The 129080-nt window shown below is 37.8% G+C and overlaps 3 protein-coding genes, 3 long non-coding RNA genes and 1 pseudogene across 7 annotated transcripts; 2 read left to right on the top strand and 5 right to left on the bottom strand.

The window, feature by feature from the left end:
- Nucleotides 1–879: 879 nt before the first annotated feature.
- Nucleotides 880–2272, top strand: LOC9316896 (annotated as a pseudogene). Its single transcript, XR_002332730.1, has 3 exons — nt 880–1448; nt 1530–1771; nt 1843–2272. The product of XR_002332730.1 is annotated as an epoxide hydrolase A (transcript).
- A 31731-nt stretch (nt 2273–34003) lies between these two features.
- Nucleotides 34004–35226, bottom strand: LOC9315074. Its single transcript, XM_021029901.1, has 3 exons — nt 35110–35226; nt 34310–34610; nt 34004–34127 (listed from the first exon to the last, which is right to left on the bottom strand). The coding sequence occupies exons 1-3, from the start codon at nt 35212–35214 to the stop codon at nt 34111–34113; spliced, it is 423 nt and encodes a 140-aa protein (XP_020885560.1). The 5' UTR covers nt 35215–35226; the 3' UTR covers nt 34004–34110.
- A 1257-nt stretch (nt 35227–36483) lies between these two features.
- LOC110229363 lies at nt 36484–37386 on the bottom strand. The gene is made up of 2 exons (XR_002332755.1): nt 37177–37386; nt 36484–37093 (listed from the first exon to the last, which is right to left on the bottom strand). It is a non-coding gene; the product is annotated as an uncharacterized LOC110229363 (long non-coding RNA).
- A 31463-nt stretch (nt 37387–68849) lies between these two features.
- On the bottom strand, nt 68850–72216 carry LOC9316893 (probable inactive receptor kinase At2g26730). The gene is made up of 2 exons (XM_021028294.1): nt 70587–72216; nt 68850–69849 (listed from the first exon to the last, which is right to left on the bottom strand). The coding sequence occupies exons 1-2, from the start codon at nt 71893–71895 to the stop codon at nt 69182–69184; spliced, it is 1977 nt and encodes a 658-aa protein (XP_020883953.1). The 5' UTR covers nt 71896–72216; the 3' UTR covers nt 68850–69181.
- A 14181-nt stretch (nt 72217–86397) lies between these two features.
- On the top strand, nt 86398–88607 carry LOC110228940. The gene is made up of 2 exons (XR_002332445.1): nt 86398–88293; nt 88369–88607. It is a non-coding gene; the product is annotated as an uncharacterized LOC110228940 (long non-coding RNA).
- A 3423-nt stretch (nt 88608–92030) lies between these two features.
- On the bottom strand, nt 92031–109743 carry LOC9315069. The gene is made up of 59 exons (XR_002332853.1): nt 109508–109743; nt 108539–109191; nt 108055–108347; nt 107914–107980; nt 107611–107741; nt 107433–107511; nt 107284–107350; nt 107068–107201; nt 106903–106966; nt 106456–106654; nt 106091–106159; nt 105935–106000; nt 105738–105853; nt 105434–105459; nt 105192–105262; nt 104576–104896; nt 104346–104487; nt 103727–103970; nt 103446–103559; nt 103244–103337; nt 102959–103024; nt 102721–102807; nt 102604–102647; nt 102308–102504; nt 102109–102206; nt 101325–102009; nt 100488–101223; nt 100347–100413; nt 100044–100174; nt 99866–99944; nt 99717–99783; nt 99501–99634; nt 99336–99399; nt 98889–99087; nt 98524–98592; nt 98368–98433; nt 98172–98286; nt 97965–98068; nt 97807–97872; nt 97602–97700; nt 97407–97430; nt 97173–97311; nt 96889–97071; nt 96554–96811; nt 96319–96475; nt 95871–96215; nt 95687–95765; nt 95338–95616; nt 95054–95241; nt 94915–94938; nt 94665–94713; nt 94235–94571; nt 93939–94136; nt 93763–93860; nt 93592–93663; nt 93445–93515; nt 93292–93363; nt 92344–93212; nt 92031–92268 (listed from the first exon to the last, which is right to left on the bottom strand). It is a non-coding gene; the product is annotated as an uncharacterized LOC9315069 (long non-coding RNA).
- A 1496-nt stretch (nt 109744–111239) lies between these two features.
- Nucleotides 111240–114685, bottom strand: LOC9316891 (cytochrome P450 734A1). Its single transcript, XM_002878955.2, has 4 exons — nt 114024–114685; nt 112798–113263; nt 112332–112701; nt 111240–112085 (listed from the first exon to the last, which is right to left on the bottom strand). Exons 1-4 carry the CDS (start codon nt 114307–114309, stop codon nt 111642–111644), a joined length of 1566 nt encoding a protein of 521 aa, XP_002879001.1. The 5' UTR covers nt 114310–114685; the 3' UTR covers nt 111240–111641.
- Nucleotides 114686–129080: the final 14395 nt, after the last annotated feature.

Below are 129080 nucleotides of genomic sequence, written 5' to 3'. Positions count from 1 at the left end.
GGATAGGCTGACCGCTTCCTTTGGCGTTTCAAAGATGATAGATTCAAGAATAAATTCTTATTGAAGCACACTTGGCAGCAGATACGAGAGCATAACTCGAGGTGTGAATGGTATAAAGGAGTGTGGTTGCCGTTTTCAACTCCAAGGTACTCATTCATAACCTGGCTAACGTTCCATGATCGTGTAGCTACATGTGACAAGCTCAGGTCATCGAATATGGGTGCGGTTGCGTTTTCTGTGGAGAAAGCTTGGAAACAAGGAGTCATCTGTTTTTCTTCTGCCCATACTCTTCACAAGTTTGGTCGTCCCACATGAGAGGTATCCTTCCCGATCGTTACACTACAAACTGATATTCACTCACGCCACACCTTATTAACACGTCTCAGCAGAAACTTCAACTTTGAACTATAAGGTATGTGTTCCAACTAACGATCCATACATTATGGAGAGAACGCAATGGAAGACGACATGGTGAAGGTCCTATTCCATGTGCCAAGCTCATCCGACTTATCGATAAGAATATCTGCAATGGTTTCAGCACCATTCGTTCAATGGGTAATCGTTAGTTGGAACACATACCTTATAGCCACTAGACTACATTCGTCATTGTAAGTCTTCGCTATTGGTTTAGTATGATGAAAGTCTTCGCTATTGGTTTAGCACCCGTAGCCACTAGACTACATTCGTCATTGTAATTCTCTGTTTTAGATCATTCTCATTTTGAAAATTAGACACTCAAATCTGCATTTATTGTAAAAACATTTATTTTGGTGAATAAATTTTAGGTTCATTAAAAAAAAGCAAAAAATAAGAGATAAATAAAAAAAAATCTTCTAGAAATAAATGAGTTAAATATTAACACGTGTTGGGTAATCTTTTTTTTTTTGGTCGGACGTGTTGGGTAATCTATTTAGTATAAAAGATTAGTCACTCAAGATTACTTACGCCAGCACCACACAAAGTAAAAACAATGGAGCACATGAAGGTAAGAGGGAACGGCATAGATATCCACGTAGCAATCCAAGGTCCCTCCGATGGTCCTAAAGTCCTTCTCCTCCATGGCTTTCCTGAGCTTTGGTACTCATGGCGCCACCAGATCCCCGGACTCGCTGCTCGTGGCTACCGCGCTGTTGCTCCTGAGTCCTGACCTACGTGGTTACGGTGATTCCGATGCTCCCGCTGAGATCTCTTCCTACACATGCTTCAACATCGTAGGTGACTTAGTCGCCGTCATATCCGCCTTGACCGAGGATAAGGAGAAGGTGTTTGTGGTTGGACATGACTGGGGTGCTCTCATCGCTTGGTACCTTTGTCTCTTCCGACCAGATAAGGTTAAAGCTTTGATCAACCTTAGTGTCCCGTTCTTGCGTCCAACCGATCCATCCACGAAGCCCGTTGAACGCCTGCGTGCTTTCTACGGCGATGATTACTATGTCTGCAGGTTTCAGGTTTGTTCTTTATACTCTTGTAGGCTTGTAGCTAATTACTTGAAGGAAAAGTTATTTATAAGGTTAGATGCTGGAGGGTAGGAAGTTGGAGTTATAGAAGCTGAGATTGCAGAGGTTGGAACAGAGAGAGTCATGAAGAGACTACTCACTTATAGAACTCCTGGACCGGTTATTATACCGAAGGACAAAAGTTTTTGGGGATCCAAAGGCGAAACTATACCTCTACCTTCTTGGCTAACTGAGGAAGATGTTGCTTACTTCGTCAGCAAGTTTGAAGAGAAAGGCTTCTCTGGTCCAGTCAATTACTACCGTAACTTTAATCGGTAAGTTTGAACAAGAATAATGTTGTCTCTATTGTTTAGGAAGAAATGTTGAATGGGTCTTGTAATGGCAGGAACAATGAGTTGTTGGGTCCATGGGTGCGATGCAAAATCCAGGTTCCTACAAAGTTTGTGATAGGTGAGCTTGATTTGGTCTACGCTATGCCTGGTGTCAAAGAATATATACATGGTCCCAAGTTTAAGGAAGATGTGCCTTTTCTTGAAGAGCCTGTGGTCATGGAAGGAGTGGCTCACTTCATTAACCAAGAGAAGCCTCAAGAGATTCTCCAAATTATCCTTGATTTCATCTCCAAATTCTAATCTTGATTTCCCTTAAAACGCTCTTGTAAGCTCTATAATAAGTTGAATTATGAGGATACATCCTCATGTATGGTTATAACCTCCTATATAATATATGTATTAATAATACTAAAGTTGGATGCGTGCATATCATCTGACATTCTTCTAAGTTATATAATAAGGAAAAATATATATATATAATAAGGCAATGACTCATATGTTTGATTAGTAGCTGTTGATAAAGCTATTGTGCTATACGACCACAAGCTATAGGATGCTCATCTCAACAGCTCAGAGATTCTTCAGACCACCATGTTTACACAACAGTAAAGTTTTAAACCATTTTGTTTACTTTTCTTTTTTCTACTGTAGAATGCAAAATGTAACATTAACAAAATAAAAAATGGACTTGAGAGCATTTATTCTCTCAACTTGGGTTTCTCAATCTAAGTGTGAACACGAATTACATTAATATTTAATGGAAACGTATTTCAATTAGACCAATTATAACAAAAAAATGTACAAGAAGAAGAGTCTTTTAACGTTAATCTTTCTTTAACTCGAATCGTTTCTCTCACTCTCTCGTCTTTTTTTCTACTTTTTTCTTTATTTTAGTAGTGAGATATACTCTACTAGATACCATAGTTTGTCCAAAAAAAAAGACTTTACTAGATACCATCGATACTGATGCTCTCAGATGTTGTAAGATAGAGCACAAATAAACTGTTGGAGAAAAGTCTTATCAAACGTCGGTGTATGAAGGAATACTTGTAGCTAGTTTTCTCGTTTATTTCCTTGTCTATTATCTTATTCTCTTCTCCTCCTTCTCGCTAGCCTCTTTATTCTTCTTTTTGACGGTCATAGATTTTGTAAGTGTAACGGCTGTGCCGGTCCGGCATTTAAGAATACCCTATACAAAGCTTAAAAACATGCCCTTTTCATATAACACAAAAAAAAAAAAGTTATTTTTAAAAAAACCATTAAACGTAGAATGCCTTTCGGATTTAGGCACTTCTCATTATCCCCTTCGGATTTAGGTACTATAACCTTTTGAGATTACTCTTTTGCCCTTCTCCACACTACCTCATTCTCGCCTTCTGGTCTCTCCTCCGTTTAGAAACGAAAAATTCGAAATCGAGGGTTTACTGTAACCAAAACCTCACTTTTTCAGCTGGACCGCAGCTTCGCATATTTCCAACATAAGAGGTCTACGTTGTGTGCGTTGTCTGTCCGTTGTGATAGTTAGCACCCGGAGTAAGAGGGCTGAGGAAGCTGCTGCATTTTTCGCTTCCCAATCGGCCGTCGTATTCCGAAAAACAAAAAAAGCTAAAGCTGTCCATAACTCGGTGGCAGTAGAATCTCGGTGTCGGATTACAATTCCAGGTTAAATCCGAAATTTTTGGTTTTCAATTTGCAATCTGTTGTATTTCTGCTTTACGGTTGATGTGATTATCAAGTTCTCAAGATTTTGAAATGCTAAAATCTAAAACTCCATTTTTCTTGCAGATTCATCAAATAGCGAAACCACTGGTACTATTGGTGAAGGTAATGTGCTCGTTTTTGCCCTCTTCATGGGTTAATGTAAAAAAACTTTAATTCTTTTTGCTTTACAGTTTCTAGGATTTTAAATTTGACAAGCTTTTGAATTTTTGTATTTAATAATCCATTTTCTTGAAATTTCATCTAACACAGAATGCTCTGACAATAGTTATCGTCGTACTTTCCTAGTATTTGCCTCTGTTTTTGTTTCGTAATGAAAACATTTATCCTGTTATTTTTTGATATCTTCCGTTCTTTGATGACTGTGCTGTAAAACAAGGGATGTCATACTTTTGATTATAGGGACCACTCCTGTTGATGTGTCTTATTCCCAAGCTGAATTTGAAAGTACGTTAAAACGACTCCTCTTTTAACTTTTTTCCATTATCAGCTTACATTTCTTTTTTCAGTTTATATCTTTCATCTATGATGTATGTGCAGTACTGAAATGCTGTTTTTAGATCATGTATTTATAAGTCCTTACTTTTTTCTCTAAACGCTCTTTTCCACGTACGCCCACCTCCACGTCAGTGTCTAACATTGACAAAACTATTACATCTTCAAGTCATAGTTTTTCAAGAAAGGATGTACCCGATTCTGCAGATGGGGAAACTAGTGTTGCTGGGGTTTTATCCTCTTCCCAAGGTCTGTACGTTGGATTTAGTGCTGCTTATGCTGCTTTTTCAAAATTTACATATGTACCAAAATCTGTCTTCCTTTCCTACACCTTATAGATGCGGATAAATTTGGAAAACCTGATGAGCAAGTGTTGCCGAAGCGTTTCTTTTCTACTGATCGCTACCCAACCCGAGGGAGAGTCAACTCATACTCAAAGCCCCATTATCTTGTTGATATATTATCAGTTCTTGATGGGACGCAAGAACTTGTAACCCTAAAGAGCTCGCCTTTCAGCTCCTTATTTGAACTCCCGGTTCGGCGTTGCTCATTGTCTGGTAAACTTGTACACAACTTTCTGTGTAGGAAAATTGTTACAAAGGATTCTGACGAATTGTGGTTCACGTTTGGAGGCTATCCGCTAAGATTTTCTTTGTCTGAGTTCGAACAAATACCTGGTTTACCTTGTGGTCCTTACCCTTCACCAGCAAAACTTGCTGCTGTGTAAACACCTCCGGAAGATGCAAAGCATTACTGGTATACCCTTCTTGGGAGTGAAGAGGAATATACAATTGAGCATATTGTGAATATGCTCAAAGCTAAACCGGCGATGCCAGGATGGAAAAAAATTCGTCTATCGCTTATAGTTATTGTTGAAGGTGTTTTAATATGTGGGACTCAGCCTATCCATGCTTCATTACCTACTGTAGAAATGGTTAGAAACCTAGATACTTTCTTCTCTTATCCTTGGGGTCGTCATGCTTTTGACCATACGCTTCGTATGTTTAAAGTTGGGGAGAAAGTGAGGAACCACAACATCCTGATCAACAAGCTGAAACAAAAGACCTTGGTTATCCATGGATTTCCAATAGCTATACAATTGATGCTGTTCCAGTCAATACCCCTCCTCCTTCGTTATTTGCCATCATCTGATGATGCCCAGACATTTTATGATATGAGTTTGTCTGTCTTACCGACGTTGAAGACCTATCACACAAATAACATCTTACTGGTCAAAAACGATAAAGATGTGAGTATTTCTTAGGCTTCTATAGGTTTTGCTTTTCTCACCCAATTGTAACCTTGTTTTGTACTTTACTTGCAGCTGATTGTTTCTCAATCTGTGGTTTCCACTAAAGAGGATTGTGTCTCTGTTGGTGGTCCAAAAGTTTCCCATATGCTGAGTTTAATTCGAAGAGGTTATAGGTTTTCTAAGGGAGACTGGCGGGTTGGTGATGCGTCCCTAGGAAAGTTGTGCTCCTGTGATAAAAAAAAAAATTGTCGCTGCAACTGTGGACCTGATTCTTCTCCTCCAAATACATGTACACCAGCTCGTGTGCCAGGACATTTACCTGCAAATGCTGATTCCAAAGCTATTGCTAAACTAACAGCAAAAGTTGCACATCTTAAAAACACGTATGCAGAGTTATATGTAAAGCTGAAAGCAGATGTTGTTGTTGAGCTTAAATCTTTTTTGGAGGCACGTACACGTGGAAGTTGCATTTTGTTGGTGTCCCAGCGTCGAGGGCGGAATCGGTGTCTGCTGCTGTTGTAGATACCCTTAAACATGTTAGCAGTAGTAAACCATTGGAAGAAGAAGAAAATGTTGCTTTGCCTTCTGAAGTTAAAACTGGAAAACCCAAAGCCTTCTCTTCTGATACAGGCCATGTATATGGGTGCGTGGAAAATTGTTCTAAGGTATATAATTCCACGCTTGCCGTGCACATGGTTTTATGTTACATACATTTGCTTCTTCTTAACCGTCCATTATTCCTTTCTTTTACCTAATTGAAATTTGCTATAGGATGTCACTGTCAACCCTGAGCGTAGGCTGCAAAGTGTAGATCCCTCTTTCCAGCCGTCAGTGCGTGAAGATGATGTTCTTTCAAACCTGCAGGTATATGTTCACTTAAATTTCATGAATGTTGAGAGTAGTAGTGAGGTTATACTTTGTCCTCCTTCTATTCCAAATTATGGTAGACTAATTGGTTGCAAACATTTTTTTTTCTGTTGCATTTAACCTACTGTTACATTGTGTTTGTTTTTCACATTGTGTCCCATAACTATGTTTTTTCCCCACTCTCTAGCTGGCTCTTCCGTTTCTCCCGTCTACTTTAGAAATGCATCCTGCTTCTGTTACCTCTCTTGGTGCTGCGTCCTCACTTCGTCATTGTCATAACCATACTTTTCAATCCCTGGTATTATACTTTTTACGTCATATTATTGTTAATGTCTACGTACTTTTTTTTAGGTCATATAACATTTTCATTTCACTGTAGTCGTCCCGTTTCGTTACTTAAGATGTGTCGCCATCAAGTCAAGCTTACCCCTGTTCTGCTTCACAGGTTATTGGCCTATTTGTTTCTCTTTTGTTTTCATTATTACAATAATTATTTGTTTAATTTCTTAACTATAACCTTATTGTATGCATATAGGTTGAAGACAGTATAGAAACTTTGTCAAGCAAGTGCTGCGGTCTAGATGAATGTAATGATCCACGACTCGCCCACCATGTCTCTTTACCTTCAGATCCTGCTTCTGCTAAGGTGTGATTACAATTGTTTTTGGATATATTCTTCACATGGTACTTCTTTTTGCCTAAATTCTGTTTACGGTACATGGCCTTAACCTTTTGGTAGTTACCCTGTTTAGGAAATATTGGGTACTGACCTCATTTCTGAAGTACCCAACCAGCTTGTTACTGCCCATGCCACTGGTGGACTATGTCCTGGACATCCAGAGGTTATTACATCTTATTTACTCTTTCTGAATTATATTACTTTCGACTTCGCTGCGTTCTACGTATCTTATTTTAAATGGGACTACTCACTGTATTGTTTTCTAAGTTGTACATAGTTATGTCTTCGTCTGCCAGAGTGTAGTACCTATAAACTACGTTTTAATTGAGTATTCGCCTGTACCGCTGGGTGAATTGCCTCCACAGCTTGCTCAAAAATATTTAAAGCCTATGAAGGGTAGAACTAAGAGAGGAATGATTGCAAGTACCCGCTGTAACGTGAACAAATCCCCAAAGCGTCAGAAACAAGGGCTGCCAGGCCATTTTGATTACATTCCCTTTCATCCTGTTCCGCAACGGCATAGTGCAAATTTAAAAAAACAGCTTTTGGCTTACCGCAAATCATTCGTTTCTAAAAGAATTTTTCCTTCCATTAGATCATGTGCATCTACTCACTCCCTCTTTTCCATTTGTTGTTTTACAGCACTTACGATATTGATGGCTGTGAAGTTGGTAAAACCTTCTTTTCAGACATTTACACCCCACAAAAGTGGATCTTCTCAACTGTGAGTTATGTTCTTTGTCTATGCCCTCATCATTCAGTAACTTAATTTCTATGTCCTTGTACTCGTTAACCCCAATACTAAGCTTATCTAATATGATTTTTCTTTGCAATTACTAGATTGATATATTTTAACATCTTCTTTCACACCTTTTCCATTTATCACCCTTGCAAAAAACCCTTTTCCAGTACTTCTTATATATGTCTACCCTTTATTTCATCCTTTTTGTTGTGTTGTTCCACATCTTCCTCATGCATTTTTTTACTTTATGCTTTTTAACATATCTTTATGTGACTTTGGTATTTGTATTTTTTCCCCAGCATATGGACTTGATTCTTTGGACAATCTGGCGAAAAAGAGGATCATACCTTGCTGCAAAGGGAATTATTCTTCTTGACAGCTTGTTTACCCAGCTTCTTTGTTCTCAGTACTCTAACTTTGTCAACGCAGCTGCGCCCTCTGCTTTTCTTTGGGACCCTCTAGTTGCCAGCTACATTGAAGGCACAGGTGGAGATCGTACGGAGCGAACCACTTGGTTCAAGGATGTGAACACTGTGTATGTGCCAATGAATTGGGGAAATCGACATTGGGTTGGTCTCGTAATATGCCTGAAATCCTCCCACATAGATATCCTCGACCCATATGTGGACTGTTCTTCTGACAATGAGGTTGCAACATACATGGAGCTGTTGGTTACAATGCTGCCTCGCCTGCTGAACACGTCATGTGATCCAACTGACATCGGCGTTTTACTTGATTCACCGTTCAGCTACCATCGTGTTGAAGGTCTTCCGCAAAATACAAGGACTGGAGATTGTGGACCGTTTGTGATGAAATTAATTGAAATGCACTCCCATGATTTCTCAGTTGAGGATATGGGCCATATTCCGGATGCTAAGGTGGATATATTTCGTATGGACTATGCGATACATGTTTACGAAGAATTTATTGGTAAGGTGGGTTTGTAATTCATTACTCATGTATACTTATATGTCACCTATGTTCATATGTAACTTATGTACTGTTGTAATGCTTAATGTATCCTGCACTCTATAACTCACGGTAACTCCTTTGTAACATATTAGATATGGCTTTATTGCTCTAATCTTGAGGAGCATTCTCTGTTCTGTATGTACCTCATGTGAAATTCTGCCTGTTATTAATCATTGATAGTTATATTTAAATTATTATAACTTCCACTTCATCTGAATATTCTTCATGATTTCCACCACTTTGTCATTTAATTCCACTCCAACTTATCTGCTCATGTCTTTTTGTGCTTTAAATGAAACCTTCAAAATTCATTTTGTCTCTTACCATATCTGCGTCACGTTCCCTTATTTAAGATGTTGTCATTCCTCTGTCTGCTACACTTGTCCAATCATGTTAACACCACCCAATTTGTTGCTTAACTCCCCTCCACTCACCCAGTTTGTCATAAATATTTCATTACCATATATGTCTTCTTAAGTGTGTTGTTGGCAGTGTCTATATAGGATTCATCATCTCTTTGTATTCAAACTGCTCCAACTTTTGCACTTTTCACATAACGTTTTTTAAAATGGATAACTTGGTTGATGATGCTTCAATCGAAATCTATCGTCGAGTTTCCGAGACAAGCTTCACTATGCTTGCACCGTTGTTACTTGTTGGGAAAAAACAAAGCAAGCTTGCTTTTTCAGATGCTAGCTTGTCTTCTCTCTCACTTCATGAATTCTTTAACAATCCTGACCTTGCAAATGAAGGCTCTGCATTTCGTTCGTTTTTCTTAAAGTGTGTTGCTGCGAACAACCCAGTTGCAAATTACCTTGAGAGCCTCCGTATTGTAGCGCAACATGGGGATGTAAGCCATGCTATTGCCATGCTTTATTTTGCTGTCCCGGAGTCCGATTACATAACTTTTGCTAGGGGTATGTTTCTTATTGTAGCCCAGTTTCCTTCTGAAGGTATTGCAACTATTTCCTCCTTGTTTAGTCGACTTGGGACTGTTGCACAAGTGGATGCTATTAGTACTGTTGTATTCCGCCACCTTTCCATCTTTCGTCCTCTTAGGAGAAGGCTTTTTTCTAACTTTCTGGTTCTAGACAACATTCCTGTTTGTGTTGGAAACGCGTGCGACTTCCAGAACCGATGTCTTAACTGTTTTATATTGGTTCATCATCAGGTTGAACTTCGTGTTGTAGGTATTTATGTTCCAAATATGATGTAATATCATGTGCTATATTTTTCTTTAATTTTAATGTATACTTCTCCTACGTTCCCTGTTGTAAACTAATTTTCCTATTACTCTGGTCCGTTGATGTATTATATTATGCGGCAATATAAATGTAATTTTTCTTAATGAATTTAGTTTGGGTTTAGTAGTCTATACGTAGGGTTTAGTATACCGATTGTTTTGTCTATGTATGAGTTTCAATATATTTTATTTTACCTTATCCTTCACATCATTTTTTGGTTTTTTTGGGTTTTACTTCTCCATTATCTACGGTTTCGGACCCTCTTTCTTAATTCTGTAATTTATCGCATAAGTACATTTGATATGCTTCATATTTGGGTTTATTAGTCCATACATAGGGTTTACCTATATTTTTCTCTCAAATTTGTTTTTATTGTCTAATATGTACCACTTCCCTTAGAATTTGGTTTGGCTAAAGTAGTTCGTACGTAAGATTTACTAATTATATTTGATTTACTAATCACTCCCTTTAGTTTGCAAATTTGTTTCACTGTTTGGCATAGTTGTATGCTTCTCATTTGGTTTTAGTAGTGTAGACATAGTTGTTGCTATTTTTTTACATTCTAAGAAATCATTGTGTGCATTCTGTTTATTTTTTTTTTTACAATCTAAGAAATCATTGTATGCATTGTATTTGGGTTTATTAGTCCATACATAGGGTTTACCTATATTTTTCTCTCAAATTTGTTTTTATTGTCCACTGTGTACCACTTCCCTTAGAATTTGGTTTGGCTAACGTAGTTCAAACGTAAGATTTACTAATTATATTTGATTTACTAATCACTCCTTTTAGTTTTCAAATTTGTTTCACTGTTTGGCATAGTTGTATGCTTCTCATTTGGTTTTAGTAGTGTAGACATAGTTGTTGCTATTTTTTTTACATTCTAAGAAATTATTGTGTGCATTCTGTTTATTTTTTTTACAATCTAAGAAATGCATTGTGTTTGGGTTTAGTAGTCCATACTTAGGGTATAGCTATATTTTTGTTTCTTCCTTGTACCACATAAATTAAAGACTTTATTTGTGTTTACTCCTAATATTGTTTCATTCATTGCTATTTTGTTACAATCTAAGAAATAATTGTATGCATTGTGTTTGGGTTTAGTAGTCCATACTTAGGGTATAACTATATTTTCGTTTCTTTCATGTACCAAATAATTGATAGACTTTATATGGGTTTACTACTAATATTTTTTCATTCATTGCATCATTTCAACATTTGGTATTGGAGTTATAGCTGTCTTTTTTACATTTCAATATACAAGTTTGTTCTCAAATCAGTGCAGCCCCTTAGTAATTAAAATAACTAGTTTAAGTTCTGTAGATATATTATAAAAACTGAGAGTACCTAACAAGCCTCGACAACGAAAATTATACATTGCAGCCACTAGGCTTCGACATTTCTATATTTTACATGAGTACCAAGTGCGTAACACTAAGCAATAGTAGACATTATAAGCAGAAATATAAATAATTCAGCATAGTTGCCGGACTCTGTGAGAGTACCAGTAAGGTAGGCAGTCGAAACACACGTCATTCATAGTACATGCAAAATGAACACAGTTTGGTATATCTCCTTCTGGGTACCTATATGTACCATCGTAATTACCAGAAAGAGGGGGTTCGAGGTCCGCAATTTGGGCCATGACTGCTTCACCGATCTCCACCATTTCATCCAACCAGGAGATGTGCAAAGCTAGAATATGCATAGCCGTCCTACCTTCTTCGTAGCGACCAGCACAAATTACAAAGATTCCGTATAAAAATGCGGCATAGAAGATGGGACCTTCGGCTCTGTGGATCAACTCTAAACTTTCTATTGATGGACCATATTTTACCAACCGTCTTAGCCCCTCGACGTACAGGGCCGTCTCATTTCCTGCATCAAAGCATTTCATGAAGAAATACCGAAAAGGCGTGCCTTCATTTGATAGGGAGCTCACGAAAATAAACTCATCGAGGTCCGCTTCAACTAAGAATTTTGAGGAAAAAACTGCGTTTTTCCCGTCCTTGCCACTGGCAATGAATGGTCCTAGCTCTGTGAATCCATGTCTTCCAACCCTCTTTACAATTTCTATGAGTATCTCTGGGGGAAAATACAACATTTTGTCTGTATCTCTCACAAGCTTACTTAAAACCTATTCTTATACTCGTCTATCTTCCTTGTTTTACCTTATTTATTACGAACCTAATTCTGATTTAGCTCATCTCCACTGCTGCTAAACCCACTATTTTTTAGCTCTGCATTGAATGTCTATTTGTCCACTCGGCAACTACTCCCTGTTTAGACATCTGTCATTAGTGTTCTATCTTTTCTTCTCTGTTTTTACTGATTTTGTTTACGATATCCCTATTAAATGATGTTTACCTTGAGATGATGGACAAGATAAGTCAGGTCTGTTGTTGGAGGAACCACTTTTCACTATCATCAAAGTTCCGAGTGTATCCACTTGGCCCCCTGTTTCAACCACCTTAATTAAAGACACACTTTTTACTCCATTATAACTCTTCCTTCTATCTATCTTCAGCTTCACGTATTTTCTCATACCAATTCTCGTAATGGTTCACATTCCACAAGATTTACTTGTCAATATTATTTCCCACGTTGGGAAATATGGCTTTAGGTATCTAGGTACTCTCATCGCTTCTACTAAGGAAACCAAAAATGAAGTTTTTTCTCCCCTTGTACTGCAGTCTGTGGATCTTTCTGAGTTCAAGACGGAGAGTTCTATGGTCCAGGTAGAGTCCATTTACCGTCCTTTTTTCTCTGCTTGCGTTAAAGCTGGAAATGTTGACGCCAATCTGTTTGAGGGTTTACGTATTCTTTGTCAAGAAGGGCCAACAGAGAGTGGTTTTGCAATGGTTGATATGTCCCATCCTCATTCCATATCTGCAACATTTATCACTGGTGTGTTAGTATGAATCCGGAATTGAGACCATTTCACACATTTGGAATCTCGTTCCTCGCTGGGAAGATGCTGTTGTCGTTGCTGATATGGTTATGGAGCAAATTGTTAGAATGGGGCCTGTTGGGGCTGGTATTTACTTTAATAGCTTCCACTACCCTGTTGACGATATCCCGCATTGCACTTATATCCATTGTGCCGCTGATAATGTTTGCGAAGACTGCTTTGGTTTATGGTACTCGCTTATCATACGGCCTATCTGCTAACCATCTTTGTTTACCGATCATATGTGTAATAATAAGCTTCAGTATCTCATGTTGACATTCGGTAGATCCTTAAGATTGAATTAGCTACCACATGTAGTATATTATGTACCAAATTCTCTGTTTCTGTACCAAACATTTCAAGCTTTCTATGTTTGTAATATTTCTTTTTTATCTGCCAATCTCCATGTAATATATTTAACCAGTTTGTAATATACTTGTAGTTTGTAACACTGAAGTTCATTATATGCGAACTCAGGCACATTTCCTCTTTGTTTAATGTTTTTGGTATGAACAATTCCTCAGTTTTTCTTTGCTTTTTTATCCATGTTTTTGCTTAAGTTATTACACTAAACCATAACAATAATATTTCACGTACGAACCATTCATTACATTGTTGCCTTTTATCCAGTCTAACAAACCAAAATAGCGAATACAGGAGGATTTGTACTATACTTGGTGCATATCCACATGTGTTTCAAAGGGATATCCAAAAACAGCTTCACCAGCCTGCACCATTTCCACTCTTGTCCCCAATATAATACATCATCTGGAAAATCAGTCCAACCTTGAGCCTTCTTTGGCATCCGCTTCATACACTTGGCAAGTCTTTAGCTTATATTTACATCATCAAAAAACCAACTAACTTAACAACACGCCTTCTTTGTGTTTTAAGTGATTGCATTCCTCCCCATCCTCTTACCAAGTTCACTACCCATATGCTTCTATTTACACAAATATACAGACCTGCTTCCTCACTCCCATTCTTTTCAGCTTTATCCTACATAAAATTTCAATAGTTTTGATTCAGAACAACAGTTATTTGTGGACGTGCCACATGACATGTACAGTAAACAAAGCTTACATTATGGTATAGGGTTGCTGCATGTTGCTCTGTTATGGCCTGTCGCAAAGCACCTACTACACATACTTGGTCCATTCGAGCGCTTCTTCTTTTGTCCCTATAAAAGATTACACATAATACAAGAGTCATTCACCCAAATTTAAAGGTTTGATACTTTTTAACACGACAACTTACCACTGTCTCACCAAGAGACGGGATTCTCCTCTTTTTTGGACGGCCTGGTCCTGGATTCATCTGGGGAGGGTTGGTCTCGTCATCAACTAACTCTTGTGGGACATCTGTGTCCTCGACATTAGGTACAGGCATTACAACAGCACTATACTCATTAATCTATTCCCCAGTTTTGTAATGGTTATCCACCATCTCTGGTATTGGAACTCCATGAGCCCTTGCAGCAGCCAACGCGTGGCAGCAAGGAATACAAAGTGTTTCAAATACCTTGCAGCTGCATGTTTTTGCATTGAGATTAACAATGAAAGCTACACCTTTGCTATTGCTTACTTGGTATATGGCTTCACTTGCAGGTGCAACACTTAATCCTCCAGACTCTAATAGGTGCTTCATAAGTATCTCCTCCACCTCAGGTGTCACCGGACTCAGATGTTTGTTTGCCTTGACTCGTCTACAGTAGAACCATCTCATCAACATCATCCTAATTGTTTCAACCATTGAAACAATAGGAAACTCTAAAACCTTGGCCATTGCAGCGTTAATACTCTCTGCAACGTTGCTGCTCATAATGTTGTATCTTTTTCCCTGGAAATAAATTCTTGACCAGTGAGAGATTCCTATACCTCTGAGATAATTTGCACACAACTAACTCCTCCTTTCAATTTCATCAAACTTGTTTCTGAATTCCCCAACTGTGTATGCTGTAGCTGGTTTCACCACCAACAAAGTAAGCCCTTTTTGTCTACTGTATCTGCTCTTGACATTTCGGTAAAGATGCACCGCACATAATCCATGCTTTGCGGTTGGATACACTTTACGCATCGCCGCGTAGATAGCATTGTGCATGTCAGAAACAATAACTAAGTCATCTGCATCTGGAACAATGGACACAAGTTGTGTGAAAAACCATGTCCATGCATCCTCATTTTCAGAATCGACCACTCCAAATCCCAGAAGCATTATCTGAAAATTTCCATCTTGAAAGCTAGCAGTCAGCAAACAACCTCTAAACTTTGCTTTGATTGTGGTTGCATCAATAATCAGAACTTTTCTCATGAACTGTGCTGCATGAATGCACGCTCCAATAGAGAAGAACAAATACTTAAACTTACACTTAGATATCCCATATCCTGTGGTGAAAACTTCATAGACTATCCCAGGATTGGTTTGTTTCAAAAGATGTAAATACACCACTAGCAGCTTGTAACTGTCTTCTGCGGTTCCTCGAGCTTCAATAACAGCTCTCTCCTTCGAATGCCATGCCTTCATGTAATTTATCGAAACACGCAGCTCATCCAATATTATATCAGGAATGTCTACAGCCCTTGGACCGAGCTTTCCATTTGCATACTTTGATTTCAACACTTCTGCTATAACTTTGCAAGATGCCTTCTTTCCATACTGCCCACGGGATGTAATGTCACATGTGTGTGTCAGGATGGCTGTCCTAACTTCCATGTTTTCAGAAGTTGGTGATGAACGGAGACCATATACCCTCCATGGACATCTCAAATCGACACACCTCACAATTAATCGCTCCTTATCAGACCTCACTTGGATGAAATTGAAGAACCTTTTAATAGCATAGATAGCTAAAGATGTTTGCATCTCAGCTTTGTTTCTGAATATTCTTCCAATAAAAATTGCATCGTTCTCAGGATCATATACACCTTGTGGCACCTCTTGCGTATCCAGGAACTGATCTCCAAAGCAAGGTGCGCAGTCATGGGATGGGACAACATCTGCAGCTATAATTTCATTGTAGATATTTGCAAGACTGAGCTGAATTGCCTCATCTAATTGGTCCTCACAGTCCATATCATGTCCCTCAGTAACAACATTATTGTCTTCTACTTGTATGTTGTCGATAACTACAGGAACACCATCTACTCTTCCCAACCTTTCATCAGTCGTACTCTCAGGTACAGAACACATTCTTATAGCATTTGAACTCTCTCCCACCACCATTGTTTCGCCAACTTGCAGTGGCCTGTATTCCTGGCTCCCTAATGTATTCCATACATTATACTGATACTCTTCTTCTTCCGCTCTGACATACATCTCCCAATCCAGAGTCTCATTATAGTCTCTTCCTACATGCTCTGACTCCGTCACCTTCTCTTTTCCTTTACTAATTTTCAAACCCTGCGCCTGCCTTGCCATTTCTTCAACAGTTTCAAGCTGCCTAATCATCTCATCATCATAAATGCTGTTTAGATCGATACCGCCATTTATATCTGCATTATCTTGGACCATATGCCTAACATCAGCAACAGATGTTCCCAATGATGCAGTCGCAAGTTTGACAGCATTGTATGTTGAGTCCACTTCATCTGCACTTTGTATAGAAGGGGTCCCGTCAGCAAGGTTGATGATTGGTGCAGCAGTTGCAGTTTTCTTCAGCAGTCTAGGATCAGTTTCGGCTCCGCAACCAAATGTAACCAACAAATTCAGAGGTTTAGTGGCAGCCCTGAGTTTCAAGAATCTCTGCAAGCCTTTGTCACTATTTATGGAGACTGGTGGGGTTTTTACCAGAAGCAAACATTGACATTTCAGACGGGGGGCAGTACGACATTCTCTGGACTACACCTTCAATATTTGTTGCAAACTTTTCCTCAATACGTGTCTTAACTGCTGCAAAGCTCATATCCTCAGAAACCATCGCGCATTGAGCAAGACAGTTTGTTTCCACAATAAACTTCCACCAACCATCAGTAGAGCATTCCCAGTTTCTCACTAAAACGAGTAAGAGTGTCTCTTTACCCTGCAATATTGACAAATCCCAAAATTAATATATACCATAGTAAGGAAAATGAACACACATAGTCTGGTAAGTATCATGTCTACATGATAGACCATAATATTAAAAATTTGTTCACCATATTTACTCTTACGTACCATCTCCTAACCACAGTCTAACCATCCACTATCAACCCAACTTAGGTTGTTTCGAGAAGCTACAATTCCCTCCTACACTACATTTGTTTGGTATAAAAAACTGCCAGCCACTTCATCACCCAAAACAACAAACAACATTCTTTTCCACTTACCATATTTGCAGATCCGTTAACCTTCGGCGAATTCATGTCGATTATCTCTATCATTCTTCCTTCGTTAGCTGTATCATAGGATTTGCTTCAACTCCTAATTCTCTTTACCTCTATTTATCTTAATCGACAAACCCTAGAAACCAAACAACTTGGGGACAGTCAATTTCTGTCCACAGATTTACCATAAAAACCAGTGTCGGCCTGTTCATAATTTACCTTACAGCCACATAATTTATTTAATTAACTTAATCTATGGCTTAATATCAGTAATGTCATCCTCCCACTCACGAGAGTATGAGTTCGTTTCCCGCTCATTGAGATAAGGGCAAAATCGTCCTACCATGTGCAGTTTTGATGGAACTATTTACGTCCACAGTAAAAAATGTCCGAATCCGAATATGCCTGCCGAAATGTGCCTATTTTCACAAATCTCCCAAAAAAAAACATAACCAATAATAATATAACATTAAATTCTTATATAATGTTTACAAATTTAGTTGAAGAACCCAAAAAAAAAAAGAGTTTAACTAATCATTGGATTCGCAGCTCTCTTTTACAAATTCTACCAAGATGAAAGGAAAAAAACAATAACCTCAAAAGACAAAAACTATGATTTTCACTTGTAGAAAAACTATGATTTCTTACAAATTCTACCAAGATGAAAGGAAAAAAAATCATAAGCAAAACTAACAATGAACCTCAAAAACTATGATTTTCACTTGTAAAAAACCAGGACTGTCTCAATCATTAGTTATACCCGGTTCGGTGGTGAAAAATAATCTAGCAATGCCGATCTAGCATCATCGTTAAGAAAATGTATTCAAACCTGTCATCCTAAAACAAGAAATGCAAAATGATCTCTGATCTTATACCATATAATCTCAAAGCCATATGATATGTATTCATACATGTATCTTATATTGTCTTACTAGTTCATATTTATTAAACTAATTTGGATTAGAAAAAGGGATAAACTTTTGAATTTTGGCTGCACCTATTGAAATGCACCTCTTGCACTTGATCAAGGATGGGTCTGTAGAAAACTAAATTGACTCACTAACTGTGCAAAAATCAGAAGATGTATCTTGTCAAAGAAGAAACTGGAAAGTGGAAAGTGTATCGTCCTTTTTTTTAACACTAGCATTTTGGTTTTAGTTTGTATAATTATATGCCAAAAAGCCCACATATAAAAGGCCCTACAGAATAATTTATAGTATAGTCTACAAATTAAAGGCCTTACAAAAAATTTATAGTATACTTAGGAAAAACTTAACAAATTTTCTAAAAAGGCCCTTAAATTTTGAGGTCTGAATCCTTGACGTTAGTAGCTTGCCCTCTGGGTCGGGTCTGTGTAACGGTTTCTTATTGAAAGAAATATATTTTTATGATGTATTAACTTTTCCATCACTTAATTTTGCGTTTTTTTTTTTCCTTTTTCTTAAGGGAAGCTAAGTTTTGGGCCAAAGCCAATACTTTTCATTTACCGGGACAAGCCTTTTTTCCTACAAAATTTTTCTTAGAAAAATCGTGACCCTTTCATTGGAGACTTGTCACTCAGACTATCTACAATGGTTTACTTATTCAACACCCTCCTTTTCACTCCACATCATCTTCTCTTTCTTCCACCTAATCATTCAACACCCATTTCAATTTTAACCTCTATAAGACTACTTACAATGGATTCTTTTTCAACAGCTTAAATAATTTTACAACTGTGTAAACAAATACAATGGTTTGTTGTAAAAAAAAAATGATGTGGCAAAAATATTGTTGAAGAATATCAACACCCGTGAAAACGAAAAGTGAGTGTATTCTCACTGACATGGTTAATTTTCATTGGTTCAAAAAAAGATGGGTCCGCTCAGTTTTTTTTTTTTACAAAGATAATATCTGGACACGTGATTTTAGATTTGTTTTTTCCCTTCATTATTTAAAATCAATTATCTCATTATAATTATAATTATATATATAAATTTTATATCAAAATTTATCATTTTTCATACTCTATAAATAGACACTTGTTTCATTCATTTCGGACACACACAAAAAAACCATCCTCTTACTACACTTATTCGGTTATCATCCATAAATATCTATTTTTTTTGCTTGAAACATCTTTTTAGTGGGATGGATCCCAACAATAATCCGTTCAACACCCAAAATTCTTCTGCTTATCCTTTCAACTACCCAAATCCCAACAATTATCAATTTCAAAATCAATCTTCTAACCAACCCCAAAACATACCAAACTATGGTTATCAACCAAATTTCTTCATGCCGTCAGCAGTTCCAAACTATCGTCCATATTTTGGATCGATGATGTCATATTTGTCTCAACCACCTCCTTATTCTTCTTCTGCAATTGGTAATGAACCTGATCTGAATGCTGGAGCAACAGAATTTCCCGAATTTTCTACACAAATGGTTAGGAGTGGTATGAGTGGTGCTGATAAAGTCATTCCAGATGCAGAAGATTCAACTCCTGCTCGCCGGAGAAGCCCCAAATGGACCACTGAGCAGAATTTGGTGCTACTGAGTGGGTGGATTAAATATGGAACAGACAGCGTCGTTGGCAGAAACCAAAAAGGTGAATCATATTGGGGTAAAATTGCTGAGTACTGTAATGAGCATTGCTCATTTGATCCTCCGCGTGATGGAGAGTCGTGCAGAAATCACTACAATTACGTGAACAAAAGCGTGAACAAATGTGTTGGCGCTTACGATAACGCTAAACGCATGCAACAAAGCGGGTGGTCGGAAGATGATGTACTGGCGAAAGCGCATGAACTATATTCAAGTGCTGGTAATGGAAATTTTAAATATATAAAAGAATGGCTAGCTATCCGTGATCAACCACGTTACGGAAGTCAAGTAGGAGGACATACTGACTCTGGAAGTAGTGGATCTAAAAGACCCACGAGAGCGATGCTAGTGACAGTAGGATCTAGTGCTCGTCCAATGGGGAGAGATGCTGCTAAGAAAAAGGCTAGAAAGAAAGGTAAGGCCGCAGCTTTAGAAGTGGTCAACAAAGAATGGAATGAATTCAAACAATTCAAGGCGCAAGAGTTGGATCGATTGGAAAAAATAGCAATGATTCAAAACGAGACAAACGAATTGATCAAGGAAAAAACTCTTGCTAAGAAGATGAAGATGTTTATCAAGCTAAATGAAAAGGAGCATCTCGACGACAAGGGCAAAGAGCTGTTGCAGAAGTAGAGCCACGATCTATTTGGAAATTAATTATTATCAGGTGGCTATCTACTTTTTTGTTTGTCGTTTTCTTCCTTTAATAATGTTTTTTGTTGCTTTTTCTTTTAATAATGTTTTTTTGTTGCTTTCTCCTTTAATAATGTTTGTGTGTCATTTTCTACTCTAATACTGTTAGTTTGTTACTTTCTCCTTCAATAATGTTTGTGTGTCATTACTCATTTTGTCGTTTTTTCCTTTAATAATGTTTGTTTGTCACTTTATACTTTAATAATGTTAAATTATCACGTTATGCTTTAATAATGTCGTCAAATCTCAGTGACGTTTCCATCAATGTAATCCGTGAGTTTCGGCTTTTAATAAGAGAATCTTATCCTTATCTGTGACTTTTGATTTCAACCACTCAACTTGAATCCAAACCTACAGCCATTCAATTATTTGGTTTCGTCAATGCTTATAAATGAGAGCTAAGTTTTCCATTGATGTACCAATACCAAAAATCTCACATTACTAAAAAATCTCAATGGATCCATCATAATATCCTTTTGATATCGAAGCTTACCAAAAGCAGTCTGAAATTGAAGAGAGGTATATCATCAACCGGTTTACAGAGCGCCGAAACAAAATAGAAGAAGACTATCCACCTCGTAGCAAGAGAAAATACTTCAAGAGAGATCATGCAACAGCAAATCAAAGACTAATTGACGACTACTTTGCCAATCAACCTACATATGACGATGCAATATTTCGTCGGCGATTGCGGATGCGAAAACATGTTTTTCTTCGGATCGTTGGAGACCTATCAAGCAGCGACAACTACTTCACCCAACTATTTGACGCAGCTAAGAAAGAAGGTATATCTCCATTAGCAAAATGTACTACGGCCATGCGAATGTTAGCATATGGTGTGGCAGCCGAAGCAGTGGATGAATACATCAAAATTGGAGGTACTACTGCTTTGGAGTGCTTGCGAAGATTCTCTAAAGGAATCATACAACTGTATGAGCAAGAGTATCTCAGAGCCCCAACTCAAGATGACCTGCAGAGAATTATGCATGTTAGTGAGATGCGAGGGTTTCCGAGGATGATTAGGAGTATTGATTGCATGCACTGAGAATGGAAAAATTGTCCTACGGCGTGGGAAGGTCAATTTACTCGAGGCGATAAGGGAACCACCATTGTTAATCTTGAAGCAGTGGCATCTCATGATCTATGGATCTGGCATGCTTTTTTTGGATGTCCCGGCACCTTGAACGATATAAACGTTCTAGACCGTTCACCGGTTTTTGATGATGTTGAACAGGGAAATACTCCAAGAGTCAAATTCTTCGTGAACCAACGTCCATATGATATGGCATACTATCTAGCTGACGGTATTTATCCTTCTTATCCCACTTTCGTTAAATCGATTAGGCTGCCTCAAAGTGAACAAGACAAGTTATTTGCACAACGTCAGGAGGGATGTCGCAAGGACATTGAACGTGCATTTGGAGTGTTGCAGGCTCGATTTAAAATCATTTGTGAACCAGCTCGCATGTGGGATATAACCGATTTGGCTATCATCATGAGGTCATGTATCATATTGCATAATATGATTGTTGAGGATGAACGAGAGACATGCACAACATTGGAATGATTATGATCAATCTGAGGCAAGTGGGTCTAGTACACAACAACCATTTTCGACCGAAGTGCTACCCGTATTTGCAAATCATGTGCGTGCTAGATCCGATTTGCGTGATTCAAATGTACATCACGAACTTCAAGCAGATCTAGTCAAACATATATGGGCACAGAGGAGAATGTTCGGTGGTGAATGAGATTTATAAGTTTGTGAGTTGAGATTATTGTACTAATTAAGTTATGAGTATTTCCTTACTTGTGTTGTGTGCTTTGTATTGCATTTTAAGTTTCTCATCAATGTATGTGTTTTATTAACGACTATTTGTATTTCTCGTTTTTATTATTTACAAAATAAAATAAAATGATATATAAAATAAAAACAAAAATTATCTTTTATTTATTTTAGATTCATTTGATAATAACTGTGAATAATAATATGTAATCACAAAAAATCTTAAACATAAACAAAATGAAAAATATGAAAAAAAAATTGTGGGGTAAGGTGTTGTAATTTTATTAAACAAAACTATTGTAGAGAGTAAAAATTATATAGGTGTTGAATTATGATGTGGAAGAGAGAGAAGATGATGTGAAATGTTAAAAAGAAAAAAGTGGGTGTTGTAAAATCAAAACCAATGTAGATAGTCTAATAGTTTTGTTTAATAAAATTCAATCTCTACCTCCACCTTTTATTTTATTTTATATTCCATTTCTTATTTATGTTTTTTACTTTTATAATTATATATTAATAACGATTAGCGATTAAAATCAAATTAAAATAATTAAGAGTTATTAATTTTTTTCTTTCTTATTTTAGATTCTCAATTTTTTCCAAAATAATATATAAAGAAAATATAAAAATATTCATTATGAAGATAAATAAAGTTACAGAAAACATAAAATACAATACAATATATTAATAAACACACGTTACAATTTAATAAAACACACACCACAATTTAATAAAACACACATAACTTAATTGGTACAATAAACTCAATTCAAAAACAACTTTAAATCACGCATAAAGACTTTAAAATCTCTTTAATTACCGAATTTTGCCCATATGTGTTTCACTAAATCTGCTTGCAATTCATGATGTACATTTGAATCACGCAACTCAGATCTAGCACGCACATGATTTGCAAATGCAGGTAGCATCTCGGTCGAGAATGGTTGCGGTGTACTAGACCCACTTTCCTCAGATTGATCATAATCAGTCCAATGTTAAGCATATGTATCTCGTTCATCCTCAACAATCATATTATGCAATATGATACATGACCTCATGATGATAGCTAAATCGGCTATGTCCCACATGCGAGCTGGTTCACGAATTATTTAAAATCGAGCCTGCAATACTCCAAATGCACGTTTGATGTCCTTCCGACATCCCTTCTGACGTTGTGCGAATACCTTGTCTGGTTCACTCTGAGGAAGTCTAATGGACTTGACGAAAGTTGGATAAGAAGGATAGATACCGTCAGCTAGATAGTATGCCATATCGTATAGACGTTGGATCACGAAGAATTGCACTCTTAAAGTCTTTCCTTGGTCAACATCATCAAACACTGGTGAACGATCTAGAACATTTATATCGTTCAATGTGCTCGGACACCCGAAAAAAGCATGCCAAATCCATAAATCATGAGATGCAACTACTTCAAGAATAACAGTGGTGGTTCCCTTATCTCCCCGAGTAAATTGTCCTTCCCACGCTGTAGGAAAATTTTTCCACTCCCAATGCATGCAATCAATACTCCCGATCATCCCCGGGAACCCTCGCATCTCGCTTACATGCAGAATTCTTTGCAAGTCATCCTGAGTTGGAGCTCTCAGATACACTTGCTCATACAATTGTATGATTCCTTTGCAGAATCTACGCAAACACTCCAATGCTGTAGTACCTCCAATTTTTATGTATTCATCGACTGCGTTGGCCGCCACACCATATGCTAACATTCGCATGGCCATGGTACATTTTGCTAATGGAGATATACCTTCTTTATTGGCTGCGTTAACTCGTTGGATGAAGTAGTTATCAGTGCTTGATAGGTCCCCAACGATCCGAAGAAAAATATTTTTTCGCATCCGGAACCGCCGACGAAACATTGCATCGTCATATGTAGGTTGATTGGCAAAGTAGTCACCAATCAGTCTTTGGTTTGCCGCTACATGATCTCTCTTGAAATATTTTCTCTTGCTACGAGTTGCATAGTCTTCCTCTATTTTGTTTCGACGCTCTCTAAACCGGTTCACGATGTACCTCTCTTCAATTTCAAACTGTCTTTTGTAAGCTTCGATATCAAAAGGAAATTCATATTGATCCATTGATATTTTTTTAAGTAAGATGAGATTTGTGGTATTGGTACAACAATAGAAGAATGAGTCCCCATTTATAAAAAATTGATTGGTTGAAATCACCGGATTTCAAACAAACATCAAATTGACGTAATTAATAAATAAGGATTGGATTCTCCCATTAAAAGCCAAAAATCACAGATTACATTGTCGGAAACATGATGGATTACTGACAAAGACACACATTATCAAAGTAGAAAGAGACAAACACACATTATTAAAGCAGAAAGAGACATACACATATTATTAAAGCGGAAAGAGACAAATTACAAACATACACCTGACAACGATTAATTTCCAAATAGATCGTGGTACAACTTCTCCAACAGCTCTTTGCTCCGATCATCGAGATGCTCTTTTCCACTCAACTTCAAAAACATCTTCATCTTCTTAGTTTGAGTTTTTTCTTTCTTCAATTGATTTGCCTCTTCTTGCCTCATGGCTATTTTTTTCAAGCGTTCCAATTCTTGCTCCTTGAATTGTTTGAATTCATTCCACCCTTTATTGACCGCTTCCAAGGCTGAGCCCTTGCCTTTCTTTTTACCTTTTTTTTAGCTGCATCCCTCCCCATTGGACGAGCACTAGATCCTACAGAGTTATAATCACTTGGATCACTCTCTCGAGATCTCTTAGATCCACTACTTCCAGAGCCAGTATTTCCTCCTACTTGACTACCATAGTGTGGTTGATCACGAACAGCGTGCCATTCTGCCATTAAATTGAAATGGTCATTGCTAACACTTGAATATAATTCATGCGCTTTTGCCAATACATCATTATCTGACCACCCGCTTTGTTGCATACTCTTAGCGTTATCATAAGCGCCAATCCATTTGCCCAGATTCTTGTTCATGTAGTTATAATGATTTCTGCACGAAACTCCATCGCGCGGAGGATTAAATGAGCAATGCTCATTACAGTAGTCAGCAATTTTACCCCAATATGCTTCACTTTTTTGGTTTCTGCCAACAACGCTGTCTGTTCCATATTTGATCCACCCACTGAGAAGCACCAAATTTTGCTCAGTGGTCCATTTGGAGCTTTTTTGACGAGCAGAAGTTGAATCCTCTGTATTTGGAGTGTCTTCATTAACACCGCTCATACCTCCAAAAGCCATTTTTGTAGAAAATTCTGGATATTCAGTTGCTCCAACATTTGAAACAACTTCATTATTCATTGGAGTAGAGGAATAAGAGCGTGCTTGTGATGGATATGACATCATCGATCCATAATATGGACGATAGTTTAGAACAGCTGACGGCATGAAGAAATTTGGAGGAAAACTATAATTCGGTATATTTTGGGGTTGGTTGAAAAATTGATTTTGAAATTGATAATTGTTGGAATTTGGATAGTTAAAAGGGTTATTAAAAGAATTTTGGGTGTTTAAAGGGTTATTGTTGGGATCCATTTCGTAAAAAGATGGTTTTTTTTTTCTGTGTCCAAATCATATGAAACATGTCTCTATTTATAGAGTATTAAAAATTATGAATTTTGGTATAAAAAATAAATATAAAAATAATATACTATGAAATAATTGATGTCAAATAATTCGGGTGGAAAAAATTATCAAGAATCTCAGTAACCAATTAAATCGTAACACGTGTCCTTATCTTTCTTTAATCTCCAAAGCATTTTTTGTGTCCAATAATGAATGGACATGTGGCATGGTGGGACTCTTTTCTTACCGATTCAACATGTTGTCGATTTTCAATATCTATGAATCCATGTCATCAATTAAAGTTTTTCAACAACCACTTGCAATGGCACAACAGTTAAAATTTTTTATTAAACAGGTCCATTGTAAGTAGTCTCAGGGCCAGACTTCTCACACTTTTGGTGGGGTCTACAACACGCCACTAGACCACGAGCTACTTACTATGATGAACTAACTTTTTCGTCACTTAATTTTTTTTATTTTATTGACTTAACTAATTCACAATCGGAATAACAACAGTGATTCAACATATAGAAGTGATCGTAAAACTGGAAATAATTTTTCAAAAATGTTTATTAATTTTATGTTTTGATGTAGAAAATTTATCCACCATTCATAGTGTTAAGAATATGTAAGGTTTTTCTTATTTTGTACAAATTTTTAGTAAACTAAAATGTTAGTATGTTTGATGTCAAAAAGAAAAATGTTAGTATGTATTGGGAAAATTTATTTTAGCGAATCAATTTTCTTAAAATCATATTTGTTTTAAAGGTTGTATCATCCTTCATGGGTTGTCCACATATTCAATTATCAAAGTCATCATCTTATTGTATTGGACTAGAAAAGGACTATAGTTGTTCGTGATAAAAATGTGTAACTCTTATATAAACTAGAATGTTTATAGAAGTGATCATAGGTATGAAAAAAAAAAATCATTTGTTTGTTTGTTTATTTTTTTGATAAACCCTATCATTTTTTATTCTCATGTTCATATTCTTCTCAAGTCTGGTCTACTCTTTGCTTGAAGAATTCTTCAAGATGATTCACAACTAGATGGGATCGGTTGCTCTTATTGTTAATAGATGCCTCTCGATCAAAGCTTTGCAATCTCGTCATTCGATACACCTTCTAAGCTGCGACTCATAGGCTATGGAGGGAAAGAAAATGGTCTTCGCAATGGAAGATCTCCAATATCGGCCCAAAGTAACCCGTCTCATTGATAAAAATATCCAGAACAAGCTCAGTCTTCTCCGGAATCATGGAGGATATGAAAGAGGGATCATATTGTGGTTCCAAACTCATATGTAATTCTTTTGAACTTTTTAAAATATTTTTTTTCAAAATTTCAGCTCACTAAAAAGTATTTATTGTAAAACATTTTTTTTTGCTTGAATAAAATGTTTTATTTTTTTGATGCATCACACCATATTTCTGGAAAAAGCATACCTCTGACCAAGAATCTCCAAATTTGAACTCCTAATCAAGCTCTGTTATCACCCTCAATAGATCGAGAGGTTTCTCCTCATCATTAAGCATATGTTTTCTTATGACCATCAACTAGTTTCTACACTAAGCTGGCACTCTGACATGCTCACTACTGTTGGCATTGGTGGCCTATCATCAGCTGTAAGAACTTTGATTTTCCTCAATAATTCATCGTTGTCATAGCTTTGTAGTCGTGGATCTTAATGATGAGGAGTTGTTATGCTTCCATAGTTGACGCAGTTGAAAAACACAACAATAAAATCATATTAGTTCAGAGATCCTATGTAAACTAATAAATTCATAAAGTATAAAGTATCATTACCTAATCGACAAAAGATATCTCCTCACTATCTGGAGAGGGAGTTGTGTTGATCTTTCCATGAACAACTTCCATAACAACTACACGAGAGATGTAAACATCAAGTTTATCAGACAAAAGGTCTTTGTATGCATATTCTGGTATCATATATCTGCTGCATGCAAAACAATTATATATATATATATAATATATAAATCATGCAACGAAGAACAATACTTTCATTAATTTGACTTACAATAAAATTCAATATATTAAACTCAATGTGTTGAAATTCAATTAATTTATACATTTGTCATATTTTGGTTATGATTTCTTACTAATCAAATATGTGTGCTTTTTTTATGGACATTTTTGTGCATTTGTTATGAAAACTTCGAGCATTTTTTTTTTACTGTTTTGCATCTTTATCTCATAGTCCAAATGCAAATGATGTCTCTGTATTTTACCGCTTTTAAGCACACTTTTCTCGTACATTTAGCTAAGTTTCATCTCTCCTTCATTGCATCCAGAGTCCTTTTCATAACATTTTCATCACTTAGTACGATTTGCATTGCATGGCATAGCATGTTGCATATTGGATGAGTTTCAGGTACTTTGGAGCTTATTTGGGACTTAATGGAGCAAGGAGGGACCAACACGACCTTGGAGCTAGACTTGGGATCGAGTTTGAGAGGAATGAAGTCGTTCAAGATTACCCAGGACCAGACTCGACGTCATGGCTCGACTTCACGTCGAGTAGGACGCCAGGAAGCCGCCTGGGAGCAGACTCGACCACACGGACTCGATGACACGTCGAGTAGGACGCCAGAAGGAGCTACCTTTGAAGAATCACACGGGCTCGACGTGGTTGGCTCGACTTCACGTCGAGGGGGTGCTCCGCCGACTTCTTATTTTGTCTTGTAGCCAAATTAGGGTAACCTAGTATTCCTATAAATAGGGGTTCACGCTATTATCCAGCGGATATTTTTTTTACCCAGCAGATATTCCGCTGCTCTCTCAAAATCCCTAGTTTTTGTAATCGTTTTTCCCATTGAATCTTTGAGTTTTTGGATTTCGTTTCTTCATCAAAGTTGTAGATCTCCTTCTCTTCTATAACATACTTGCTTTTCAATGATTTCTGGGTTTGTGCAATTTTCTGGGTTTTTATGCATGATGTTCTTCAGTGTTCTTGAGTAGTAGATTAGGGTTCTTGAGGATGGGTTAGATTAGGTGTGGAATCATTAGTATATTTAGGTGGTTAAGTGTAGAATTGCTTGATTTCCCTTCTGGTTTAGTAGATCTTAATGCTATTTCTTCTCTGATCAATTGGAAATTGATCTCTGACATTTCCACGCCCACAAGGTGTTTGATGAAATGTCTGAACAAACTTTTCCAGAGATTTGCATACTCTAGCCCAAGAGATTGGATGTTTAGAATGCTTATTGACTATATTAGATTGAATCATAATGCCTGCTAGGTTATATTTCTTCAATGAGAATTGAGTATGAAAGTGATTTAGCTTGAGAATCTCTGTCACGAGAGTGGATTGATTTGTATTCGAATCTATTGTCTAGGGATAACTTGATTGAGTTTGTTAACCACCTAGATAGACTAAGGAGACTGCTATAATCGATTACCCCATTCCTCAAGACCATTTATCTCTATTGATTGTTTAAATCTTGTTTCTGTTAGTTTATGTTGCTTAGCTCGACCTGCTCTACTCGACCTGTTAGGCCTAGATCGTTTTTCTGCATTGTTAGGTTGTTAGTTTCTTTTCCAAAGCTTATGCATGATAGTTTCTGGTCTTTAGTTTACTTCTTGCTCTTGTTTACTTGCTGTTTAGTTCTCTTTCTTATGCTTTCGAATTCGGTATTCGCATGTTAAATTGGTTGCTTAGGATCAATAGAAACACACAAAACCCTTTCATAATTGGCTTGAATTATTTGCTTTCTGTGCATACCTTGAATGCTTGCAGTCACACTAAGATTGGATTGATAAACCTAATATACTACAATGGCATGTGTATTAGGGATTGATACTTGTTAGACAGAAAAATCCTACTATCAATTTGGCGCCGTTGCCAGTCTTGTGTTGCATTGTTCCATTTAAGATTTCAGAAACGTTTAAGATCAAGTTCTTCATTAACTTTGGTTACTAACTCTTTATTTCATCTGCTTGTTTTTGTGCTTCAGGTACTCTACTCGACCTGAGGTCGAGTTCACCACGTCCTGACTAGCTACCGTGCATACAAACTCGTTCAAAAGGCTCCAGCAACCTCATCAGCTACAAAGACAACATCGATCGGTTAGCTCGTGAGTTGAGAGAACGTAGAGCCAGAGACGATTGTGAACCGCACAATCCAGTAGCCATGGAACCAAAAGATCAAGATAATCAAGGAGTTGGTATACCACGGATCATTGGTGATGGTGATGCACCACGCAACCATCAACAGAGACAGGGCATCGTTCCACCTCCTGTCCAGAACAACAATTTCGAGATCAAGAGTGGATTGATCTCAATGATTCAAGGTAACAAGTTTCATGGGTTGCCTCTGGAAGATCCCTTGGATCACTTGGATAATTTTGATAGGCTCTGCAGCCTTACCAAGATAAATGGTGTTAGTGAAGACAGCTTCAAGCTGCGTCTGTTTCCCTTCTCGCTAGGAGACAAAGCACACCACTGGGAGAAGACACTACCTGCTGGCTCCATCACATCTTGGGAAGATTGTAAGAAGGCCTTCTTAACAAAGTTCTTCTCAAATTCAAGAACTGCACGTCTAAGGAATGAAATCTCCAGTTTTACCCAAAAGCAGTCTGAATCCATTTGTGAGGCCTGAGAGAGATTCAAAGGCTATACACTATACAGTGTCCACACCATGGTTTCAAGAAGGCTTCACTACTCAGTACACTCTACACGGGAGTTTTTCCCAAGATCAGAATGTTGCTAGACACTGCCTCTAATGGGAATTTCTTGAATAAGGATGTTGAGGAAGGCTGGGAATTGGTAGAGAACATAGCTCTATCCGATGGTAACTATAACGAGGATTTTGATCGCTCCAACAGAGGTATTGGAGATCCGGATGCAAAGCATAATAAGGAGATGATTCAGGCTCTCAACGATAAGCTGGATAAATTTCTGCTTACTCAACAGAAGCAAGTCCACTATATCACTAAAGGAGAGCACTATCAAATCCAAGAGGGGGAGAATACTCAGGCTGCAGAAGTCAGCTACATTCAGAACCAAGGTGGCTACAACAAGGGCTACAACCCCTACAAGCCTGCTCATCCTAATCTATCTTACCGGAGCACGAATGTTGCAAACCCTCAGGATCAGGTTTACCCTCAGCAACAACAGAACCAGTCCAAGCCATTTGTACCATACAATCAAGGCTTTGTCCTAAAGCAGCAGTTTTGTGGAGGTTATCAACAACATAATCCACCACCCGGTTTTGCACAGCAACCACAGCAAGCTCCACCTTCACAAGATCAAGACATGAAGCAAATGCTTCAGCAGCTTCTACACGGTCAAGCAGCTGGTGATAAGAAAATGGCTGAGATTCAAAACAAAATCGACTGCTCCTACAATGATCTACATTTCAAGATTGAGGCTCTAAACTCCAAGGTGAAGTACATGGAGAGCCAAGCTGCTTCTACTTCTGCACCTAAACATCCCGGACAACTACCCGGGAAAGCTATTCAGAATCCAAGGGAATATGCTAATGCAATTCAACTCCGCAGTGGTCGAGAGCTGCGTGCTCGACCTAACCAAGCTCCTGTCACTGAGGACAGTGAGATTCAAGAAGGGGAGGATTCTATTCAGAATAAAACTCAAGTAGAAGACACCACTAAGCTTGACCAGGATACTGTACCTAGGGATCAAGCTAAGAGTCCCCAAATTGAAAAACCGACTGTTGATAAAGGTAAGAAGAAATCTTTCGTTCCACCACCCTACAAGCCCAAAATACCATTCCCAGGAAGATTTAAGAGGGACATCATTGAGAAGTACAGAGCCATGTTTGCTAAACACATCAAAGAACTTGAAGTAAGGATGCCTCTCATTGATGCTTTCATGCTAATTCCAGATTCTCACAAGTTCTTGAAAGACATGGTAATGGAGAGAATTCAGGAAGTACAAGGAATGGTTGTGTTGAGCCATGAATGCAGTGCTATCATACAGAAGAAGATCATACCGAAGAAGCTTGGGGATCCCGGCTCATTTACTCTACCCTGTTCACTAGGCCCTTTATTCTTCAACGAATGCCTATGTGATCTAGGTGCATCAGTCCGTTTGATGCCACTCTCAGCAGCAAAAAGACTCGGTTTCAACAAGTACAAATCCTGCCAAATCCAACTAATCTTAGCTGACAGATCCGTAAGAGTCCCTCATTGTATGTTAGAGGATCTACCTGTCAGAATAGGAAGGGTAGAGATCCCTACAGACTTCGTTGTTTTAGAAATGGATGAAGAGCCAAAGGACCCCCTCATACTAGGGAGACCTTTCTTAGCTACTGCTGGAGCTCTCATTGATGTCAGAAGAGGTAAGATCGACTTAAACCTCGGTGAAGATTTTAAGATGACATTCGACATCACTAAGACGATGAAGAAACCTACCATTGACGGACAAGTGTTCTACATAGAAGAAATGGATCGTTTAGCTAACGAACTACTTGAAGAGCTTACTGAAGAAGACTACCTACAGAGTGCTCTTACCAAAGACGGAGAAGAGGGGTTCTTACACTTAGAGACATTGGGGTATAAGAAGCTGCTAGATACCCATAAAGAAGAAGAATCATCACAATGCTTTGAGAAGTTAGAGGTGCCAGTAGCAGAAGTCAATACAGTGGAAGAAGACGTTTCAGATCAGACTCGACCTACCTACTCGATCACACGTCGAGTAGGCCTTCCCAGTTCAATTCCTGAAGAAGTCAAGGAAGCAGACTCGACCTGCAAGCTCGACGACACGTAGAGATGGCCTTCTCCTACCTCAGATGACTGGTCTGAGCTCAAAGCACCTAAGGTAGACCTCAAACCACTTCCGCAAGGGCTAAGGTACGCATTTCTAGGAATAAACTCTACTTACCCTGTGATCGTTAATGCTGCATTGAATGATGATGAAGTGAACCTGCTGTTGTCCGAACTTAAAAAGTATAGAAGAGCAATTGGTTATTCATTGTCTGATATAAAGGGAATCTCACCTAGTTTGTGCATGCATAGGATCCATCTCGAAAATGAATCTCATTCTAGCATTGAACCTCAAAGGAGATTGAATCCTAATCTGAAAGAAGTAGTTAAAAAGGAGATACTTAAACTATTGGAAGCGGGTGTAATCTACCCTATTTCAGATAGCACTTGGATATCTCCGGTTCATTGTGTGCCTAAGAAAGGAGGTATGACTGTTATAAAGAATGATAAAGATGAATTAATCCCTACTAGAACTATAACATGACATAGAATGTGCATTGATTATCGAAAGCTAAATGCTGCATCTAGAAAAGATCATTTTCCTTTACCATTTATTGATCAAATGCTTGAAAGGTTAGCTAATCACCAATACTACTGCTTTCTTGATGGATATAGTGGTTTCTTTCAAATACCAATTCACCCTAATGATCAAGAGAAAACCACTTTTACTTGCCCTTATGGAACCTTCGCTTATAGAAGAATGCCTTTCGGATTGTGTAATGCACCTGCTACTTTTCAGAGGTGTATGACTTCAATATTCTCGGATTTAATTGAGGAGACGGTAGAAGTCTTTATGGACGATTTCTCTGTCTATGCACTACAGGAAATGTGGGTATTAATAGCGGCCGATAAACGCTATTATTCATCTACCATAGCGTTTCCTTAAGCGCTCTGTCATCGCCCGTTATAGAAAGTCGGACACTTTTGATAGCGGTTTTTCGTTGTGCTATAGTTAAGTATACAACGATAGCGTTGTCTATTGTGCAATTGTTAATGTTTATAATAGCGTGATAAAGATGTTATTAAAACTCGTTAATTAGATTTTACCTATAGCAAAGATAGCAAATGTTTTGTGTTATTAGTTTGTTTTTAAATTATTCAAAATAATAAATAATTACGAATTATTTTTTAATTTAAATATAATATTTGTAAAAAAAATTAATTTCGAATATTTGTAAAAAAAGAATACCATTAAAATTAATACAAAATACCATTCAAATTTCATTGTTTACAAAAACCACAAACATACCTATCAATCTACCACTAACAAGCCTTCACAATCAACCCTAACATAAACAATATCATCATCAAAAGCTTCATCATCCAAATCATCGACTTCTTGGACAAGCAAATGTGCACCACCTAAATCCTCTTCTGTTTCCAACTCATGATAGCCTCTACGTGGTGCTCTCATGACAACATACCAGGAACAAAGCCACGTTCTGCAAGTTCTTCCATTTCAGTAAAGCCCTCAAGCATCTCTACCTGTTGCTGGTAATAATCTGCCACATTGTCTTCCGGACCTGAAACCAGCAAGACACATAGCTTTTCAATTCTCAAACACATCACAAGAAATCCCCAAAATACAGAACATATAGTATAAGAATCATACACTTAACCTTATGTTAGCCTCCATAAGAAACTCCAAGATCCCAGCAGTGATCTCCTTACAATCATATGATGGTTTACATTTCTATCTCCACTCAAGCTTAGTCTCTTCTTTCTCAAACGTCCAAGTGAGCTTTAACCAAAACACAATCAAAGAGATAAAAATTAAGAAACCGTTTCTTCAGGAAACAAAACTTCAGAGAGTAAACTGAAATGATCAAAAGAATTAACATTTTTCATCAACTGATCTGTTTAGATCCCTCAAGAGCATCAGAGAAACCATAGACTGAATTAAGATGTCGAAACTCTAAGTACCTCTTAGCGAGCTCCAAATACACTCTGATACAAGCTTGAACACAGCAGAGCGGATATCACGACCCCCTGGTGATGATGTTGTCTTTGAATAAGCAGCAGAACATAGGTCAACCAGACCAAATATGCAGGCTTTAGCAGTTTGAAAAGCAACACCATCAGTATCTTGTCCTCTCTTTAAAGCTTCCACGCTGAAGTTATGCATGTCGATAACAGCTTGCAATGCATCTCCGACAGCAGTAGGGCAGTATAGTGCATACCGAAGAATGAGATCAGCCACAAGGCCGCTTAACGCTAGTACAGCCTGCAAGTATAAGCAACTAACTAAATCATTACTCCAAGAGACTTCATTATAAGGCTTCTATTCTTTAGGACTAAAATTTTGTAAATTTCATCTGTGCACTAGTTTTCCTTCCATAGATGATTTCCAGATAACTACACATCACCCCCACCTTACATATGAATGGAACTACAGTCTACAGATTTTGAAACCCCACAAGAACAGGCTTACAAGTAACATTAATGGGAAGGAACACATAAAAGCTGACACAGTGTGATATGGACTACAAAGAAACACCACAACCAGCATATACATGGCTTTATCAAGCTTCGAGAATGGTTGAGAAATCTAATTCCAGCCAAGAGACTATAAAACAATATGCTTGGTGATGTTCTAACTACAAATACTCGAATTGAAAATAAAAAATCGAATTCCATCAACTCCGACAAATAGCAAATAATTAATCATCCAATTGGTAAAACTAAATCGAACGAAAGAGAGGGGCTAAGAGTGCGAGATAAACCTCTGGAAGCGGATATGAGGGAACGATACGCTTGCTCAAGATTCGCAGAGCATCCACCACCATCTCTCTGACCAATAGAAGATTTGAGACGCTTATAGCAGTCATGCACTCTTCGCATCTCATCTCTGTTCCTGCTTCTGGTTTGAATTTCCTCCTGAGATGGAGGCTACGGCGTCACCGGAGCTGGGAACGAGCTAACCACCGTAGAAGGGGATTGGGATTCTAATTGCGGTGGCGGAGGCTGAGATTCTGGAAGAGAAGGGCTACGAGTGCGAGATAAACCTCTGGAAGCGGAGATGAGGGAGCGATACGCTTGCTCAAGATTCGTAGAGTTTGATTTTGGAACCTTTGATTTTCTCATACGAAGAGAAGAGGGAAAAGGAAAAGAAGTTTTAACCAAAAAAAAAAAGAAAAGAAGGAGAAAATCTTAACCGTTGGATTTAATTTATCAATGGTGGAGAATAAGCCAAAGTTCAATCCTGGAGGTTAATGCTCATTGGCTAACAAAAAGAACGGCTCAGATCAAAGTTATCAAGACATATCAACGGTGTACATTAATCACATCAACAATAAGAATGGACGGCTGAGATCAAAGTCGGCGCTATCTAACGGTGTAGGATTAGTCCCACAATCTGGGAGGTTACTTCCCATTGGCTATTAATGAAAAAATTAGAAAATTATCATATAAAATAGTTTATTAATGAAAAAAATAGAAATTATTTCTTTAAAAATTTAATATAAGTATTTCAATTTTTAGAATATTTTTTCTTATGAGTATAAAATTTTAAAATTAAGAACAATTAATATAAGTTAGTATTCCAACTATCTAGCTTATATGTTCATAAACACTAGGGCATAGTTTTGGGTTTAAACTTTGGGGTTTAGATTTTTTTACTCAAGTTAGATAGTTTTTGGATTTTAATTTAGGATTTTAACTTTAATTTAGGGTTTAAAGATTTAATTTAATTAGGATTTTAACTTTTATTTAGGTTTAGGGTTTAGGGTTTAGGGTTTAGGGTTAGAGATTTGATTTAATTAGGATTTTAACTTTCATTTAAGGTTTAAAGATTTAATTTAATTAGGATTTTAAAGATTTAATTTAATTAGAATTTTAATTTTAATTTAGGGTTTAGAGATTTAATTTAGGAATTTAAAATATGTGGATTTTAACTTAAACTTTAATTGTGCTTGCATTCTCAAATATGTGGTTTGTATCAAAAGTCAAGTGCATTCAACAATAGAAAACAAAGTGTTCTACATAACATTCTAGATATATAAAACACAGTACTTAAAAGTTTCAGACGTAGACTCATTATTAGGCCAAGCCAATATTGTGCCTATTGCATCGGAGATGAACTTTACTTCTGAATTTGGCCTCCACACTTTTGCATCATCAACCTTTTGCAACCATCAGTCTGTATTAACCATGTTTCTTCTCAACGATCACGATCTCCATCTTTGATTAGAAGATAAGATGGCAGAAATCGGGGAAGAACCAACGCAGCCACGAGACACAAAACTACTAAAATCACCACTGACCAGCTTGATTAAGGGAAGCCTAAGAGCTGTTCTTCACAAACTGTAAACCACGAGAGTTTCAGACTTCAGAAGAAGCACTATACTCACTACAAGTTTTATGTTTCAAATTGAGTTCGGATAGCACTATACTCACTATAGTCACTTGCAACATAAAACTTGTATCATTATAAGCACTATACTCACTACAAGCCTAAGATCTGCTGCTTATCCACTTGTTCCAATCATCCCAGTCATCAACTATCTTCTGCCACTCGAATCCTGAGGGATTGAAAAAGAACTAATCAAACAACCAGGAACCCACCAGGAACCAGGTTGAGCCCATCACAAGCGCATATGCCACTGAGTCCTCTGTTGCTTTCCCGTACAGCCTATAACATATCAGCAGCACCATCAGCTCCATTCCTTTCACAAAGTGGCTTCTCGAATACATCATGTAGTTCATAGTCTGTAATACACAGAATAACTCCGTTAAAAACAAATTCATAGTCAATGGTTAACTCAGTTTGACATGTGGAGATCAGAAGTTACCATAGAACTGATGTAGAAGCCTACAGTAGTGAAGTAATCTCCACGAGAGTTTCAGACTTCAGATCAATTTCTCAGTGTTTAGTAATCTCCTCATATGGTTAAGCTTCAAGCCCATCACACCGTTCTTCAGTAGATGCAGCGTAAATAGAGCTGGTGAACCTTAATCCTCGCTATATCAGCCTTGAACTCCTTTAATTAATTCTGAAGATCAGTCTTTGACTTATCTCTAAGCTCGTGAACCTTAATCCTCGCTATATCAAAATTAAACCAAAACGAAAATCCAATCAGAATTATGCAAATGAAAAAAAATCAGAAGACAAGATATTCGAACAGGAATTATATATTCACAAGATCAATCTTATACCATCAACCATCAGAAGTAATCTAACAAACGTCGTTCCACTATGGAAAAATCAATTAAACAAGTTTATATTATAGTCACTAAAACTAAGAATCAAATCCAAAATCAAATCCCAAAATCAAAATTGATACCCAAAATCACAAACTTCTGCATCAATGTTCACACAACCCAAGAATCGGAACCCCAAATCAAAATGGTTTTCCATTCCAAATAACAAAGAAGCTACGATTGAATGAGAACATACCTATATATTGAAGATTCCAGGGAGATTGTGCGAAATCGAGTTGAGAGACTGAGAAATCAAGATGATACAGTTAGAAATCGAGTGAGATAAAGTGAGAATTAGAGGGAGAGACTGAGAAATCGAGTGAGATAAAGTGAGAATTAGAGGGAGAGACTGAGAAATCGAGTGAGGTTGAGAGAAATCGAGTGAGAGTTGCAGATTTTGATCTCAATATCTCAAGAAATCGAGTGAGAGAGAAGTTGTCGATCTGCTTTTGCCTTAGGCAACAAAAAAAAAGAGAAGTAATTTTTAAGGTTTTCTTTTATTTTGCTTTAGAAAAAATTTCACCTTTTTCCCTCTTAAGATTTTCAATAGCGGGATATTAAAGATTAGAATCACAAAATTGGCCCGCCTCAATTTCATTATCCCGCTTAAACAAATTACAATTTACTGTAGCGTTTACAATTTATAAAACGCTATCTTTAATTCACGATTCAGTCAAACATAGCATATACAAAAAAAACGTTATCTTATTGTGCTATTAATACCCACATTTCCTGTAGTGATGGCTCCTCTTTCTCCTCTTGTTTGTTAAATCTATGCAGGGTTCTAGCAAGGTGTGAGGAGACCAATCTAGTGCTGAACTGGGAGAAGTGTCACTTCATGGTCAGAGAGGGTATAGTATTGGGACACAAGATATCAGAGAAAGGGATTGAGGTTGAAAAGGCCAAGATTGACGTCATGGTACAGTTGCAGCCTCCAAAAAACGTGAAGGATATCAAAAGTTTTCTGGGTCATGCCGGCTTTTACAAGAGATTCATCAAGGATTTCTCAAAGATTGCTAGACCACTTACTCGACTTCTCTGTAAAGAGACCGAATTCTTCTTTGATGAAGAGTATATGAGAGCTTTCCACATGATTAAGGAAGCTCTAGTGTCTGCTCCAATCGTCCAAGCACCAAACTGGGATCATCCTTTTGAAATCATGTGTGATGCTTTAGACTATGCGGTTGGGGCTGTGCTGGGTCAGAAGATAGATAAGAAGCTCCATGTTATCTATTATGCAAGCAGAACCTTGGATGATGCTCAAGTGAGATATGCTACAACAGAGAAAGAGTTGATGGCTGTAGTCTTTGCATTTGAGAAGTTCAGGAGCTATCTGGTTGGATCCAAGGTTACTGTCTATACAGACCATGCAGCTTTGAGGCACATCTATGCTAAAAAGGACACCAAGCCTAGACTACTGAGATGGATTTTGTTACTTCAAGAGTTTGATATGGAGATTGTTGATAAGAAGGGTATAGAAAACGGAGTAGCTGATCACTTGTCCAGAATACGGATTGAAGATGAAATCCCGATAGACGATTCAATGCCTGAAGAGCAGTTTTTGGCCATCAAGAGTTATGAAATAGCGTACAACAAGAAGGAAATCGAAGTAGCATGTGCGGTCAAGGAAGAAGAGCTTCCATGGTATGCTGACCTTGTGAATTACCTTATCTGTGGAGAAATCCCCAAATACCTTGATGCTTACCAGAAGAAGAAGTTCTTTAGAGACATCAACCATTACTACTGGGATGAACCTTATTTGTATAAGAAGGGTACTGATGGCCTATTTAGAAGGTGTATTGCTGAAGAGGAAGTTCAAGGAGTGCTGGAACGTTCTGCTAATGGCGGTCACTTTGCTACCTTCAAGACAGTACAAAAGGTCCTCCAAGCCGGCCTTTGGTGGCCTTCCATGTTTAAAGATGCACATGGATTCATTGCTAAATGGGATCCCTGCCAGAGAATGGGGAACATCACCAGGAGGAATGAAATGCCGCAGAACCCTATCCTAGAGGTTGAAGTCTTTGATGTGTGGGGAATTGATTTCATGGGACCATTCAATCCTGCTTCCTATGGTAATAAGTACATCCTTGTTGCTCTGGACTACGTCTCCAAATGGGTTGAGGCCATTGCATCTCCAACTAATGATCATAAAGTGATCTTAAAGCTGTTTAAGAGCACCATATTCCCCAGATTTGGTATCCCTAAGGCTGTGATCAGTGATGGAGGTTCTCATTTCATCAACAAGGTCTTTGAGAGTCTGTTAAAGAAGCACGGTGTAAAACACAAGGTAGCCACTCCCTATCATCCTCAGACTAGCGGGCAAGTAGAAGTATCCAACCGTCAGATCAAGGCCATACTCGCCAGGGTTATTGGTGTTTCAAAGAGAGACTGGTCTACCAAGTTAGATGATACACTTTGGGCATACCGGACTGCATACAAGACGCCAATAGAAAGGACGCCATTTCAGATGATGTACGGGAAGTCATGTCATCTTCCAGTTGAGGTAGAATACAAAGCGATCTGGGCTACTAAGTTGCTGAACTTGGATATCAAAGAAGCTCAGGAGAAGAGATTGGTTGACTTGCACGAACTTGAGGAAATAAGGCTTGAAGCTTATGAGAGTTCAAAGGTGTACAAGGAAAGAACAAAAGCTTTCCATGACAAGAAGATTTCACCAAACGACTTCAAGGCTGGAGACCAAGTGTTACTGTTCAACTCCAGACTCAAGCTATTTCCGGGAAAGCTCAAATCAAGGTGGTCTGGTCCTTTCACTATCAAAGAAGTTCTACCATTTGGTGCGGTATCGCTATTTGCTAAGGACGGGTCAGAGTTTAAGGTGAATGGTCAGCGGCTTAAGAAGTATCTCGCAGATAGCGTCATTCCTAAAGGATCTACAGTTCATCTTCTGGAACCTCAACTCGCCTAAAAGAGTAGTAAAGTCAAGCTCAGTGACTTTAAACAAGCTCACTTGGGAGAGAAATTCCCATGTTTATCTTTGTAAATAGCTCTTTATCCCTTGTTATTTTTGATGTTTTTTTTTAGTGTCTGTGATTCTCAGGATTTAATCTGTTGGAGTCAAGGAAATGGAAGAGGGCCAGACTCGACCAACCCTACACGATGACAAGTCGAGTAGCCCAATGGACCGGCTCTAAGCTTTAAACGAAGCCCAACTCGATGATAAGCCAAGCCCAACACAGCCAAGCCCATTCAAATCGAGTCAACTATCCAGGAAGTCAACCTTGGAGCCAAAATTCAAATTCAAATCCGGTCAACTAGTCAACTCGACCCCACGTCGAGTCAACACCTCGAGTCCAAGCAAAGTCCCTCCAAAATTCAAATTTGAAGTTGCCGACATCCTACTCGACCCCACCACGTCGAGCCTACACGTCGAGTCCAACGCCAAACCGTTCAAAATTCAAATTTGAATCCCAGATCCGACAATCCCTGCTCCCACACGCTCCACCCTTGCTTTTGGTCTCCTTGTGCGTCTTTAAAAGGGAAGCACCACTTCTCAAACTCCTCTCATTCTCTCATTTCTCTATTATAGCTCTAGTTCTCTCATTTCAACTTTGCTTTGAGTCTTTAAAGCTTTGCAACTTCCTAATCTTTGGTTTTAAACTCGATTTACAACATTTAATCGGTTTCAAATTCACTTCTTTTCCTTCTAAATTCCATTCTCTGCTCCTTTGATTCACTTGCTTTCTTTTCTCTACTTTTGCTGAAGGAAACACCATGGATAGTGACCAAGAAAGAAAGAAGGCTTCTGCAAGACACGCTGCACGTGGTTTTGCTAATATCAACAAGAGGATTCCAGCCCGTGACCTCACAAGTTTCAGAGAACCCCAGGCTAGCCCTCACGATCCGCTCTCTTGGACCGGTCATTCCAGTTTTGTGCGAGAAGATAGACCAGAACATGAAGGAAGTGAAATGGTGCTGAGTCAAGCTGGTTATGAACCTACTCGACGTCATGTCGAGGAGGGACGTCGAGGAGGCTCCCCGAGTTCAAGAGGTGACGATGCCGAACGTTTGGCCAGAAGGAGAAGAGAGATAAGTCGCGGGAAGAGGGTTATGGAAGCGGATTTAGAAGCCACACCGGAAGAAGAGGCTGTTGAAATGGAAGAAGAAGAAGCTGTTGAAATGGAGGAAGAGATCAAACCTGCTAAGCCCGCCAAAAGGAAAGGAAAGAAGAAGAAGCCTCCTACTCCTGAGGAGTACTATAGCTATCTCAAGTCGCTGGATTTCGAAGGCACAAGACATCCTCATCGGGAAATGATGGCTGCTTTGGGAATTGCTGAAGATGTGGACTACCTTGCTGAGATGTGCGGTTTAAAAACCTTCCTTGGTATAGTTTCGAGGGATATCAAGAGGAGACCTGCCAGCTCCTAGCTACTCTCGACGTACACTTCTACGCGGATGATCAAGAAGAAGAGAATGTGAGAGGTTTTGGATACATCACGTTCTCTGTCAAGGGAAGAGACCACTCACTAACGATCAGGGAGCTCAATCTCTTGTATGGATTCTCGAGCAAAGAGGGATTGGTGCAAAATTTCGATAAGCGCGACCAGGAGATTACATACCTTCGAAAAGCAAGAGTTCCTCTATTAGAAGCCCAGTGGTGAGGTATCTACACCAGTCCATTGCCAGCATGTTCTTTGCAAAGAAGATCACCGGTACCATGAGTGAAGGCGAATTGCAACTTCTGGACTTAGCCCTCATATTCCCCTTTAGAAACACTAGAGATGGGGCAGAAATGGTGGGAGATAGAGGAAACGCCCCTCTAATAGCCATGTTCTTGGATCATTTATTAGGATACAAGGAGTATGCTGCAACAATGCATAGGACAGGGCGCAAAGGAAGCTTGACCATTGGCAGAATTCTGACACCGATTCTGGTAGCTGCGGGTATAGACGTGAGAACAGGAGACGCTTCCCCAACTTGGATCGATATGGCGTACCTAAGGAAGAAGGGTTACCTTGATAAAACAGCTCCTGAAGGCGTGTTGCTCTGTGTTCAACCACCCTGAAGAAGGGAATTCTAGGCTGCTTCTACCATGCACGAATCACACCACGATTAGGGCTGGTGAGAACATCGACTTCTGCCCACCATCCTTCATTCTCTACGATTCACAAGTCGCCCCTGCCTCTCCACCGCCTCAAGCAATGCACGAGGACGACCAGGAGCAAACCCAAGACGCTGCTGATGATTATGCACCAGAGCGGTTCTTTTTCGAAGAATACAAAGCCCCTAGGCAGACCAAAAGCGAGAGAGAAGCTCACAAGCGCATAGGACTCCTGCAAGGGTTGGGAAAGTTTCAAGGGAAGGCAATGCGAGGATTGTCAAAGAAGGTAGACTCATTGACCACCATGGTGAAGAAGATGGCGCTTCAGATCACAGACCTCCAGAAGAAGTCCAAGCATTCCCCATCATCATCAGAAGAGCGAGGTACTTTGAGAAGAAGCAGTTCCACAAGCATGGCTCCAAGACACGCGGTAAGGGCTGATTCTCCCAGATTTTCATCCTTTGAACCACGCCAGAGGGAAAGCCAAGAGGAGTCTGCACATCTCCCCAAACGTTCGCAAAGGCATCGCAATAAGCGGAAGGCTCAGCGGTCAAGTCCAGAGGCGGACACGACCAGGGAGCTCGATGACACGTCGAGTCTACACGTCGAGCAGGAACCACCAGAGCCAATAGCTCCTTCTTACACGCAGACGGGTTTTGACAACGAGCAGGAACTTCCAGAGTCAAGCACAGCTCCTTCTTACACGCAGGAGAGCATGGATGAGTTCCTCGACACCTACTTCGCATAAAACCAAAGTATCACTCATCCCCCTAAACCATTGTATTATTTCATTGCATTAGTTTGCTTTTCTGTTTCGTTGTTTGTTTCTCTTGAGCTCTCTTCTGAATTTTTATTACACAAGGGACTGTGTAATTTAAGTTTGGGGGAGGGTCCAGGAAGTATTTGATGTTGTGTTCTGTTTTCTTATTGCATAATCATCTAAGGCATAGAAAAACCAAAAAAAATTTGAAAAATTTCGAAAATTGTAATACAAAAGAAGAGTGTTCATGTAGTTCGCATTGCCATTTTAAGACTGTTTTAGTATGCTTTCATTTAGGACTGTTGCATCATGCATTTGCATTGGAGATTATGATGATTATAACCTTGTAAATATGCTTATTCACTAAGTAGAACTCAGTGCCCTGGTTGTTAGTTCTCTAATGCATAATCGATTGAACTTGAAGTAAGACCGCACCATCTTTTGAATTCAACGCTTGATTTTCTTGTTCTTAGTCAAATCTCGCTTGATCTGATGCCATTCCCTATCTATTTGAACTTGAAATTTGACTTATAATTATCATGCTGTGCATTGTGCTATGAACTCATGGATACCTTAAAATACTTAGACTTTCTTTTACCTTTTGATCACTCTTGCTAGTCCAAGTAGCTGACTTCCATCTTTGGAGTAGTTATTCCCCACCCTTAGCCTTAACCTTCCTTCAAGCCATTTATCATTTGTGTGTGAATGTGAGGCCTTATTCCGATTGAGCTTGGTGGAAAGTGTTAGGTCTGTAACGACAAGGATAGTATCTCATGTAGTTCTGGTTCACGTTATCTGGACCAGATAGGACTAGGTGGGTGCTTAATTCTGGGTTTGGGTTGTGTTTAAAAGAAAGAAAAGGTTGTTGTGGATGTCGGATTCACACACTCAAGTATTTTTGCTAAGTGGGAAAGATTATTCTTGAGGGACAAAATGAATATATAAAAAACTTGTAAATTGATACGAAAATTGCTATATTATTTCTTTCTTTAGCGGAAGCCCCCCTTTACATGGCCATCGGCCTCTATATTTATACACCGATAAACGACATTAAAATGAGTAATTAAGCACAATTATTTCTTCTTAAATGTGTCCGTTTTGATTCTTCGGCTTTAATGCTCAACGTTTGAATTTGAGTTGACTCTGATCTTCATGGGCCTCGCCTCTTTTGGCCCAAGTGTCCGTAAACCGACTTACCCGTGTCTTCTTACACCGAACTCGTGTCACAGTGTAATCACTTCGGATTCTCGAAATGGTGACAACCACTTCGACCGTCCCTTCGGCTCACGGGTCCAATGGGCTTCATCCTTTATGGGCCATTATCTTGATCACGTGGCAATCTTTGGTTGGTCTCGTACTTCTGGTGCGGGATCCGACACCAACAATTAGCCCCCCAAGTTCTTCGAAATGCTATTCCAGTTCGGAGGACTTTAAATGCTCAAGTGGCCAAAGATTGCGCTCGAGAATCTTTCTGATTTCCCGCCGAAAATCTCATCACTCCTTTAATTTTGGCACTATCCATTTTTAACCGAGTGACATCTGTCATCATTATGACCGTATATTGATTAATTACTATTAAAACGGGAAAAACCTTCCCACTTCCCACACGACTTCCGAGGCGGTTTCATCATTAGCTTGAGGTAACTTCTTTTCACCATTACTCTCTTCTTTTACTTTTGTACTTTAATCAAAACCTCTCTCTTCGTTCCTTCACCAAAACCCTTCTTCGCCGGATCTTGAATTTTTCTTTCTTCCCAATGACTTCTGATTCCGATAGACCCGAGTCTCCGTCTTTTGACGAGAGGCGTTCTAGTAACGACGAGTGCACCCGCCCTGGTGACATTGCCGGTCCGCACTACAGGTCCACTTGTACTCTTCAATCCCTCGAGCGATTGAGAGAGCTTTGCCGGATTCCGCTGGAAATTATGGCGGAAGCACAAATAGCTTCCCCCACAGAATCCCCAGAGAACCATCGCGATGGTTACTTCTGTGTGTATGAGATTTATTTCAAGGGTTGCGGGCTTACCTTTCCTCTTCCCGAAGCCCTAATTTTATACCTTGCGGCTCTTGAAATCGCTCTTCCTCAATTAACCCCCAATCTTCTCCGTACAATTCTTGGTATTATAACAATCGCGGCGGAGGCCGGTTATGTTATCGGAGTTGCTGAACTGAATGAGCTTCTGAGCGTGAGAAGTTCATCGAAGAAAACGGGATATTTCTCAGCATATCCTAATGCCAATAGGAACATCATTTCGCATCTTCCAAACAAGGATGAAAATTGGCATCATCCTTGGTTCTTGATTAAGAAAACTCCCGCTTCGATTGGAAATCTTGCAGATTTCCTCCCTTCGAAGTGGTCGGCGAAACCTGGTAGAGATTAGGTCGCCCGTATCTTTCCCGGTTGTTTCTTTATCTTTATTAACTAACATCGTTGTTTCATTTCGCAGCTTTCATCGCTTCCAATCTCCCATCTGAAGAGTTCATCGAATTCTTCAAAATAATTCTTGAAGGGGAAACCCTTTGGAATTCCTTCACTCTCGAACGATTCATAGAGGCTAACCACAGACTCAGGATGAGTCCGCCCGGTCATCTTCACCAAATTCCTCCCCCTCCCTCAACTCAAGGAATGTCATCTCGGGCCCTTGCGGCCAAGCGTAAGTTGCTTTCCAAGCCGATGGCTGAGGCTTGCGAGGAGAAGAAGAAGTTCCTCGCGACTTCCATAGACAAGAAGGACTACAGTAGAACCTTGCTGGTTGATGATGGCAGCACCGAGGGAGCTCGATCTGTCGCTTCCTTCAGACTAACCCCTCGTCGCGATCGTCGCGACTCACGTTCTCCTCGGAGGGTTCAATCTCCTCGCCGTGATTCACCTCGTCCTCCCCGAGATGATTTTAGTAACGAGCCGATTAAGAACTTGGTTCGCCGGAAGAGAGACAAGTCTTCTCGCAGCGATTCTTCTCCGCAGAGGGAAAAGTCGAGGGCCCGGACTGACCGCTCACCTCGATCATCCCCTCCTCCTGAACCAATGGGTCCTCCACGTCCGGTTGATATGTCTTCCTCCTCCCAGCCTGATAGTGGAAAGACTGCTCGGAGTGCGTCTCCGAAAAAGGGAGATTCTGAATCTCGAGATGCTCCCTCGAGGCTGAAGCCTGCTCTTGTACCTCAAGTCAAATCGCTTTCAGGTTCGGTGACTTACACACACTTAAACTTTTTGTTAAAATTCCAATTTTTACAACCCTTCCTTCTTCGCAGCTATGGAGAAAGAGGGCAGCGTCTTCCGATGCTTCAAGACCCGATCGGGTTTGATCTTGCCAGACTTTGACAAATGGCGCCCTGCGATTCGTGAACGTTATTTGCTTCACGCGCATCACTCTTCTCGGGTCTGTTCCGCTTTCTTTTGTGTATATATATTTTTTATTGTATTGCCATTCTGCGAACTGACTCGTCATCCCGGATTCATGTATAACGCCAGGCTCAAAGCGAATTTAACGACATGATCGAACATTACGAAGGGTTGGTCATTGGACGGGAGAAGGAGATCGACATGTGGAAGAAGAAATTCTCAGCGCTTGAGGCTGACCTCAACTCTTCTGCTGGCTCTAAGCACGATTTGGAGGATAAGGTCGATAGGCTAACGTCGGAGTTGGCGCAGGTAAAGGGGGAACTGCAAGACTACTATGACCGGAATTACAAGCTCCAGGACGAACTGTCTGGTGTTCAGGGTAGACTTCACGAATCCGAATCAGCCGCCGACACCCTGAACAACCAACTTATCGAGCTCGACGCGAAGTACAAGGCGCTAGCCAAGTTGCGTGATTCTGAATTGGCAAGGTCGGCATCGAAGGCCAGAAAGGAGGTTAAGGGACGCGGGATGGAATTGATCCAAGGGGCCATTCGCTTCATGCAAACCGAGAAAGCTAGGTCGGACTTGGAGTCAGACATCAAGGAGCACGAAAGCAACTTGATTCTGCTGGACCAAATCCATGAAGCAGATTTCTCCGAGGAACAAGAAAGGACCAAGCTGTCGACTAACCTTTCTGAGAAACGGAGTCGCTTAGCAGCTCTTCCCACTTCGATCTTCAACCCGCTCGACTTCGAGGCTTTCTTTACTGAATCGCCTCCTCTCAGTGAATCGGGTTTAGACTGGGCAGGTAACGCTTGGTTCCTGTGGCTTACCTTTTTCTTATCTTGTACCTTTGATTGACTGGAATCATTATTTCTAGGTTCAAGTGGGACGGAAAACGTTGTCCCGCCCGCAGCTCCAATGGTACCAGAGGTCACTCCGGAGGTTGGTTGTACCGCGGAGGGTGGTCAAGGAGCTTCATCTGATCAAGCAGCTGCCAAGGACGCGAATGAAGCTTCGACTGTTGAGCCGGATTCCGAGGTGGAGATCGCTCCGTAGTGGCTGTGTCCACTTTAAATTGGGGATTGTCCCTTTATTTTTAAGACTTAATTTCAAACTTGTCTTTGCCTAAGGAGGCTTTATTATTTTCTTTTGAATAAAATATTTGCCTGAGGAGGCTTTTAAACCTTTCTAGGTTGTGGCCCAAGGGGGTCTGGTTAAAATTATATGCGGGTTTGCAAAGTCCGCTTTTAACCTTTTGTGGCCTTGTGGCAATGCTTTCGAGATTTTTAGGCTGATCAGACCTTTCTCTTTAGAATGCGAGAGCTGAGCTCGGCTTAAAGCGAGTTCCCCACTTCGGGTTTAGTCAACTCGGTAAACTTGTCAGGCTTGGGCCCTAGAAACTTTTGCAATCAATGTGACGGTTGCTCTTTCCCTTCTTAAAGAGAACGGCTCGTCTTTTAATGTAATAATTACCTTTTCTCGATTTTCCAAAAGTGGTTTAACCCACTCGGAAACGCTACCATTAATGGATTTATGGTTCCAAGACAAACCCTAAATCATTATAAATAAAGGCTTACCTACCTCTAGGCTTTATTAAACATGACTATAGAATCTCACTTGAGAAATATTCTAAGAATGGAAAACGAAGAAGTAGCCCCCATCGCTCCCGGCAGCCCCCTTTTCTTGTCCGGCGACGGATTTGAACCGGCTGGCGTTCTCTTTCCTCACGCCGTCTTCCACTTCCCTTCAAAGGAGAAGAAAGAGGCTTGCGATTTCATCGACAAGGTAAATATTTAAAGTTTTTTGATTTAAAAACTTCTTCGTTTTGCCTTATTCATTTTTTTTATGCTAGGTCGCTGACAAGCACCGTCGCTTGTGTGAAGAGAGACAGCGGCTGGGACTCAAAAGACAGACGCTCGAGGCTCGCATCGCCCGGGTGGAAAGGAAGATACGGGCCCTGGAGAGCGATCCCTTTCAATGGGAGTGGCGGAACTTTGACTCCGTTGCTGAGATCCCGAAGATGCTTCGGATGTATCTCCGCGCTAGAGGAGTCCCGGGTCCCGTGAATGCCCCTGTCTGCGCCGTTTCGTCCGACAGTGAAGAGGAAGAGGACTTGGAGGAGGAGGCCAGCAACTGCCGGAGACGCGTTCGGGATCGTTCCGAAGTGGATGCCACGAACAAGGCGTCCACTTCGGAAACTAAATCGGCGATGAAGGAGCCTGTTCCCGAGCCTCTCCCATAAGTGTTCTTTAATTTCTTCACTTTTTTCTTTCTTTTTTTTTAAAAAAAAAAAAACTCGTGATGGGCTTCGGCCCTTTTTATTTATGGAAATATTTGCAACTTTCCTCTCTTTTAAAATATTCTCGGAGATGCACCTTTTAATGCAGGATCTGTTTGAGGGCATGAATCTCTCCGCGAATCACTCCATTCCTTGGATAGAATCCGCAGCTCGCTAAGGATATGGGGTTCCTATAAATTACAGGTTTAATTTCTCTTTACTTCTCACCCTTCTTTTCATTTTGGCAGGTATGGAGTTCAATCTTCGCTGTTCGGAGTCTATGCCCGACTTCTCCAGAATCGGAATGATGAATGAAGGTGTTCCAAATGAGCCAAACAGGCATCCTCCTCCACTTCGCGGCTTCTTGAGATCTCAGATCCGAGCCCCCTGTGAATTGATCAGGGATCTCCCAACCAGAGAGCAAGGAACGGCGATGGCGTTCATAGAGGCGCTCGAGCTTCAACACCGGAAGCTTACGTCAGAAAAGAGGAGACTTCGGAAGAGGATTAACCGGATGCAACGCAGGCTTACTACAGTGTCAAGAAGTCTTCACATCCTTGAATCTCACCCCGGAGAATGGATCGAGCTCGGGATTTCTGACTTTGCTCGAATTCCGGACTGCATGATGCCGATCCTCGATCTTGCTGGTCAAGGAGTTGAAGTGTTCTGCTCGTCAACGAGTATTTCGTAGTTCGAAGTGTACGATGAGGGACACTTCGTCTCTTCTTTTTTTTTTGAATAAACGCTTTATTTCCAATCTCTTGTATGTTCGCATAGCCGAACCTTCTTCCTTTAATAAAGAAATAAAACAAAAAATTTTATTAATAGCTGAACTCGTTTTCGAGCTGCCTACGTACCCATTTCGGGATCAAGCCAAATCGTAGTTCATGTATATAAACAATGCATGTAGCCTTTAAACATAAAACTTCTTTAAGTTGATCACATTCCAAGGTCGCTTGACTGGATTGTCTTCTAGGTCTTTTAACCTATAAACGCCGTTTCGAACCACTTCGGTAATAATGTAAGGTCCTTCCCAATTAATACCAAGTTTTCCAGCACCTTCTTCTTTTTTATTATCAAAGACGCGTCTTAATACGTAATCTCCCACGAAGAACGGCCTACTTTTAACTTTAGAATTGTAATATCGGGCTGCTGCTTGTTGGTAATTCTGGATCCGAATTAGAGCTTGATCACGCCTTTCATTTATGGTATCCAGTGAATCGTTAAGCATTGCTGAATTTTCTTCCTCATTTAACGGTGCTTCTGTTCGACGAAGTCCGGGCACATTGAGTTCAGCTGGTACTACCGCTTCCATGCCATAAACCAAAGAGAATGGAGTTTCTCCTGTAGGTCGCCTAGGGGTTGTACGATAAGCCCACAGGACGGGTTGGAGTTCTTCATACCATCCTCCCTTTAGATGACTTAAGCGTTTCTTGAGATTGCTTAATATCGTCTTGTTCGCGGCTTCGGCTTGTCCGTTCCCTTGCGGATATCGTGGAGTAGAATAACTAACTTTGATTCCCCAGTCCGCACAAAAGGCATCAAACTCGTGTGAAATGAATTGTGGCCCGTTATCAGTGACTATTTCGTATGGAACTCCATGTCGACATATAATGTTTTTCCAAATAAAGGTCTTCACCGCCGAATCCTTGATACCAACATACGCCTCAGCTTCAATCCATTTTGAAAAGTAGTCCGTAAGGACTAAAAGGTACTGTACACCTCGAGTTGATTTGTGCAATGGCCCAATGATGTCCATTGACCATCTCATAAACGGGTATGGGGCGGAAATGGAGGAGAATAATTCCGACGGTTGATGGATCAATGGTGCATGGAGTTGGCAGCGCTTGCATCTTTGGGCGAACTTAACGCAATCTGTGATCATGGTGGGCCAAAAATACCCCATTCTTTTAACTTTAAAAGCCATAGCTCTTCCTGATGAATGACTCCCACATAATCCTTCATGCACTTCGCTCATGACGATTTCGACTTTGGGCCCAAAAATGCATAATAGGTAAGGGTCACTGACACCTCGTCTATATAACGCATCCTTCGACAGACAAAATTTCGCGCTAACGACTTTCATTTTCTTGGCCTGCCATTTATTCTTTGGGAGCTCACCTGTCATGATGTATTGCTTTATTGGCTCCCTCCAGTCAGCCCCCCAGTCTTTAGCCGGAATTTGATCAACTTTGTGAAATATCCGCGGCTCTGGTTCGGGATGTTCGTGTGGTTCAAGAATATTTTCCTCGAGTAATGGCTCGGTTTCTAACATCGTTTCTGGAATCATTTCTTCAGCTAAGACAACGGGTTCCGTGTTAGATGCATTTAATCCTTTTGACTTCCTGCGTTTGTTGGGTGGTGGTTCGATTTCTGGTTCGCCACGGTCGCGTGCCGCTGCTCGAGACCTTGTAACGACGAGGGTTTCCTTGCTGTCTTGAATGCTTCGCTCCGAGATGCACTCTACTGGAATAACTCTCTTTAACTCAGGATCTGATGTTGACGCCAAAGCGGCAAGTGCATCTGCAGTTGTATTCTCTCCCCGAGGTATGCGGATTAACTCGAATTTCGAGAAATTTTTTGATAGATCCTTCACCACTTCGAGGTAAGCTTCCATTCTTGAATCTTTGGCTTCATAGTCTCCAATAAATTGGTTAACTACTAATTGCGAATCGCAATAAGCCAATATTTCCTTAGCTCCAACTCCTTGTGCTAGTCGAAGTCCGGCAATAAGGGCTTCGTATTCTGCCTCGTTGTTGGAGGTATTGAATAACAATCGGAATGATTGTTCTAGAATTTCTGATGTCGGAGATTCCAACCTAATTCCCACTCCGGATCCTTGCTTTGTTGAAGACCCATCTACGTGTAATTTCCAAGTTTGGTTCTCCGGTTGATCTATCGTTCCAGGTATTGGTAGTTCGGTCAGGAAGTCTGCTAAGACCTGAGCCTTCATACTGATCCGGCTTTTAAACTCTATGTCGTACTCGCTTAATTCCACCGCCCATTTCGCCAAACGTCCGGATTGACTTGGACTATGAAGTATTGTTCTGAGTGGTTGGTTAGTTAATACCTCAACCGGATGGGACTGAAAATATGGACGCAGCTTCCGAGCCGAAGTTACCACCGCGAGTGCAAGTTTTTCCATCATTGTGTACCTGGTTTCCGGATCCGTCATTGACTTGCTCACGTAGTAAATTGGTTTCTGCTCCCCACGGTCTTCCCGAACCAAGACTCCACTAACCGCGTGGTTTGAAACTGAAACGTACAAGTAGAGTTTTTCATCCACTTCCGGTTTGGACAGTATAGGTGGAGTGGTTAAGTATGCCTTAAGCTGCCCAAAAGCTTCTTCACACTTCTCATCCCAAAGGAATCCTTTGTTCCCTTTTAGAATTTGGTAGAAAGGCAACGACTTATCTGTTGACCTCGAGATAAAACGATTCAAGGCTGCAATCCGCCCAGTCAACCGTTGTACTTCTTTGAAGTTTTTCGGAGATGGCATGTTTAGAAAGGCGTTAATTTGATTTGGATTGGCTTCAATCCCTCTTTCTGTCACGATATAACCAAGGAATTCCCCGGATGGGACTCCAAATGTGCACTTCGCCGGGTTCAGCTTCATTTGATATTTATTGAGAATATCAAAACATTCCTCCAAATGCTTAACATGATCTCCTTTCTTCAACGATTTAACCAACATATCATCTATGTAGACTTCCATAGTCTTCCCGAGGTGATTGTGAAACATTTTGTTCACCAACCGTTGGTAAGTCGCTCCTGCATTTTTCAAACCAAAAGGCATTACCTTGTAACAGTAGATACCTCTATCTGTGATAAATGACGTCTTTTCTTGATCGTCGGGGTTCATCATTATCTGATTATAACCCGAGAAGGCGTCCATGAACGTTAACAGCTCATTTCCAGCGGTGGACTCTACAAGTCGATCTATATGCGGGAGCGGGAAACTATCTTTGGGACATGCTTTATTTAGGTCTGTAAAGTCGATGCAAACCCTATCTTTCCCATTCTTTTTCTTGACAACGACAGTGTTTGCTACCCACTCCGGATATTGCACTTCTCTTATGGACCCTATCTTCAAGAGTTTATCCACTTCGTCGTTTACTATTTTTGCCCGCTCCACTCCAAGCTTTCTTCTTTTTTGTTTCACCGGTTTGAAGCTTGGATCTACGTTTAGTTCATGACAAATTGTACTCGGATTTATGCCCGGCATGTCCGCTGCTGACCATGCAAATGATGCTTTGTTTTTCCTTAAGAGTTCGATCAAAGCTTCTTTTATTTGGCCAGTCAAAGTTGCTCCAATTCTAATTTTCCGGTCCGGCTTGTCTTCTTCCAGTTCCACTTCGACTACTACATCCTCTTTCTTCTGCCCACTAGGAAACTTTGTTTTTTGGCCTTCTTTCGCGGGCTTCGTTAATTGCTATTGAATCTTCATACGGTGGCTGGCTAAGTAGCATGTTCGCGAAGCTTCTTGGTCTCCCCGAATTGTTTCCACCCCATTTGATGTTGGAAATTTGATACATTGATGGTATGTAGAGGGAACTGCTTTCATTCGATAAATCCAAGGAGTCCCAAGGATGATGTTGTAAGCTGCGGGCTTGTCGAAGACGACGAAGTCCACAATTTTTGATACTTTTTTGGCAAGGACCGGTAGCTTGATTGTCCCGAGAGACATGGCTGATTCGCTAGTGAATGCAACTAATAGAGTCGGAGGTCCTACTATGTCTCCTCGGCTGATTCCCATTTTCTCTAGAGTACTTAAAAAGATCAAGTCGACCGAACTGCCTGTATCTATAAGGATCCTTGATACTTCGAAGTTTGCGACGTCAAGAGTAATGACTAGAGCATCGTCATGCGGTCTTTCGAGATGCCGCGTTTCTTCTTCGTTAAATGATATTGAAGCACCTTGAAAATCAACTTCTTCGCTCAAGCTTGCTTTGAGTAAGACATTTCGTCTATGTTTTTTGATGGAACTTATTGAATCTCCGCAAAATCTGGAACCTCCTAGAATCACATTGATCTTCCCCTTCGAACTCCTTGGTTCTTCCTCGTTGGATAACCTTGGTCTTTTGGAATCTTGATCTTTGGAGTTTTCCTTTGCTTCGTGGTATTCCTTCACAAAATCTGTTATATCGAATTTAGAAAGATTGCCACTAGCCCAAAGCTCCGCGAGGTGCTTTTTAAGAACGCTGCAATCCTTGGTTAAATGTCCGGTTACTTTATGAATGTCGCAATGTAGACTTTCATCACGGACCCAAGTATTTGATCTTCCTTTCCCTTGGAATTGCTTCCCGACGGAATTGTTGAAGGGTTGCGACCCAAACTTCCTTGGTCCTTTGCTCTCTTTAGGCTCGAACTTCTTGGTAGGGACGGTGATTGCCGGCTTTTCTTGTTTATTCCGTTTGGCAAAACTTTCTTTTTCGTCTTCTACCTCCATCCAATTGTTTGCGCGGAAGAGTGCATCCTGAATTGTGTCTGGTTTATGAAGTATTAAGTCTTCTTTAAACCTTGAATCATGTCGCAATCCTTTTCGTAGGGCGGATAAAGCCGATTGCTGGGAGATTCTTGGGAGTTTTGACAGCACTCCTTTGAATTTAGTGTTGAAAACTCGAAGTGACTCATTAGATCCTTGCGTTAAGTTCCAAAGATCGGCATCCGAGACGCTTTTATCCATAAGGATAGAGTATTGCTTTAAGAACACGGCTGATAGTTCGTCGAAATTGCTGATCGAACCCGGCTCTAATTGGGTGAACCACATTAGAGCTTGGCCACATAGATTTTCCGAAAACAGCTTGCAATAGCCTGCGTCCTCATCAGCTTCATCCAACTCGACTCTTCCTGCAGCGATCAGAAAGGCTGCAAGATAGCTTTTTGGATCCTCCAATCCGCTGTAAGGGTCCAACTTGAGCTTCCGGGAATCTTTGATCCTCAAACTTGCAATTCGCGGGATAAAAGGGGTTCGCCTAGCTTCTTCAATGACTCGATTGATGTCTGGCTCCGAACTTGTAGCCTGATGAAATTTTGATTTCATTTCTTTTAATTCCTGGCTAACTTTCCTCATGGTCTCGAACTGGTCGAGGTTCTCCTGCTCGTACTGAGCTGCAAGTTGTTCTTCATCCCCGAGCTGCGTCTCTTCTTCCGACGTCTGAGCTACATTATTAGTAGCACCGGGAGTTGTTTGTCCGCTGGTTTCATTTCGTGCAGCGGAATTTGGCGAGTTGAATATCCCTCTTCGGGTTCCCACCGGGTTTCCTGCACTTAAAGAGCGAACACGAGTTTGTATATTATTGACATTTTGACTAAGAGATACCTGGGATGTTTGCAACGTATCGACGGCCTTCTCCACATCCGAGAATTTTTGTGATATGTCCGACATGGTTTGCTGCATAGCTTTGAGGGTTTCGGCCAATGATGTTTCAACGGCGTCTCCTCCGGACATTATCGCTTATCTCGGAAATGTAGAAAAGAAGAAATCTGACCACTCAAGAATCCTGATAATCCCCACAGACGGCGCCAAAATGTGGATGTCGGATTCACACACTCAAGTATTTTTGCTAAGTGGGAAAGATTATTCTTGAGGGACAAAATGAATATATAAAAAACTTGTAAATTGATACGAAAATTGCTATATTATTTCTTTCTTTAGCGGAAGCCCCCCTTTACATGGCCATCGGCCTCTATATTTATACACCGATAAACGACATTAAAATGAGTAATTAAGCACAATTATTTCTTCTTAAATGTGTCCGTTTTGATTCTCCGGCTTTAATGCTCAACGTTTGAATTTGAGTTGACTCTGATCTTCGTGGGCCTCGCCTCTTTTGGCCCAAGTGTCCGTAAACCGACTTACCCGTGTCTTCTTACACCGAACTCGTGTCACAGTGTAATCACTTCGGATTCTCGAAATGGTGACAACCACTTCGACCGTCCCTTCGGCTCACGGGTCCAATGGGCTTCATCCTTTATGGGCCATTATCTTGATCACGTGGCAATCTTTGGTTGGTCTCGTACTTCTGGTGCGGGATCCGACACCAACAGTTGTGATCATCATTAAATGGAAAAAAGAAAAGTGAAAAGAGTCCTAAGGAGAAGTAGCTAAAGCAAGAGAAGTCTAGTAAAGGATTTGGGTGTGCTAAAGTAAAGGAAAAAGGGTTCTGTAAATAGCTTAAAGAGAATGGGCAAAAGCCTTGTGTTTATAAGAAGAAAGAAAAGGGAACCTTAGTTGTTAAAGAATCCTAATCCGCTAGACAAGGTAAAAAGAAAAAGAAAGCTTCTCCTAGGATAGAAAGCAAAGAAAAGAAAGGAATGATTTGAGTAAAGTTTGTAAATGCTTTGAGTGCAAAAGGGTAGAGTTAAGTTCATGATTCTGGGATTAGAAATAGGACCTCTATTTGGGTTGATATTGATTACATTCTGGGTAGATGGGGTTCTATCTTTGTATGCATAACTTGATACTCACCTTTAGCATTCTACTAAAGCTCAATCATTCTTGAGAGATCCCCTGTGACGATTTAAACCAGATCTTTAAGGGACCATCTTTGTCTCTAGACCTCTACCCTTAAGCCAAATGTGTTCATATCCACTGCATAGTATGAGTCACTGTTCCTGCTTAATCAATGTTAAAGGGAATGTGCTGATTTGAATGCTTGAATTGATTAAGGCAGAGGTTAGGTTGAGATGTGAAGGAGATGGCTAATGTTTTTAAGTAGAGATCAGTTAACCTTTCATTCTATAATTAGCAACCTGGACATTGAATTCACTTATTCTATATGCATGTTTTTGGTTCTGAGTCTCTACCTTCAAACCTCTTCTCCAGCTTAGTTCTATTTGTTTGCTTGAGGGCAAGTGATATGTCTATAATTTGCATGATTTAAGCATTCATTCTTCATCACTTTGTCATTGTTTCAATCACATTTCATCTCATTAGTAGTCGTTTTAGTGTGTTTTGCATACTTAGGACGTTTTTGCATTAGGATTGCATGTGCATCGCATATTTGGTTGTTTTCAGGTACTTTGGATGCTTTTGGAGTTCAAACAGAGGAGAAACAGAACAGAAACTCAGAACGCTCAATCACTCCCTCAGCCAAAGCACTCGATCGCAACCCCGGAGCAATTTCAGAAGAAACCACTCAATCGCAAGATCGAGCAGAAGCTGTCATGAAGGACATATCACTCGATCACAACCCCGGAGAAGCCAGCAGCTTAGTTTCACTCGATCGCAAGCCCGGAGGGATCACCCACTCTACACCACTCGATCACCACCTTGTCATCAGAAGCCCATCTACTCATTCCTCACTCAACCAGACAAGCTGAGCATACGGAAGAGAAGAGAAGTTGAAGAAACCACTCGATCACAACCTCACATCATCTACTCGATCGCAAGGTCGCTGGACCATTCCATCTCGTCTTCACTACAGACCACTCGATCGCAAGACGGAGTTCCCGAAGCCCAGTTTGATCAGTTTCACTCGATCACAGGGAAGCCCATTTCAGCCCATCAGATGCTTGATCGCAAAGTCTCGTTGTGAAGACCACTATCCCGAACTTTCCTTATTTAACTTTTTTTCGCTTATATAAGCAGCCTCTAAGGGTTTTCCCTAGGGCATCCAGTCTTTTATTTTCAGTTTTTACCTAGACTTGTTTTCGTAGCCGCAGTGTGTTCTTCCTGCGACTTTGTATTTGCTTTCAAGTATTTTATAATTCAGTTTTTGTTTCAGTCTTTATCATTTCTTGTTATCATGTTTTCAATCGTTTCATTGCTATTGTTTTTTATTATGTCTGAGTAGTGAATTATATTTCTGAGGATGGGATAGAGTAGTCGTGGTTGTTTTAGTCGATTTAGATGGTTGAGTTTAGATTGTTTGAATCCCTTCTGGATTAGTTGCGCTTATTGCTTGTTCCTTTCTGATCAACTGGAAAATGAATCCAGACATTCCCGCACCCAAAAGGTGTTTGATGGAATGTATGATCCACTAATTCCAGAGATACTCGTCTCTATCCCAAGGTATTGGCCGTTTAGAGCGGGTATTGGCTTTAACAAGTTGATTCGATATTGCCTGCTTAGTTAGAGATCGCTAATGGTGATTAGGTCTGTGTCTAGCTCTGCTTGAGAATTTCTATCACGGTGGTGAATTGATTTGCTTTTGAACTTGTTGTCAAGGGATAGCTTCTGTGAAGTTTTGTCAACCGTCTAAATAGATTAAGGAGACCACGCTATTCGATTACCCTGTCCTTAGGAATCTCTCATCCATTTGATTGCCTGTTATCTTACCTGCTTTGTTATTCTACTGCCTGCTATTGCTAGTTTGTATTCCAGTTTCATTTTATTTCTGTTATTTCGCATTAGGACTGTTAGAAAACCACAACTCTCTGCTTGGCTTGACTTAGCAAATTCTGATCATATCTCATCTGTTTGCATCACACTAGATTGGATTGACAACCTAAAATACTACAACGACACGATAGTGTTTTAGGATTAATTGATCTTTGAAAAAACCTATTATCAATTTGGCGCCGTTGCCAGTTTAGTGTTTATTTGCTATATTTGAGATCATTAGAAACGTTAAGATCAAGTTCGATTTTTTTTTACAAAGTTACTAACTCTGTGTCTTTCTCTTTGTTTGTGTGTTTCAGGTACTATCTCTGATTAATCTGCTCAAGCTGAGCTGATACCTGTTGCATGCATACTAGATCAAAAGGACATCAGAACCTGCTTTTCAACGAGAACATCGACCGTATTGCTCGTGAGTTAAGAGAACAGACAGGCACAGACGTTATGGCCGACGATCAGAACGCAGATTTGCCAAACAACATTGGTGCTGGTGACTTCCCACACAATCACAACCAGCGTCATGGAATTGTTCCTCCACCAGTCCAGAACAACAACTTTGAGATCAAGAGCGGTCTCATTGCCATGGTTCAGGGCAACAAATTTCACGGCCTCCCCATGGAGGATCCACTCGATCATCTGGACGAGTTTGATAGGCTCTGCAGCCTAACTAAGATCAATGGAGTCAGTGAGGATGGCTTCAAGTTGCGTTTGTTTCCATTTTCTCTTGGAGACAAAGCCCACCAGTGGGAAAAATCACTTCCTCAAGGCTCCATCACCTCCTGGAATGACTGCAAGAAAGCCTTCCTGACTAAATTTTTCTCCAACTCCAGGACTGCAAGACTCCGGAATGAGATTTCTGGCTTCACTCAGAAGAGTGCTGAGACTTTCTGTGAAGCATGGGAGCGTTTCAGAGGATATCAGAATCAATGTCCTCACCATGGTTTCTCCAAAGCCTCACTCTTGAGCACCCTCTACAGAAGAGTTCTCCCTAAGATCCGGATGCTCCTGGATACAGCATCCAACGGGAATTTCCTGAACAAGGAAGTTGAAGAAGGATGGGAGCTGGTAGAGAATTTAGCTCAGTCTGATGGAAACTACAATGAAGATTATGACAGAACCATCAGAGGAAGTTCAGACTTAGAGGAGAAGCACCGCAAGGACATGAAGGCCATGAATGACAAGCTGGACAAGCTACTCCTTGTGCAACAAAAGCAAGTCCATTTTCTCTGTGAAGATGAGACGTTCCAAGTCTAGGATGGGGAGACTCTTCAGTCAGACGAAGTAAGCTATGTGCAAAACCAAGGAGGCTACAACAAGGGCTACAACTACTTTAAGCAGAACAATCCCAATCTGTCTTACAGAAGTACCAACGTTGCAAACCCGCAGGATCAAGTATACCCTCCACAACAGCAGACCCAACCCAAACCATTCGTCCCATACAACCAAAGTCAAGGGTTTGTTCCTAAGCAACAATTTCAGGGGAACTACCAGCAGCAACCACCACCTGAGTTTGCACCTCAGCAACACCAAGGTTCTGCTGCTCCTGATTCTGACATGAAGCAAATGCTACAACAGCTTCTCCAAGGACAAGCATCTGGCTCCATGGAGATTGCTAAGAAGATATCTGAATTACACAATAAGCTGGACTGTAGCTACAATGACTTAAATCTCAAAGTGGAGGCACTGAATTCCAAAGTCTGATACTTGGAAGGACAATCTGCATCCACTTCTGCTCCAAAACCTATAGGTCAACTTCCAGGCAAAGCAATTCAGAATCCAAAGGAGTATGCTAATGTTCATGCTATCACCTTGCGCAGTGGTAAAGAACTTCCAACCAAAGAGGGACCTAAGCCAGCCACTGAGGACAGTGCAGACCAAGATGGGCAGGATTTCAGTCTCAATGAAGATCAAGTTGACAAACCAGCTGAAGTACTCGATGGACATACTCGATCAACAACTCGAGTAGCGGCTATACCTGCTGAAAAACCAGTTGCTGCTAAGAACAAGGAGAAGGTTTTTGTTCCTCCTCCTTACAAGCCCCCACTTCCATTTCCTGGTAGACAAAAGAAAACGTTGGCAGATAAGTACAGAGCTATGTTTGCAGAGAACATTAAAAACGTTGAAGCCAGGATACCTCTTGTTGATGCTCTCGCGCTTATTCCGGATTCCCAAAAGTTTCTTAAAGAATTGATAAGGGAGAGAATTCAAGAGGTTCAGAGAACAACAGTTGTGAGCCATGAGTGCAGTGCCATCATACAAAAGAAGGTTGTCCCAGAAAAGCTAGGAGACCCTGGTTCATTTACTCTACCATGCTCCCTAGGTCCATTGACTTTCAATAAATGCCTTTGTGACCTAGGAGCATCACTAAGTCTCATGCCACTCTCAGTAGCTAAGAGGTTGGGTTTTAACAAGTATAAATACTGCAACATCTCCTTGATCTTGGCTGATAGGTCTGTTAGACTACCTCATGGGTTATTAGAAGATTTGCCTATCAAGATTGGAAATCTGGAGGTGCATACAGACTTCGTAGTGTTGGAGATGGATGAAGAACCAAAAGATCCCTTGATCTTAGGAAGGCCCTTCTTGGCTACAGCTGGAGCAATCATAGATGTTAAGCAAGGGAAGATTGATCTTAATATGGGGAAGGATTTAAAAATGAAGTTTGACATCAATGATGATATGCAAAAGCCGACAATAGAAGGACAGACCTTCTTAGTTGAGGAAATGGATCGGCTAGCTGATGAACTGCTAGAGGAACTTGCTGAAGAAAATTACTTAAAATCTGTTTTGACCAAGAGTGGTAAAGCTGGGTATCTCCCTAGTGAGACTTTGAGTTCTGAGAAGTCCTTAGACTTACACAAGGGATTGATGGGGTCTGAAACAAAGGTTATGAGAGCTAATGAAGTAAGTTCAACACATGCTCGACCAACTGATTCCACCAACAACTCGAAGAAGCCTCCAACTGGCCCTGAGAGCTCATGCTCGACTGAACAGCTCGAGCAACAGCTTAAAGCAAGCACTCTGGCATCAAATGATTGGTTGGAACTCAAGGAGAGGTCCAAATGGCAGGACAAAGCCATAAGGGAGTTAGCAGACATTGTGAAAGAGCTGAAGGATCAAATCAAAGAGCTCCATGGAAAAGCCAACCAAGTGCCACTCAACATCAAAGACGTCCCAAATGATGGAGCAACTACTCAGCTTAGCAAAGAAGGATGTGAATTCACATTGGACTGGTCTATAGAAGAAGACTATCCGGATGATCAGAAAGAAGCTTACTTTAAAGAAACGGCCATTGAGTACTCAGTTGCAGACTTGTCAAGAGAGCATGCTGAGTTTGATGATCCATCTACTGAGGAAGAAGAGGAGGCCTCATTTCATCTCCACAAACCTCCCTAGGCCTAATAAGTGTGAGGAGTCAAGCTAGAGACTTAAAACAAGCTCACTTGGGAGGAAGTCCCATGACTATCCTTGTATATAGTTTTTATTTTCTTGTTGTTTTTGATTTGTGTTGATAGTGTTTTTTAGTTCTCAAGAGGCGTAATTGTCAAGAGCAGTAACAGGAGAAATATGGTGAACACACTCGATCGCAACGTCGGGGTATCATTGATGCCTTGCGATCGAGTGCTTTGGTTTAGGGGAAGGCTACATTTCGAAATTTTTATTGAACATACTCGATCACGAGATCGCATGAACACCGTGCTCCACAACCTGCTGGGGTTGCAATTGAGCACGATGATGAGGAGATGGCGGAAGCGCAGCTAGGACCTATCATGCCTACGGATTACACTCAAGCGGAGATGGACGACTACATCGCAAGGCAATTTTCCTGAGGTAACACACCAAAACACAATTGTAAATACCGTTTTTGTTTTTGTTTCTTGTGTTTATCTTGAATTCTTTCACAAATTTTTATTACACAAGGGACTGTGTAATTTAAGTTTGGGGGAGGGTTCAAGACGTATTTGACTTGTTTTTTTTTTTTTTCTATCATTTGAGTCTGCATATCATCTAAAACATAGAAAAAAACAAAAAATTTGAAAATTTCTGAAAATGTATTCCACAAAAACAGAGTGCTCATGTAGCTGCATTGCATTTAGGATCGAGTCTAGAGTGTTTCATTTAGGATTGTTGCATATGCATAGGGGATAATGAGGAAATAACCTTGTAAACATGTTGATTTACTGAATAAACTCAATGCCCTCGTTACTAGTTGTCTGATGCATTTGAATGACTTTGAAGTAAAACTGCACCATGTTCTATAGAAACCACTCGATCGCATGTCATGACACCTTTCCCTGTCAATTTGAACTTGAATCTGACTTATAATTATCATGTTTGCATCGGTTTTGAACTCGTGGATAGAATACATACTTGGATTTTCTTTCACTTATTCACCACTCTTGTTAATCCAAGTAGCTGCTTCTATTGTTGGAGTAGTTTCCCCACCCTTAACCAACCCTTCTTTCGAGCCATGTTATTTGTGAGAGCATGTGAGGCCTATTTCAGGATTGAGCTTGGTAGAACGTGTTAGGTTTGAGCCGACAAGAGTAGTATCTCATGTAGTTCCAATCCGCGTTTTCGGACTTGGTAGGACTAGGTGGGAACTTATTTGGGGATTGGGATTGAGTGTGAAAAGAAAAAGAAAAAAAAAAAAAAAACGGGTTAAAGTCTTTAGGAGAAGGAAATTGAAAATCATGTTCAGGTCTAGTGAATGTTTGGGAAGTACAGAATTATTAAGTTATGCTCTTAAAAAAAAAAAAAAAAAAAAAAAGATGGCAACAAAAACAGAAAAGATTATAAGAGCCATAAGAGTTTAAGAAAAACCAATTCACTAGACTAGACTCATAGAGTATAAGAAAGTTTCTCCTTAAGAACAAGAGCCAAAGAAAAGAAAAGACAGATTGATCCAAGAAAAATATCGAAATATGCCTTTAGTGCAAAAGGGTAGACTTAGGATCATCAATGGGTTTAGAAATAGGACCATCTACTTGTTATTCACAGTTTATGTCATTGGGTAGATGGGATGCTATTCTTGTATGCATAGGTTGGCACTTACCTTTAGCATTCTTCTAAAGCTCAGTCTATTCTTATTGAGAGTCCCCTGTTATTAAAATCTGAACCACCTTAAAGGGACCATCTTTGTCTCATAACCTGTCCTTAGCCAAACGAGTTCACTAACGTTGCACAGCTTGATTCATGATTTTGAACTTAATGAATGTTAAAGGGATTGGTTGATTTTGACGCATTATGCAATTGAGTGTGAGTTGGATCTTTACAGAGCATGGCTAAAGTTTTTAAGTAGAAGTCGTTCACCTCGCATCTTAGAACTATTAACTTGGACATTGAGCTTAATTACTTCATCACATGTTTTGGTTCTGAGTCCCCAACTTCAAACCTCTCCTCCCGCATATGTTTTCTTGTTTGCTTGAGGGCAAGCAAAGACTAAGTTTGGGGGAGTTGATATGTCTATAATTTGCATGATTTAAGCATTCATTCTTCATCACTTTGTCATTGTTTCAATCACATTTCATCTCATTAGTAGTCGTTTTAATGTGTTTTGCATACTCAGGACGTTTTTGCATTAGGATTGCATGTGCATCGCATATTTGGTTGTTTTCAGGTACTTTGGATGCTTTTGGAGTTCAAACAGAGGAGAAACAGAACAGAAACTCAGAACGCTCAATCACTCCCTCAGCCAAAGCACTCGATCGCAACCCCGGAGCAATTTCAGAAGAAACCACTCAATCGCAAGATCGAGCAGAAGCTGTCATGAAGGACATATCACTCGATCACAACCCCGGAGAAGCCAGCAGCTTAGTTTCACTCGATCGTAAGCCCGGAGGGATCACCCACTCTACACCACTCGATCACCACCTTGTCATCAGAAGCCCATCTACTCATTCCTCACTCAACCAGACAAGCTGAGCATACGGAAGAGAAGAGAAGCTGAAGAAACCACTCGATCACCACCTCACATCATCTACTCGATCGCAAGGTCGCTGGACCATTCCATCTCGTCTTCACTACAGACCACTCGATCGCAAGACGGAGTTCCCGAAGCCCAGTTTGATCAGTTTCACTCGATCACAGGGAAGCCCATTTCAGCCCATCAGATGCTTGATCGCAAAGTCTCGTTGTGAAGACCACTATCCCGAACTTTCCTTATTTAACTTTTTTTCGCTTATATAAGCAGCCTCTAAGGGTTTTCCCTAGGGCATCCAGTCTTTTATTTTCAGTTTTTACCTAGACTTGTTTTCGTAGCCGCAGTGTGTTCTTCCTGCGACTTTGTATTTGCTTTCAAGTATTTTATAATTCAGTTTTTGTTTCAGTCTTTATCATTTCTTGTTATCATGTTTTCAATCGTTTCATTGCTATTGTTTTTTATTATGTCTGAGTAGTGAATTGTATTTCTGAGGATGGGATAAAGTAGTCGTGGTTGTTTTAGTCGATTTAGATGGTTGAGTTTAGATTGTTTGAATCCCTTCTGGATTAGTTGCGCTTATTGCTTGTTCCTTTCTGATCAACTGGAAAATGAATCCAGACATTCCCGCACCCAAAAGGTGTTTGATGGAATGTCTGATCCACTAATTCCAGAGATACTCGTCTCTATCCCAAGGTATTGGCCATTTAGAGCGGGTATTGGCTTTAACAAGTTGATTCGATATTGCCTGCTTAGTTAGAGATCGCTAATGGTGATTAGGTCTGTGTCTAGCTCTTCTTGAGAATTTCTATCACGGTGGTGAATTGATTTGCTTTTGAACTTGTTGTCAAGGGATAGTTTCTGTGAAGTTTTGTCAACCGTCTAAATAGATTAAGGAGACCACGCTATTCGATTACCCTGTCCTTAGGAATCTCACATCCATTTGATTGCCTGTTATCTTACCTGCTTTGTTATTCAACTGCCTGCTATTGCTAGTTTGTATTCCAGTTTCATTTTATTTCTGTTATTTCGCATTAGGACTGTTAAAAAACCACAACTCTCTGCTTGGCTTGACTTAGCAAATTCTGATCATATCTCATCTGTTTGCATCACACTAGATTGGATTGACACCCTAAAATACTACAACGACACGATAGTGTTTTAGGTTTAATTGATCTTTGAAAAAACCTATTATCAGCAAGCAATAGCTAAGTTTGGGGGAGTTGATGTCTCTGTATTTTACCGCTTTTAAGCACACTTTTCTCGTACATTTAGTTAAGTTTCATCTCTCTTTCATTGCATCCAGAGTCCTTTTCATAACATTTTCATCACTTAGTACGATTTGCATTGCATGGCATAGCATGTTGCATATTGGATGAGTTTCAGGTACTTTGGAGCTTATTTGGGACTTAATGGAGCAAAGAGGGCCCCAACACGACCTTGGAGCTAGACTTGGGATCGAGTTGGAGAGGAATGAAGTCGTTCAAGATCACCCAGGACCAGACTCGACGTCATGGCTCGACTTCACGTCGAGTAGGACGCCAGGAAGCCGCCTGGGAGCAGACTCGACCACATGGACTCGATGACACATCAAGTAGGACGCCAGAAGGAGCTACCTTTGAAGAATCACACGGGCTCGACGTGGTTGGCTCGACTTCACGTCGAGGGGGTGCTCCGCCGACTTCTTATTTTGTCCTGTAGCCAAATTAGGGCAACCTAGTATTCCTATAAATAAGGGTTCACGCTATTATCCAGCGGATATTTTTTTTACCCAGCAGATATTCCGCTGCTCTCTCAAAAACCCTAGTTTTTGTAATCGTTTTTCCCATTGAATCTTTGAGTTTTTGGATTTCGTTTCTTCATCAAAGTTGTAGATCTCCTTCTCTTCTATAACATACTTGCTTTTCAATGATTTCTGGGTTTGTGCAATTTTCTGGGTTTTTATGCATGATGTTCTTCAGTGTTCTTGAGTAGTGGATTAGGGTTCTTGAGGATTGGTTAGATTAGGTGTGGGATCATTAGTATATTTAGGTGGTTAAGTGTAGAATTGCTTGATTTCCCTTCTGGTTTAGTAGATCTTAATGCTATTTCTTCTCTGATCAATTGGAAATTGATCTCTGACATTTCCACGCCCACGAGGTGTTTGATGAAATGTCTGAACAAACTTTTCCAGAGATTTGCATACTCTAGCCCAAGAGATTGGATGTTTAGAATGCTTATTGACTATATTAGATTGAATCATAATGCCTGCTAGGTTATATTTCTTCAATGAGAATTGAGTATGAAAGTGATTTAGCTTGAGAATCTCTGTCACGAGAGTGGATTGATTTGTATTCGAATCTATTGTCTAGGGATAGCTTGATTGAGTTTGTTAACCACCTAGATAGACTAAGGAGACTGCTATAATCGATTACCCCATTCCTCAAGACCTTTTATCTCTATTGATTGTTTAAATCTTGTTTCTGTTAGTTTATGTTGCTTAGCTCGACCTGCTCTACTCGACCTGTTAGGCCTAGATCGTTTTTCTGCATTGTTAGGTTGTTAGTTTCTTTTCCAAAGCTTATGCATGATAGTTTCTGGTCTTTAGTTTACTTCTTGCTCTTGTTTACTTGCTGTTTAGTTCTCTTTCTTATGCTTTCGAATTCGGTATTCGCATGTTAAATTGGTTGCTTAGGATCAATAGAAACACACAAAACCCTTTCATAATTGGCTTGACTTATTTTTTTTCTGTGCATACCTTGAATGCTTGCAGTCACACTGAGATTGGATTGATAAACCTAATATACTACAATGGCATGTGTATTAGGGATTGATACTTGTTAGACAGAAAAATCCTACTATCAGCAACCACCAACTAAATAGGATGGTTTTATAATTATTAACAGATTAGTATTTGAAATAATCATATTGATATATAATGACTTACTAGCAAGCTTTTTCAAAGTGGAAACTGTTTTTGGATTTGGTTATCTTGTTTTAAATGCAAATGTAAAAAAGCTCACTCTTAATTGAAAGTATGGTACAGTGATGAAAACTAACAAAGCTAAATGTGTAAAAATCAATACGTGGATCAATCCCTAGCATGTATAAAATGTTAGAAATGTTGAAAATTTATAAGACGAGTATCTTTCTGGTTTGTTAAAGATGTTATGTGTTGAAATATCTTGCTTTACAACTATTTTATAAGGATCACGTTAAGTGGGTCAATCCCAAATTAAATCCGCCATGATGATTTTATGTTTATTAAATTAGATTATGCTCTCTTCTTTTTTCCGGAATATCATCTCCTTAAAACTATATGAATATCTAACTATGCCAAAAAACTTGTACGAAAACATTATGTAGGAGGTTCGACAAAAAACATTATGTAGGAGGTTGGAACTGTTGTATCTATTGTGCAGATAAACTCATATGATTGATTTTACATACTATGCGACATTCTTCCAAGTTATAATATGGTAATGACTCATATGATTGATTAGTAGCTTGATATGTTCAAATAATACGACCCAGATCTCTTTCTTTCTAGTTCTACTTTTATATGGTTGATTAGTATATTCACGGTTTCATTGTTGATTGTTTTTGATAGGCCTGGGAATTTGAACCGAATCGATTTGTCCGAACCGAACCGAACAGAGGTTTGGACAAATCGGTTCGGTTAATATCAAATAACTATAACTGATCGGTAAGAGTTCAAAATTATTTCGGTTAACAGAGATTTTCGGTTCGGTTCAGGAGAACCGAAAATAATAAAACCCTAACATAACCTAGATTTCTAGCCGCCCACTCTTCTTCTTCTTCATTGATGATGCTCTTCTCTTATTCTTTTTCTTTGATTCTTCTTCTTCTTTTCCTTGCCAACGTGATGCTCCTTCGTCAATCACGATTCTTCTTCTTCGATTCATTTCTGGGTTAGATTGGTCATCTAAATGTTTTCAAATTGATGGTTGGATTTGATTTGCTTTAGTTTCCTCTTGCATCTGTTCTTTGTGGTGTTAGATTTCAACCCAGAAATGACGAGATTAAGACTTGACGAGATTAAGACTTCGTTGATGATGTCCTTCTCCTTCATCGTCGTTTCTTCTTGCTTTTCACCATTTTTTTACAACTTTTTTTTTCTTTTCTAACACCCAAACAAACCGAAAAACCGAAATAGAAAAACCAAATAAACCGTGTCCGAACCGAACTGAACCGAACTATTAGTCGGTCCGATTCGGAATAGGTTTTATTTTCCGAATAACCCGGAAAACCGAGTAACCGAAACCGAATTAACCGTTCGGGTCAGAATCGCAGCCCTAGTTTTTGACTCCTAACTAGGATTCAAAATTTTAGTGGCAATCTATATTTATTTTCAGTTATATAACCTTTATTTCGCATTTTAAATATATATGTTTTTTTTTCATAATGTATATTCTTATATATTTTGACCTTATAGATCAGTATTTTTCACATCCAAACTATTCCTTTATAATCATTTTATGTCAATAATATTGTAAGCTCACTAAAGAATAAAGTTAACATCTATTCAAAAAGCTTAATATTAGTGACTAATGCATAGAACCTAAAAAAGAGTTTCATTGAAGTGTTTTAGATTGAACTTTGATTTAAATCTGTAATGTAAACACAAAATACAAATAAAAGAAAAAATAATAATAACCACTAGAATATCTCGAAAGACTGAAAAAAATAGATGGGAGATGCCATCTTGTAGAAATTGGTCCAAATGCAGAGACGGTCCAGTCTTTTTTGCTTTACCTTCACACCTAACAAAGACCTCACACACTACTTATCTCATCCCTTTCTTTATCTCCTTTTGAGGAGAAAAAAAAAGTGAACACAAACAAGAAAAACTTAAAGCTGCTTTCTTTTTAATCACTTCCCATTCATTTGCTAAGGAGTGACGGACCGTGGCGGTGTCCTTGATTCCCCGGGAGGAGTCTGACCTTCTGATCCCTTTGACGGGTCGTCAGACGATTGTCTTAACCCGTCATCTGTTGTCTCACTTCTGTTCACATCTTCAATCATTCGTAACACTTCTTGCATTACTGGTCGTTGATCAGGAACCGTTGATACACAAGCCATTGCGATTTGAAGAAGCTGAACCATCTCTTCCTCTATGTTGTGGTACCTCATCAGCTCAACGTCAAATACTTCAGCAGTCCATTCTTCTCGGACCACAGAGAGTACCCATCGGGGTAGATCAATGCCTTCTTCACCAAGTGATGCCTGGTTTGGCGATTTACCTGTCAATAGTTCGAGCAGTAACACCCCGAAACTGTACACATCCGATTTGAAAGTTACTTTCCGAGTCTCGAGAACTTCAGGAGCATGATAACCCGCCAAACGGTTTGGTGGAGTCGAGTTACTGAACAGTTGATTCAGTCCATAGTCAGAGACGCATGTGTCTTGGTTTGGGTGTAGTAGGATGTTTGAAGCTTTAATGTTTCCATGTACCAATTTGGCTGAAACGTGAAGATGGGCCAAGCCTCTCGCAGCAGTTATCGCTATTCTCATCCGGTTATCCCAATCTAACGGAGTTCGCCCTGATCCACGGCTCCCTAAAACAAACACAAAGCTATTAGCCAGATATTGCAGGTTAACTTCAAATTGTAAACACAGTTTCAAAAGACCAAAATGTTCCTAATATTAGCCAGAAATTGCAACTTAACATTATAATTCCCATCATAACTTAGGTTAAAGCTTAAAATTGTAAAAACAGTTTCAGTAAATGAAAACATTCATATATTAAAGGTTCTTTAAAACATTTCAGTTCCATCACTCATTTAGACAAAAGTTTACTTCAAGGAAAAGGGTTTAAGATATGCATGATGAGAAAAGCCCATGTGGAAGAGTCTTTTTCTTTTTCTTTATTCCAATCTTTAAAGAGTGAGAGAAAAGCAAAATTATGAAATAAATTATTATGACAATTACCAGACAGACACATAACAATGTCGGCAACACCTTTTCTATTTTAATAATTGCATAACAACTCCAGCTATAACTACCACAATTCAACAAATAAAAAAATCTAAAGAATGTGATGCAGTGTAATAAGAATGTTTTTCTTGCCAGCAAAGCATAATCACATTAGTATCCATCAGATGAATACCATCAAATCATCACTCCCTAATCTCACTAAGGTTCGAAATCTTAGACTATAACCATAGGAACTCAAAACCTAATCAAGATTCTATCTATCTTAACTACAATTCATAAGATATTCACACAATGTATCTAGCTTATAGTGTATTAACAATGAAATTGAACAAAATTGAGCAAGAGAATAGACACAAACCGTGAAGAAGAGCAGATAAGCTTCCGGTAGGCATGAAATCGAAAACGAGAAGTTTCTCATCTTTAGAGTAATAATAAGCTCTCAATGGAATCACATTTGGATGTTTGATTTTACCAATAACTTCCATTTGTGTTTCGAACTCTTTCTTCGACGCCATTACATCTTTAAGCCGCTTGACAACAACCGTGGTACCTTCCTCTAACACCGCCTTATACGAAGTTCCTACACTTCCTTTACCTAAAACTTCAGCTGAAGCTCTAAGCAAATCTTCCAAATCGAAACTATACACTCCTCCTTCAGTGAAAACAAGCTTATTCCTCTCTGTTTCACCTCCCATTCCCGATGATGTCCCCGTTACTTCGTCTTTCGAGGACGAAGCTCCCGGCGGAAGATCCACATTCCTTGTGGCTACTCCCGCCGGTTTCGGCTGCTTCGTCCTCGCGTCTTTGCTTCCTCTTCTTTTTCTTAAACATAAGAACAAAAGCAGAGCTAGCAAAAGAAGCGCCACTAGCGCGCTAGCGACGATTATTGCGACAATCGCAGCTTTCGAAAGCTTTGAGTTCTTGCCAGATAAACGTTTAGCAGGAATAATCGACGACGGAGATGGCGACGGAGACACAAAGAACGATTTACAAGGCTTTAACGGACCACCACAGAGATCTACATTCCCAGTAAACGATTCAGCTGAGAATCTTGACAATGAAGACGGAATCGAACCATTTAGATTGTTGTTAGAGACATTGAAATCGACTAAATCCAGACTAATACTTGGTAGATTCCCTGAGAAACCATTGTTACCAAGAAACAAACCAGTCAAGTGAGTGAGATTATTGACTGAGAAAGGAATCGAACCAGTGAAGTTGTTAGATGAGATATCAAGACGAATCAAGTTGTTTAAATGAGTAATACTCGCCGGAAACTCGCCGGAGAATTCGTTGTGTTGAAGATATAAGCTTCGGAGATGAGTGAGATTTGAGAAATCTGAAGGGATCTGACCAGAGAGACGATTAGAACGAAGACTGAGAACTCGGAGCTCAGTGAGTCGACCTAACGAGCCTGATGGGATCTGACCGACTAAACCGGTTCCGGGTAACCGGAGAGAGTGGATTGAGGATTGGTTCGAGTTGCATTCGACTCCGACCCAGTTACAAGCTGAGTCTGACTCGTTCCATTGAAGACGATTCTCGTGAGGTATTTGTTGAAGGAAAGTGAGGAGAGCTTGTTTTTCTGCGGTTGACTCCGAGTTGACTCGCTGAGTCAATAGCAGAATCGAGAGTAGAGAATTCAAAACACATGAAATTGATGCCATTTTGGGGGTTTTTTTTGGAGAAAATAACTAAGAAAAAAAAAAGAAGCTTTTGCTTCTTTCTAGTTTTGTCTGTTTTATTACAAGTGGGTTTGCTGAAAACCAGAAGTGGTTTTCCGACAAGAACCCATTTTTGGTTTTCTGGACTTGGAGAGAGAAGAGAGAGGGATGTGTGTGAGTCAATATGTGTGTATCTGTGGAGAGGTGTGGGATCGTGAAGTCTTTTATGAAGGAGAAGGAGAACGAATCAAATCTATCACGAGGGACAAATATGTTAAAACCAAAATATTATTTTTCTTTTTGCTCAGACAAAAAATATTAAAAGTAAAGTTTCTTTTTCTTTGTTTTTTTCATGGAAAATACTTCTTTTTCGACATTAAAGCTATTAATACACGTAGCTGGAAACAATTGAATTTTTGGGCTTTGATGATATTTGTTGAATTTAAAGTTTGATTAGTAGTATCTTCGAAGAGAAGTACAGTTGGATAAATTTCCAAATTTATTTATTTAATTATTTAAATTGCTACTGAATTATGGCATTAGGATTAGTGGGTAAGTTGTACTGTACACTAGATTTTAACCCGCGGTACACCGCGGGGCTATATTTTCTTAAAAAAATCAAAATGTAATTTGTTTGATAGATTATTTTGATTGTTAATTTTAGGATTTCACCCGTGGTATACTATCTTTTATAAATATCAACCCAAACCCGTCCCATCATATTACCCGTCCCGTGAAATTAAACATCATTTAGTTATTTTTCTTTTTAATAATACTTTTATTTAAAAGCTATATAATTCAAGTCAATTTAAAAATTTCTTTTAAATGGTTCCCATAAGATATATATACATATATATTAAATTTGTATAGAGTTGAAATAATATTAATATTACAAACTTTTTATATAATTTAAATATTATAAATATTTTTAAAAATATGCAATATATATTTTTTGTTATTGAATAAGAGGATATTATGTGTAAGAAATGTAGAAAATAAGAGTTTAATATTTTTATTATGGAGTCGCAAGAAAAATCTTTTATTTCTATACATGTTATTCGTTTATTAATAATAAAAGAAAACAAATCCTTTAAATTAGATATTAACTAAAATAAATGCACCATAATTACTTATTAAGTAACAACCAATAAATTTCACCAAAAAATAGGTAACAACCAATAAATTCTAAACGCAGTAATTAAAGAATGAGATATTAAAAAAAAATATCAAATAAGATATAAGAATCTTAAAATAATTGAATATCTAAATAATTTAATTGTTAGTGTCGATTTTAATGCCTTCATTAATGTGGATTTTTTTTTGGGAGACTCACAAAAATGCCCCTTTTTTAATACCCCTTTTCAAAAATGCCCCCTTTGGATGTCCATTTTTAAAAATACCCCTTTTATGTACAAAATGACTAAATTACCCTTCTTTTAATAAAAGATATCATAAATATATAAGGAAATATAACAAAATTAGGTCCACAAAATACAAAATATTTTTTGGCGGAAAAAGTGATCCCCCAATTTTTCCCGCCAAAACACTTGTAAAAATTTGTAAAACCTTTAAAATACCTTGTAAAATTTTCCCGTAAAATTTTTTCCCGCCAAAAAATTTTCCCGCCAAAAAATTTTTTTTGCGGGAAAAGTGATTCCGCAATTTTTTTGGCGGGAAAAATTTTCCCGCCAAAAATTTACAAGGTATTTTAAAGGTTTTTTACAAGGTATTTATAAGGTTTTACAATGTATTTTAAAAGGTTTTACAACGTATTTACAAGGTATTTATAAGATATTATAAGATTTTACAAGCTATTTTATAAGGTTTTTACAAGTTATAAGGGTTTACAAGTTTTTTATAAGGTTTTACAAGTTATAAATACCTTATAAAACCTTAAAAGTACATTGTAAAACCTTTTAAAATACATTGTAAAACCTTACAAAACACTTGTAAATACCTTGTAAAAAACCTTTAAAATACCTTGTAAATTTTTCCCGCCAAAAATTTTCCCGCCAAAAAAATTTCGCAAAAAAAATTACGGAATCACTTTTCCCGCAAAAAAATTTTTTTTGGCGGGAAAATTTTTTGGCGGGAAAAATTTTTACGGGAAAATTTTACAAGGTTTTTTAAAGGTTTTTACAAGTGTTTTGGCGGGAAAATTGCGGGATCACTTTTCCCGCCAAAAAATATTTTGTATTTTGTGGACATAATTTTGTTTCAAATAAGGGTAAAATAGTCATTAAAAATTAAAAGAGGGCAAACTTAAAAATGGACTCTCAAAGGGGGCATTTTTGAAAAGGGGTATTGAAAAAGGGACATTTTTAACAATTTCTCTTTTTTTTTTTACAGAGAAATATTTCCTAAAGATTATCACATTAATGACTCAGAAAATTAAGGAAGATATGAATTTATGATTCTCGAAATCATGTTGGTAATATCTTTAATTAATATTTTTCAAATTTAAATAATTAATGCTAATGGCATTCATCCGTAAATACATTCCAACTCCAGGATTTATTTGCTAAAAGTCATCCAAAAATGTATATATAGATTCTATTACCACAAAGATTTAAACTTTTTTATCAGTGTTCTAAAATACGCTATACGCTAGACGTACGACACAGCACCGTATAGTGTATAGACGTATATACGGCCGTTTATATGGTGGATATTTTTTATTAAATATATATATATATATATATATATATATATAATTTGGCAAGATATTCAAATATAGTTACAAAATTATAATAACAATAAACCATAAATATAGTAACATGATGATCCTATACATGAATACAAAAAAAATTAAAATTTTTAACTTTACAAAATATTTTGAAATTTTAAATAACTAGTAAGCATAAAAATAATAGAAAAGAATGACAATAAAGTTATTTTAAAGTTAATTATTATGATTAATTTTTTGAGAGTCAAACTAATAATTTTGTTAAATCATTTTTCCAAACATTAATAAAATGACATAGTTTTTGTTTTTGAGCATTTAAAAAAAAGTTCCGTATATGCGGAATTCACCGTATATACGCCGTATAATCGCCGTATATACGGACCGTATAGCTTTTACCTTATTAAGCAACTGTATAGCCATAATACAGTACGGCTTCCCACCGTACACGGCCGTATTTTAGAACACTGCTTTTTATTATACATAATGATCATCTTTTATCATCTTTTAAGTCTATCAGATCAACAAATAAAAGTAAAACATATAAACAAAGCCCACACATCCCACTTCCACATATAAATTTTAGACTCCAAATGTGAGTAGTTATTGAATTTGGGGTTCAAGGACTAAGTCTTTAAAACGAGGAATGAAATATGATGTTAATTTAGGGATTTATAATTTAGTTTCTTCATCTATGTTGCTAGAACTTGATTACCTTCATACTTTTATATTTTACAGATTTTAAGGCAGTAAAAAAGTTTGACTGAATACCAAAATAATCTACATCTTTCTAAAATGTATATATATATATATATATATATATATATATATATATATATATGAAATATGTTAGATTCCCCTAATATTTGTTTTTGTGGTGGTTTTTAGCTATTATGAAAATATGATATACATAAAGATCGTATCAAACTAAGATCAAAAGAAAAATTAAAACAAAACGTGTATGAATCTATCAAACTACGATCAAAAGAGTAAGTAATGATATGAAGCTGCTGAATCCTATCCAAACACTGGAGTCTGAAGCTGCGCTATGTGGAGCTGGTGATGGTCCCAACTGATTATGTGGAGCATTATTAACGGGTGAATTAGCCAACAGAGATGATGTAGGAGACGCAGAAGAGCTTGGTGATTGGATCGGTCCGGGAACCAGAACAACGACGGGACCCAACGAGGCCGGTAAGACATGGATTTGAAGTTTTTGTCCCTTCTTGCAGTGTACAGGAACTCCGCATATGAAGTGTTAGTGTCCCAGTTTGTTTAGACTGATTGAGTCAGACCCGATTTTGTATCTTCTTAGCGGTTTAGACGATTAACACAACTCGAAATCATTGTGAGTGACTTCTGTGACGTCGTGTAAGCAGTCACTTTCTATATGTTTTGATATGTTTTGTCCGCTCATGAAACACCGAATTAGTTTCAATGTGAAGAGCTTCTTTGCTGTCACAATATAAACGCATAGGCTGAGAGTGTTCCACACCAAGAAAAAAGAGGATCTCCTTTAACCACAAAAGCTCTTTACAAGTCATAGCCATAGCTCTATATTCAGCTTCAGCCGGGGAGAGAGAGACGCGAGACTGTTTCTTTGTCTCCCATGTAAGAGGAGAATTAGTGAATCACCAAGCATGACCATATATCCAGTAAGAGACTTACGAGTTTTTGGACAAGAATTGTAATCAGAATCACAATATGCATTAACTTGAAGTGGAACCATGGAAGACAATACAATACCTTGTCCTGGTGATGACTTTAAATAGCGAACTAAGCGCTGCGCAGCTTCCCAATGATCTATAAGCGGAACTTGCATGAATTGGGCAAGAATATTCACCGCATAGCTCAGCTCGGGCCGAGTATGTGTAAGATATACGAGACGACCAACTAGACGACGGTATTGATCGGGTGCTTCAAATGGTTCACTTGTAGAGACTAGTAATTTGTGATTTTGCTCCAACGGTGTATCAACGGGATGAGCACCAGAGAGACCACATTCCTCAATAATGTCAAGACAATATTTGCGTTGAGAGAGAAAAATCCCATCAGGTCCATGAGCTACTTCAATGCCATGGAAATATTTCAACAAGCCAAGGTCCTTCATCTTAAAATAGCGACTCAAATAGGTTTTAAACGACGAGACGACCGCCGAGTCATTCCCACACACAATTAAATCGTCAACATACACAAGAACATGAAGAACCACAGCTCCTCAGGAGTAAGTAAAGAGTGAGTTTTTTTTGTGAGAGCGAATAAAACCATAGTCGAGTAGAGCAGTAGAAAGCTTGGAAAACCAACATCTAGGAGCTTGGCGGAGACCGTAGATTGATTTCTTTAGCTTATAGACAAGAGAACCTGTAGATGGTTTCATGTATATGTCTTCGTCGAGATCGCCGTGTAAGAAAGCATTGCGAACATCTATTTGGTGAAGTTCCCAATGTTTAACCGAGGCAACGCCGAGAATAGTATGAACCGTTTGCAGCTTAGCAACTGGAGCAAAAGTTTCAGAGAAATCCACGCCCTCTTTTTGATGATTCCCGAGTCCTACTAAACGCGCCTTATATTGTTCAAACGTACCATCCAAGTTGAACTTAAGACGATACACCCATTTTGAACCAAGAGCCTTGACACCATGTGGAAGACGTTCAAGTGTCCAAGACTCATTGAGTTCCAGAGCATCAATTTCTTTTCGCATAGCTTCACGCCGTTCTAGAATTTGAACTGCCTGCATATAGGTGCCCGGTTCATCCACCATAGTCACAGCTACCAAAATTTTTTGATGCGAATAACTAAACTTGTCACATGATACATAATGTGTTATAGGATTATTAGGAATGTGGCCTAACTTAACCCAAAAGCTAGCTCAAGAGTTAAGGATTGCCACATCCTTTATATACTACCCAAAGATCTTAATCTCAAGCAATGTGGGACATTCTAATAGGCCTCCTCGAGATGTGGGTGGGAAACGGTCCAACGGGAAACAGCCCAAGCCCAACATCTCGGAAATACAACAAGACATGCCACTTATATGGGCCACATAGGTGGGAAACCATTTTTGTGGGAATTTGCTTGTTGGGCCAACCTTGGGCTCTGATACCATATTAGGAATGTGGCCTAACTTAACCCAAAAGCTAGCTCAAGAGTTAAGGATTGCCACATCCTTTATATACTACCCAAAGATCTTAATCCCAAGCAATGTGGGACATTCTAATAAGGATAGAAACTAGTACCTGAATATGTTGGAGTGGACGTAGGCTTGAGAGAGACGAGGGTTTCAACTTGACGTGCAGAGTAAGTAACATAAGCCTTTAAACAAACAGATTTCATTTTTTTTGATGGCCTCTACCTAGCGGTTCAGTACCAATATGAAAACCGTCAGTCGTGACAGGTAGAGGAGTGTCAGAGTCGGTAGAATTATCAACAAAAACATCATCGGAAGCATCATCAGAAGTAACAACAACCGGCTCATTAGTAGATAGTGGTTTGTCCGAAGAATCCAACGGAGCCGATTCTGGTGAGTCACTCCCCCTGTTAACAAGAGTGGCACGACGGGTGGAGCAGGTGGAGAATCAGATTGTTGCGCTTGTGAGTATGGAAGTGTGTTTTCATTGAATATAACATCACGAGAGACAAAAAAAATCTTGTTCTCCATATCGTAAACACGCCAACCTTTTTTATTGTGAGGGTAGCCCATGAAGATGCACTTTCGTCCTTTCTCTTGAAATTTATCATGCCTAGAGGAGTGTCGTTTTGCAAAACATAGGCAACCAAACACTCTAAGATGATCATACTTTGGAGGAGCAAAGTGAAGAATCTCATACGGAGTTTTACCTTGAAGTAATGGAGTAGGAGTACGGTTGATTAAGTATGTAGCGGTGAGTACACTTTCTCCCTAGAACTTAATGGGAAGATCATATTGAAACAATAGAGAACGCGCCATGTTGAGAATGTGACGGTGTTTACGTTCAACTCTGCCATTTTGTTAAGGAGTGTATACGCATGAAGTTTGATGGTGAATACCATTATCCTTGAAAAATGTACGAAGACTAAGAAAATCATGCCCATTATCGCTACGAACGACTTTAATCTTTTTACCAAATTGTTTAAGAGCCACTGCCACAAACTGTTTAAGATGAACCGCAACTTCACTTTTAGCTAGAATAAGATAAGTTCACACAGCCCGAGAGTGATCATCCACAATCGTAAGGAAATAGTGTGCTCCACAAGTAGAAGCGAGTTTGTAGGGTCCCAGACATCACAATGGATCAAAGAAAAACATGCGTCTACTTTATTAGTGCTTTCGGGAAAAACCGATCTTGTTTGTTTAGCTTGAATACAAACTTCGCAAAAACCACTACTATCACTACTATGATGTTCAAAATTGTCTAAAGTAAATAAAAAAACTAGATAGAATCATCGTAGATGGCTGCCCCAAACGCTCATGCGAAAGAGTTCTTGTGGATCTCTTGACATGATTAACATTTGCTGAAACTGCGCCACGAAAATGATAAACCCCATCTCTCTCTTTACCTACGCCAATCAGCATCTTCGAAGTGCGGTCCTGTATAACACAAAATTTATTAGTGAACAAAGCATAACAAGACATTTCGCGTAAAAGTCTTGATAAAGAAATAAGAGTGCAGGAGAGATCGGGGACATAAAGAACATGATTAAGCTGGACGTGATCGATCCCTCTTTAATGGCAAACGTGTGTTTCCCGTTGGGAAGAACAAATAATACTTTGAGGAATGTCATGGGTATCGACGAGTAGATCATCGTCTCCAGTCATATAATGAGACGCTCCGGAGTCAAGTAAGAACTCAACACAAGAACGCTTACCGGAAAGTCTGTCGTGGCTCATTGAATGCTCTGATTTCAAAATACCCTTAATCGCAGCCCAGGTCTCCTTGCTCACATCGGGCAGATCGGAGAACTCATCTTCAAAAGCAACTTGAGCGTTGTTAGCTTGGTAAGAATTACGACCACGACCTCTTCCTCTGTTAGAACCACATCCTCTTCCTCGAGTTGTTTTGACACTTGAGCTTCCTCGAGGAGTAACATGTTTCTCTATCCACCAATTGGGTAGGCCGTGAAGCTCGAAACATGTATCCACTGAGTGATTGGTGCGTCCGCAGTGAGTGCACGGTCCTTGACTAAGTCGAGTGACGGATGCGATGGCGTTAACACCGGCTTTTACAGCAAATCCTACTGCCTCTATCCGTTCTTCTTTGGACCGAGCAATTAGTAGATGTCTTTCTTTAGCAACAACTTCAGAATACACTTGATCAAGAGTCATCTCGGTGTCGCGATTAAGGCGACTAAGAATATTGGTACATGTGGTACCGAATCGAGAAGCGTCGAGGCCCATGAGAAATTGATGTATGCGTTCGAGATCTCGACGTGTTTGCTGCTTGATACGTTGAGGGCAAGTCGGAGAGCTACAACAGTAGTCAATGAATGGTTCATAATCATCGAGATCGTCCCACATAACCTTGATCTTACCAAAATATTCAGCGACATCTTGTCCATCTTGAGAGCAACCAACAATAGATGATTTGATTTGATGAACACGAGAAGCATTACCTATAGAATATCGAACTCGAAGATTGTCCTATAAGACTTTCGCGTTGTCGACGAACGAGATGGCTTTCTGAATTTTGGGGTCTAGACTCGCATAGAGTCATCCACACAACATCGAGTTGACTTGTATACAACGTTGGTAATCCGGAGAATCAGAAGGTGGTTTTAGAAGAGAACTATCAATAAGACCAAGCTTGTGCTTGGCTGCGAGATTGTTGCGTGCAATCTTAGCCCACTGCTCATAGTTTTCCCGTTAAGAAGAAAAGATGTAAGAACATGGTGTGGTTGATCTTTAGATGAAAGGAAGTATGGAGAAGATGTTATTGATTCTTTAGCAGGAACAATAGTTCCACTCATAGTTTAGAAGAGAGGTAGATGTAGAAAAATAAGAAAAAAAAATTTGTGTTCTTCGTGGAAGAGAAACACAATTTTGTGACGGTTTAGAATTTTAGAATTTTAGGGTTTTGGAATCTAGCTCTGATACCATGTAAATCTTAGATAATAGGTTATCAAAGTTGTGTTTATTATTTGATAAGTAAAGAGTATATATAGTTACATAAAACTTGATGCCCAAGTAGAAAATATTTACTAAAGATATTAATCGAAAACAATCCTTATCCGTAACATGTTTTCAACCAAAGCCATGAATGTGTTTTTGGTTCTTAGCTTCGGAACGAGAGAAAACAGTTTGAGAGAGATTAGTTACTTATGGAAGTAATATGTTTGTTTCGTGAGAAAAATTTAAAGAGGGGCTACGATAGTTTATATAGAGCCGAGTTTTTGCTTGAGATAAACCCTTTCCTTTTGGGATTTGGAGATTTTGATAATTCCTAGTGTCTATTGATGTTTCGCTTATGTATTTATTTTTTGATAAAGTCGGTTAGGTACTTTCTTTCCCTTTTCCCATATTTGAGCGCAATAGTTGAACAAATATAAAGCATGAAGCATTACGTCAAACGTGCTTACAAGATGACGTGGGTCCTAAAAGAATAAAAAATAAATAAACGACGTCTCTCATTTAAAAAGTTAAAAGCAATGTCGACTTAGCCAACAACGATAATGTGACATAATATGACATTTTTATGTCATATGTCATAATCTGTTACTGGATATGGGTATGATTTTGGAAATCACAACGGCAGAATAGGTCAATTCTCTTAAGTGGAAAATATATACAAATTGACCAACATAAATTCTAAAATAGAAATTAAAATGAGTCAGGGGAAGCTGTTAACTAAAATAAATTCGACAATTGGATATCTCCTTAATTCACTTGTAACATAAGTGGCACGCTCGGTTCCTTTTAGGATAACTGGTTACCACTTGAATACATTTAAGTTTTAACGTGAACATTTCATCTTCGAAGATTTTGGGAAGCTTCTACCAAAGACCACAATAAACTGTCTTTCTAAAGATAATGCACTCACTTTTTTTTTTTTTTTTTTTTTTTTTTTTTTTTTTCTCTTAGAATTAAGTGAGAGATAATGCACTCACTTAATTCTAAGAGAAATGGAAATTTGAAAAATGAGATTTAGATCAATGACACCTATTCTTAATTCTAAGAGAAATGGAATATACTAAAATGGTTCGACATCGAAAAAAAAAAAGAGAACAAGAGGTGACCGACTCCAATGTGATTTTTTAACGGAAAGAGATTCACTAATGCATGCCACCTCTATTTCTAAAGGAATTAGGTTTATGAATATCTTATAAAATGGAACGACCCTATAGCAGAGTAAGAGAGTAAACATTAGGGCAAAAACCCGAGAAATTATATTATTACCGCTTCAAAACGATTTTGTAGAGCAGCCATATTATCACAGTAGAGATATTTTGGTGGATTGAAAGGAACTCTGAGAGTTGTAAGAAGGTAGCTAAGCCAAATCAACTCTATGGTTATCGCACTCATTGCCTTGTACTTAGCCTCTACATAACTCATGGAGACAATCTATTGTTTCTTCGATTTCCAAGTGACTAGAGACTGACCAATGAATACAGCAAAACAAAGTCTCAGATCTTTGTGAATCAAGACAAGCACCCAAGTCAGAGTTAGAGATATTAGAATATGGGCTTCCAACTCAAAACCAATTGGCAATGAGTGGAGTGGCCCATATCCCTTATATATTACTTAGGATCCCTTACAACTTCCGATGTGGGACATTATGTCCTAATAAGAGAAACCACGAAGATCAAAATTAGCATCACTTCCATATAACAAACCTTGACCAATAAAGCCTTTCAAGTATCGTAAAACCTTATGAACAGCCTTGAGATGAATGTCTTTTGGAGCAGTAGAATACTAAGCAATCTTAGAAACAACAAAGGTAATATCGGGTCTTGTGTTGTCAAATAATGTAACTTCCCCACTAGCTTGTGGCATTGCTTAGTATCTTCAATAAGATCACTACCATCACAAGAAAGCTTATGATTCGGCTCCATGGGAATGGATGAAGGTTTGCAATCAGAAAACTAGTAGACTCTAGCAAGTCAAGAACATATTTCTTCTGACTAAGAGTAATTCCTTCATTGTTCATGGCAATCTCAATGCCAAGGAAAAACTTAGGAGGACCAAGATCTCGTAGCTGAAATGAAGAACTCAATTGATTCTTCAAATCATAATCTGCATCATCATCATTGCTAGCAATCAATATATCATCCGCATACACCAAAAATACCAAGAATGTTTCTCCAAATTTCTTCACAACAATGTGTGATCACCATGAAATTTTCAAAACCAAAACCCATCAATATTGTAGAAAACTTGATGAACCATTATATTGGATGCATGTTTGAGACCATAAATCGACTTATGTAAATGGCAAACAACATTTGGAGACACATCTTCTCCTTGGAGCTCAGCATAACCTGGTGGAAATTTCATGTAAATTTCCTCATCGAGGCCACCATTTAAAAATGCATAGGATATGTCCGATGATGTAAGGACCACTGCATTTTAGGTGCGAGGGAAAGAAAAAGTTTCATTGTTGCCATCTTTGCTACAAGTGAAAAGGTATCTATGAAATCTATTCATTCTTGTTGAGTATATCCCTTTGCCACCAAGCGTGCTTTATGTCGCTCAATACTTCCATCAGCATGATATTTGATTGTGAATACCCATTTGCAACCCATGACAAACTTATCAGGAGGTAAGTCACATATATTCCAAGTCTCTGTCCTTACAAAGGCACCAATCTCCTTTCCCATAGCATTAACCATACCTTGTATACTTTCCGAATACTTTTGTGGTAATTTTGTTTTAGTGATGATATTAATAAAAGCACCAAAGGCTGAGATAGATAGGAATAAGAAATATAGTTTGCTAATGAATATCGAGAAGTTTTAATAAGAGGAATAAGATTATTATTATTATAACAATGAAAATCCAGCAAATGGGGACGCATATTTCTCTGCCCAAGTTGTTTAGATTCAAAGGAATAGAAACCAGAGACCTGAATTGAATGAGATTTACGACATCCTAGATCAAGATGAGAGCTAGAGAATTGTTCGATATTCTAGACCATTGTCCAATCCTTCAGCTATTCAAGCTCAGGTTGTTCTCACTTCTAAGGCGTTGGCTCATATCAACATAGATCTAGTTATAGGACTCGTAGTTATGGCTTGAAAGTACCAGGAGATTAATTAAAGCAAAGCTTCCTTTTAACCCAAGTATCTCTTAGAGAATTAGGTTAATTGTTGGAAGTTGAATTCTTATTAATCCAAAGAGGTCTTTATATAAGATCCTTACAAACTCTTTAAAAAGGAAAACACCAACACCGTATTTTACTATAAAAACGAAATTACTTAATTGCCTTAATGCTAGAAAAAAATACCAAAACATAAAATATTAAACCATATCATTGGAATGTTGAAACTGCTCCTAAAATTAGAATCTTTCTTTGGAAAGCTCATAAAGGGGCTCTTGCAGTTTACATACAGATTAAGAACAAGAGAAATCTTGAGTGTTTGATGGATGTATGTTTTGTGATGCAAAGATTGAATGTATTAATCACAGCTTGTTCCTTTGTCCTTATGCAAGACAAGTTTGGGCCCTTTAATTTCTAACAGTTCATCGCTTTTTTGGAATTTGGTAACTCAAAATTTGAAAATAAGTATCATCTATTTAGCTTAAAGAATATGGAAAAAAATATGAAGAACTTAATTCAGCATTTGCTTGGATTTTGTGGCATTTGTGGAAAATCACAAATTGCTTGCTCTTTGAAGGATTCCATGTACCTCCCAATATCTTAATACAAAAAGCTTTGGATAATACTAAAGAATGGTCTTTCGTGCATTTTCAGGATGACATTAAGAAGAAAACCTCATCACTTAAAAGGAAGATTTGGCAACCTCCTTTCCTTGGTGAAGTTAAATGCAATATTGGTTTCTCTTGGTGTAATACCTGTGACTGTGCCTAAGACTCGGACGGATGGATGTGCAATTTAACCCGCCGATCAGAGCACAAAATAAAGCCAAGGAAAGGCATGATTAGTTCAGCCATTCTGTAAGCTAAGTCATGAGCAAGGAGTATAAGTTAAGATCGAGTCGACAAGCAAAGAAATGATTCTCCACCAGACTGGCAAGCTTAGCTAAGGCACGACTATCAGCAAAATTTGTTAAGATAAGTCGAGAAACCACTAGGTTAGACCTGAAAAATAATCTAGTTTAAGGAACCTTAGTTTTGGTCTAGGGAAAATCTTAGAATGTCGAGGAGAGTTCATTTGGGGTAGTCTAGTACAAGTAGGTACCGTGTTTGATGGATAGTGTCAGCAGGGAACACGGATCGTTAAGAGTATAAGAATATGCTCTATAAACCTGTGCCTAGCACTTATTATAGACCTAGCAGAAAGCGGCATCATCAACCTACTTGAGACATCGGTGACGGAAACTGCCGCATCAGTGTTCTCGCGGATCGGTGGCAAATACTTGATTTTGCTAGCTTAAGGGAATTGACGGCCAATATTGAATCAGGGCTGAAGCTTTTCAAATCCCTAGTCGTCCTTATCCATTTAGGGTCGAAACTTATCCAATTAAGGTGATGTTTATCTATTAGGGTGAAGTTTATCCGTTAAAACAGGTGGTAGCGTCCGAAAGCATCTTCTTGTCTGCACGGCTCCGGTGATCGACATCTGCCCTGCCATGTGTTGTGACGCCGTATGCACGCAACCACCTTCTGCTTCCGTAATCGACTTACCTCGCCTATAAATATTCCAGTTTCGCCATTTGATTCCTCAGACCCAAAACACTTAGAAAAATTCCAGTGTGCTGGAGAAACCCTTGGGAAGCCTTAAACCGTTGGTGATAGTGGATTAAGGGTAACAGATGGTGTAGCGGGACTGCCATATGCATTCATGTCTCTTAACGGTTAGCTTCATGTCTCTTAACGGTTGCGAATCTCTTTCCGTATGCCACCTGCCCAGAGAAAGGCTTTTCCGTACTAGAGACATCAATTTTCAAATAAGTTTAGACATATATGTATCAAACTGATCATGAGAATCACAGCGTGGAGGAGTTTTTATGAGTTTGCTTTTCTGTTTTGGTGTAAAATAGGAAGCTGTATGTAATCAAAGAATTTCTTCACATGCTCAGACTCCAAGACATATCTGAATCAAAGAAAATTATTTTAGTAATTATGTTGTTGAAGTAATGATCACAATCCACATTCAACATTATATTCCTCATTGGTAAGAATAGCAAAAGACACAAATCTGTCAAGTGTAAGATACTAACCTAGTGACATTCTCCTTGTTCAGTAGTACGCAAACAAGTTTAAATTTTTTTTTTGAACTTTTCATTGCTTCAAACAATTGATATAAGACAAGACCTTTTCTTAGGGAGCCTTTCGTTCTGCAGACAAGTTCTTCCACTCTTCTTCGTTGCTTTCGCAACTTGTACTCACAATTCATCTGCACAACTTAACTTCTAGAGCTCAAATAACACTAAGACAAGAGACTATAATAATTGCATTTTACATTACTTACCTCATAAATTGTGTTTATCTTCTCGTAAAGCAGCACTAGTCTCTAGTTACCATAGATTATGTAGGCAGATCCGGGTTGTTAAGTCTTCAAGGGGTCTTTTAGCTTCCTAAAAATGAGAATGTTGTCAGTTTGTTTGCTGGTTTTACCATAAAAACAGTTTGCGAGTGAAAAGAGACATGTATTACTGTGGTCCCATGATCTGCATCAAGCCAGTCCTTTAATGTGTTGGTAAATTCCGGTTGAGTAAACGTACACCAGAAGAATAAATAGTCAATGTCGATGTCAACTTTCTTTTTTGTCAAAGGAAATACAAAATGCAAGATAGAGCTTTTGTCGATATTTAGGGCTCAAAGGATGGATCCCATGCTCTCAAGCTTACAAAACTTCCAAACTCTCGTATAACCCTACCTTAATAGCTTGCTTGTAGCTATATAATCCACTAGCATGTGTAGTCTACGAAAAAGACAAAACCAAATTTTTTGAAATTATACTAGTCTAACGCAAGACCTTCATAGCATAATTTAGTCTCAGAAGAATAGTAGTTTAGAATTTACCAGGATATTGTCGAAAACATGCTCCATTGTAGTTCAACAGAAATGGTGCCACTGCCACTGTCTTAGCCAAGCAACACAAACAACTATTACACTGCATTAGTTAACAGATTAAACAGAAGAGTTGGAGTCGAATAAACAATCGAGGTTTCCTGCAAGAAGAGACCAGCAACTTAAAGATTGCGATTGATTAAAAAGGCACATTGAAAAAATTCAAAAATGACTATAGCCAGTTAATGTATCTAAACCAAGTCCCATGTAAGGTTAAGGAAAGATGGATTCCAAAACCACAAACTTGTATATAACACATCCATGCATCAAACTTTTCACATGTAACAAACCTACAATAAGAAAACACAAAATCCCAACCCATGATAGGAGCCTAATAGATCAACATAGCATACATAAACCTTATTATAAGAAGCTTAAGAAAAATCAATCATATAAAGTGCTTCTGAACTGTATAAATATATACATACATGCCTATAATAAGGTTTTCGTCAGCAATTTTAATCAATATTAAGACCACAAAAAGAAGAGGAAAACTGAGAATTGATATGGATCACCAAATTATACACAGAGCAACTGTAAGAACCTGAAATGCCTCCATAGTATTAGTATGCAACAAATTAAAGAGAACTTACAGGAATTCTGGAATGCTTAGTAATTTGTCCGTTATGGGTCCAGAGAAGAGTTTATTCACTACATACTTATGAATCTATATTTTGTGAGAGAAAGAAACATATAAGTCTTGAAGAGGAAGAATGTAATGCCCCTAACCTAAACTATGACTAGGCCGAGTGGAGGCTAACGCCAAAAGATGAATCGGAGCCAAAAGACCATAAGGGAATCGAATGGAGCTAAGAAAAGACTTGTCCTAGAAAAGTTAGACAAAGCATCGAGGAAGCTTGAAGGAAGAGATAGTAAGATCGTTAGGATTATAAGGAGAAACTCTTGTCGGAAACTCAGAAAGGCCATCACTGAAAGGTAAGGTGGTTGGATTTATCATACTTGGGCAAAGTTAAGGATGGATATTGAGAATAAATGGTTTTTGGGCGAGGGATATAAAAGTTGGGCGAGAGAAAATGAGTTTGGGACGAAGGAATGCATAATTGGCCAAAACGGACGACCCGCGGACGATGCTTAATCGATCCGCAGCGAGCGACGGACCATCCGGTACGATGCATGTACGGCATGCGGACGTGTGCTCGGCCTGTACGGACGTGTGCTTGGACCGTGAGGACGTGTGCAAGGACTGTGAGGACGTGTGCTCGGACCGTGAAGGAAGTTTGCTCGGACCGTGCAGACGTGTGCTCTGCTCCGTGTCCGTTCAAGGTAACGCCACACCTGCTGCCTGCGTGCCTGCTTCACCAGAAGCTGCTGGGTGTCGCCACCGGAAGCGGTGACTCAGCAACACATGTCGCCGTCGGAGGCAAGATCAGGGGCGAGGTGGTTGCGAAGCAGCTTAAAAACCGACTTAGTAACCCTATATAAACCCTCATCGTTCATTTGAAATTCTCAACTAAAAATAACAAACGACCTTAGTAGTGTTGAGAAGAAGTTCCGAGAAAAATTCCGAGAAAAGTTCCGATTCCGAAAGTTGGTAAGTTTTCCGATTTTAGTTTAGTTTTAAGTAATCGTCGATTAGTTTCTAATTAAGTAGGTTATAATGTGTTAGATAACTGCTTAAGATGAGTGAGATACCTATGGAACCAAGGAGTAGTAGAATGAGTCGTTTCCCGAGAATGAGTGGATCTCCGGTAAGTTCGGTACATATGTCGTAGCACATGTTTAGGTGTTTATTCATTCAATTTAATTATGAAATTACTAATAGAGGTTAATGTAATGATACTTAGTGATATTTGTGATTGTTTGACTTGTTGAGTTATAATGTTAATGCATGATGTTCATTTTTAATATACACGTTATGTTACCCGTTTTCCGACAACGTAACCGTTATGCTACCCGTTTTTCGGTAACATAACCGTTATGTTGTTCAATTGTTTGTTTGTGTTGTTGTTGTTAGATGGAATTGAATAGCTAACTAGCATTAGCCGAATCAAGTTATCCCACCCGTCTGCTGTGCGTTGCGTGCAACTCCGTAATGCTATGGCTTACGAAGGCTCAGGGCTGGCTTGCAACCGACCGGGCGCAACATGACGATGTAGTATAAGGGATGCAGATCTCTTTTAGACTTACGTGTCTAGGAATGTAAGGCATTGCCTCTGGGATGACATGAATTCGTAGAGGCCTAAACTAAAATGGAGTAGAAGCATGTTCATAGAATCGTCAAGTACTTGCATTGTTTATTTCGAGTCTTATTGCTTCTTGTTTGTTCCGTTGCTTGGTTATTTGAGTTTGGGATTTGGGTAATGGTAAGAGTGATTCCATAGAAACCCCGGACTAACTGAGTAATCTTAGATTACTCATGATGCTACCCTTTTAGTTTTTTGCAGGAAACCTTAGCGGGAAAACCATTAGAGGCTGCAATGATCATTAGACCAACCAGCTTAGATTTTTACATCTCTTTGTAAATAACGACCTGTTATACAAGCTTTGGTAATGTTTTACTCATATATTATACTATGTAAAGACTCAAAATTTATAAAGGAAATGATTAAACCAATGATATTATTAGTCTAGTCAAAGACTAACACAACTCGCATTCGCGGAACAGGTTGTAAAGCCTTAGGCCACGAACGTGAGGAAAATATTCTTGCGGTTGGTCGACTTAGGTTAGCGGTTTTTCATCTGTGAGCTTCGGCTGACTAGCTGCGGAGGTCTAACGTGACGCTTCCGATTCGTTCTTATTTCTAGGACAGTTCGGGGGTGTTCCAAGCGTGGTATCAGAGCATAGTTAATTTATGCTCATGAGAAATCATGTTTTATCGTTTTATCGAGTAAATGTGTCACAACAGCTGTTAGGAACTGGTATGATCATTTGCTTATTATTAAGTAGTTGGGATTTAAGACTTACCTTTTATTTCGTGTTGCAGATTGTGATACGGGGAAACGGTCGAGGCCGTGGTCGTGGATCCAGAGGTGGGAGTGTCTCTAGTCCACCATTGGACAGGTTCGAGTATCGGCCTATTATGGAGGCAAGTTTCTCGGAGTTGTCGCAGTGGAATGTTGAGGCAGGACCTAGTGTTCTAGCGCTTGATCGTGAGGTTTCTCCGATTGCACTGTGGAGGGTGATAGATCAGAGCACTCTCAAGAGCAAGACCGGACCGCGCGAGGATGGTGGTATAATATCTTCATTTACGAACAATTCTGATCATGAAATAGAGATCATGGAGGCACCTATTCCAACCATTGACCTGGATGAGTACAAAATGGTTGAATCCGAGCGTGAGACGGATGAGACTATGTGGGAGGAATATCTTATCCTTCCCGGATTTGGAACCATTATTTCTCTGGTAGTGGTGCTAGATGATGATGAGGATCAGATTGTTCCAAGTGAGCCGGTGGTATTGCCCGTGGTGCCGTCGTTCAATTATCCTTCCCTCTCGGACTTCACTTGCAGCATTTTTGCAGGAGAATGATACTATCAGACGGGGAGATACCCCGAGGACTGATACAGAGGCGCCAGTGATTCCAACACCTGCATAGTGGTAGCCATATTGCGACACGTGTGGTGAGATGGGTCACTACCCGAGGTGGTGTCATTTCTACCGCCCATACGGGGATCCGGTGATCCGATGTTCACTATGTAACAAGATTTGGCACTACGCTAATTCGTGTCCAATAGTCATGGTGGGGCCTTCAGAGGCAGCGTCTCAGCAATTTGCTCCTGCAACTACTCATGCATCCACATCAACCGTGGTAGAGACTACTGGTCTAGGCCAGGATGTCCGTGTAGGAAGTGTAGGTATAGATATGATTGACCTGTAGTGGGTCTAAGGCGAAGGTATGTAGGGTGTTAACCCTTTCTTTTTGTAAAATAGTGGCTTTAGAAGCCTAGCTAGATGAATAAAGCCCTTCCCCTAGTTGTATAACTCTTAGGACAGTTTGTACTTGTATGACTATTAGATGTACGAATAGGCAACGCCAAAACGGATAGTTGTACATCTAATAGTCATAGAAGTACACACTGTCCAATCGGAGAAACCTCACAATCATGCGCCGGAACACTAGGTCCTGCCTCAGCATTCCACTGCGACAACTCCGAGAAACTTGCCTCCATAATAGGCCGGTACTCGAACCTGTCCAATAGTGGACTAGAGATCCTCCCACCTCTGGATCCACGATCACGGCCTCGACCGCGTCCCCGTATCACAATCTGCAACACGAAATAAAAGGTAAGTCTTAAAACCCAACTACTTAATAATAAGCAAATGGTCATACTAGTTCCTAACAGCTTTTGTGACACATTTACTCGATAAAACGATAAAACATGATTTCCCATGAGCATAAATTAACCATGCTCTGATACCACGCTTGTAACACCCCCGAACCGTACTAGAAATAAGAATGAATCGGAAGCGTCACGTTAGACCCCCGCAGCTAATCAGCCGAAGCTCACAGATGAAAAACCGCTAACCTAAGTCGACCAACCGCAAGAATCTTTTCCTCACGTTCGTGGCCTATGGCTTTACAACCCGTTCCGCGAACGCGAGTTGTGTAAATCTTGGACTAGACTAATAATATCATTGGTTTAATCATTTCCTTTATAAATTTTGAGTCTTTACATAGTATAATATACGAGTAAAATATTACCAAAGGTCGGATCCTTTTTGGAAATCATAACTAATAAACAATATCGTTATTTAAAAAGAGTTGTAAAAATCTAAGCTGGTTGGCCTAATGATCATTGCACCCTCTAATAGTTTTCCTGCAAAAAAATAAAAGGGTAGCATCATGAGTAATCTAAGATTACTCAGTTAGTCCGGGGTTTCTATGGAATCACTCTTACCATTACCCGAATCGCAAACTCATATAACCAAGCAACGGAACAAACAATAAGCAATAAGACTCGAAATAAGCAATGCAAGTACTTGACGATTCTATGAACAGGCTTCTACTCCATTTTAGTTTAGGCCTCTACGAATTCATGTCATCTTAGAGGCAATGCCTTACACTCCTAGACACGTAAGTCTAAAAGAGATCCGCATCCCTTATACTACATCGTCATGTAGCGCCCGGTCGGTTGCAAGCTAGCCCCGAGCTTTCGTAAGCCATATCGTTACGGAGTTGCACGCAACGCACAACAGACGGGTGGGATAACTTGACTCGGCTAATGCTAGTTCGCTATTCAATTCCAACTAACAACAACAACACAGACAAACAATTGGACAGCATAACGGTTATGTTACCGAAAAATGGACAGCATAACGGTTATACTAAAAATGAACATCATGCATTAACATTATAACTCAACAAGTCAAACAATCACAGATATCACTAAGTATGATTACATTAACCTCTATTAGTAATTTCATAATTAATTTGAATGAATAAACACCTAAACATGTGCTACGACACATGTCCGGAACTTACCGGAGATCCACGCATTCTCGGGAAACGACTCATTCTACTACTCCTTGGTTTCATAGGTATCTCACTCATCTTAAGCAGTTATCTAACACATTGTAACCTACTTAATTAGAAACTAATCGACGATTACTTAAAACTAAACTAAAATCGGAAAACTTACCAACTTTCGGAATCAGAACTTTTCTCGGAATTTTTCTCGGAACTTCTTCTCAACAATACTAAGGTCATTTGTTATTTTTGGTTGAGAATTTCAAATGAACGACGAGAGTTTATATAGGGTTACTAAGTCGGTTTCTAAGCTGCTGCGCAACCACCTCGCCACTGGTCATGCCTCCGCTGGCGACATGTGTCGCTGAGTCACCGCTTCCGGTGGCGACACCCAGCAGCTTCTGGTGAAGCAGGCAGGCAGGCAGCAGGCGTGTCGTTGCCTTGAACGGACACGGAGCAGAGCACACGTCCGCACAGTCCGAGCACACGTCCTCACAGTCCATGCACACGTCCTCACGGTCCAAGCACACGTCCGTATAGGACGAGCACACGTCCGCAGGCCGTACATAAATCGTACCGGATGGTCCGTCGCTCACCGCAGATCGATTATGCATCGTCCGCGGGTCGTCCGTTTTGGCCAATTATGCATTCCTTCGTCCCAAACTCATTTTCTCTCGCCCAACTTTTATATCCCTCGCCCAAAAACCATTTATTCTCAATACACATCCTTTACTTTGCCCAAGTATGATAAGTCCAACCACCTTACCTTTCGGTGATGGCCTTTTTGAGTTTCCGACGAGAGTTTCTCCTTATAATCCTAACGATCTTGCTATCTCTTCCTTCAAGCTTCCTCGATGCTTTCCCTAACTTTTCTAGGACAAGTCTTTACTTAGCTCCATTCGATTCCCTTATGGTCTTTTGGCTCTGATTCATCTTTTGGTGTTAGCCTCCACCCGGCCTAGTCATAGTCTAGGTGAGGGGCATTACATTAGCCCTTTAAGAACGTCCAGATTTCGTGAGAGCTGGTTGTTCTGAACACGTCTGCAAAACTCAGACTATCAGCTTAGTGAAGAAAGAAGCCAAAAGAAATTCAACTTTTTTTGTAATGATCAAAACTTACAATGTTGTAAGAGTTGATAAATTCTCCATTGAAGGAGCAAATGTGCCGCTTAGATTGTTAGATGATATATCACTACACAAAAATATCAGATTACCAAAAACAATCCATAGAAACAATAATTCTTCACCAAACTATAAAGAAGAAGAAGCATACAGATTAATCAGCCCGAGAATGTTTTGAAACTCGTCAGGTAGCTCTACTGAGAGAAGGTTATCGTTCAAAGACTTGAAAACAAAATGATATGATTCTCATCAGCACAAAACATTGAAAAAATTTAATTTGGGAGTAATATGAACTTACATGTCATTCAGAAAACTAAATGTTCCTAGCGATTATGGGATGCTTCCGGTGAACTGATTACCCGAAAGAAAACTGCCAAAGGAGAAAATGTGCCGCTTAGATTTTCAGATGATATATCGCTGCACAAAAATATCAGATCACAAAACAATCCATAGAAACAATAACACTCACCAAACTATAAACAAGAAGAATCATACAGATTAATCAACCAGACAAGGTTTTGAAACACGTCAGGTAGCTTTCCCGAGAGAAGGTTTTTATTCAAAGACCTAAAAACAAATGATATGATTCTCATCAGCACAAAGCAATGGAAAAAAAAAAAGAATTTGGGAGTAATTTGAACTTACATGTCATTTAGAAAACTAAATATTCCTATAGATTCCGGGATGCTTCCGGTGAACTGATTGGCTGTATACATACTAACTGTTCAAAGCAACAAACCCTATAAAAAATACATTGTTAAGTGTATACATACATACAAATGCTGCAATGTAACCGACAAATTAAGAGGTATGCTTCCTCCAATGCGATTGTTGCTGAAATCTCTGGATAAGCAGAGTAAACAAAAAGCAAACACAAAAGGTTACAAGAAATATCCAAATAAACTTATCAAAATTGTTACATTTTGTGCCTCAATGCTAACATTCCCCTGATAGAAGTGAACTTAGCTAAGTTGTCACCAAGCTCTCCTTGCAGCATTTACAGTTCGTGACCGTTCAAAATAGAATTTAACAGAAAGATTCAATGATAGATGAGATAACTCAGAGTTGTTGTTATCTCTGAAGAAAATCTAAAAATCCTCAACCAATATGCACAGATCTCACTCTAAATTCAGTGAGACAAAATGTAATCTAGAAGCAAAAATTGTAGCTTTTCTTGAGATCTTCAAGGAAAAAAGGTTCTTACCATCACCAGGGTTGACAGCAGCTAATGAGATCGAAAGAATCCAGATCAGTGAAGTGAAATTTCCAGCAAAGTATCTGCAATATGCATCCCAAAAATGCATGTTAACTTTTCTCAAAAAAAAACGGATGAGCCAATTTCAAAGAGTAAATCAAGTAAAAATACAGAACCTTATTACATCTGGATTGGGATCGCTCCCTTGCAAGACTTATTTGGTAGCTGAATAACACAAACTTATAATAAGAAGCGTAAACAAAACCAATCATCTAAATTGCCTCTGAAACTGTATTTTTAAATAAACCAAACTAAGCAAATTATACTCGTTACATACATATGTGCCTCTAAATTAGTTATTCATCAGCAAATTCAATCAAGCTGAGAATAGATATGAGTGAGATAATCAGTTCAAGTCAAACAAACCTTAAATTGTGACCCTTGAGAAACCTACCAAAGAAAATTTTTCAATATAAAGAGTAAAACTATCTCCCCAAATATAACACAAAAGAATCACAAAGACCCTATGGTTCAGATCTAGATTAGGAAGATGTAAGTAACTTACGAAGATGTTAGGTTTCAGTTCCTTCACGACTTGTAGTTTTTTAAGCGTTTCGAGTTCCTCCTCCTCTGTCTTTTCCTTGTCATCGATCTTCAACGGAAAAGAGTACCATCATCTTCTAGATTGTTGCAGAGATTTGAGATTGGTCATTGAATCTAATATGGAGCTACATTTGTCTTTCTCGTTTCTTTCTTCTTGTGCAAGAAACATGTGTTGTTCTTAGTGATTGACTTGGCCCAGAATGATTTCCTACTACTGGCTAAAGGCATGTGAGGTAAGTTACTAACCTTAATGACATTGTTGATTTCTCTTCCATGAGAGCTTGGAGAGCTTCTTTATCATCTTCTTCACGCTCATGGCTTCTTCTGCCTTCAGCTTTTTATATCCTTCCATATATATCTCCTTGTTCAATAATATGCAAACAAGTTAGAAATTTTGTTTTATGAACTTTTCATTGCTTTACACGATTGATATGGGACATGACCTTTGCTTAGGGAGCCTTTCGTACGGCATGAAAGTTCTTCCTCTCTTCTCGTTCATCTTCGCAACATGTACTCACAATTCATCTGCACAACTTAGCTTCAAGAGTTCAAATAACATAAAAGAGACTATAATAATAACTTTACTCTACTTTACCTCCAAAATGCTCCTCTTGTTTGCATAGATTAGGTAGGCAGATATGAATTATGTAGGCTTCAAGCGGTCCTTTAGCTTCCTAGAAAACGAGAATTCTCCTAGCTTTATTACTTCTTATTACTATTAATACAGTTCTCGAGTGAAAAAAGAAACAGGTTAAAAAGATTGATGTGGAAATCATCACCTCGTCTCTGTAAACTCCAACCAAAGCTCCGGCATTGTTATAGAAGCTGTGCCTGAAAGATTTTACCATGATTTGGAAGCCATTCCCATCAATTGAGTCAGGCCAGTCCTTAAAATGTTCGTAAGTTCCATATGAATAAACTCTAAAAGAGTAAATGAGCATATTATAAGCCTTTTAAAGAAAGAGAAATAGTCAATGTCTTTGCTCTCCGGAAATACATAACGCAAGATAGATCTTTTGTCAATCTTCAAGGGAATATACTTTCCCTCAAGGGATGGATACCATGTTCTTAGAAATGAGATCTCAACCTTATAAGATTCCCAGACTCTCGTATAAGTGACACTACTGCGAAAAACGGCAAACCCAAAACTTTTAAATTATACTTAGTCTAAATCAAGACTTTCAGAGCATAAATCATAGTGAACTTATGTCTACAATGTAAATTTACCTGGAGATTAAGGCCAAACTGTGTCCATTGTTGCAATTTTTGGCAAAAGATTCGATGAACTTCTAGCCTCATGAACTCCACCGGCCAATTCAAGGGCGTGTCTAAGTAGTCTTGTATTGGGTGTTGAAACTAAGGCCAAGAGCTTCTATTCCATTTCCTACACGATAGTTATATGACAAGGACTTAGGTGATTTACGAAAGCAAATTCCGGTTGAACCGAGTAAATCAAAACTACCCAATGATAATTGATTTGCTTGTCTTTTTAAGCAGCAGTCTTCTCTGTTCTGTTCTGACTTATTGATGCTCTACACTTTTCTAGAGTAGCATCCGCCATTTGAACCAAGTTGTTGGCATCCTTCTCCCTGCAACAACCTTTCATTCTTGATGTGTTGCCAGACTTCTCTCAGATGATTTGACAAATTCTGCTCCACAACTTCGACTTCTAGTTAGCTTCAAGTCTCTTAACGGTTGCGAATCTCTCTCCGTATGCCACCTGCCAAGAGAAAGGCTTATCATGAGAGGGAGTGATAAGTACTAGAGGCATCAATTTTCAAATAAGGTTAGACATACATATATGTATCAAACTGATACATGAGAATTTGCTTTTCTGCCAAGAGAAAGGCTTTTCATGAGAGGGAGTGATAAGTACTAGCGTGAAGGAGTTTTTAAGAGTTTGCTTTTCTGTTTTGGTTGAAAATAGGAAGCTGTATGTAATCAAAGAACTTCTTCACATTCTCAGACTCCAAGACATATCTGAATCAAAGGAAATTATGTTAGTAAACCCACATTGTCTATCTCTGAACCGATAATTATTTCACAGACTGTAACCAGAGAGAATGTAATGATGTGTTTACTTGGAACAATTTAAGTGCAGCTCCATTGTACTTCTCCTTTGTAATAACCTTGAGATAAGCTTCCTTCTCTGCCTTGTACTTCTCCCCTTAAGGCTTTTTCTCTTATGCATTAAGAGTCGTCCACCGAGAACAAATAATTCTAGATAAAAAAAAAAACCTTGTTTTGTTGGGTAAAAAGAATCTTATTGAGACGAACAAATCTAATGCAGAATGAGTAGAGACTAGTGCTTTTACCCTTCTCTAGTCCAGCTACCAAGTCTGCATGCATATAATGTTGAGCCAAAATTTACAAAGACATTTGCTCAAGTGGAGAAAAAACGACCTCATTTATTGTTGTCGAAGTAATGATCACAATCTCACATTCAATATTATATTATCCATTCGTAAGAACAGCAAAAGACACAAATATGTCAAGCGTAAGATACTAACCTTAGTGACATTCTCGGTTTTCTCTTTTTGAGAATTTGGAGAGCTTCTTTATCCTCTTCTTCTCGCTCATGGCTTCTTCGACCTTCAGTCTATTATATCCTTCCATATATATATATATATATCTTCTTGTTTAATAATATGCAACAAGCTAGAAATTTTTTTTTTGAACTTTTCATTGATTCATACAATTGATATGAGACAAGACCTTTTCCTAGGGAGCCTTTTGTTCTGCAGACATGTTCTTCCAGTCTTCTTCGTTCATCTTCGCAAACTGTACTCACAATTCATCCGCACAACTTAGCTTCATGAGTTCAAATAACAGTAAGACAAGAGACTATAATAATTGCATTTTACATTACTTACCTCAAAAATTGCTTATCATCTCGTAAAGCAGCACTCGTCTCTCGTTACCATAGATTGCGTAGGCAGATACGGGTTGTTAAGTCTTCAAGGGATCCTTTAGCTTCCTAAAAAAAGAGAATGCTGTCAGTTTTCTTGCTTGTTATTACTATAAAATGAGTGAAATGATACAAAAACAGAAAAGACGACAGACTGCCAAATTATACTTACCTTAGTGACATTGTTGGTTTTCTTTTTTTTGAGAATTCTGAGAGCTTCTTTATCCTTTTCTCCTCGCGCATGGCTTCTTCTACCTTCAGCCTTCTATATCCTTCCATATAACCACCTTGTTAAATAAAATGCAAACAAATTAGAAATTTTGTTATTGAACTTTTCATAGCTTCACACAATTGATATGAGACAAGACCTTTTCTTAGGGAGCCTTTTGTTCCGCAGACAAGTTCTTCCACTCTTCTTCGTTCATCTTCGCAACCTGTACTCACAATTCATCCGCACAACTTAGCTTCAAGAGTTCATATAACAGTAAGGCAAGAGACTATAATAATAACTTTATTGTACATACCTCCAAAATGTTCCTCTGGTTGTATTGGCAGCAAAACAAATCCCACCATATTATCCACACAAGGGAAGACTGAACAGAATAGAAAACAATCATGAACTCGACAAAGTTATCCTAGGACTCCTAACTGAGATATAGAAAGAAATACAGAACTCTAATATAATATATATGTCGTAACTATCATCCTGACATGAAACAAGCTTTCTTCATACTGGTTTTTGCGCTTTTGTTGGAATGAGTAATTCTTACACATCGACCTCACAAATACCCAATGATCATTAAGTACCACTACACCAAGTTAATTTATGTACTACAGAGGAGAAAGCCCACTATATAGATTAAGTCATTAAGGTTTAAGAGGTGCTCACATCATCAAGCAGGAGCTGATACCTTGGTAAACATTGTGCGAAGTTAACAAGATCCAGTTCATTTATAACCTTGGCCATATGGTTGGTGATAGACTGTAGATTGCTTCGACTTCCGATGTCTTTACTGAAAGTTGTAGTTCTTTTTACTCTTTATCATTTTATGTATATCCTGACTATTGACCTTGATTAACAAGGGATTCTGCAAGTATTAACATAGTTACATCTTAGCAACAGATAACTAGTGACCAGTCCATAAATAGAGACAAGATTGACCAAGACCATAGAATAGAGATGACGATATGCCTCACATATATATACTAGCTTTCCTTTTATCAAAATATAGAAGACATATATTGGTAATAATTATGCTGTACACAGACGCTGAAAGAAGCCATAATAAATAAAAATGCTAAAGGTGATTCAAATATTCACTTCCGTAAGACTTACCAGTAGAGCAAGTAACAATGTTCTTGTCACCATCTTCTCGTTGATCGTAGTATACTGAAAATCACTGAAACATAGAAGACATATATTTGTAAATAATTATGCTTTAAGCAGACTTTGAGCAAAGCCATAATAAATAAAAATGCTACATGTGATTCAAATACTCACTTTCCTGAGAATTATCAGCAGAGCAAGCAACAATGTTCTCTTTCTTGAGAACTTGGAGAGCTTCTTTATCCTCTTCTTCTGGCTCATGGCTTCTTCTGCCTTCAGCCTTTTATATCCTTCCGCATATATATCTCCTTGTTCAATAATATGAAAACAAGTTAGAAATTCTGTTTTTTGAACTTTTCATTGCTTCACACAATTGATATGGGACAAGACCTTTTCTAAGGGAGCCTTCCTTCCGCACGCAAGTTCTTCCACTCTTCTTTGTTCATCTTTGCAACCTCTACTCACAATTCATCCGCACAACTTAGCTTCAAGAATTCAAATAACAAAAGAGACGATAATAATAGCTTTATTGTACGTACCTCCAAAATGCTCCTCTTGTTTGCAAAGATTAGGTAGGCAGATACGAGTCGTGTAGGCTTCAAGCGGTCCTTTAGCTTCCTAAAAATGCTGTCAGTTTTATTGCTCCTTATTACTATTAAAACAGGTCTCGAGTGAAAAAAGATAACATGTTAAAAAGATTGATGTGGAAATCATCACCTCGTCTCGACGTCTCTGTAAACTCCAACCAGAGCTTCGGCTTCCTTGAGAGATTTTATAATGCTTTGAAAGCCATTCCCATGATCCTATCAACTGAGTCAAGGTGTTCGTAAATTCCATCTGAGTTAAATCTAGAAGAGCAAATGAGTATTATAAGTCGATGTATCTACTATAAAGAAATACATAAAGGCAAGATAGATCTTTTGGCGATATTCAGGGGAATATACTTTCCCTCAAGGGATGGATTCCATGTCCTTAGAAATGAGATCTTAGCATTATAAAATTTCCCGACTGTTACCCTACCTAAATAGCTTGATGTCTGGTTATATAGTTACTTGATTCGAGAAGTTTGAGTGAAATCTGCGAAAAACTGCAAACCAAAAATTTTGAAAGTATACAATGATCATAAAACATAATGAACTTAAGTCTGCAATGTAAATATACCTGGAGATCAAGGCCAGATTGTGTCCATTGTTGCAATTTTGTGCAAAAGATTCTCTGAGGTACTCAAGTCTACAAAACTTCTACCTCTAAGAACAAGTGACTTATGTGGGTCACAGAGACCTTACACACGTGCCATAGCTCTATTATCTATCTCGGTAGCCTCAAGAACTCCACCGGCCAATTCAAGAGCGTGTCTAAGTAGTCTTATATTGGGTGTTAAAACGTATGGCCAACAACTTCTATTCCATTTCCTACATGACAGTTATATGACAAGGACTTAGGTGATTTACGAAAGCATATTCTGGTTGAACCAAGTAAATCAAAACTAACCCAGCGATAAATAATTTGCTTGTCATTTTCAGCAGCAGTCTTCTCTGTTCAGTTCTGGCTTATTGAAGCTCTACCACTTTTCTGGCGTAGCATCCGCCATTTGAACCAAGTTGTTGGCATCCTTCTCCCTGGAACAACTTTTCATTCTTGATGTGTTGCCAGACTTCTCTCAGCTGATTTGACAAAGTCTGCTCCACAACTTCGACTTCCTAGTTAGCTTCATGTCTCTTAACGGTTGTGAATCTCTCTCTGTATGCCACCTGCCAAGAGAAAGGCTTTTAATGAGAGGGAGTGATAAGTACTAGCGTGGACGAGTTTTTAAGAGTTTGCTTTTCTGTTTTGGTTGAAAATAGGAAGCTGTATGTAATCAAAGAACTGCTTCACATGCTCAGACTCCAAGACATATCTGAATCAAAGGAAATTATCTTAGTAAACCCACATTGTCTATCTCTGAACCGATAATTATTTCACAGGTTGTAACTGGAGAGAATGAAATGATGTGCTTACTTGGAACAATTTATGTGCAGCTCCATCGTAGTTTCCTGCATTTGCTCATCTTCCAGAAGTTTCATAGCTTCTTTCTATCACTTCTCCTTTGTAATAACCTTGAGATAAGCTTCCTTCTCTGCCTTGTACTTCTCCCCTTAAGGCTTTTTCTCTTATGCATTAAGAGTCGTCCACCGAGAACAAATAATTCTAGATTAAAAAAAAAACCTTGTTTTGTTGGGTAAAAAGAATCTTATTGAGACGAACAAATCTAATGCAGAATGAGTAGAGACTAGTGCTTTATCCTTCTCTAGTCCAGCTACCAAGTCTGCATGCATATAATGTTGAGCCAAAATTTACAAAGACATTTGCTCAAGTGGAGAAAAAACGACCTCATTTATTGTTGTTGAAGTAATGATCACAATCCACATTCAACATTATATTACCCATTGGTAAGAACAGCAAAAGACACAATTATGTCAAGCGTAAGATACTAACCTTAGTGACATTCTCGGTTTTCTCTTTTTGAGAATTTGGAGAGCTTCTTCAAGAGTTCAAATAACAGTAAGACAAGAGACTATAATAATTGCATTTTACATCACTTACCTCAAAAATTGTTTATCTTCTCGTAAATATAATAATCTCGTTACCATAGATTACGTAGGCAGATACGGGTTGTTAAGTCTTCAAGAGATCCTTTAGCTTCCTAAAAACGAGATTTCTGTCAGCTCTTGCTTGTACTACTATAAAAACAGTTTTCGAGTGAAAAGAGACATGTATTAAAGATTAATGTAGACATCATCACCTTGGTCCCATGATCTGCGTCAAGCCGGTCCTTAATGTGTTGGTAAATGATAATGCTATCAATTTTATTACTATTAAAATATGGATTCCTTTAGCTTCCTAGAAAACGATAATGCTATCAATTTTATTACTATTAAAACAGTTCTCGAGTGAAAAAAAAAAAAGATACATGTTAAGAAGTTTGATGTGGAAATCATCACCTCGTCTCGATGTCTCTATAACTCCAACCAGAGCTTTGGGATTGTTATAGCTCGCTGTCCTTGAGAGATTATAATAATTCCATTTTACATTACTTACCACAAAAATTGATTATCTTCTTGTAAAGCAGCACTCTTCTCTCGTTAGCATAGATTACGTAGGCAGATATGGGTTGTTAAGTCTTCAAGGGATCCTTTAGCTTCCGAAAAAAAGAGAATGCTGTCAGTTTTCTTGCTTGTTATTACTATAAAATGAGTGAAAAGATACAAGTATTAAAGATTGATTTGGACATCATCACCTCGTCTCTAGTCCCGAGGTCTCTAAAAACTCCAACCAAAGCTTCTGCATTGTCATAGAGATCTTACAGTTGAGAAAGAAACAGTTAGTGCATACCTTTCGGGGGAAAGCCAAGTACCTTTAGGTCACCACTGCACTAAAGTCCAGATGTTACCAGAAGTGAGGAAACCGAGAGAGCTTGAGTTATGGAAAAAATCGAGGTTTCCTGCAAGAAAACACCAACAATTTTTAGATTGCGATTGATCAAAAAGGGACATTGAAAATTTCCAAAATGATTATAGCATGTTAAGTTAAGAAAAGATGGATTCCAAAACCACAAACTTCTATATAACAGAGAGCTTTTGAATTAACAATACTTTATTTAGAACAATCAGGTAAGAACCAAATCCCAAGCAGATCTCCATGGTCCTGTAACAACAAACCTGTAAAACAGATGATAATCAGAAAAATTTGGCTATATCTAAACAAATTTGACGCAGACAAGTAGAGCAAATCAATACTAAGCACATTTTTTTCTTTCTACATTTAATAAAGTTATTTGATAGCTGAAAATAACATAAAGTTCTTCTGAACTGTATACTAAAGAAAATAAGGATGAGCCAAATTAAGATGGTAAATTAAGTAAAGATATAGAGCCTTACCAAATATGGACTGGGCTCACTCCCTTGCAAGCAACCATTAGTTTTATCCATCCGCAAAAATCATCATCCACCATATTATCCACACAAGGGAAGACTGAACAAAATAGAAAACATTAATCATGAACTCGGCAATGTTATCATAAGACTCCTAACTGAGATATAGAAAGAAATACAAGAATCTAATATAATATATATGTCCTACCTATATCCTGACATGAAACAATCTTTCTTCATACCTATCATCCACACATGAAACAAGCTTTCTTCGTACTGGTTTTTACCCTTTTGTTGGAATGATTGATCCTTACACCTCGAACTGACAAATACCCAATGATCATTAGGTACTATTACACCAAGTTAGTTTTTGTAGCTTGGAATCTAAATGGATACTACAGGAGAAATCAACTTTATGCTCATAGAGAACAAATTGTGGCGCTATATTGAACTACTGTAGATAAAGATTAAGTTTTAATAGGCGCTTACATCATCTGGCAGGAGCTGATAACTTGGTGAACATTGTGCGCAATTAGCAAGATCTAGTTCATTTATAGCCTTTGCCAAATGGTTGGTGGTAGACAGTAGGTTGTTTCGACTTCCGATGTCTTTACCGAAAGTTGTAATACTTTTAACTCTATCATGACCCCTGTTATTAACAAAAATTCTTGAATCCCCTTGGTGTCCTCTACCTTGAGATATCATGGCTATTGAACTTGATTAACAAGGGATTCTGCAAATATTAACACAGTTAGACCTTAGCACGAGATAACTAGTGACCAATCCATAAACAGAGACAAGATTGACCAAGACCATAGAGTAGAGATCATGATATGCCTCACATATATACTAGTTTCCCGTTTATATAAAACTCACTGAAATACAGAAGACATATTATTGTAATAATTATGTTTTAAGCAGACGCTGAGAAAAGCCATAATAAATAAAAATGGTACAATTGATTCAAATACCAACTTCCGTGAGAATTACCAGCAGAGCAAGCAACAATGACTCGTCACCATCAAAACCAAAAACTTTGAAATTATACTAGTCTAACGCAAGACCTTCACTGCATAATTTAGTCCCAGAAGAAAAGTATAGAATTTACCTGGATATTTCGGAAAACGCGCTTGGTTGTATTTCAACACAAACGGTGCCATTGCCACGGTCTTATCCAAGCAACACGAACAACTATTACGCTGCGTCATTTATCCAAACAGCCAAGAAAGATCTGCTTAGAAAATCACATCCTAATCGAAAAAGAAACCGTTAGGTCATATTTTTAAGGGGAAAGCCAAGTAACCTTAGGTCACCACTGCACTAAAGTTCAGATCTTACCAGAAGTGAGGAAACCGAGAGAGCTCGAGTTAGGGAAAAAATTGAGGTTTCTGTTTAAGCTGGCTATAGCTCAAGATTAAAACAGAAGAGCTGGGGTTGAACTAGCAAAGGTTCCCTGCAAGAAGAGACCAACAACTTACAGATTTCGATTGATTAAGAAGGCACATTGAAAAAATCAAAAATGACTATAGCCAATGAAAGTATCTAAACCAAGTCCCATGTTAAGTTAAGAAAAGTTGGATTCCAAAACACAAACTTCTATATAACAGAGAGCTTCATGTTCCTGAACTAACTCCCAAGCAGATCTTGATCTTCATGGCCCTGGAACAACAAAGTAACATGTAGAAGAGATGATAATCAGAAGAAAAAGAATCACAGATAAGCTTGGCTATACATACACCTCTTGATAGACTTTAGAAATGGACGTGATTTTCTATCTACACTTAATAGTATTAAGTTATTTTCCAACAACTTAAAGATTGCGATTGATTAAAAAGGCACATTGAAAAATTCAAAAATGACTATAGCCAGTTAATGTATCTAAACCAGGTTAAGGAAAGATGGAATCCAAAACCACAAACTTGTATATAACAGAGAGCTTTCGAATTAACACAACCTTATTCTGAACAACCAGGTAAGAAATGAACCAACTCCCAAGCAAATCTTCATGGTCCTGGAACAACAAACCTGTAAAACAGATGATCATCAGAAAAAAAAAAAAAAAAAACTACAGAAAAATTTACTATAAATACACCTCTTGATAGACCTCAGATAGAGACATGATTTTCTTTCTACACTTAATAAAGTTATTTGATAGCTGAAAATTTTTGAGGTTTCTGTTTAATAATCCGGCTATACCTCAAGATTTAACTAGCAAAGGTTTCCTGCAAAAAGAGACCAAAAACTTAAAGATTGCTATTGATTAATACGGCATTTTGAAAAATTCAAAAATGACTATAGCCAGTGAACGTATCTAAACCAAGTTCCATGTTAAGATAAACAAAAATGGATTCCAAAACCACAAACATCTCTATAACAGAGAGCTTCAGGGTACTGCAATTGATATATATAGAAAGGTTTGATGGATCTTACTAAACTCTTTCATCAAAATTGTATACATATTAAAAAAAGAAAAGACGACAGATTGCCAAATTATACTTACCTTAGTGACATTGTTGGTTTTCTTTTTTTTTGAGAATTTTGAGAGCTTCTTTATCCTTTTCTCCTCGCGCATGGCTTCTTCTACCTTCAGCCTTCTATATCCTTCCATAAAACCACCTTGTTAAATAAAATGCAAACAAATTAGAAATTTTGTTATTGAACTTTTCATTGCTTCACACAATTGATATGAGACAAGACCTTTTCTTAGGGAGCCTTTTGTTCCGCAGACAAGTTCTTCCACTCTTCTTCGTTCATCTTCGCAACCTGTACTCACAATTCATCCGCACAACTTAGCTTCAAGAGTTCATATAACAGTAAGGCAAGAGACTATAATAATAACTTTATTGTACATACCTCCAAAATGTTCCTCTGGTTGTATTGGCAGCAAAACAAATCCCACCATATTATCCACACAAGGGAAGACTGAACAGAATAGAAAACAATCATGAACTCGACAAAGTTATCCTAGGACTCCTAACTGAGATATAGAAAGAAATACAGAACTCTAATATAATATATATGTCGTAACTATCATCCTGACATGAAACAAGCTTTCTTCATACTGGTTTTTGCGCTTTTGTTGGAATGAGTAATTCTTACACATCGACCTCACAAATACCCAATGATCATTAAGTACCACTACACCAAGTTAATTTATGTACTACAGAGGAGAAAGCCCACTATATAGATTAAGTCATTAAGGTTTAAGAGGTGCTCACATCATCAAGCAGGAGCTGATACCTTGGTAAACATTGTGCGAAGTTAACAAGATCCAGTTCATTTATAACCTTGGCCATATGGTTGGTGATAGACTGTAGATTGCTTCGACTTCCGATGTCTTTACTGAAAGTTGTAGTTCTTTTTACTCTTTATCATTTTATGTATATCCTGACTATTGACCTTGATTAACAAGGGATTCTGCAAGTATTAACATAGTTACATCTTAGCAACAGATAACTAGTGACCAGTCCATAAATAGAGACAAGATTGACCAAGACCATAGAATAGAGATGACGATATGCCTCACATATATATACTAGCTTTCCTTTTATCAAAATATAGAAGACATATATTGGTAATAATTATGCTGTACACAGACGCTGAAAGAAGCCATAATAAATAAAAATGCTAAAGGTGATTCAAATATTCACTTCCGTAAGACTTACCAGTAGAGCAAGTAACAATGTTCTTGTCACCATCTTCTCGTTGATCGTAGTATACTGAAAATCACTGAAACATAGAAGACATATATTTGTAAATAATTATGCTTTAAGCAGACTTTGAGCAAAGCCATAATAAATAAAAATGCTACATGTGATTCAAATACTCACTTTCCTGAGAATTATCAGCAGAGCAAGCAACAATGTTCTCTTTCTTGAGAACTTGGAGAGCTTCTTTATCCTCTTCTTCTGGCTCATGGCTTCTTCTGCCTTCAGCCTTTTATATCCTTCCGCATATATATCTCCTTGTTCAATAATATGAAAACAAGTTAGAAATTCTGTTTTTTGAACTTTTCATTGCTTCACACAATTGATATGGGACAAGACCTTTTCTAAGGGAGCCTTCCTTCCGCACGCAAGTTCTTCCACTCTTCTTTGTTCATCTTTGCAACCTCTACTCACAATTCATCCGCACAACTTAGCTTCAAGAATTCAAATAACAAAAGAGACGATAATAATAGCTTTATTGTACGTACCTCCAAAATGCTCCTCTTGTTTGCAAAGATTAGGTAGGCAGATACGAGTCGTGTAGGCTTCAAGCGGTCCTTTAGCTTCCTAAAAATGCTGTCAGTTTTATTGCTCCTTATTACTATTAAAACAGGTCTCGAGTGAAAAAAGATAACATGTTAAAAAGATTGATGTGGAAATCATCACCTCGTCTCGACGTCTCTGTAAACTCCAACCAGAGCTTCGGCTTCCTTGAGAGATTTTATAATGCTTTGAAAGCCATTCCCATGATCCTATCAACTGAGTCAAGGTGTTCGTAAATTCCATCTGAGTTAAATCTAGAAGAGCAAATGAGTATTATAAGTCGATGTATCTACTATAAAGAAATACATAAAGGCAAGATAGATCTTTTGGCGATATTCAGGGGAATATACTTTCCCTCAAGGGATGGATTCCATGTCCTTAGAAATGAGATCTTAGCATTATAAAATTTCCCGACTGTTACCCTACCTAAATAGCTTGATGTCTGGTTATATAGTTACTTGATTCGAGAAGTTTGAGTGAAATCTGCGAAAAACTGCAAACCAAAAATTTTGAAAGTATACAATGATCATAAAACATAATGAACTTAAGTCTGCAATGTAAATATACCTGGAGATCAAGGCCAGATTGTGTCCATTGTTGCAATTTTGTGCAAAAGATTCTCTGAGGTACTCAAGTCTACAAAACTTCTACCTCTAAGTACAAGTGACTTATGTGGGTCACAGAGACCTTACACACGTGCCATAGCTCTATTATCTCTCTCGGTAGCCTCAAGAACTCCACCGGCCAATTCAAGGGCGTGTCTAAGTAGTCTTGTATTGGGTGTTAAAACGTATGGCCAACAACTTCTATCAAGCAATGAGGCAAGAAATGAACTAACTCTCAAGCAGATCTTCATGGTCCTGGAACAACAAAGTAACATGTAGAAGAGATGATAATCAGAAGAAAAAAAATCACAGATAAATTTGGCTATACATACACCTCTTGATAGACTTCAGAAATGGACGTGATTTTCTATCTACACTTATACTAGTCTAACGCAAGACCTTCATAGCATAATTTAGTCTCAGAAGAATCGTAGTTTAGAATTTACCAGGATATTGTCGAAAACATGCTCCATTGTAGTTTAACAGAAATGGTGCCACTGCCACTGTCTTAGCCAAGCAACACAAACAACTATTACACTGCGATTATTTAACAGATTAAACAGAAGAGAACTTAATGATTGCGATTGATTAAAAAGGCACATTGAAAAAATTCAAAAATGACTATAGCCAGTTAATGTATCTACACCAAGTTCCATGTAAGGTTAAGGAAATATGGATTCCAAAACCAAAAACTTGTATATAACAGAGGGCTTTTGAATTAACAGAACCTTATTCTGAACAATCAGGTAAGAAATGAACCTTCATTACAGAAAAATTTACTATAAACCTGTAAAACAGATGATCATCAGAAAAGAAAACAAATTACAGAAAAATTTACTAGAAATACACCTCTAGATAGACCTGAGATAGAGACATGATTTTCTCTCTACACTTAATAAAGTTATTTGATAGCTGAAGATAACATACATAAAACTTGTTATAACATACTTAAAGCAAAATCAATCATCTAAAAAGTTCTTCTAAACTGTTTACTAAAGAAAACAAGGATGAGCCAAATTAAGAGGGTAAAGATATGTAGAGCCCTTATCATATATGGATTGGGATCACTCCCTTGAAAGCAACCATTAGTTTTATCCATCTGCAAAAGTAAATCATCATCCATCAATTTTTGCAATAAGAAAACTCAGAATCCCAAGCCATGATAGGAGCCTAATAGATCAACATAAAACAAAATCAATTATCTAAAGTGCCTCTGATCAGGTTTTCGTCAAAATCAATTATTAAGAAGAGGAATACTGAGAATTGATATGAGATTATCAGTTCCAAATAGATATCAAACGATTGTACCAGTGATCAATCAGAGACAACTAACAAAGAAATAACCCGATATAAAGAGTAACAATCTCCCGAAAAAGATCCTAAGTTTGAAATTTTATGAACATGAAGTAACTTACCAACATGTTAGGCTTCAATTTCGAGTTCCTCTTCGTCCTCCTCCGTCTTTTGCTTCATCGACGATCTTCTAGATTGATCGTTCGAGAGAGAACACACGAAATCCAGAAAAGCCTTGTTTTGAATTTCAACAAACGAAATCGGACCGTTGCGTCGAAGAGAGAGTCTTCGGTTTCTCTTAAGTCGGTGGTGATTTCTGGGTTTTACGAGACCAAACGGTCGAAAGATCTCTAATTCTTAAATTGATACTTTTCTAGATTTAAATCACGTTTCACGTCCACGGTTTAGTCATCATGACCGTTTGATTGTGTCATCAATTTAACTAAACCAATCTACCGTTTTAACCAAACCACTCTTCGATTAAATTTTATTTTCTTTTTACATAATCATTAATTACGAGATCATTTCAAATCTTTTCTTTCTAATTCTCTTATACAGTTTGTGGGTAAATTCTATATGAATTTTCTTTTAAATTTTTCACTTTCACACACATTTGTTGCCAAAGGAAAAAAAAAAAACATCAAAACACTTTCACCAGATTTTTATTTTTTTTGTCAAAATACAAAGAATTTTGTTTTGTTACACGAATACAATAAAAAAAAGTAGATTTTTGGTATGTGTTTGTTTGGTCATGATCAAATTATGATGTCAAAACTTTGATGTGAAAAAAGAGGCTCTGTTGGATTAAGCTTGACGGTTACTTGAGTCCCAAGTAATTAATATATCAAAGAGATAATATGGTATCTTTAGGAGTAATCTAGAGATAAAGTTTAGAAGTTATCTTTACAATACCTAATCGAGTTAGGATTAGGTTAAGAGGTTTGTTATATAAGGAGTTGCCAATGGTGTGGTATACCCTATGAGTTTTTGAGAGAAGAGATTTGAGAAAGCTTTAGTTTGAGAGATTTCTAAAGCAATAAAGAAGAGTTATTTCTTATTTTGTGTTCTTGATTTCCTCTTAAATTCTAGAATTGGTATCAGAGCTTAGGGAAGTCCGAAAACAAATAGGAAGAGAAAGTGTTCTCCTCTCCTAAACGTACAAAAGACATGTCTGAGCTCGATGTGGAGGATGGTGGAGGATCTTCCTCGATTCAACGCCCGATGCTGAACTCCACGAATTACACTGTTTGATCCATGAAGATGAAGATAACACTCAAAGTTCATAAGGTTTGGGATGTTATAGAACCAGGAACATAATTGATTGATCGTGATAAGAGCGATATGGCTACTGCTCTGTTATTTCAATCAATCCATGAGACACTAATATTACAAGTCGGAGAACACGACACAGCAAAGAAGGTGTAGAATGCAATAAAGGTGAGACATGTAGGAGCAGAGAGAGTCAAGGAGGCTAGGCTACAAACCCTCATGGCTGAATTCGATTGGCTAAAGATGAAAGATTCAGAAAAAATTGATGATTTTGCCGGAAATTTGTCTGAGATATCATCGAAATCAGCTGCCTTGTGAGTGATCATTGAGGAACCGAAATTAGTTATGAAGTTCCTTAAAAGTCTTCCCCGGAAAAGGTTTATCCATATAATAGCCTCGCTAGAACAAGTACTGGATCTTAACACCACAGGTTTCGAAGACATTGTTGGACGACTGAAAGTTTATGAAGAACGAGTGTTTGAAGAAGAAGATAGTCAAGAAGAACAGAGCAAGCTTATGTATGCAAATACAGAGAATCAGTCATATCAAGAAAACCGTGATTACAATGGAGATTTTAGAGGCAGAGGTCGAGGAGGACGGTTCAATAATAGGGAAATTGTGTAGAAATTACAACCTTATATGTTACAATACATACAAAATACCAAATTGAAGCACATTTTTAACATACTTTTACTGCTTTTTTTGATGTACACATCCTTTTCCTACTCCTAGATTTTAAAAAGAAAATCAAACATCACTACAGCAAGCTTATAAAACATAAGTAGCTGCATAACCGAAAAACCAAAAGAAGTTGATAAAAATAAATTTTAGAGAAAAATGGAATGAAAAAAAAAACCAATGGTTTGAAAGTTAAACTATATATTTATGAAAGTTAAAAAAATGACAACAAAAAGAGCATGTCAGTTTTGAAAGCTTGAGACATTTTTCTTCCAAGTCCGGAACAAATTTTAGACCTTTGATGATCTTCTAGCGATCCTCATGATTGGTCAATCTCCGGAAGGTGATTGGTGCACCATGTTGAGGATAAAGCAACATTAGGACGGTTGGTGCATGCTGGTAAGTAGGAGCCAAGTGAAAGGTGAAACGTTGGATCATTACCGCCAGTGTCAATTTGGCCTGAAGTATAGCAAGATTCTGACCAATGCATGTTCGAACTCCGAGGCCAAACGGTATGAAGCCAACGGGGTGTTTGGCAGCACGCGGCACTCCATCCGCAAACCGAGCTGGATTGAATTCGTTCACGTCATTACCCCAAATGGCTTGGTCATGATGAACCGCTATGATTGGTATTAGAAGCTCCGTGCCACATGGAATTTTGTACCCTCCTAGCTTCACATCCGATTTAGCGCGTCGAATTGTAGCAACTATTGGTGGATACAACCTTAACGACTCGTTCAAGATCATACTCAACTGCAAATTTGAAAGAGGTAAAACAAACATCAACATATCTTCTTTGTACATATACCATTTTGCCCTTGAAACTTGCCTTGATATATGTAGAATTATAGCCTTATAAAATTTATAGATTAGGCGACAAAAAGACCATAATTAACGGTAACGGAAACTGTCTATCAACAATTCGCCTTTTATCTGTAATTAATGATATATTTCCAAAATTGAAAGAAAACAAAGCAAAGACAGAAAGAGAAAGCGCACCGTTTTAAGCTTAACGACATGGTCCTTGGTAGGGACATCACGTGAGCCACAGACCCTGAGGACCTCATCACGTGCTTTGGCCTGCCACTCCGGGTGCATGGATAGCAAGATGGTCGTCCACGTCAGCAGATTAGAAGTTGTCTGTTTCCCAGCGAAGAAAAAGCTTTTACACTCCTCCACAATGTCCTGAACCGTCACATTCTTTGCCTGAATCATTAATCCCAATAAATCCTTCGCCGCCGGCTCCTTACATTCTTCGCCGTCTCCCTCTATAGCGTTCTGTCTCCGCCGCTCTATCAACTTCAACAATGACTTCCTTATCTCCTTGTCTAACTTCCAAGACTTCAAATTCCCTCTTGTCGGAAAAAATCTATCAAGAAAATCAATATTGATAAAATTAACAAGGCAAATACAAGAAAAATCGAAAACCCGAAAAGTCGAAAAAAATATCAAAAAAATTTATTACCTATAGCCAGGAATGAAAACTTTTTGAAAAGCTTCAGCACAAAGAAGCATTTGTTGAGCTTGAAGTCGAAAAATCGCGCGGCCATCTTCGTAGCTACTTCCAAAAGCTGTTCTACTAATAACATCTTCAGTCAAAATCTGAAACCACTCATAGACATCAACCTCAACTTCACCATTTTCCGATAACTTCTCGGACCATTTATCCACCATATCAGTCACACTCTTCAACACCACTGGTACAAGCAACTTAAGATTCTCCATATGAAAAGTAGGGCTAATGATTTTTCGATGATGAGCCCATTTTTCGCCTTTGAGACTAAGAAGTCCATCGCCTTCAAGCTGTTTAACCAAAGGGTGAGCTTCATTCTTCTCGTAGAACTCAGACTTAGAGAAGATCTCTCGGATCAAATCGGGATCGGCTACTGTTAACCGGAAAGTTGGACCGAACCAGACCAGAAATGTAGCACCTGAAATTAAAATAGGTTTTAATTTAATTAGGTGACAAAAGAAGCTGTAAAACATGAACAGATCCTCAACTTGGGAACTTTGACAAAAAAGAGGGTATGGTCACTGCTGTTGCTATTAATGCACTAAGTGCTCTCTCATAATTTACCACATTGGTGCTATTTAATTCACTGCACAGCAACCAAAATTTTCTCTTTTTTGTAATTAGACTAAAGAAAGAAGACAAGAGTTAACAGAGAGGAAAATGATGACTAAGCCCGTGAGGAAAGAGTGGGGAAGAAACAGAGCCTCCTTTTTCACATCAAAGTACTGACATCATAATTTGATCATGACAAAACAAACACAGATAAAATAAAATAAACTCTTTTTTTTTCTTTGTGTAATAAAACAAAAAAATTTGCTTTGCTTGACATGAAAACACACTCTGTTGCATCTCACAGAGAATCAGACCAAATCACAATGGTTCCAACTCCAAAAAAAAAAAAAACAATTTTCACTAAGAAACCCAAATCACATAATTAAGAAGCAAGTCTAAAACAAAATCTGGACACGTTTTCTCATTAAACCCAGAAAAAATAACCCAAAAATATAAAAAGAGACCAAAGAGAAGTCTTATATTTCGACTTTTAACCAAAGAGCTTTTCCATATAGTTTAACCAAAATCTGACTGATTAGAAGCAGAGTAACCATAAGAAGTGTCTGAATCTGAAAAAAAAAAAAACAGAGCAAATTGAGAAAAAGAGAAAGAAAACAAGAACTAACCATAGATTTTTCTCCAGTGATGGTAAAAAGAGAGAACTCTAGGAAGAATATTGTGAGAGAAAGGCATAGGATGAGAAGAAGCTTTAAGCATCATTCCAACAAGTTCTTTAACATTTCCGATGAAGAAATGATAAGGAGGACCTCGAATTCCTTGTTTTGAGAAATGTTCTTCAATCTTTCTTGGTCTCCACCATAACAGAGACATACCCTTCACTATTACAAGACTTAAGATTACAGACAAAACAAGAACCTTTGGAATGAACCAGCTGCTACTTTCTTCCTCCATTGTCGGAAAAACAAAAAAGAAAGAGAGAAAACACAAAAAGGAGAGCTAAAGTTTTCTTCTTTGGTCTCTTTTTTCGTTATACAGAGAGTGCCGGAGAAAGAGGGAATGAGGTGTTAAAAAGGAGAATTTTTTCTTCTTTTTTTTTAATTGGATTTTCTTCCTTTCTTTTTTTTTTTTTTTTTCTTTTTTTCTTTTTGTTTCTTTGCAAGTTTGGTTTCTTCTTATCTTGTTTCTTTTTGGATTATTTTCCTTGCTGGGCTATTTGAGCTTTTCTAGAGAGAGATGATTAAAGAGAGAGAGGCAAGGCCAACGGCGTAGGGGCCGCCATTGGAGGACAGTGAAGGGTCAACGAATTGAGTTTGTTTTTTCTAATTAAAATAATAGTAATAATGCAATTTTGTTTCATCTTTCATATGATTGTGATACAAGTCTTTTATTTTTATTTTTTAAATGAAAGTTGTCTCTAGTGAGTTTAATTTTTATTATTCATTCTTGTCGAATTCCACATCATTTTCTAGTAATATTGTAATGATTTTGCAGATGGCAAATTTTTATAGTTTTTTGTCCTTTACTCAGTTGTTGGTGCAACTGCTGAAATTAAATGTGTACTACTACTACTACCAGGATGTATGTAACGTATATGGTATATAATATATATGTATATATATATTGTTAATATGATATATAGATATTTTCCTTATTGTCAAAAAAAAAAAAAAAAAGATATTTTCCTTAAAATAATAACACATATCACAAACAAATAAGAAAATAAAAATAGAACCTAACGTTTTTACTAATAAAGAATCAATATGTCACAAAACCTATAGAGTACATACAAAATTGAAAGATTAGACCATATACAAAATTTAATATACAACATTTTTGTGGATGTCTTAATATAAATTTAATTACAAAATAGTAATATTATATTATGAGTTTTAAAGACAATCACAAACTCAATAAAAATTATTTAATGAAAACACTTTAGATATATTGTCTCGCATTCTCCAAAAAAATTATCTTCCAAAATTAATATTTCCTTTTTAATGATATATAAAGACAATTTACCCAATACTCTCTCCGTTTTAATTTAGTTGTCATTTTATCACTTAAATTTTGTCACATAATAGTTGTCGTTTTAGATTTTCAATGCATATGGTTTGTAAAAGTTCCAGATTTATCTTTTAGTTTTAATGTCTTAACCAATAAAAATTTTTAAAGAATATATTAAACAAGGGCAAAATAGGAAAATTAATTGTTTTCTTAATTCCTGTGCAAAAACCTTAAACGACAAGTAATTCAAAACAAAAGGAGTATGTATTATGGAGATGGCCTTAAAACATAGCCTATTTAGTAATACTTATATATTTCTTACTTACTTAATTAATATTTAAAAATAACTCTAACAAAACTTCTCATAAAATTATTATAGCTTTCAGTATTGCATCATCAGATTTTAAAATTTGGTAGAGCTAAAACAATACAATAAAACTACTAAGAATCTCTCCATGTGTCTTTTTTTGTTAGGGATAGGATAGTAATAATAATAGTTAATGTATATATTTTGAAAAAAAAAAAGATTGAGATTGACAATTTTGAGCAGTAACTATGTATCTATTTTGATCTATTTTTTTTAATCGGACATATATTTACATTTAATTCTGAAATTTATGATATACTATGTATGATATAGTATATACGTACAAAATCGAGTCGGGTTAAAGAATGCCATCTTTCTACCCTTTTCGTTTAACTAAGTATTTTCTATCCTTTCATGTTTCACATCATTCTTCTCATATTACCATCTTGGGCTTATTCTTTTCAGAACTGGACTTTTCATATTCATAAGTGGACTTAGTATCAATACAATAAAACCAATTGTCCTCTCACCCTCACCTTCATTTTTTAGACTAAAAAGGTAAAAAAATATATTGATACACGTATTTAACTTCATTGAAATTTGACATGGTGAATTTTTATATTCTAATTGAAGAATTAGAAAAAAAGGCAAAGGAAAAAAAAGAACCCAAAGCTTAAGCAACGTGTTACTAACGTTGTTGCAAGGCGTAACAAGAAAGGCGGTGATTATCAGAAGAAGCAACATACGTGGAATACATTTGATTCTTGAAGGGTTTTGGAGGAAAGTAGTTGGTAATTGGGTTCTCCCAAACACATATTCCACTTCTAGAGCGTTCGTGACTCTTTAGTGATCAAGAACATAAGCTAAATAATTTTCTCCAAACATCTTTTTGTTCATTTTTAAGTAAAATTTTTTAGTTTGACTTATAATTAAACACAATTTAAAACATATATCCCGCGGCCTAGCGCTGGTATTAAACCTAGTTAACGACTAAAAGAAACAGAAATTTGAAACGAGAGTTACACTATAAATTGTAGTATTAGTGGCGAAGTTAATAACATAATGCGTAGTAACTAAGCTATATTTGTAATTGCAGCGATACAAAATTATGCTGGTATATTTAAGTAAAGAAGGAAGATTTAAGTCAATTTTCTCAATGAAAGACACTTGGAAACAAACGCGAAGTGTGGTGCAATCACGGGACTGGTACAAGGGAATTTGATTTTCCCATCCTACTCCAAAATACGCATTCCTAACATGGTTTGCAATATTAGGGATAATATTATCCCACATTGGAAAGGACAAGGGATCTTGACTAGTATATAAGATATATGGTCCTCTCCACTCATTGCCAATTGGTTTTGAGTTGGAAGCCCATATTCTAATATGGTATCAGAGCCCGATCCGTACATGTCCAAATCCAATCCACCATCGGCCCGGCCCAATAGTTGGCCCGCCGATCCATGCCCGAGCATACCGAGATCAATGGCTAGAGCCATCATCTCGAGGGGGCGTATTAGGGATAATATTATCCCACATTGGAAAGGACAAGGGATCTTGACTAGTATATAAGATATATGGGCGTCTCCACTCATTACCAATTGGTTTTGAGTTGGAAGCCCATATTCTAATATGCAAAACACAATCGGTAGACCACAAAACAGATGTCTACAAAAGAAAGAAGTTCTTTAGGGATGTGAAACACTACTATTGGAATGAGCAATACTTGTACAAGAAAGGATCAGATGGTCTGTTTAAAAGATGCATAGCTGAAGAAAAAGTAAAAGGAGTTCTAGAGCAATGCCATACTTACAGTTACAAAGGTCATTTTGCCACATTCAAACTGTTCAGAAGATACTTCAAGCAGGATTATGGTGGCCTACAATGTTCAAGGATACTCAAGATTTTATTTCCAAGTGTGATCATTGCCAAAGAATGGAAAACATAAGCAAAAGGAATGAGATGCTATAGAACCCAATAATGAAGGTTGAAGTGTTTGATGTTTAGGGGATTTACTAATCTATAATAAAGGGTAAATCCATCCACACATATTTTCATTAAAATGACAAGTATCTGTTTTTCAAATTTTAAGCTTTCAAATTTCCTAAGTATGCTTTTAAGAGCAAATAAACTCAACTAAATATAAAGAGCATATGTTGAAAGTAAACATTTGGGATCACGATGTTTATTTTTATTTCCTTCAACTTCATAGAAAAAAACCACATCAAACTTTATGTTGTCTAGAGAAGGATTAATTAAGGGTGTCAAAAAGGTTAACTAAACTCAACTCAAGTTATTACCCAATGAGTTTAGAGTTAAATGAGTTCATGGATTGACTCAACTCATTTAGGGTTAGATGATTAAATGAGTTGACCCATTAAACCACTAATGTTATAAATAAATTAATTAATAAAATATAATAATAATAATAATCATCATCAACATCACTATAATTTGGCGGAAAAATCACGAATTTATGTTTTTGGCGAAAAAATTACACATTCTTGTTTTTAGTTAAACATAGAATTTTTTGGCGGGAAAATCACGGATTTACATTTTTGGCGGGAAAATTACGGATTTACGTTTTTGGCGGAAAAATTTAACATTCTCGTTATTGGTTAAAAATTATAAATTTTTTTGGCGGGAAAATCATAGATTTACGTTTTTGGCGGGAAAATTAAGAATTTACGTTTTTGCCGGGAAAATTTTACATTCCCGTTTTTGGTTAAAAATTATAATATATGTTTTGGCGGGAAAATCACGGATTTACATTTTTGGCGGAAAAATTATGGGTTTACGTTTATGGCGGAAAATTATACATTCTCGTTTTTGGTTAAAAAAATTAATTTGTTTGGTGAAAAAATTACGGATTTAAGTTTTAGGTGGGAAAATCACGGATTTACGTTTTTGGCAGGAAAATTACATATTTTCGTTTTATTTAAAAAATTATATATTTTTTTGACGGGAATATCACGGATTTATGTTTTTGGCGGGAAAATCATGAATTTATATTTTTGATTGGAAAATTGTATATTCACATTTTTTGCGGGAAAATTAAGGACTATATTCAATCGGTTTATATGTTTTGGTTAGACTCAAATTGAAATCGGTTTGGAGATTTGAATTGGTTTGATTCAATTTAACAAAAATTGATGGGTTAAATGGGTAAACCATTGAAACCATTACAACGTAACTCATTTGATTCATCAACCCATTTGACTTAATAACTGATTTGATCCATCAACTCATTTGAGTCAAAAAAATTCAATTCATTAGGATTCATGGGTTGAGTTGAGTTATCTTGACCCATGAATCTTGACCCATTTTGACACTCCTTAGAAGGATCTTTAAACTAGTCAATTTAATCATTTTTAGTAGCTCACATACGATTTAATTTTTTTTCCAAAAAGATTATTTATAGATAAAAAAAATTGGTACTAAAAAATGTCAAACATTTGACAAAAAAAAAATGTCAAACAACTGAATTAGTTCTTAGATTTTTATATATATAATTAAAATAGTCTAACATTTCATATTTATTTGTATCACCATCTTTTAAAAATGAAACCGCAAGCATCCAAAATAGAAATATAAGTTTTCAGCGAGGTTTCAAGTTTTTTTTCCACGAAGTGCTGTGCGGGAAGTGAAATTTCAAAATACATTTTTCAACGAAGGGTAATTTTCAAAATTTCTAAATGTTCTTATTATTGTTTTGAAGCGGAAAACAGTCTTCCAACGAGACTTCTATGCAACTGAGATTCTATAGACAGCATAATTCATTGTATTATATAACGTTATTAAAATTACTTAGTAAGAAAAGTATCATAAAATCAGAAAGGGAAATACGAAGTGAGATGAGAATAGGAGATATATTTGCTTGCTACTACTGAAGGTTTTATAAACCAAGATTTTAAGGCATAATTGCAGGATACAGATGAGAACTAGTCGATGATAAAGAGACATTGAAACAATAAACAAATAAAATATTATGTAATTTAAATACTTATAAATTTCAACTACCCATGTGGGTTTTTGGCTTCTCCATAATAGAATGTTTCTAACTTATTTTAATTAGATCTCTGATCGCGCCAATACAGAAGTAATAAATAATTTTTATTACTATCTTGATAAGGCGGTCTATAGTCTATAGTCTATACATGTAAGAATATATGTATATTTAATTAGATATTTATTCTTCGTCAACCAATATGTATTAAAAAATGTTCATAAGAAAACCCAATATGAATATCTCTATATATATTTTTAGTGTAAAGATAACAAACACTGGTGCTGTAAAAAAAAAAAGTCATATGCTCATATTTTCCACGTATAGTTCACTATCAAATCAACATTTCTCTAAAAGTTCCTTTCTTTCGTTTTTGTCATGGAAATGGGGACATGAGCTCGTTGTAATGTTTTTTAGAAACTAAAGAATTAATATAAACGGAAGAAATTAATGTTGGGGACAATCTGTCCCTCGAAAATTATATAGAAAATAGACAATGCTGATAAGTATTCATAATATAAAATATATGCATGCCTAGGCCTGGGCGTTCGGTTATCAGATCGGATTCGGTTCGAGTTTTTCGGAGTTTGGTTTTTTTGGATATAGATTATAATATCCATACAGATAATTATAGAATTCGGATCAGTTTCGGTTTGGATATTTCGGATTTCGGATCGGTATAGATATGATATTCAATATCCGATTTAACCAAAAATCTAAAAATAATCCGATTAATCCGAAATATCCGAAACAAAACTGAACTAGTTGAACTAACATGAAACCATAACTAGATTAGGGATTAGGATAATTAATATTTGAAAGAGAGATTAGAGATTCCATATTGAAAGATTAGGGTTTTATGCTTATATGGTAGAGCAGTGGATCCCCTATTGCTAGGAAAATCGAGATTAGGGAAGTGGATCACGTATTGCTAGGGAGAGAAATCGAGATAAGGGAAATGGATCCCGTATTGCAAGGGACGACTAAGGTTCTAAAACTTGTAGAGGAGAGTTCGGATTATCCGTCGGATATCGGATCGGATCGGGTATTATCTGATATCCATGGATATAGAAATCAATAACCGATCGGTTAATCTGTCGGATACGGTTCAGATTTTAATCCGATTTTTTCGGTTCGGATCCGGTTCGGATTTTCGGTTTTGGATTAAACGCCCATGCATGCAGCATGCCAACTCATTTACGTATGTTTCATAAAGAAAACATTGATTGGCCTTAATTAAGCCAAAAGTCGAGTGTGGGTGGTGATGTTAAAATGGGGTAAGAATCCGCGGGCCTAGACAGTTCCAAATAGGAATTCAGATCAGTGCCAATTTATATATTTTATATAAATAGATAGGTAAAATCACATTGATTCGTTTAGGTATGTGGATTTAACATGTTTGATTGAAACTAAATAGACAGAATAATTTAAGGTTTGTTTGCATAACTTTTTCTCTTCTCTAAACGATGAAGGTTCTCTAAGATCATTTCAGATTGACTTGAATAACTGCGAACCTTTCGTAAATTTTGATTACTTGATCTACACCAAGTTAATCTATGGGATACCACTGCCAAGAACCCTCAATGAATAGTTTGTGACCCGTGAAAGGGAACCAATATGTTTTTTCCTCCCAAACACTCAGCTTTTGAAATATCAACATTCGATCGAAAACATGAAATTTCATAATCCATAAAACCGATTGTTACACCCCATCATTTCGTCTCGCAACATCCTTAACTTGCTCTCAACACCTGGATAGAAGATGTTCAGCAACGAAAATTCTGTAAAGCCATGGTGATGGCACACTCTCTTTCACTCCTTGAACTATCTCATACTGCATAACGACTTGGTACCTCCCTAAATAAACTCCAAATTGTTTTCAGATGACGTCACCGTTGATGTGAAGTTGGCCAAGAAGGCCTTTGCATTCTTCTCCACTCGTGATTAAACCTAGAGATAATTGACTACATCCACTCGTGATTACTCTGAGGAAAATTTGAACAACATTCACTTCAAAGTATTATCAAAAAATCTAGCCATCCTCAATCTTTAGTTTGAAAATGCATCTCCTTTTATTTTGCATAAAACAAATTCTCTACTTGCTTTATGTAATACCATCTCTATTTTATTAAACTTGAAACATAAATATATCATTTTATAAGTAGTTTTGAAACACATGCTCATGGATTTTAAAATAAAACATTTCAGCTTTCTTTACATTATCTTACCTCTCTTTTACATACCTGAATAATTATTTATATTTTTAAAATGGTTTCACATCCCTTGTTTTTTTTACTCTTTATTTGATGAGTGAGATATTTTTGTGTACTTTCATAGACAAAATTTCTTGAAATTTGGAATAACATGTCCTCTTTTCCACTAGAGTTCGCTTAACGAACTGACTGCTAGAATTTAGGATAATAAAAATTATTCCTGTGTTTACAATTGTATAATAGTGGGCTTGATCAAACTGGGGAAAAATAAAATAGCATAATAAAAATAGTTACGGTATGAAAAAGATCACAAGTGAATAAGAAAATTTTCAATTGGTAACTAAGGTATAGGAAAAGAATGAGAAGGAATTGATATTCTTTTTTGTTCCTCAATATTTTTACCATTTACAAGTAATGTTTTTTCCACATCATTTTTCTACATTCCTCACCAGAAGAGGAACACTAGAACAAAAATATTTCTCTCCAAAATTGATTTGTGTGTACTTATAATCTTGCCCTTGTCGCGAAAAAAGCTCGTTTTTAGATTTGGTATGAAAAGGGATGGCTAAGAACTGGATTATGAGTAAATATCTTTTGATGAGTTTGGAGAATCTTGTTAGAATAGAATCTCATTTTGCATCTAAAAGTATGATGGGTTTTTTTTTTTTTAATGAGTTCCAGCCTTTAAACTTCTACGAGCCTTGGCCTAACCTTTGATTGTTTTTGCTTGATGACATCCTAAGGGTTAACTTCGGAGGAGTTAATGTGCATACTTTCTAGACGTACCATTTCATAGTCATTTTTCTGTTGTTTTCATGCCTTAGAGTGTTAGATCATATTTTGGTCGGGACTCGGGACAAACAGTTTTGCAGTAGAAAGCAGATTATGATCACATGACTGCTCGCATTAGTAAACACACAAATTCGAGAACTCTAGAATTAATCCCTTCTAGGTATGTGCTTCATCTGCTGGATGCACGCTAATGTAATAAACCGCAATAAGAATCCCATATCTCCATCGGCAACGTTCCACAACAGGTCAACCTCGTATGAGAGAACTTAACCACAAGCTTTTCCATGGTCCAGCCAGCACCACATTGCGGTGTAGCCGAATCAACAACCTATAACATACAAGTCCGAGTCTTTTTATCCATTTTAAACCGGATTTGACCAGGTTTTTCCTAGGTTGACCTGGATAGCTTTTAAAATAATATATATACCAAGTCTTTTATAAGCATTTCGTTTCTAGCACCACATGAGTGGGTTAGGGCGACTTCTACGAACCTCTGGAACTTGATACTAATACTTTATATTCATTTACTTGTCAAATGCATGGGAGGTTTAAAGGTTTAGCAAAGTCCATTAACACTAGCATGCAGTAGGTTAATACCACTTAGAGCTTGTGCAGTAGGAGGTTCTCTCAAAGTTTCTCAAAATATATTATTATAATATACATAAATTAGTTTAATTGTATAATTAAATTTTAAGTAATAAATTTTATTTAAAACTAATTTCATGTTGCCATGTGTGACATGAGTCTCTCAAAATGTTCTCAAATTAAAAGTTTTCATGTGAGAACCCATGCTCATGTCTCTCTCTTACTTTTTATTATTTTTATTTTTTATATTTTTGAGAACACTTGTGAAAACCTTCCATTTCACATGCTCTTAAGTGTTTCGTGTTCTATGATGTTTCTATAATCATTGTACTAATTGCATAAATGTTTGATTTTTTTTCTTCATCGCCTTATATAGTTTCATATGATCCAATTAATGCGCTTTATCCCTCGTGTTTATCCATTACTTATTTTCCTTTGTCTTATTTATTTTATCATTAGCTCCCACGTTTCATATCTAGAATAAGAACCCATCCAAAACAAATCCCTTTCTACAATAGCTTAATTAACGCAACCCTGATACATCTAGTGTTTGAAGTAGTTTTTTTTTTTCCGTGTATTTGAACCAATATACTATATTTAAATTTACATGTACTTGTAGAGTATTTTTTTTTTTTTTTATAAACCCTATCGGCTGATCCGGTAGGCTTCGGTAGGAATGCACCGAGGTGCTACAGAGTGGACTTCTCCTGATCCAGGTAGAATTGGGCCACCACACTGTCTGATCCGAGTTTTAGAATGCCTTCCGACTAATGTCAGGGGGTAGTCAGGCTGCATTTCTGACTACCAGGTAAACCAATTGGGCCATAGCCCAACTGACAGACTTCCCAAACAAATGTGTTTTTGTTTGCAGGGAAAATCGAACTCGGGTCTGAGAGTTTCACCCTTCACCAAAGCTTCCTCTGCCACTAGACCACAAAGGCTTGGGCATTTGTAGAGTATTTAGGGTTTAAACACACAAGTACATTATAATCAAACTAAACACAATCCGACAAGTTAGATCATAGTGGATGATGTGGTCCGAGAACAAACATTGAAAACTAAAAGGAAAGCAAAAAGAAAAGAAAAGAGAAAAGTAAATTAGTTATTGCACAATCAGACAAATAGAGAGGCCGAGACGTTGCGTCAATGTTTTTGGTTTTTATATTCTCCCAATAGATTGGATTTGGGGTAGAGAGAGAGAGAGACAGAAGTGAGTTGGGACAGTGAACTTTAAATAAGAAGCACATGGGAACAAAAGATGTCTGGATATAGGGATTGAAGATGAATTTTGGTAGGGACTCTGCTCATTTTCACCCTTACATGTTGATCTCGTCTTTCCTTAATCTTGTCCTAATGCTCCCACGACATGCCGGGCCATGTGCCTCCCTCCGTTTCCCAACTCCCTTCACGTTATTTACTCAAACCAATCTATTTCCAACTTCTCATTTCGATGTCTCGTACATCTTCATTTTGCAATTCCAAGGAAAAATATATTTATATATGTGTGTATGTAAGTACGTAAAATAAGTGTATTAGCATGATATTATAAGATAACGTATTCATTAGAAATTTTGTATGTATATTAAATAAAGAATTAATTTGAATTAGTACCTTATATCTTACTAGAAATTTGAAAATTACACCATAATTTTAAAATATTTTAGGTATACCTTACATTTTTTCCAAAATGACATTTTTTCCCTTAATCACTAATTAAAAAATCAGAAAATAAAAATAAAATAAATTGATAATTATTGATAACATATATTACTTATAAATTAAAATTAAACAGTTAATATTACAAAAATAGAGACTCAAAAATATTTTAGATAAAAATTTGTTTACAACATTTGATTACCAAAATTTATTTAAGAAAATTAAGGAATTATTTTCATACTTTATTATATAGTTACAAACTTTTTTTTTGAAATAAATTATAAATACAAGTTATAGTCTCTACTAAATCAATCTGTAGCTTCAACACTCTCCTAACGCAGCAACCTTCTCTATTGGATAAGTTTCTTACACCTGTACCATGATATGCTTGATTGGTTGTTTATATATTTTGGTTGTTTTAGTAAATATTTTTGATAATAGTTGATTTAATATTACTTACAAACTCAGAATATATATAATTCGAATATAATTTTTTTCGCATTTTTACTAATGTAGTCAAAATTTTTGAAAATTTTAAATTTAAATAACTGTATCGCAAATTAAAAATATTTTTAGAAAACTTAAATTCAATTATTTTGAATTAATTTATTATTTTAAAACTAAAACGGAAAATAATTATCTGATTTGAAAAAAAATCAGCAGTTTAAAAAAGTCCACAATATAAAAAATTACCTAACTAAAATATAGGTCAACTGTTTTAATATAAATCGATAGATAAAAAAAATTCGATTAAAATAAAATATCAATCCAATGTTTAAAAAGTCTACTGTACTGATATACAAATCAACGTAAAATAAAATAAGTCTACCAAGAATAAACAAGTCGGCGTAAAAAATTATAAAATCAATAATAAAACAAATTTAACAGTTTAAAATGTCCTCTATGTATAAAATTAATCAACCAAAATATAAGTCGACTGTTTTTAAATAAGTCTTTAGGAAATAAATTAGTCAATGAAAACAAAATATAAGTCATCATTTCAAAAAATCGACCTTTTTAATAAGTTAAAGTAAAATAAAATAAATCTACCATGATTAACTAAATCAACAGAAAAAACAATAAATAAATGAACAAAAAAATTAAGTCAACTGTTCAAAAACCGGTTGTGTTTTAAATCAACGACGCAAAATAAATCGATAGTTACAAAAATTGACCTTATTAATAAATCAACATAAAACGAAATATGTCTAATGAATCATATGCAAGAAATAAATATATATATATATATATATTATTTTATTTATTGCCAATTTTATAATTTTGAATTACTTATTTTTTAATACCTTACGAATATAAATAATATTACCAATAATAAATTTTATAATTTTATTTATTCAAAATTTTAGATTAAGATTAATCTAAAAATTATGTTTTTATAATTTTTCATTATTAAATAAATAATTACAAACTTTTATGAAATTTTTGAAATATACTTATTGAAAAATTAGTAGTTTAATACTTAAATTATAACAAAGGGTGTTATGGTAAATTTTCAATAAGAACAGAATCTTTTTCAAATAGTTATAAAATTTAGTATATTTATAAAAATCCCATTAAATAAAAGGGTTTTTGTGTGAACAAAAAAAATCATATATATATATATATATATATATATAGATATATACAATAGCACAGTTTTCTCTCTTCTAAGAGCATCCACGTCAGTACAACCTTTTTTGTGGACCCCACAGCAGTTTTTGATCTATTGCATTTTGAATTTAGTGTGAATTGATTTTGTTCAGCCAAGATTTAATTTATGTGAAAATGAATAGATACATTTTTTCTTGAAAATGGGCCTATCTTTATTATACTAGACGAGCCTAAGATCCATTTCTTATGAAGACATCGGTATTTCTCCATACCCTTCCTCATCTTCTCGAGCCATCTGTTATGAACGACGCTCTCGTTATCGAAGAACTTTGCCGACTGATGTCTAGTGATTTTGGTTGTTTTAAAGCCTCTTTTCTCTTAGTTTTCATTGATTTGCATTCATAATTTGGCATATAGTGTTGCATTTGCATTTGCATTTGGTTTTCTTAGGTACATGAGTGGAGCTTGGAGTTTTGGGAATAAATAGAGCAAAAAGGAAGCTAAAAGAAGGCAACTTGAGTAATGAAGATCAAAGAGGGATCAAGAGGAGAAAGGAGATGTCAAGATATAGTGAAGAAAGGTGATTGAAAAAGAGAAGAGAAAGCAATAGACCATTTGGTCGATTCGCTGGTCTATTCGTATGGATCAGAGCTACAGACGATTGCCTCAGGACAAACCAATCGACCAACTGGACGATTCCTTGGTCGATTGGTACTAGATCAGAGCTACAGACGACACTTCAATCGATCACTTGATCGATTGATTGCTCTACCCAATAGACCAAGTGGTTGATTGAGTGGTCGATTGAGTGGTCGATTGAGTGCCTAAACCGGGTCAAAACCCGATTTGTTCCGGGTTGACCCGGTTCGTTTTCCCCTTTTCTATATATACTCTTAACCTAGTTTTAGGAAGGTTATGCTTTGTTTAGAGATCAAAAACTTCTCTTAAGGTTTTTTTCTAAGTTTTTGTATGAATCTTTGGTTTTGTTGAGTTTTGAATCCAAATTTCTCTTTTAATCTCTTATCTACCTTCTCTAATTATGATTTCACAAAGATCAAACCTATTGCTTTGTGTAATCATGATCATGAGTGAGTAGTCATTTAGAGTTCTTGGGTTAAAGTAGATTAAGATGGTTTAGTTGTTGGGTTATGGAGTTTAGGGCTAGATTGCTTAAGATCCTTACTTATTGGTTGTTTATAAAGCTAGATTAGCCTTGATCATGTTGATTTATACTTTAGGAATTTCATGCCCGGAAGGTGTTCGATGAAATTCCCGAACCAAAACCTTTAAGTGCTTTGCATACCTTACCTTTGGAAATTGTTGATTAGGGTGTTAAGTGGCTAGATAGACTTGTTTATAATGCTTGTTAGTCAATTGATTGCCTTTGGAAGAAGTTGATGATTAATTGATTAGTAAATGGACTAATGTCATAGAAATGTGTTAGTGTTGCTTAGTGTTCTATGGCCTAGGGATCATTGCTTATTAGAAGTTGTTTGAAGCTCCATAATCCACTTCTTTATCATTCCTAATCAATTTCCTTTAACCCGAGAATTCGCTTTTAGTTATCGCTTAGTAACTTGTTATTTTCCGCTTTGTTTACTTTCGAAACTTGTAAGTCTTTTGCATTTTACTTTCATTTGTCTTGTTTTGCATTGTTTGATTATTATTTACTTTATTAGTCAAGTTTACAAAACCCAATCATCTTATTAGCCTAGATCAAGCTTTTGCGTGTATTCCTAGTGAGTTGATCTATTGCAAATTGTGGTTCGATATTTAATTGAGTAAAAGTACTACATCACCGACTAGAAGCTGAAACATCAACAATTATTCACAAATAAGGTACTTAAATATATGTCTTAATTTTTACGAAATTCCACTACTTGCTACTTAATTCTTGAATTTAATTTTTACAAACGAAACTGTAATTGGAGTAAATCATAAACCGCCTACTGATTTTCCTGTAAACTACTATAAATTCATGACCTCCCACCATCCCCGAACACAATTTCCACTTTCCATCACAAAATACTAAACACTCTAAAAATGGCTGCAGTTGATTTTATTGCAATTCCTGCTGATGCAAATTATGTTGCTTTTGTGTGAAGGCGTTACCTACAATGTAACTGGGTTTGAAGTAGGACGGTGCACAAAACTCTACAAGATCACTGAACATCCTTTTCTCCTCCGTTTTCTCCATGCCTTAACGATTGTTGAAGGTTTAGATGTTGGCCCTATTGAGAGGGAAGCATTTATGCTTTGTAACTTTGACCACCTACAAGCTCTTCCTAACACCAACATTGAACTTCCTAGTAATATTCTCCCTTAAAATATCTCACAATTTTTAACCCTGTCCAATGATTATAACAGTTTTAAATGATCTAGACGTTGTAGGCCAAATCTCCATCGTCCAAGGGTTGAACCTGAATGACCCAACTTCCACTCAACGTTTGGTTTTGCGATACCGTATTGATTCGTAATCCTACTGAAACTCTTTTGAAACTGCCATGTAAGGAAAAATCAATCACTCAAACTCTGATTCGTCATCTTT

This window comes from Arabidopsis lyrata (genome assembly GCF_000004255.2).
Source record: "Arabidopsis lyrata subsp. lyrata unplaced genomic scaffold ARALYscaffold_4, whole genome shotgun sequence".
Taxonomy (NCBI): Eukaryota; Viridiplantae; Streptophyta; class Magnoliopsida; order Brassicales; family Brassicaceae; genus Arabidopsis; species Arabidopsis lyrata.
The sequence above is the reverse complement of the archived record's forward strand: the minus strand, read 5'-3'. Positions and strand labels throughout refer to the sequence as shown.

Coding starts and splice junctions, on each gene's coding strand:
- LOC9316891 (XM_002878955.2), bottom strand. CDS start 114,309: ATGGAGGAAGAAAGTAGCAGCTGGTTCATTCCAAAGGTTCTTGTTTTG. Junction 112,702..112,797: donor GTTTTCATTCCTGGCTATAG/GTAATAAATTTT, acceptor TTTTCTTGATAG/ATTTTTTCCGACAAGAGGGA. Junction 112,086..112,331: donor ATGTCGTTAAGCTTAAAACG/GTGCGCTTTCTC, acceptor TCAAATTTGCAG/TTGAGTATGATCTTGAACGA.
- LOC9316893 (XM_021028294.1), bottom strand. CDS start 71,895: ATGGCATCAATTTCATGTGTTTTGAATTCTCTACTCTCGATTCTGCTA. Junction 69,850..70,586: donor CTTATCTGCTCTTCTTCACG/GTTTGTGTCTAT, acceptor TGTTTGTTTTAG/GGAGCCGTGGATCAGGGCGA.
- LOC9315074 (XM_021029901.1), bottom strand. CDS start 35,214: ATGACTGCTATAAGCGTCTCAAATCTTCTATTGGTCAGAGAGATGGTG. Junction 34,611..35,109: donor CCTCATATCCGCTTCCAGAG/GTTTATCTCGCA, acceptor TTATACTTGCAG/GCTGTACTAGCGTTAAGCGG.